The following is a 134,432-nucleotide window of genomic DNA, read 5'->3' as shown; positions in this document are numbered from 1 at the left end:
TGGCAAGGTCCTTGGCTCACATACTGTGGGGCTGGTGGGCAACTGGCATCTTTTTCCTCCCACAGGAGCCTCTGCACGAAGGTGGAGCTGGGGACAGGCGTTTTGAAGCCAGCTGCCAGCTCAGCCACTCAAGGGCCTGCAAAGCGGCGCAGCCAGGCTGCAGGGATTGCAGGTAAGGTCGGCACTGCTGCTTGCTGTCAAGTGCTCGAGGGTGAGCTCGGAGAGCTGCTCTGTGCCCGAGCTCCGCCCAGATGTCACTGGTGGCAGGAGACGAGCAGGCCGCCTTGCTCTTCGCCCCAGGGAGGCAGTGCGTGGGGTTCGGTGCCGCCTCCCAAACAGAGAGACAAAACCCATGTGGCTGGGCATCCTCAAGAAGAGACCCCAAGAGAGAGGCCCAACTTTTCTCTGGTTTCTTTTCCTAGGAACAGTCTTCAGCCTTCCTGCCAGACGGCAGGTGCCCTTATCTCATTGTGGAGACATCTGCTGAGCCAGTGCATCTTCGCCATATACATACCACATCTTTCTGCTGCGGACAGGGGGAGAAAGGGGGTGTCTGAGGGCCAGTGCAAGCCAAGGGGAGAGCAGGGGCTGTTCCCCAGCCAGCTGCCCAGTGCTCTCACCCAGGCGCAGAAGCACGAGTGCTGCTTATGCTGTGGTCATTCTCAGGGAGGACCAAGAGCCAAACCCCTCACAGTTTCAATCCCATGCATTTGCCGGAGCCCCAAACTTTGGCCATGATAGGACAAACTGCTGCATAGCCAGACCCTCGGGTGCACAGCCAAGGCTGCGTCAGGGAAGGGGTTTCTCCCCAGCTCTGGCAAGAGACCACGCAGCTCTGGGAGGGCTCTGGGAGGAAAGCCAGACAAGGCTCCTGCATTTGCCAGCTGTGCGGAGAAGCACCCCTAAGAGAGATCTGTGTGACCACAAGTGAAAGCAAGGCTGCTTCCTCAGCCAAAGTGAGAACAAGGTTCACATCAGAAAGACTGCTGAAAAGCACTCTTCATCGGACCCACCTCTTCAGAGATGATTTCAGCTTCCTGGGATGATTTTCATTCCCTTGTGGAAGGTGCTCCTGGAGCTCTTCCTCTGGGGAAGAGCTGCCGGCAGTGTTGAATGGTGTGGACAGAAATCCTGTTGCTCCTGAGCGCTGCTCTGTCAGCTCTCCCTCAGCAGCAGACTTCCAAAATGGTGCATTTTGACCTGAAGAGGGAAGTCCACCTGTGGTGAAGGGTGTTGCTCAAGACTTGGCTCATTGACAGCCACAGGACTCCCTCTTTTTCAGGCAAAACATGGCCCTGCAGAGGAGGAGGTTCTTGAAAGTCATCTTTGTGTTGCTCCAAGTGGCTTATGGCGAATTTCCATGAGCAATCATCTGAGAGCGACATCCTGGCTGTGTTGGGTGCCAGCTTTCCTTGCTGGCCCATACATGTGGAAACTCCTGTGGCCCAAGTTATTCCTGAGTATGTCCATCCATGTCCTTGACTGGGACTTGCTTTTGGACTACCAGTAAGACTACTGGTCTCACAGCCTGTTGCATTAAAGGGGATGGAGTAATGTAGCAGGACATAACACACCTGCACCCCCACACCCCCACACCCCAGCGCGTGCGCACACACCCCCACCCCCCACCCACCCACCCCCTGTCCTTCCAGCTCTCCTCATTGAGGTGGGAGATTAGGTGCAGCTAGGTTTAAATTCTAAGTGATGTCCAATTTATCCTTATAAGTCCAGTCACATTTAATAAGTATATTAGACTACCACGGGCCTGGATACACTGATAGCAGTCTGCACTGCCAGTACAGTTGTGCTCATGAACTAGCACAGCCACACTCTAGGGTATGGTCATGTTCAATGAGAAACTGTGACAACCAGCTACTTAACAGTACAGTTTTATCAGCAACAGATCCACAGGTTCTTTGATTGCTGGTGATAGTGAGTGTTTGCAAAAAGGCACATGCAAGTAAAATGTTATAAAGTATAAAAAGCGTGGAAAAATTACAACAATTCAGCCTGGCTACAAATATTAAAGAGTAATTCTCTAGAGACATTTCTAAATCTCCTGAAGAAGCACTTAGTTTAAGTCTCATCCAAGGCATCCCAAGGGGGGGAGAAGCAAGGCTCAGCCTGTCAGCCGATCCCAGGAGTCAGTCTTGGTGGTGTCTTCCATTCACTTCCTCTCCGTGGTGTCTTCCCCATTCGTCCCCTCATTTATTCACTTGTTATACTTCTCTTTATTCTCAGGTGTAGCTTGAGTGACCCTAGTCATACATTCTTCTATTGTGATTGGTGACTACGCATGCTTCCCGAGCGGGGGTTTCACTCTTTTCAGTGGTGGGTGGGTGGGTGGGCATTTGAGTAGGAGGTGTCTAATTCCTCCCCCCCCCCCCCCCCCCAGGTGATTTTTCCATTCCACAGATATGTTCTCTCTCTAGAATAGGTCCTGTCTTCTCTCCACAGGTCCGCGACTGTGAGCACACCTCTGTCCTTGGATGTGCCATTACATCAATATCAACCCAGAGATCAGGTGTATCTGAGAATGTGGTTGGATGAATTGTTGAAAAAGAAGTGTAAAGGACCTTTCCAGATTTTGCTCACCACCTACCCTGCTGCCAAGCCTGAAGGAGTCACTCCATGGACATATCATCACAGGGTTAAACCTGCCACAATGACAGAATATACTGTCAACCAAGAAGAACCTTTATGCTTGAAACTACCTCCAGAATCCTAAAGTTCTATTTTAGGTATCTTGCATTAATTACAGACAGCATAGAGATGAATGACTGAAATAAGACCCTAGATAAGATTGAGTTGTATACAGGGAAGTTGGAGTCTGTTAAATGTCTCTGTAGATGTTTGTTGAAACATGTTTTACAGATGTGTAGAATTTGGCCTGTGATGTGGTGTGCTAAATCCTCAGCTTGGGTGGGATCAGGAGGACTCATGGACACGGAATACTCATTTTAAAATGGTGAGAAGATTGATGAATGTTGTTAATAAGAGGGGTTGTTGTGTATGTACCCATTTCCCTGAATATACTCATGCAGGAATTCCTCTAGCTGGTATCCCCATCCCATTTGGGACTAACGGGACTAACTTGTAGCTAAGACCAGGATACACTCATTGGAATGAGACTGACCTCCAGACTTGGACAACATTGAATCCACACTTGTCCACTGTGAGGTGTGTTACTACAAATGAAGCCAAGACACACCAAAATGGAACTCAGTTCTTTGTTGGGTGCTACCCACATTGTGATTCATCAACGCAATTAATGAACCTGTCAGAATTCACTGCGAGTAAGTACTGGAATGTTCCCCTGGGGACTGGGTGGTGTTGGGTAAGTGTAGCACAGATGGTCGGGTACTTGTACACGGGGAGTGATTTTTCCTGATATGACTATAACTGAGACATTGGATAATAATCTGTGGTTTAGAACTTCCCGCGGAGATAGAGACAGAGTCAAAATCCCTTATAGAAAGACCCACTGGGTTTCATTCTTTTGCTGTGTGGTTTATTCCTTGGTTAGGGGTTGCTGAATTGGAGAAGGCAGTGATTAAGTTCTCCACAGTAATGGAAGAGATACCCAGCAACATTTCAGGTGCAGTAAAGCCTTTGCAAGAAGTTTCTGAACTATCTCCTATAGCTGTGCAAAATAGAATGGCATTAGATATGAAGCTGGCATCTCAAGGTGGAGCCTGTAGAAGTGTTAATACCAGTTGTTGCATATATGTAGATCAAAGTTGGAGATTTTCTGCAGACTTGTTCACAAAATATTGGGAAACATCCTAATATTTGTTATGAGATCCAGAAATCTGACACCTCCTGTGGATTTCAAAAAGTTTTGAATAGGCTAACATCCTGGTTTTCTGATTTATATCTATGGATTAAGAAGTTAACCTCCAGATACCTTCTTGCTCTTACCCTTGGATCATTGCAATCTCTAATTTTTCTAGTTTCTGCTTTGAACTTCAGGAAGGTAAAGTTGGACTGTCTTGCCGTAGTCTCCCTAATGCTCACTATAGACAACTCTTCAGTTGTGGCGATGTACCTCATGGGGATCTGCTTGAATCAAACCATAACAGAGCTGAGAAGTGTATTTCATTACTCATTATATTGAATAGGGGGTTCATTTTTTTTTCTCCCGCAGTTAAAAAAAACCTATTCTATGCTTGTTTGCACCTAGTGCTCTAAAGGAAGCAGGTAGCAATTGCCGCAAAGAACTTGCAATATTCAGCCGTGGACTTCGCTGGAGAGGTCTGACGTCAAGTGGGGTAAGTGCTATGGGGCTGAGGAGAGAAATAGCAGGGCTGGAGAGGTGAGGAGCAAGGCTGTCCACACAAGTGTTCAGCTCCAGGGACTGATTTTCCCACCTGGCCACACCTACTAAGAAGAATCTGCATCAACAGTAATTGGTGAATCCTACTATCACTTCTTCAAAGTCCTCATTCCCTGCCTTGCTCTCTCCCTGTACTGCCAAAACTTATCTCATTAAGTGTGCAAGCTTTGAGGAGCAGACCTCCCTGATGGGAGAGACATGGCTTGTTAGGGCTTTCTGCCTCATAATGAGCCCAAGGTGTCTGTGGTGCTGTGCACTTCAGGTGGTGGGAGGAGACTGAAGAAACCTCTCAAGAACACCAAGTCAGGAGCAAACCCCATGGTCCCTGGAAGCATTAATGGGCCCCGCTGAGGGCCATGGCTGAGAAAGCCTCCCCATGGCCTTGTTAGAGCCCATCCTTGGAGGCTGTGATTGCAGGTGGGCAAAGGCGCTGTGCAGGCAGCTCTGCTGCTGAGCAAAGCCTTGGCTTGCTTGATGAAGCAGAAAGGCCAAGCCATGACCTCCAGCCTGTGGGAAGGTCGATCTCCCAAGCATGTCAGTCTCCTGGACTGAAACCCCAACACATCAGCATTTCAGGTTGGTGGGCAAGTGCCTCAAACGAGATCAGAACATGGGCAATGAAGGAAAATACAGGCAATGAAAGAGAATGGTATGCTTCATGGAGTTGCTACCCAAGATGGAAAATTCCCACAGTAAGCACCTCTGAAATAATAAAAGAAGATATACAACAAGTAAAGTATAGCCAATGGGGAAAGAACTGACAGGCTAGGCTGTTCTTTTTGCAAGATATTAGGAGAGTACCACAGAAGAACTTGTATCAGGGAAAGGATGGGCTCAGGGCTGCTTGTGGGTACCTGTGAAGCAGCCCTGCACCTGGTGTGAGTTCCTTCAGTGCTCAGGGAGCATGCAAGTGCTTTCCCTAATTGCAAAACAGGAATGGGAAGGAAGGACGGCTGGCATGGGACTGTGCAGGGACCTGTGCAGGATTCTCGACCAACCTCCTGCACAGAGCAGGCTCAGACTAGATTACTCAGGGCTTCACCCAAACACGCTTTGGTCCCTTTCTGGGACAGAGCCAGCACAGAGTCTCTGGGAAACGGCTTCCAGCACTTGGCTATCGTCATACTGGAAAAGCTTCTCACTTTATGACCTCTGACCCTCTCTGGTTTCAGCCTATTGCCTCTTGTCCTTGTGCCTTATAGCATGCACATGAGCCTGACTGCGTCCTCCTGGGAACAGCACCATGCTGCTGCATGTAACCCCAAGACCTTCCTTTCGCAGGGCTGGACAAGCCCAGCTGTCTCAACTTCTTCTCATGCTGCAAGTGTTCTACCTGTGACCACCACGGTGGGCCTCCACTGAAATGAGTCCAGTTTACAGATGTCTCTGGTATTCTGGATTCCATATATTCTGGATTTGTTATCTAAGACACCAAATGTGGGGCAGAATCACTACCACTGCCTCTGTCCCTTCTCACAGGGCTCAGGATGCTGTTGGCCACCTTTGCTGGTGGCTCATGCTTTGCCTGATGACACCTGAGGACCATCAGAGCCTTTCCCACAGAGCTGCTACCCAGCCACGCAGCCCCCTCTGTCATTGCAGGGCCTTAGTCCACTCTGGACATAGGACTTGGGATTTTTCTTTATTGGATACCATGAGGTTACTTTTGGCACATACTTGTGTTTGGTCTGTGTCCTTTAAGGGGGCAACGCTGCCTTCCAGTGCAGTGTCTGCTCTCTTGAGCGTGGTGACATCTACAAATGATATGAAAAAATCACTCTCTCCTTTCTTCCAGGTCATAAAAAAGAAGGCAGATGTCAGAACAGACCCCAGAAGAACACTGCTAGCTGGATGCCTCCAGGCAGAGAACCAGGCACTGATCGTGAATTTCAGAGGCTGACTGTCCAGCTGATTTTGTACCCATCTGCTTCTCTACCCATGTAGGCCATAATATCCATATGTAGGCACTAGAATATTGGGGCAATGGTTTTGAAAGCTTTGCTGCCTTCCAGTGAAAGACCACGACTGCTCTGTCTAAGTCCAGCAATCCTGTCCTTTCCTCACAGAAAGCAGAGAGGATGTCCAGGCACAATCTGCCCTGGGTGAATCCACTCACCTTCTCTTTCATACACCCAGAAATAGTATCTCAGTGGACGTGCTCTGGGGCTTTTACTTCCACTGCTCATCCTTTGGCCATCTCTTAAAAGTGCGTGCCATGGGTGGGTGCTGCCAGCCCAGCGAGAGCTCTCCCGGTCTCCATAACCTTTCCCAGACGGTGGAGAGTGGCCTCCCTGTGACAGCAGCCTGCTTGCTCAGCTCCCTGGGATACTGCCCCTCTGCTCCCACGGACTGCTCAAGATTGCCTGAGTTCAAGGCACTTGATCCCCTCCCACTGCTGCTTCTTCTCCTCCAGAGTCCTGCCTGCAGCCACAGAGGCCTGGGAGAACTGGCCAGGGAAGGCAGAGGAGAAGAGTATGCAGAGCATCTCAGAAGTATCTACACTTGCCCTTGCTCAATTCAGCAGCAGCCACACAGTATCTCTGTGTCTTCCGTAACTGTTCCTGAAGGAGGGAACACTCCTTAGGGTTCCCTGGAATTGTCCCACAGGTCTAAACTCCATTTTGGATCTCTGGGCTGTTGGAGGCTTCTGTCCTTGCAGAGCAGCTGTGCTGAGCTCTGCCACCTGCCTTGGCACTTGGTTCCCCCAGTGTCACAGCTCTGTCTGCAACAGGACGGGCTCCAGTTGCCTCTGCATGGGCCCCTGGCTGAGGGCACTGCTGTACATCTGGGCTGAAGCCCCCCAGCTGTGGCACCAGCCCAGCTCTGCCTGGCCATAAGGCAACCTGGTACCAAGTGTCCCAGAGCCTGTGGGTGCAAAGGCTTTGCTTCAGAATGGTGATGTGGCATGGGCAAAATAGACCTGAGTCCTTGTAGCCCTGAGACTACAAACCCAGAATTATGTGCTTACATTTAGTTAGCTGAAGACAACCCTCCACCCAGCTTTGACAAAACCTAGATGCTTTGCTATAAATTTCCTTGTGTCCTGTCTAATGATGGGTTAACAAATGGTGATTCTTATGTTCAAATATTTTTCTAATAGGAGAAATGCCACTACTGGAAAAAAGCGTCTGTGCAGATGTAGCAGATAGAATATCAGTGATTGCATGAGCCTGTTCCCCAGCAGGTTCCCCCGGAGCCCCAGGGGACCAAGGGCTGCCTTGGGCTGCTCCCTGCTGCTGAGCTGGGCTGGGCTTCTGCCATGGAGGGAGCTCATGGCAAATGGGCAGCGCTGCAGAGAGACAGCTCTGCCCACCAGCAGCTCCTCTGCAAAGCGCAGCAGGGCTGAGGCACTGCCTGCAGGCACCCAGGGCAGAGGAGTGAGGCACCGAGAGCTTCAAGGCAGGCTGGGCTGGGACGATGCTGAGAGCTCATGAGGGGAGAAATCATCACAGCCCTTGACCCAGTAAGTCTGTGGCTGCAGAGCAATGCCTCTGCAGTTCCTACACAGGCCTGCAGCAGCTCAGACACCCCCAGCCTGTGGGACCGTGTGGGAGCATTTTGCTGTGGAGGAGGCAAGTGTGCTGCAGAGCAGGGCTTCCCTGCTGCAGCGTGGGAGGGCCAGGGCATGTGGGCTGCCTTGTGCCAGGGCCGGCTGCAGGGCTGTGAAGGTGGCTGTGCAGCCCAGGGTGCCCAGGGCTGTCTTTGCCAGCAGGGTCCCTGCAGCCCAGGGGGCTGTGTGCTGGGGCAGGGGCTCTGCCGCCTGCCAGGGGCAGCTCTCAGCCTGCCGGGGGGCTCCCCAAGGAGCTGCGGGGAGAAGCTGTGGGTGGAAGGAGTGACCCCAAAAAAGGCAGGGTCCTTCTGCTCTTAAGAAGGTGCTGTGTGGGTCAGGGCTGCTAACGGCTTCAGCTCACTGCCAGAATATTTCCAATTGGAGGATTCAAAGAGAAGGGCAAAGCAAGATTAGTATAAATGTAAGGTACTTTTCTGAGTCTCTGTTATCACTTTCCTACTGTTGGGGAGTGGGAGGGAATAAATGTTAAAAGAGTTCTGAATTTTGACAAGACCCTGAGACTCCTGAACTGTAACTTAGAGGGATCAATGGGTCTTCCCAGAGTCTTCTAATGTGATTCCAGGCACTCCTCTTCCATGGACAGAAGCAGTTTTGCCTTTGCTGGACCCATTAGGCTCGGTCCCACCTGACTATTCCTCTAAGTGCAAACAAGGTACATGCACCCAGCCAGTGCCCTGCAGACAGGCATGTTTGTATAGGGCCAGGGCACAGAGGTTGGGATGGGGTCTGTGAGCACTGGCAGGGAAAGACCTGGCACAGGGAAACACCTCCCAGGAGGGAAGTGTTGTGGCAGCTGGTATATGACCAGGAGTTAGAGGAAACTTCACATAGAAATGTTGTGGGAGGGAGAATTCAGAAAGCTCTGTATGACCCCCTGCAGTGCAGACCACTTCCTCTGAGGCATCCCCCTGGCCTGCTCTCCCCCCCAGCAAAGCCTCTGCCCTCAGGGCTGGGGGTCCCAAGGCATAAGCCACCCCCTCTGCAGCCAGAGCTCCAGCAGAGCCGCGGTGCAGCTCTCCAGCCACATGCCCCGGTCCGTCTGCAGAGCACAGGGGCTGAAAGCAGCTGCCCAGCAATGTTGGTGTGTGGGAGGTGGCGAGCAGAGCTGGGCAAGGGCAACGCTGCCCTCAGTGCCCAGCATGCTCACCCTGGCCTCTCTCAGCCGCACCCTCACTCTGTTTTGCCTCGTTTCTCCATTGTCTCTGCTATTCGTTACTGTTCTCTTGCTATTGCTGTCAGGCTCTCTGGGGATGGGTGTTTCAGCTGAAGAGTCACACACTGATCTTGTGGGTCCATTCCTGAAGTGTGTCCATGGGAACAAGTGTCCCAGCTTTCCTGCCACCTGTGGGGTTGAGGGCAATGCCCTCTGTGGGGCTGGGCAATGACCTGGCTCTCCCTTATTGAGGCACCATCACGAGGACACTTGGTATCCCTTGGGCTGTCCTTCTATGCTGTGAGCCACCCTCCAAGATGCAAACATGTCCCCAGCAACTTGTCTTCATCTGAAGTGCAGAGAAGCACAATGCTTATGACAGCTAAAATGCTCTTGGGTTCGTGAAATGAGCCATATGCATCTTTGGCTAGAAGTGGGTTGCGGAGACCTTGAGGAAACACGAGTCATTCAGGCATCTGAGGTGGATCCCTCTGCTCTCAGCAGTGCCTGCTGGCTTTTCATGGGAACATGGGAGCGCAATTGCTATCCACTTCAGAAAGGTGCAAACCAAGGAGCAACCGGGAACAAGACACATGGACACATCAGCTCCCCTCACTCTGCACTAAGCCACAGGCCACCCTCTTGCCTCTCAGGACTCATTCAGTTCTCCCTCACTGCATCAAAACTGTTGAGGTTTACTGAAATTCAGGAATACACCTCAGGTAAGATGAGGGGAGCTGTCAAAACCCTCAAATCTTTTAAATTGCATTCTGCCATCCCAGTTCCTTAGTACTGACAATGCAGATGCAGACAAGCCCTTCAGCTTTAGGAGCAGTTTCATTTGACAAACCCCAGAATGGCCCCTGCCCTCACAACTCCCATCAACCCGCTGCTGCAGAGCAGGGCTGACTCCTCAGTATCCAGCAGGCAGAGGCCCTGCTCCTCACAGCACACTCAGACAGCACCAGCAGGAGCTCCAGCCTCAGATTTAAAGGAAGGTCGCCTGGAAAATGAAAATTGTGTTAGTGAAACACAGGAGGGTCTATGAGAAATAGATTTCATTTTGCTCAATGAAGAGTCCCCTAAATACTTCTCTCTGTTTTCCCTCTTGAACAGTGATGTGTGCCCAGAGGGACCAAATGTCCAACAGCAGCTCCATCACCCAGTTCCTCCTCCTGGCATTCGCAGACACACGGGAGCTGCAGCTCTTGCACTTCTGGCTCTCCTTGGGCATCTACCTGGCTGCCCTCATGGCCAACGGCCTTGTCAGCATTGCTGTAGTGTGCGACCATCGCCTCCACACCCCCATGTACTTCTTCCTCCTCAACCTGTCCCTCCTCGACTTGTGTACCATCTCCACCACTCTCCCCAAAGCCATGGCCAACTCCCTCTGGGACACCAGGGACATCTCCTACTCAGGATGTGCTGCACAGATCTTTTTCTTTTCCTTCTTCATTGTAACAGAGTATTTTCTCCTTGCTGTCATGGCCTATGACCGCTACATGGCCATCTGCCAGCCCCTGCACTATGGGACCCTGCTGGGCAGCAGAGCTTGTGTCCACATGGCAGCAGCTGCCTGGGGCACTGGGTTTCTCAACAGTGTCCTGCACACAGCCAATGCACTTTCACTACCACTCTGCCAAGGCAATGCCCTGGGACAGTTCTTCTGCGAAATCCCCCAGATCCTCAAGCTCTCCTGCTCACACGCCTACCTCAGGGAACTTGGGCTGCTTCTTTTTAGTGCTTGTCTATGCTTTGGTGGTTTTGTTTTCATTGTTCTGTCTTATGTGCCGATCTTCAGGGCCGTGCTGACGATCCCCTCTGAGCAGGGACGGCACAAAGCCTTTTCCACGTGTCTCCCTCACCTGGCTGTGGTCTCCCTCTTTGTCAGCACCTCATTTTTTGCCTACCTGAAGCCCCCCTCCATCTCCTCCCCGTCTCTGGATCTGGTGGTGACAGTTCTGTACTCGGTGATGCCTCCAGCAGTGAACCCCCTCATCTACAGCATGAGAAACCAAGAGCTCAAGGATGCACTGAAGAAGCTGATGCTTTCAGGTGTCTCTCAGCAACAAGAAGCTCCCCGCGTCTCTATTCATCATATTTCACCTGTCTCTTCATCCTGGTAGGGTGGTCTATAAAAGACTCCCACCAGGATATCTTCCTTGTTGGCCCTCCACATGACTCTTACCTGTAAGCACTCAACCCTAGTGCCACCATCCTCCAGCTCGTGGCAGTCAAAATACTCTCTGACATACAGAGCTACCCCACACCTCTCCCTCCTTGCCTAGTCCTTCTGAAGAGTTTGTAGCCATTCATTGCAGCACTCCAGTCATGTGAGTTATCCCACCATGTTTCTGTGATGGCCTTTATGTCATAGTCTTCCTGCTACTCGACGGCTTCCAGCTCCTCCTGTTTGTTGCCCATGCATTGGGCATTGGCATAGATGTAATCCATGCAGTCTAGAAGGTTAAATTGAGAAAATTTGTGCCTTAAGATAAAAGCGGTTTAAATAAAATTAAGTAAAATGTATTAAAATGAATTAAAATTAGCATAATAATAAAAATTGCAATGTAAAGGAAAGTAACAGATAGAGAGAAATACAGGTGAGGCAAATGGAAAAAGTTGCTTAACACCAACTGACTGATGCCCAGCCAGTCCCCTGAGCAGTGGCCTCAGGCTTTGAAATCTAAAAAATGTGGCTTTTGACCCACATAATCAAATCCCTGGAGTTCCAGGGATGTGTGTATACATGTAACCCTGGGGCAGGAGGGAAAAACATTTCACACCCACACACAGCCAAATGCCCCCACCACTGGCTGCTTTACAAGAGGACTGGGGATCCCAGCAGCAGCGGGGGGCAGTAGAGGCAATGGGGCAGGGGGACAGATGATACAGAGGCAGGAGTGCAGCATGGTACAGAGACCAGCTCTGCAGGAGCCTTGCTTAAATTATTCACAGTTGCTCCAACTAAAATTTTTCCTGAAGGCTTTTGTCCTCATTTTTGCCCATTCTCTTGATGGTGGTCATATGCTCAATTATCCCATACCTAACAATAATACATTTGCTGAGGGTTTTGATCTTCCAAAATTTTCCAGAGCATAGCCAATTTCTTGCATTTTAATGAACCTTTTCAGGGCCATGCCCCCTGCTTCTCTAAGTGCTGCCACTCTTCCTTACACAATGCATTTGCTTATTTTTTTGGATTCACCAACAATGCCACCTATTGTCCTTGAATTTTCTTATACCACACCTAGGGGCATCCCCTTTTCTATGCCATGCTTGCTCCCCATACCTGTATGGCAAATCTGTGCACCTCACACTTATCAGGAAGCATGCTTCTCAGATGGGGCTCAAACCCACTTGGTCTGAGAAGACTTAGAATTTAGTACTGGAATTTTCAGGTGCACCAGTACTTAGAATGTAGTAACAGAATTTTAACATTCCCTGGTTGGTGCCTCCCATCTCCAAAGTTCCCAGGTGAACTCACCCAATGCTGGCAATTGGATCTTTGGAAATGAGAGTCTGACATCCACCAGTGGTTGCCTACAGTCCCATCTGGGTCGCCAAACTGTTACAGAAATGATGCACAGCAGCCACCGTAGCAGGGATGGACTCTGGCTTTCTGCACAAGCCAAAAGAGAGATTCCTTTATGAAAGTACATTTTATTAATAGCACTACAGCTTGAGCTGGGTGCTGGCAAATAGGGACTGCAAAGAAAGAATTCCCTAATTATACCTGTTATTTTTTATATCGGTGTATATATAATTGCTACTATTTTAGGCTAATTATATCCTTAAAAGCTAAGTTCACCACCCACAATGTGACAGTTTAGGCCAATAGTCATATTAAAGTCTTGGGCCTTCTAGCTTTTTACCGGTGTGAGTTTATTGCTGTTTTGTTACTAAGCAGTTGCTAAGCAGACATCTTCTTATGCAACATACATTGGTTCTATATCCTGATTCACATCCTCTGAGGCTGGCTTCATGGAATGTTTGTAGTTCATTTTTCAGCAATGCTGTCATAAATCGGATTGTCTCAGGCCAAGTTTCATGGTCTATAGGCTTTGTCTACATGAGCTAAACATGAATGGTGAAGCTGCTACTGCTGCGTTTCCGCTACCTTTTCCTACCACAATATAAAAGTCAGGGGGTGCCTTGGCTGCAGCAAGCCTGAGAAGGTGGAGTTCAGTATCCTGAGAGGAGAAACAAGGCAAACAGCAGGATCAGTGTACTGGTCATGAGGGGAGAAGACATTGGCTTGTTGAGGGACCTGCTTGGAAGGATCCAATGGCTTTTGGGCCTGAAGAGAAGAGGCTGATGTTCATGGATTTCATGCTCAAGCTCATCCTGGACCTATTTGAGTGTGTGTTTGTCTTTTTGAGAGGGACCTGGGCAGGTGGGGGGAACCAAGGTCAACTTCTGACCTGCTCTGGGAGGCTTTTACATCCCGTGTGTTTCATATGGAGATGTCTGTTCCACAGACATAGCCAGACATGCAAATACAGAGAAATGCTGGGGTGGGGAGGTGAGGAGCAGAGTTGTCCCTACAGTGATGGACATTAAGCAGTCTGCTTCTCCTACCTGTCCAGACATCCTGAAGAAGCAAACTGCATCCCTATCTGCAGGAGACAGTTCTCTAACATGAAAAAACAAGAGAAAAAAACCTGGTTTATTGAGTGCTCATTTAAATTGACATCAGTATCAATTGGAGAATTCTTCTATTGCTCTGTAAAAATGCTCTTTCATACCTTCCTCATTAACTACACTCCTGAAACTTCACTCATTAGGTATACATATCCAGAAGAATTGCTGTAAATGATGGGAGAGACATGACTTCTTAAGGTTCTGTGCATTGCAATGAGCCCACAGTGTGTTTGGTGCTAAGTCCGTGGAACTCAGGTCCCGAGAAGAGACTGAACGGCCCTTGCAACAGTCAGAGTCAGAAGGGGGATTTGTGTGCTGTGGTGGGATGCAGTTAGAGGGACAGAGATGCCTGATGCCAGTGCAGATGGCCTGGCACACTCTGACCAGGTTCCACCTGCACGTCCCAGTGAGCTTTTGTCTCCACTAGGTCTTCTCCGATACCTGCCAGTCCCAGGCAAATCCCTCAGACATACGGGGGCCTCTAGAGTTTTGCACTGGGTGCTTATGGTCAGACGATGGTGCCCTGACTGAAAAGATGAGAACTGTTCTCAATACTCAGAAAAAAAACCACCACCTACAATCCAAACAAAAATACATTTTTTTATGAGCTGAAATGGTTCAGTACTTTCTATAAAGTGTCAGTGGCATTCCTATTCTGCCAAAAAATACATTTTCAGAATGTGCATGAATTGTGGGAGAAGAAATACCAACCATACTCTGTGCTTGCCTTCCCACGACTCTGTCTAGCATGCTGTGTCTTTCATCTTTCTAATCTTCCAGGCATATCTACCTGTACTGATGAAACTCTGTACACCTGAAATCCTCCCTTCAGAAGCTAATCAGGACATGTATTTTTCTGATTATACTCCAGAAGCCTCCGTCCTCTTCCCCCTGGGCCATTCTGATTCCTCCCATGTACCTACTTTCTGCTTTGAGCTTCAGGGAGGTAAAGTTGGACTGCCTTTCAGTAGTCTCTACTTTAGTCCCTAAAGGAAAGTCTTCAGGAGCATGAGGATATGCTTGAAAAAACATAATACAGCTCAATAGAGTATGTTGATATTTATTAAGTTGTATTCGGTTTGTTTGGTTTTTTTTTCCTTACTGAAAAATAACCCTTTCTATGCCTATTTGCACCCAGGTCTCTAAGGGAAGCAGGTAGCAATTGCTGCAAAGAACCCACAATATTCATCTGCAGAGTTGGTTGGAGAGGTCTGATGTCAAGTGATGTAAGTGCCGTGGGGCTGAGGAGAGAAATAGTGGGGCTGGAGAGGTGAGGAGCAAGGCTGTCCACACAAGTGTTCAGCTCCAGGGACTGATTTTCCCACCTGGCCACAGCTCCTCAGGAGACACTCTGCATCAAGAGCAATTGGAAAGTTCTTCTATAATTTCTTCAAAGTGCTCATTGCCTGCCTTCCTCTTCAACTGTACTGCTGAAATTTATCTCATTTAGTGTACAAGCCCTGAAGAGCAGATGTCCCTGATGGAAGAGGCATGGCTTGTTAGGGCTTTCTGCCTCATAATGAGCCCAAGGTGTCTGTGGTGCTGTGCACTTCAGGTCACGACTGGGGTGAAAAAACCTCTCAAGAACACCAAGTCAGGAGCAAACCCCATGGTCCCTGGAAGCGTTAATGGGCCCCGCTGAGGGCCATGGCTGAGAAAGCCTCCCCATGGCCTTGTTAGAGCCCATCCTTGGAGGCTGTGATTGCAGGTGGGCAAAGGCGCTGTGCAGGCAGCTCTGCTGCTGAGCAAAGCCTTGGCTTGCTTGGTGAAGCAGAAAGGCCAAGCCATGACCTCCAGCCTGTGGGAAGGTCGGTGCTGTCCCTCACACAGGCCTCAGGGCTCTTTCTGAGGACCATGGAATGTGGGGCATCCAATGGTGAGTGAAGGACAGCAACGGCACAACAACTTCCAGCTTCCCCATGGGCTTGCAAGGAGGCAACGATGCCCCAGTGCCATGAGGACAACATATCTTCTCATAGGCCTCAGTGGCAGAGGCAGCTGCCATAGCCAAGGGGACAAAGACCTGGGTTCTGTTGGAGCCTTCCAGCCTTGCCAACACCCTTTGCAATCTCGCCGCAGGCTGTTCTGAATGGTTGGACACGTGTCTTACTTTCCCTGCAGCCTGTAGGCACCCATCTCACTGCCCTGCCTTGCTCTCACCCCAACAGTTCCATAGCTTCACTGACATATGTCCCCTCTCACTGGCTGTTCCTTGAAACAGAAGGCCATGGGCTGATCCAGACTCCCTCTGGCTGAGCTCTTGCACCACAGCAGGACCCTTGGTGTGACAGTTCTTCCTCCTGATACCCAGTCTCCACCTCTCAAGTAGCACTTTGTGACATTATTTCCTGTCTCCTGCTTCTTCACACTACCCAGGAACGATCTACTGTCTCAGAAACTGCCCTTCAAGCAGGGAACCCAACATATTAGCCTTTTCTTATGGTCTTTCCCCTCACCAGAGAGAAGTCACCTCCACATGATCTTCTAAACGACACGACCGATGCTGGCCTTTCAGCTTCTATCAGAGACACGAGCAAGCCATGTGCCTGCTGCTGTCCCATCATGTCCCCAGGCACAATGGACGTGGCCACCCCTACCCCAGCCCTTCTCCTGGATGGGGCCTATGGGGTCCCTTGGCAGAGGGACTGTCCCAGCCACATTCCTGTTGCTGGCCGGTCACCTCCAGCGGCAGAACTGACCTCACAGGGCCCTTCACAGCCATGCACATCCTCCTGCATAAGGACTTTCTGAGATCCAGTTGCCCTTCTAGTACCATACTGCTCCATTACCCTCCTTATGGCCCAGGACCTGTCCATAGAAAAGCAGGCTTGTTTTTTTCAGATTTATCAAATACCTTTCCCACAAGCCGTTTGAGTGGAGAAGCATTCTTCACATGAACTCCTCTATTTGTGTTGACACATTCTATATATGCTCTTATACCTCTATGGTTGGTTTTTTTTCAGGTTGGACTGACCTTTAACTATGCAATTGAGGCGGTGTCAGCTAGAGCAGCTTGTTCAGCAGCTGGTCTAGGTAGGCTTGCAATATCATAGAAGCATAGAAACAGAGAATCATTGAGGTTGGAAAGGACCTTAAAGATCACCACATCCAACAGTTACCTGAGTATCACTAAATCGTGTCCCAAAGCACTGCATATGTTTCCATGTATGATTCCACCAGCTCCCTGGGCAGCCTGTTCCAATGCCTTACCACCCTTGCAATGAAGTCATTTTTCCTCATATCCAATCTGAACCTCTCCTGGTGTAACTTGAGGGTGTTTCCTCTTGTCCTGTCACTTGTTATCTGAGAGAAGAGACCTACCCCCACTCATCTACAACCTCCTTTCAGGTACTTCTAGAGAGCAGTAAGGTCTCCCCTGAAGCCTCGTCTGCTCTAGACTAAACGACTCAAGTCCCCTCAGCAGCTCTACAACCGACCGGGGGTCCAGACCCTTCGCCAGCCTTGCTGCCCTTCTCTGGACACGCCCCAGCACCTCAACGTTTCTCTTGAAGTGAGGGGCCCAAAACAGAAACACAGCGTTTGAGGTGTGGCCTCAGCAGTGCCGAGTACAGGGGGTCAATCGCTGACCTGGTCCTACTGGCCACACTGGTTCTGATACAAGCCAGGATGCTATTAGCTGCCTTGGCCACCTGCACACACTGCTGGCTCATGCTCAGCCATCTGTCAGCCTGCACCCTCAGGGTACTTTCCCACCAGAGAGCCTTCCAGCCACTCTGCCCCAAGCCTGTAGCATTGCGTGCAGTTGTTGTGACCCATGTGCAGAACTGGCACTTCTCCTTGTTCAACCTCATACAACTGGACTCAGTTGAATAGTCCGAGCTGTCCAGATCCCTCTGCAGAGCCTTCCTGCCTTCAAGGAGATCAGCACTCCCATCCCACTTGATGTTGTATGCAAACTCACTGAGGGTGCCCTCAATCCCCTTAGCCATGTCACTGATAAAGTTGTAAAGCAGGACTGACCCCAACACTGAGCCCTGGGGAACACCACTCCTTATAGGCCATCACCTGGATGTCACTCCATTTATTACCCCTTTTGGGGCTTGGCTGTCCAGCCAGCTTTTAACTCAGTATGGAGGACACCCAGCTAAGTGTTGCATGCCAGTCTGAGACCGGCGTGTGGTTCTATTTGTATTCTCGGGAACAGAATTAAGACTCAAAATGGAGTCAAGAGCCAAGGAACTTTATTTGCCCAGCAAGAAATCTGCAAATGCAAAGGGAGAGAGAGAGCGAGAGATAAAGAGAGAAAGGAAGGAAAGAAAGAAAGAGTTCACAGCAATAGCTACCACCCCGGAGCTGTGGTGTCCTGACAGCCCGATTCATTTCCAAGTCTGGTGGGGGAATGTTCCATCCGATGTTAGTTGGTTCTGTTTTTTATAGAGTTGTTACAAGCTGTTCTGCTCAACCACACCTTCCACCCAGCAATGGTGTACATGCCCAACATCATCAGGTGGTCCTCAGAGGCCTCCAGGCATCTTGATCCCCCTGACCCCTGGTCTGAGCACGTGCACAGGGGTTTGGTTAAATTTTGCAGGATCAGCTTTCCCCGTTGCTCCATGGCATCCGTCGGTTTCCTCCTTTAACAATGTATAGATAAATCTCTTCTGTGGCAGTGGTGTTACCTTCCTGCCTTAACAATGTATAGACAGATTATTCGCTGTGGTGTTGGCATGAGTTTCCTGCCATAGCAATGTTGAGACAACATATCTGCTGTGGCAATAGTGGGTCTCACCGATGCAATCCCTTACGTACCAATACTTCAGAAATTCTTGAAGTACAAGTTGTTGGTGGAGTGCTCATTGAAATCCAACACCCCCATTTTGCCAGTGAAAAAGGGCAGGGGTGAAGATTTCCAGTCAGTGCAGCTTTTTAGAGCAATAAATCAAATAACATATTTATCCTGTAGTAGCCAATGCGTACACATAATTAACAGCCCTTCCAGGGGAACAGAGATGGTTTATAGTTTTAGGTACAAAAGATGCCTTTTTCTGCATTCACCTGGACAGTGACAGTCAGGAGCTTTATGCTGGAGCAGCTACGTTCAAGAGGGAGAACAATTATCTGGATATGCTGTAACTACCATATGGGTAACAGGGTCCCAAGCTTTACCCGCAGAGGTCTTTGCTTGGGAAGCCAAACTGATCACCCTTACGAGGGCACTGGCCCCAAGCGAAGGGAAACGAGCCAACATATGGACAGACTCAAAGTCTGTCTGCCTTTGGAGTGGTTCATGCCCAGGGAGCTACTGGGAAAGACAGAGGACTGTGATCTGCTCGAGGAACTGTGATCAAAGATGCACCTCACACCCCGGAGTTATTGTAGCACAGTCAGAACCCAGCGGTGGTCGCGGCTCTGCATCGCAAAGCACATCAAGGAGGTAAAACCACTTCAGAATTAGGAAATCAATGAGCAGATACGGCTGCCAAGGAGGCTGCTGGAAAAGTATCCTGCCTCTGTTATACATTCTATAACCCACACAGACGTACAGATCTGACCCACACATGTGGGGTGGAGCACGGCTCAGGGGGGGTCATGTGTGGAGGAGTTCCGCCTGTTTTGGAGTGGTGGAGCTGGCTTTTGAGAAATGTTTCCTTGACAGTACAGATCTGAGCACGGTCCTGCTGCAGGGTGGCTCTGTCGAGAGCAACTGTTGCGTGACAAGTGAGTGTCATCTGCTGGGGGTGTTCCTGCGGGGGTCTTGGACCTGGAGTGGTTGGGGGGGGTCCTGCTGTCTCCAGGGGGTCTCTAATGTCCCAGGGGGTTCCATGGGAGGGGGTGTCTGCATCCTTGAGGGTGTCCCGGTGGTGTCCCCAGGGGTGTCCTGGTGTTGCCAATGTGTCCCTGGGGGAATCCTGGCATCCCCGGAGAGGGTCCCTAATGTGCCTATAGTGTCCTTGGGGTGAGTCTTGGTGTCCCTAGTAGGGTTATTAATGTCCTAGCGGTGCCTTTGGGTGGTTCCTGGTGTCCCTAATGTCCCAATGGTGTCCGTGGTGGGGGGTCCTGGTGTCACCAGTTTTTCCCATGGAGGGTCCCTAATGTTCCTATGGTGTCCCCAGGGGGATTCCTGGGGGTCCCTGAGGAGGGCACCTGTGTCCCAGTAGTGTCCTTGAGAGGTTCCTAATGTCCCAGTGGTGTCCCTGCAGGGTTTCTGTGTCCCTAGTGATGCCCTCAGTTTCCTTGGGTGGGTTCCCCAGTGTCCCACCAGGGGGGGTCCCTTCTACCCCCCTTTGTGTCACCCCCACCACCACCTCTGCCACTTCTGTCCCCGGCAGATTCGGCATGTCTCTACAGGGGACCCTGATGTCAGGGATGGCCTCCTGGCCTTCCACCTTGGTACTGGAGGCACCAATGTCTGTCCCAAGGGAAGACGGGGGACAGGGCTCTGTGCGCGGGGACCCAGCCCAAGGAGCCCCCCTCCAGCTCAGTGCCCGCCTCTGCTCTCTGCAGGCATGGCACCAGCCTGCGCCCACAGCTCCGCCTGGCGCTGGACCAGCTGTGGGTGCTGAGCAGCGGGATGGAGGCAGCGCAGGAGGAACAAGAAGAGGAGGACGAAGGCAATGGCAACAACAGGACCTCCATCAACCTCACCTGGACCATCAGCTCCTGTGTTGCCGCTTTTGGGTGAGTTGTGGTGCCATGTCCCAGGTGACCTGTGTCCCATCAGTCAAGCTCCTGGAGAAGGAGCTGAGCCGCCACGCCGTGAGTGTCTCTCTGCTCCGGGCTCTGTCCCCAAGCACTGCTCCCCCAGCCGAGCAGCAGAGGCATCACTGCTCACCTTCTTCCTCTCCTCTCTCACCAAGTCGAGGACACGGAGCACCAGGAGCCTGCAGAGGCTGACAGAGGGCCAGGCAGAGGAGAGAATGGCTGCCTTTTATCTGCCTTGGGCTGTGCTGCAATGTGTGGTGAGTGGGGTGACCTTGTGTGGGAGGGAGGGAAGGTCCCTTGGTGCCACTCAGGGAGCGGAGTGGGTTGAGGAGCCACCATGAATGCTGGGATGTCCTCGCTGGAGACATTAGGAGGAAAGCTGCTGCACAGGACACAGGGCCCAGGAACGCAGAGGGTCCCAGCTCTGCCGTGCTCAGGCTGCTGGTGCCAGGGGCAGCTCGTTGGTGGCCCTTTCTGCTGCGGGGCTGCTCTCTAAGTGCAGCCTGGTTCTTTGTAAGTTACAAATGAAGGGACTTCTTGTCAAGGGAGGCAGCCTTGGCAGGGGTGAGAAACAAAGACCAGGTAGTGAAAAGAGCGCCGTTAGCTAAGTCACGCAGGAAGAAGCCTTCCAAGGAGGAAAGCTCTGGCCACAAGAGAACACAAGCTGATAAGGTCTTGGGATCCACTGACACCAACAGAAAATGAGTTTAAGTAGGACAAAGGTAATTGTGGCAGTGGGAGATGGCGACCTCTGACTCAAATAGCTCCACCCGAAAGAGGACAAACCCCCACTAGGGGAGCATGTGTAGTTCATAAAATAATTTAGTAGTGCTATTGCAGATGCATACGTATTTGCATTAGAAGCGAGAAACCAGTAACCAAACCTGTGCATGACACATAACTATGCAACGTGCGGCGCTCTGAGAAAGGCCCCGAACCCCTTCTCAGTGTTCCAATTGGACCTAAAACCATTTGTGTGTACTTTTTCATGGATAGAGGTGACCAAGTGTCCGTAATCACTGCTGAAACAACCGAGGCATTACATATACAACCTGGCTGCTGCAAAGTAAGATATCCCAGCACAAAGGGAGTAAGGGAAGCTTAGTGGCAAAAATGAAGTTATGGCTACACAGGCAGGGAAAACCAATGACCCACACGGTAGTGCCCATTGGAGCATCTGAGAGTTAACATTTTGGGATTTGACCTGCCATATGGTCAGCATTGGGAGACGTCTGACAGGACTGTGTGGAGTTTTGCCGCTCTGGGGATGGGAGATGAGGAAGACAATGGGGACCTCCACGTAATTTCTGGGAGGATGTGGGAGAAAAATGGACCAGTGAAACTAATTGGTCTGTTACAACCATCCATACTTCTTCCTCGCTCTCCAGTTACCAACGTAAAACAATGCCCCTTGCCGGCAGCAGCAAACTCCGCTACGGATGGGGTGGTGGCACGCTTAGAAATGAGAGGTATGACCACTCGAGCCCACTCTCCACACAGTTTTCTGCTTTGGCCGGTCACAAAGCCTTACGGGCAATGGCACCTAACTCTTGATAACTGCAAATTCAGTGCTAACCCCCTTTGACTGCAGCAGTGCCCAACAAGGCCCAACAGGTGACACAAATACAGGGGGCCTCCTTGACTTGTATGGCTCCTCAAGGTGTTAGGGATTTATCGCTCGTGATTCTGCTCCATGTACAAGATAAAGCCTAGTTTGCCTTTGCCTGGAGCGGGACTCAATATGCTCTCAATAGGCTCCTGCAAGGATACAGCCACTGCCCTGCTATCGCTCACAGATGCCCATTCCACCTGACATCACAGTGTATCGGTGCAATGATGGCATCCTCAGCAGGGCAGAAGAGCCAGAAAGCATTAGAGAGACAATGAAAACCATTTGGGCAACACTAACCAAGTTGGGACGGCAAGTCCCAGAATCAAAGTGCCAAGGGCCAGCATAAGAAGTCAGATTCCGAGCAGTCTGGTGGGTTAGAGAAGCTGCCTCTGTTCCACCAGAGACACTGGAACAGAAAGCATCTGGGCACAATCCATCCAGTACGCTGGAACTACCACAAGTTCTAGGGACTTTGAATTACTGGTGTAACCATATTCCTGCCTTTTCTGTCATTGCTCGCCCTTCCCTTTGCTGTCATTCACAAAAGTGCCTGCTCTCTCCCAGCACCCGCACACCTTCTCCCTGCGACACTGCGAGAGAAGGAGTTGCCAGGCACACGGGTGCCGTCACTGCCCTGCGCAGCTGGGCACCCCCACCAGCATGGCGATGAGGACAGGACTGACAGACACGCAGCTGCCTGGTGGCATCAGAAATTGTGTTTGAGCACCATGTCCTCCTAGGCTGTGGCCTCTTGCAGTCATCTGCTCTGCCTTCCTTGCAGGTGCCACTGTTAATGTCCCCACTACAGACATGTACAGCTCCTCCAAGGGTCACTCCAGGTGCCTCAGGAGAAGGTGGAGGGGGCCTTAGGCCTGAAAGACCAGCCATGCTGTGGTCTGGTGCCCTTGAGTGCTGCTGTCCATGGGATGTTCCCACCATAAGGGCCCTAAGAGGCAAAAATCTTCACCCACTCTTTCATGGTCACTACAGCCAAGGCTGACAACGGTTCTTACATCCCTCATCAGCACTCCCTCTTTTGCGAGGAACCAGCCTCAGGTGACCATCGCCTTGGTTGGCCTACGTGGTACCTGTGTGAAGAACTTCTCCCAAGACACCCTAGAAAGCTGCTGGACCCTCAGAGGGGGTCCACGATTCCCATCTGTGGGGGCCTTCAGCTCGCACAGTGGAATGTTGCAGCCAACGTGATCCTGGGGCTGGCAATGGTTTCCTTCTGGGCAGGAGACTCAGCTAGAGACGCCCAGCCAGTGCCTTTCAGCCACTGCCAGGAGCTGTGGTTGCAAGCTCCTGCAAGCTTCCTGCTGAGGAAAAGGGATTCAGCGGGAGGTGAGGATGTCTAAATCTGTACCTATTTCTCTAAACAGATGGTATGGAACTCATAGCCTCATAGGACAATTCGGGCTGGAACTGAGGTCCCTAGTGCAACCTATGTCTCAAAGCAAGGTCAGCTCTGACATCAGACCAGGTCGCTCAAGGAATTTCAGCATCCGCAGTGCGCGCACATGAGCCAGGCATCTAAGGCACCATTACAGAAATGGAGACAGGTCATTTGACCAGTTCCCTGAACAAAGGGAGCTATTGGATGCCATGCCTCCTGAGATTCCTCGCAACACTAAACTTTTGGTCCAGAGGAGTGGGATCCCTCCGGAAGTGTCCTGGCAGATCTCCTGCCCCACGTGGTGCTTTAGGCTGTAAAGAAAACCAAAACTACACCTGTGATGAGGGTAATTTCACCCCTAGTGCCAAAGGGCAGAGCAGAAGGAGGGATCTCTGAGCTCCCAGGCTCTCTGCTGCGCAGTTAGGACTTCAGAGGTGTCATGTGTGCATACTGGAAAGAAAGCAGCAGAAGCACACTCTAGTTATAAACCCTTTTTACTGCCATCAATAAAGGCTCTTCTTGGCTGGGAGCATGAGTACGACCCCGTGTTACAGCTCCCGAGTCCTTAGAAGCAACCACGAGACTACTCACGTATTCATATTTACAATTGGCATAAACTATTGGCTTTGACCATGATGTCGCCTGTTACTATTCACTTGGCAGGATTTGTACACGTGATCCCTCCATGCAAGCTGGCACAATTTTGTTGCAACTTTGCCACTTTCAGCCACTTCCTCCACTCTCTGAGGCTCTCTAGTGCTGCTGCGGGGAACCTCTCTGAGTCTATGGGACAAGTTGTCCCACTGACCAGGCCTCATGAAACCAGATGGACAGCGTGTGGGGGAGTGCAGCAGTGTGACCAATTGCTCCTTTGAGCAACACAGGCAAAAGCCACCTCTGCATCAGGGAGTGCCACCCACGTCTCCCCCTGCCCAGCTCAGCACCCACAACCCAAGGGGATGAAGTCAGGCCCTGCCCCTCTGCCTTTTCTCCAGCATGGGCACCGCCTGATGCCTCCAGGTTTCAGGACTTGCCTCCCACTTGTGGCCCCCTGCAAGACTGCTCAGTACCTGGATCCTTTCCAAAAAAAATTGTATAACCCAGCATGGTGGGCTTCCCCAGGGTTGGACCGCACCACCACTGCCAAGAATCAGAGAAAGGTAAATCCTCAGCATGGCTCAGGGACAGAGAATGCAGAAGGACAGTGCAGGTTCCTGCTAAGCCCGTGCCTGATCCAGCAGTGAATCCCTTTGGACCTCAGTTCAGAGGAGGGATCCCCCCCTTCTGGGGCCTAGGGCCTCTAGGGACTCAACGACAGATCTGGGATGCAGCTACTGAAGGAGGTGCATCCCTTTAAGAGTGATATTTCCACCATCTACTCAATGCGGTTCAGATGGCCTCATTCCCCAAATGGCACAGGTCTGAAATTCACGCGAATGGGCTGTGGTGGCAGGTGACCATCTCACTGCATTCACAGAGGGTTACCAGCACCTCTCTGGAAAGTGCTCCGCAGCGCTTGTATGCTCACTCTGGGAAACCAAGACAGCTGCTCAAATTCTTTTGCAGGTACAATCTTTGTTTACTTTTGAGTCGGAACGAAATGAAAAGCTGCCATCAGTCCCACTTACGGCACAGAGACACACCTGTGGTCCGTGCACATGCCTGCACAGAAACGCTTGCCGAGGGAAACCATCCCTTGGGTATCAAATACAGAAACAGCACTGAAAACCTTGACTTCTGAGAGAGTCACTGCAGCCTTCTCCCAGGTCATTAAACAGCATGCTGGTGGCTGGGATCACCACTGCGTGTGCGTCACTTGCTTTCATGTCCATCTTTGTTACCCAAAGATTGGTCGAGTGAACTTTCCAAGACTTGTTCTGAAGTTTAGAAAGCAGGCATTCTCTTATTATGGTGCCGGGAGCATGGGGGATCTCTCCTTCTAACATGCTCACCTTGTCCTGACATACATGTCCCTTACATTCTGTATAATCATAAATATGCACTACCTTTCCCCAAAATCCCATACATATTTGATTATTTCCCAGAATCCACTTACATTAGTCCCTCCTTCTTTTTTACATGCATAGTTTTCTTCTGATTTGCGTCGGAGGGCTGCTTTTGCAACCACCAAGTCCTTGCTGGCTCCTGAACACTTCATGACCTGATCAACCTGGTCCTTTTACAAAGTTTCTTGGCAAAACCTGCTAGGTGTCCATGACATTCAATCAGTTCTTTCTCTCATCCTAGATATTCCTTGCAAGTTGGATCATAAATCTCATCCTTTACAACATGAGGTCTTCTCAATCACAAGCTCATAATTATACTAATAAAGCAACTTCTGGGTTACAATCTCATAATTATACTAAGGCTACACATACGTGAAGGTGATACATTACACTTCTGGTATGACAGGCATCACCTTCATCTCTCGCCTGGCACTTGCTACCTCCAGTCTGCAGTATGCATAAAAGCGATTCCGTTTACCAGGAGCTTAGCACTGTGTGAACCCGCTGCATGAAGTCCTGTATTTAGAGAAATGGCTATTAATAATAAAAAGGCTATTAATAATAAATATCTGCAGGGGCTCCTGACCCACATACACGCTTGTGTTTTCTGAACAGTGACGATACATTAAACCTGCAAACTAAGGACTGCGACACCTCTCTTCCTGCCCCTTTTCCTTTGCTCTCGGTCTGGCGTGGGAGCACTTTTCATCAGAGCAGGCACACCACAGACAGCCTCACAGAGGGGAAGGATGGGGAGGGGATAAGGGAAGATGGGGAAAGCAACTACACAAGGAAGCACCTTTGCCGTCCATTGTCAAAGCCTCCCTGGCTCTTCTGCAGGCCCCCCCCAGATCTTCCTTGCAGCCCCTCCCAGAGCCAACCCAGTCCCCCCCCCGCACCCCCCTCCTGGTCCCGGTACCATCTGTGTGCCCCCCGACACCCCCATCCAAGTCCCAATCCATTCCTGTCTCCCCCTGCACCCCCAGTCCTGTCCCACTACCATCCTGATCCCCCTCTGCACCCCCAGCCCAGGCCCATCCCCTCTGCATCCCCATCCAAGTCCCAGTCTCACCCTGGTCCCCTCCTGCATCCCAGTCTCATCCCTGTCCGTCATACTCACCCTGTCCCATCCCTGTCCCCTACCACCCCCCCATCCCAGTCCCAGTCTCATCCCAGTACCCTCCTACATCCCAGTCTCGTTCCTGTTGCACACCCCTCCCCCTGCCCCCAACCCATCACTGTTCCCTCCTGCATCCCCATCCCATCCCCATCTTCTCCTGCATCCTGGTCCTCATCCCATCCCCACCCCTCCTGCATCCCCACCCCATCCCTGTCCCCTCCTGCACTCCCATCCTGGTCCCAATCCCATCCCTGCCCCATCCCCATTCCTCCTGCATCCCAATCCCCTCCCTGCAACCACATCGCAGTCCCAGTGCCATTCCCGGCCAGTCCCTGCACCCCAATCCCAGTCCCAATCCCATCCCAGTCTCGTCCTGCATCCCAGTCCTGCTCCCAGTGCCACCGCCATCCCCATCCCTGTGCCATCCGCACCCACTCCTGCAGCCCCATCCCACTCCCTGTCCCCTTCTGCATCCCCATCCCAGTCCTAGTCCCATCCCTTTCCCCTCCTGCACCCCCTTGCTGGTCCCAATGCCATCCCTGCCCCACCCCTGGCCCCTGCTGCATCCCAGTCCCTTCCTGGTTCCTCCTCCACCCCCGCCCCAGCCCTGTCCCCTGCAGCACCCCTATCCTATCGCAGTCTCCCAGTCCCTCCTGCCTAACAGTGCCATCCCAGTACTGCCCCGCACAGCACCCCCATCCCAGTCCCCTCCTGCATTTCCATTCTGGTTCCAGTCCCATCAGCTCCTGCACACCCATCCCAGTCCCAGTCTCATGCTAGTCCCCTCCTGCATTCCAGTCCCATCCTGGTCCCAGTTCCACCCCAGTTCCCAACCTATCTCTGTCCCCTCCTGCACCCCCATCCCAGTCCCACCCCTAGCACCCTCACCACCTCCATACCATCCCAGTCTCCTGGTCCCTCCTGCATCCCACTCCCGTCCCAGTACCCCAGCCTGTCCCCATCCCTGTCTCCCCCTTGCTGGGCCAGTCCCAGCCCCCTCGGGGTGACAGTGAGAGGGGAGCACCCTGTTCTCCCCTTCCCCTTTCAGTGGGAGTCCCACTGGCTACAGCCAGCGCCAGCTCCACATCCTCAGGGATTTATCTGGCATGGGGGGCACCCTGCTAGCCCACCTCCCATCCTGTGTGGGGCCCAGGCCTCCAGGAACACCGGGGGTGCTGGGTGCACTCTCTGGGGCAACCAGGGGACCCCAGCACACCCCGCCAGTGTCCCTGCCAGTTCAAAGGAGCCGCACATCCCCCAAATTCATACCTGCGTTGTGCAACAGCCACTTTTTGGGATGACCCCCCTGCCTCGTTCCTGTGTGTCCCGCCCGCAGAATGATGGCTGCCACCCCCTCACCACAGTGCCTGGCTGGGGGGGGGGATGGTGGGCCACAGCCACTGCTCGGCAAAGGCCCCAGGGGCAACGCTTCACCCCGCATCACACCCCAACTCCAGGCATACCGGTGGTCTCTGCTGCAGATTTTATTTTAAAAAAATGGGGGGGAGGGGGCTGATGGGGGGGGGGGGGGGGGGGGGGGGGCTGGGGGGGTACAACCACCACTCAGCAAAGCCCCTGGGGGGTGACACCCCTGCCAACTCCAGGCACTTTGGTGGCCTCTGCCGCAGATTTAATTAAGAGAAACAGTGGGGAGGGGCTGGTGGTAGTAGGGGCGAAGGGGGTGGCAGGGCACGGGGCATCAGAGGGACTTGCCGTGCTGCAGCTGCCAGTGGGTGATGACGTTGGAGCTCTGGCTGAAGCTCTTGCCGCAGTCGGGGCAGATGTAGGGGCGCTCGCCAGTGTGGATACGCTTGTGTTTGGTGAGCGCTGAGCTGGTGGTGAAGCTCTTGCTGCACTCGCAGCAGCTGTAGGGCCACTCGCCACTGTGCACCCACTGGTGGGTGCTGAGGTGGGTGAGCTGGCTGTACCCCCGCCCACACTCCCCGCAGCGATACGGTTTCTCTGCTAAGTGTGTCCGCCGGTGCCGGAGGAGGTAGGAATTGGTGGAAAAGCTCTTCCCGCAGTCGGGGCAAGCGAAGGATTTGTCGGCACAGTGGGTGCGTTGGTGCTTGGCCAGCAGCGAGCTGTCGGCAAAGGCTTTGCCGCATGCTGGGCAGGGGTAGGGCCGCTCGCCCATGTGAGCGCGCCGGTGGATGGTGAGTGCTGAACAGTCCCGAAAACTCTCGCTGCAGTCGGGGCAGTGGTAAGGGCGCTCGCCGGTGTGAAGGCGCTGGTGGCGGGTGAGGTTGGAGCTGCTGCCAAAACGCCGCCCACACTCAGGGCACAGGTACGGCCGCTCACCTGTGTGCATCCGCCGGTGCTTCACCAGGTCCGAGTTGACATTGAAGCTGCGGCCGCAGTCGCGGCAGGGGTAGGGCCGCTCACCAGTGTGAAGCCGTTGGTGGGTGAGGAGGTGGGAGCTCTGCCCGAAGCGGCACCCGCACTCAGGGCAGGCATAGGGCCGCTGGCCCTGGTGGCCACAGCAGTGGGTCAGCAAGTTGGAGCGGAGCCGGAAGCTCTTGCCGCACATCTCACAGGCATTGGTGCCACTACTGTGCCCCGGCTCATGCTCCTGATCCTCAACCTCCCGCCCGTCACCTGCTGGGGGACATGGTGCTCAGGAGGGGAGGTGGGTGCCAATCCCCCCAGCTCGCGGGGATGAGTGTGGAGCCCACTCCCATCCTGGTACCTGCCGCAGCGTCTCCTTGGCTTGCTTCTGCTGCGGGGCCACAGGTGCCAGGGTCCATGCAGGGACCCTTTGTCCCCTGGGGAGAGAAATTGCTGGGGGGGGGGGCAGGGGGCACTAGCCAGCGGAGCTGGGGTCTGCTGGCAGCGCAAGGCAGGTGACAGGCAACGTGTTACCCCTAAAGCCTAACGGGGCCAGCAGGGGGCTGGGGGGGAGCGCACACACACACACAGCAGCCCAACGACCCCCCAGCCTCAGCACCCTCCATGGAGGGGGGGCCTCCACCCATCAAGGCACAAGGTGGTGTCTGTGCCTACCCCAAGGGTCCCCCAGGCCCACCCAGATGGGTGGGTGGCACAGGAATGGGCTGTCCCCCCTACCTCCTTACCCCACCCCACCCCAGGACCCCCTGCCAAGATCCAAGCACCTCACACCCCTCATCCCACAGCACCATGGCCGCCCCTGGCCACCTCCCTCCAGCACAGCGCCCACAGCAAGGGGCTGCCGGCACCCGGGGGCTCCCTACATGCTCCCCCATGACACCCTCCTCTCCCAGGACTCTTTTTGCTCTGCAGCTGCCCCAAACCTTCTCCAGATTCCCCAAGGCGGGGGGGCTGCACTCTGCCCCGAGCACCCCAACCTCCCCCCAAGCCACTTTGTTTCTCCGCTGGGGTGCGAGTCACAGCGCTTGATGCGGCTGCCACGCGTCTTTTTTATTTTTTTAGTAATTTTTTCACCCCCCGTCGCACTTTCCACCCTTCGGGACACATTTATTATCTGTTATGGGGGCTGCAGGGAGAAACCACGGTGCCTGGGATCTGCCAGGGGTGATTTCCAGGGAATAACTCGCCCCGGGGCTGGGAATAAAGCAGAGAAGGACTTTTATGGGATTGAACCTACCCCGTGGCACGCACGGTCCTGATGGATGCAACCAGCAACAGCAGCGCATTTTCTTTTTCAGACAGAAAATTTTTGGTGGTACCACATTTAACAAACCACCTTCCCTCGTCATTTTGTAGAATCCTAAATTATTTACCTCTTTAAAAAACAGGTTTGTGTTCCACGCAGCCAAATTAAGTTTAATTACGGACCTGGAGAGGTTGTGGGTGCGACACTGCAGCGAAGGAGCGCGTCGGTGTCTCTGGTAGCTGGCTCCACGTCTGTTTGGTGCTGCCGTCTTACCTGCTGCACCCACAATGCTTTGTTCCTTCCTTCCTCGGGGAATTTGATTCCCAGAAAATAAAAAACACAGGCTGGCATGGTCAAAGTGCGAAATCCTGTAGAGAACGAGACGCGCTGGGGTGCTTCTCCGACCTCTGGGCACACTGCATTTTTCCTGGGAATTCCGACGTCCCTGCTCTTTATTTATCTATGTAATAGAGAAGAGATACATACTGTAAATCTTAATTTTTACTCTTTGTTATTCACTTTAACGCGCCTAGGATATACACTTAAATAACAGAGGAGTCTTTAGGGGTAAGCAGTAGCCAGACTCAAGGCACCACACAAAACTTTACAGGCAGCGACTCCTCACGATTTATATTATTTTACATTATTTTAGGTTATAAAATCACCAGTGGCAAAACATAAATAATAAAGGGCTAATCAGGATTAACATCGATAGAGAAACAACTCTAGTTAGTATTAAAAAAAACAAATCACAGGCGTTAGTTAATCCCACTCAGTGGTAAAGCGACGATTACAACACCAAGGGTACGAACCAACAAAGGAAATTTAGGGATGAGTCACAACAAAATTTCATTGTTGCCATGACTCAACAAACTGGGGGGGGACAGGGACGGTGAGGACAGTAATTAGTCCTTAATTAGCATTTGGAATTCTAGATAAATTCCAAAAAATTAGCAATCCTTTTTTCAAGACAGAAAACTAGCGGAGAGTCTAATTCGAAATATAGCCGCTGTGTTATATATAACTGCGGGTGTTAATGACTCCCAAGGAAAGTACAAGGTGATTATTTGCTCCTGAAGTAAATAATTTTCCAAGGAAATAAGAAAGTTTTAGATTTTAAAATGAAAATAAAGATTTGGGAAGTGAAGTCGGTGTGCTTAATAACTACAATTCTAACGCAGCTCTAAGTTCACTGCAGCTCCTGCTTGTAACCCAGATATTAATCGAAGCTTTAGATTTTTAAATAAAAAGAAATAAAACTGAGTAATTCAATAACGGACACAGTCAAATATTAAGAAAATGGTGGCAACGGTTCTCAACCAGAGTTAATAATATTAAGATTGAGATTGAAAATAAAATTAGAAAGCGAAGAGAACGTCGTGACCAGCCCAATTTAAATGCACATGGTTTGGGGGGATGGAAATAAACCCCCAAACAAGCACGAATTACTTCCGAGGGGAGCGAGAGTAAAGCCGATGCAAATTACATCAGCATACGCTGCAGTTTAATCGAATTTTTGTCAACGTTTAGATGCTTATTGGGGGTCATTAACGTCCCCGGCACGTTTACCAGCCACAGTGTTTGACCGAAGGCTGCAGCCCAGACGAGACATGAATAAACAGCGAAATAATGACGATGAGTGAGGATCGGCCTTCCCTGGGCGCCGGCCTCCCTCCCTCCCGTCCTTCCTTTTCCAAGGACACGCCACCGCACTCATCAGGGAAACGCAGATATAAACCGGTACCTATGTGCACCCACACATCTACATAGGGAAGAGAGGAAGGCCATGGAACTGAGGCGAAAAGTAAAAAAAAAAAAGCGAAAGAAAAATAAAGAAAAAGAGAAGCTAAAGACACACACAAAAAAATCGAAATGCAGAAAGAAAGCGCAAAAGGAAGAAGAAAAAGAAAGAAGGGCATTAAGAGAAGAGGAGGGGGCGCACCCACCTACCTTTGGCCTCGGTCCCGCTCAGAGCGTCGCCGCCGCCGCCGCCTCCTCCTGCCCCCCCTCCTCCCCTCCGCTCCCGACCGCCAGTAACAGCCCCAGGGCCTCCCCGCCGCCGCCTGCCACGGCCCCGCTGCCCGGCCCGGCCCCGCTGCCCGGCCCGGCCCCGCCCGGAGGGGGGGGGGGAGGTTCCCGGGGGTTCTTGTCACCCCCAGCGGCCTCTCGGGCACGGAGCGAGGCCGAGGCCGAGGCCGGCTGCCGCAGCGGCCACGAGCGACACCGGCGCTCCCCGCGACAGCGGGCGTGCCGCTCTATGCGCCTGAAGTCCTCCAGCGCACCGGAAGCTCCCCTCAGTCGTCCGGAGCGCACCCTCGATGGGCCGGAAGTCCTCCAGCGCACCGGAAGCTCCCCTCAGTCGTCCGGAGCGCACCCTCGATGGGCCGGAAGTCCGCCAAGCACCCGGCCGCGCCCCTCAGTCCTCAGGAAGTTGCGCTCCCTGAAGCAAAGCTGCTCCAAACCAGCAGCAAAGGGCCCCAAATGAACCGCAGCGATAAATACAAGTGACAAAATGCCAGGACGCTGCAGGGACGCCTCTCCCGCCACAACCACCTGAGCACAAGGGCCGCCATGGCTGCTGGAGGTGACGCGGCGTGCCCAGGGGGAGAAATAACCTGTTGATACCAAAAAATCAGAGATAAATCTCTTTAATACTCGGGTTTTGAGTGTTCGAAAGCAGGCGGTCTTTATTTCCAGCCCTGGATGCACGGGGGATAAGTCGTGCCCAGCACGCATGCTGACTTTGCGCACTCTTTATTTTAATGTGGGCCAAAGGCTCACATGCTGGGCCAAACCCCCTCTCTTTTTGTTACCAAAGCCTCTTTTAGGGCCCAGAGTTTCATTTTTAGCCTTGAAACCCTCACCTGTAGGGCACAAAGCCGCTTGGGTGCTCAAACCCCCATTGTTACGGGTGTAACCCCTCTTCTAGGGCCCAAAGCTTTGTTTTTAGGGTTCAAATCTTTGTCGAGGCAAAAGACTCTCTCATGGTCCGTCCCCTCGTTTTTACGGTCAGCGAGTCACGTGCCCAGCTCCCTGCCTGCTGCCCCCCTTGTGCCTGCATGTCCCGGTGTGCAGAACAGCCCAGTACTGGGAAATTCCTGCATTTGCTGCCATGGTGACCCGGCCGATTGCGCTCTGACTCCATCTTTATCCCTGTGCTGTACTCCAGCGATAAACAGGAGATCCTTGATGCTGTCCACGGGGGAGGTCTGTCATCACCCCCCCGAGCCGTACCATGCTGGGGCCGCCTCAAGCTCTTGCAGGAGGATCAGGGTGATGGGCTTGGGGAGCAGGAGGGTGCTGGGCCAGTTCCCGAAGCTCTTGGCTCATCTGGCCCAACGAGGGCACAGCCTCGGCTCTGCTCACTGCAGCACTCACCGTCCACCCTCCACAACACAGATGCGAGGAGACCCGTACCCCTGCGCAGGCAGAACCCCTGGGCCCACATCTTGCCCTTTTTCCGACGGACTGAATACTCAGCCAAAATGAATTCCAAATCCAATGTAAGAATAAATGCAGGTTATTTTATTATATTCCTATTATATTACAATATAAAAAGGGGAAATATCAGGCAATGTGATAGAAGGAAACAGTACTATTTATTATGCACGATGTGATCAAAGAGCAAGAGCAGCAAAGCATCGAATCAGTCCTGCAAAGTGTTAACGAGACTAAGAATAGGATCCTTCACTGATTCCGGCCTAAACATTGGCCAGCCCCCCCACACCTTTGGCTGGGAGTCCCGTTGCAGCTGGTGCCAGGAGTCTCTCAGGAATGGTTAAAAAATTCCTGTGCAGCGCGTCTACCCATATGTGAGGGTTCTGCCCCGTCTCGCAGCATGCCCACCTTTATAGTCGGTGAAAAACAGAAATAGTTTACACACCTGCTGTATGTATAACGTTTAATTTTATGCAAAGTGCAGGTGTGCGCTGTGTCACGATCTGCAAAGTTCACACATGCCAGGACGTTGGCCAGGCGCGACAGAGTTACCGCATGACACAGCTGCACACTGTATTGTCTGGATGTTCCTGCTCACATCTTGCTTGTTTGGGGGTCTCAGGACAAAACCCACCTACTCATTAGTTGTCCTTGAGCTCCCTGAGCTCCCAAGTGAAGCGAGCCCTGATTAAAAACAAAGGCTTTTTCAGAAGCAGTAATCAATGTAATAAATTTTAACCGCAGCACCCCAAATTCAAGTGACTCTGGGTGGCGGTGGGGAAGTGAGGGGCTCACTGGGGACACGAAGGTCAAAGGGCTCAAAAGCAGCTTTGACCACGCGTAAAAAAAAAAAAAATAGGTGACCGTTTTCCTCAGCCCTTTTCAGGGCACCGTCACCCCCTTGTCCGTGAGCCAGGGGCTTTCCAGCTTGCAAGGTCACCCCAAGGGCACTGAGGTCTGTTGCTCCTTTCTTATCACAGAGGTGAACGGTTGCTGCGAACAATGAAAAAACTCAGTGCTATTTCACAGCTTTGCCGTTTTGTTTGTCTCTTTTCACAGCTCCCTGCATCCTGAAGACGGAGAGATTTCTGCAAAAGAAGAGAGGCTCTTCTCGAACAGTACCGCCATGTTCTGGAAGCTCTTTGTCCGCATGTAGACCTTTCTGCCACCTCGGTGGGTGCTCTGAGCACCTCCAAACCCTGATCGCTCCATCCTGGAGATCACCAGTCTGGTCTTCAAACGCGTGGTGTTGTGTCAGCCCAGACCCTTAAAACATATAGGGCATCACGTGGGGAATTGTGAAGTTGTATCCCGCTAAGACTGTATACTGTGGGTCTTTCAGCACCGACCAGAACCTTTCAGGTCTTGATTGTACTAATTGTGCTGCCTCGTCTCTTATTGGCAGCGGAGTCATGACCTTGTAGGTGATCTCCTTGGGCATCCAGGCTTCCGGGCTCATTGATGAATTTGTTTCAGTGTTGAATTTGCTTCCAACAGGGTATATTTTTTCTCCTTGTCTTTGCTTGTGCCTCTGCAGTCTTGCTGCTTGTGTTTGGTTCGGCTTTGCTGCTTGGCCTTTGGCTGCAGGTTTGCCTTTGGATTGGCCGCTCACCAGCAACGTTTTTCCAGACACGGCCCCGGGGATCCCTGGCAGCTGCCTGGAAGGACATAACACAAGGACTTTGCCCGAGGCCATGATGGCTTCGGGGTTACATCCTGCCCTGCAAGCCATGTGCCTCTTGGCGCAGCCTCCGGCAGCTCAGGAGGGGAAATGCCCTCCCCAAGCCGGCACCCTCAGCTGACACACAGCTGTCCCCATGTCCCCAGGCCACACCTGTGCTCTCATGAAGGGGAGGAGGACACCCCCCCCCCCTTTGAAATGGGGGCTCCCCTAGCCCCATCGCACTGCCCTGTGCTGCTGTCAGGCAGTGATGAACCCAGTGAGGGTTTGGGGCTCTCACCGGGTCGGCAAGTAACCCGATGCAGATGCTCAGTCCTGAGCCCCCAGACTCACCTAGCCTGGCGCTTCGTCCTCTTATTCATCGCCGCCTTATTGTGGACTTCCTCCTGTTTGTTAGTAACCGAGCTGGAATCAGCAGGCAAAGGCACTTCAGGAAGTCCCGCTGCAAATGGGAAGGAGAAACCTCGTCAAGAAGAGCATCACCGTGATGCTCCCAGTCCCAGGGACATGGAGCGGTGCTCACATCTCATCCCAAAACATCCAAGGCAGCCGTTCTGCTCTATCCACTTCCTCCCCAATACCAGCAAAAGTGATGTGAATCACTTAGCATAACTTGGCGTTAGCAGCTGGGAAGCCTTGGCTGCAAGCTGTGAAAGCTAAAATCTTTGGATTTACACCCACATTTTTCCCTGCTTGGACAAAAGGAGGCCTCGGGACAGCTGCTTTTATCAGCATAAGGCTTGAGGAAAGCGGGTGAACCCCTGTCTGCTTTCACGTGGAAAGGATGATGATTAACCTGTGCTCCATCGCTCTGGGGATTTGCTTATTCCCCTACTATTTTTTCAAGGGTTCTTGGAAATAAAAGGTGTAGAATTAGCAGGGAAATCTGCTCTCATTCGGGACATGGATTACTCGGTGCTGGCCAGTAAAACTAAAGATGTGTCCTAGGAGCTGTCTGCATACAGGCTGTACTAGCAGACACCGTGCATCTCCCACCAAGTTATGGCTGGCTTGGAAGGAGGTTTACACCGAGAGAAGGACAGGCTCTGATAAATCCCGAGCAAGTCAAAACTACGTGCAATATTCCTCCCCTCGTTTCTAAGAAACGCAAGTCCTCCTTGAAGCGGTACGGGTTATGCCGGCTGTAATAAATTAATCTATCAAGATCCTGCCTGAGATTCTGCTTGGGGGATCCTAGGGTTGAGCAAAAAGGGAAAATATCTGCATGAGTGCATGTGTGGAGTCGAGGCAGCATGCCCGTTGGATCAGTGGCCCGCCATGAAGGGTCTACAAAGTCTCAGGTGGTAGAACTTGACGCCTTGAGCGTGCACCAAGTTCCTTTTCCCCAGCAACCAGCGCACACCGGGCTCCTCGGCGAAGGCACTGGTAGCGCCGGGGTTTGGAAAAAGGGGAGGTGGGTGATGTAGGCAAGCCTCTTTTGGAGAGGGAATGCTAAGTCATTTCCAAGAATCCGAGCATCCTGGCCCACTCCCAAAGCCAAGCTTGGGAGAAGAGGCCGTGCCAATGTGGCACGAAGCTTTGGTGCAAGCATTTGACCATCATTGCTGTGGATTTTCCTACCGGAAGCCGCTTGCCCATGCTACGGAAAAGAGCCGGGAACTGCCTTACCTTTTGTGTGTTGCCTGATGGGTGGCAAATCCTCTTCTTTCTTCCACATGTCCTCACCAAGGGCACGCCTCAAGACCTTGAGAGGGTGCCTGGACTGAGATTTGGGCACAAACTCCAGTTCAGACCTGGTGACAAAGAGGTGACAGTGGCATGACCAAAGGCACCACCAGCCCTTTTTGCTCTGCTCCCAGCCAGAGCTTGGCACCATTGTAAAAGGTGGTTTTTTCCCCCCACAAATCATCCATTCCCCATCCCCAGGGAGCATCCCAGGAAATGGGGTCGCCCAGGAAAGGTGTCCCGGTGTCCTCAAATCCTTCCTCCATCCCATCGTTTGCAGGAATGACAACAGGGCAGAGCCACAGCAGGACCCCCGTGGTCACTTGGGGAAAGGACTCACTCAGGAAAGATGATGATACGGCTGGTGCGAGTCAGGGAAGAAACAGGTACCGTCTGGGACACCACCATGTCCAGCAGCTGGGGAAACTGCAATGGAGGAACACGGAGATGCCAGGACATCCTCGACGTGACCATGACACTCAATCACGGAGGAGTTCAGGGCGGCATGAGCCGCTGGAGCCACAGGGAATCCAAAACACTCACTATGAGCGCAGCCATTCTGAGGTTTGTCCTCCCAGATATCTCTTCCAGGAAATCATAGTAGAATCTCATTTGCACCATCCTGTCTTCAATGAGGAGCACCCCAACATCTCTCAGGACAAGTGCAATGCTCTTCCCCTTCGCCAGGCAGTGAGACAGGAGGGACATGGTGCCTAGGATGCATCCCTCCACTTTGCACCGGGACACGTGGGCATCCGTGGCCACCTTGGCATATTTCACAGGCGCCAACACCTTATTGTCTGGAAAAACCACACGAGAGGGATGGAGGCGCTCACCCTGCAGCCCTCCCCGAGGGATTCTTACTGCGCGTGTCCTGTTTGCGGACCAGCTTCGCAGAGGGGCCAGTTTGCTTCTCGCCAAGGGATGTGATAACTCCCATCTTCACCCACACCATGCAGTTGTTGTCCTACCAGACAGGTCATCCTCGTTGTCCATGAGGTTGTGGATGTCTCTGAGGATCCTGGACAGGAGAAAGACAGGCTTCTGGATAGTGACAATCTCTGTCCCAACCTGCTTCTGTGCGGGGACCACGTCAAAGGAGCCGAGGGTGGGAATTCGTACCCCCTGGAGCAGAGAAGAAGGGCGTGAAGGGTGAAGAGGGAAGAGCTGGGGGATGGCTCCACCCAGGGATGGTACCTCGGACCCTGCCACCTCCCGCTCTTTGGAGGCATCAGCTGGGACAGTGGGGAGAGCTTTGGGGAGGAGATGCTGAGTCCTCTCCTTCCTTTTCCTCCTTGGAAAAAGCGGGACTTGGGGGCAGAAGCCACTCAAGGGCATCCAGGGTTCTCCAACAACGGATCAGCCTTGCAGTAGAAGACTACCTAGCAGAGGTGACACCACCCTTGCCCGAGCCCTGTTTTGTCTCTCAGTGGGGATTTTGTGGGGAGTTCCCTGCTTTTTGAGGAGGGAAGGAGCAACTGCAGCCCAAGCTCCACGGCCACGGGATCCCCCCAGCTTCTCTAGGGGGATAAGGAAGATGCGGGTGTCACTCTACCTTGTGTAGCAAGAGCTGTTGTTGGGTGTAGCTGGCCACTGCGTCCCAGATGGCTGTTTGCTCTGGAAAGCAAAGGAAAACCAGGTCACACTCTCTGTCTGCTGGCTCTGCCTGCGTCCCACCCCCACAACGCCACAACTCTCAGTCCTGACAACACTCCTGTAGTGGCTGTGGGTGCTTGTACCTCTGAGGGTGATGCTGGGCATCATGAAGATGGGCTTCATCCCATCCCAGAAGTCCATCTTGTTTTGCCTTATGCTAGCGGGTCACTGCTTTGTGGCAACAGCCGTGTAGGAAGCTCTTCCCTGTGTTCACCCCAGAGATGCTCCTCCAGAGTGTGGGAACAACCACCCTACGCCCCCTTTTGTACCCCTGCGTGGCCTGTGTCACAGACCATGCACATGCCTGCACAGAAACGCTTGCTGAGGGAAACCATCCCTTGGGTATCAAATACAGAAACAGCACTGAAAACCTTGACTTCTGAGAGAGTCACTGCAGCCTTCTCCCAGGTCATTAAACAGCATGCTTGTGGCTGGGATCACCACTGCGTGTGCGTCACTTGCTTTCATGTCCATCTTTGTTACCCAAAGATTGGTCGAGTGAACTTTCCAAGACTTGTTTTGAAATTTAGAAAGCAGGCATTCTCTTATTACGGTGCCGGGAGCATGGGGGATCCCGCTAAGACTGTATACCGTGGGTCTTTCAGCACCGACCGGAACCTTTCAGGTCTTGATTGTACTAATTGTGCTGCCTCGTCTCTTGTTGGCAGCGGAGTCATGACCTTGTAGGTGAGCTCCTTGGGCATCCAGGCTTCCGGGCTCATTGATGAATTTGTTTCAGTGTTGAATTTGCTTCCAACAGGGTATATTTTTTCTCCTTGTCTTTGCTTGTGCCTCTGCAGTCTTGCTGCTTGTGTTTGGTTCGGCTTTGCTGCTTGGCCTTTGGCTGCAGGTTTGCCTTTGGATTGGCCGCTCACCAGCAACTTTTTTCCAGACACGGCCCCTGGGATCCCTGGCAGCTGCCTGGAAGGACATAACACAAGGACTTTGCCCGAGGCCATGATGGCTTCGGGGTTACATCCTGCCCTGCAAGCCATGTGCCTCTTGGCGCAGCCTCCGGCAGCTCAGGAGGGGAAATGCCCTCCCCAAGCCGGCACCCTCAGCTGACACACAGCTGTCCCCATGTCCCCAGGCCACACCTGTGCTCTCATGAAGGGGAGGAGGACACCCCCCCCCCCTTTGAAATGGGGGCTCCCCTAGCCCCATCGCACTGCCCTGTGCTGCTGTCAGGCAGTGATGAACCCAGTGAGGGTTTGGGGCTCTCACCGGGTCGGCAAGTAACCCGATGCAGATGCTCAGTCCTGAGCCCCCAGACTCACCTAGCCTGGCGCTTCGTCCTCTTATTCATCGCCGCCTTATTGTGGACTTCCTCCTGTTTGTTAGTAACCGAGCTGGAATCAGCAGGCAAAGGCACTTCAGGAAGTCCCGCTGCAAATGGGAAGGAGAAACCTCGTCAAGAAGAGCATCACCGTGATGCTCCCAGTCCCAGGGACATGGAGCGGTGCTCACATCTCATCCCAAAACATCCAAGGCAGCCGTTCTGCTCTATCCACTGCCTCCCCAATACCAGCAAAGGTGATATGAATCACTTAGCATAACTTGGCGTTAGCAGCTGGGAAGCCTTGGCTGCAAGCTGTGAAAGCTAAAATCTTTGGATTTACACCCACATTTTTCCCTACTTGGACAAAAGGAGGCCTCAAGACAGCTGCTTTTATCAGCATAAGGCTTGAGGAAAGCGGGTGAACCCCTGTCTGCTTTCACGTGGAAAGGATGATGATTAACCTGTGCTCCATCGCTCTGGGGATTTGCTTATTCCCCTACTATTTTTTCAAGGGTTCTTGGAAATAAAAGGTGTAGAATTAGCAGGGAAATCTGCTCTCATTCGGGACATGGATTACTCGGTGCTGGCCAGTAAAACTAAAGATGTGTCCTAGGAGCTGTCTGCTTACAGGCTGTACTAGCAGACACCGTGCATCTCCCACCAAGTTATGGCTGGCTTGGAAGGAGGTTTACACCGAGAGAAGGACAGGCTCTGATAAATCCCGAGCAAGTCAAAACTACGTGCAATATTCCTCCCCTCGTTTCTAAGAAACGCAAGTCCTCCTTGAAGCGGTATGGGTTATGCCGGCTGTAATAAATTAATCTATCAAGATCCTGCCTGAGATTCTGCTTGGGGGATCCTAGGGTTGAGCAAAAAGGGAAAATATCTGCATGAGTGCATGTGTGGAGTCGAGGCAGCGTGCCCATTGGATCAGTGGCCCGCCATGAAGGGTCTACAAAGTCTCAGGTGGTAGAACTTGACGCCTTGAGCGTGCACCAAGTTCCTTTTCCCCAGCAACCAGTGCTCACCGGGCTCCTCGGCGAAGGCACTGGTAGCGCCGGGGTTTGGAAAAAGGGGAGGTGGGTGATGTAGGCAAGCCTCTTTTGGAGAGGGAATGTTAAGTCATTCCCAAGAATCCGAGCATCCTGGCCCACTCCCAAAGCCAAGCTTGGGAGAAGAGGCCGTGCCAATGTGGCACGAAGCTTTGGTGCAAGCATTTGACCATCATTGCTGTGGATTTTCCTACCGGAAGCCGCTTGCCCATGCTACGGAAAAGAGCCGGGAACTGCCTTACCTTTTGTGTGTTGCCTGATGGGTGGCAAATCCTCTTCTTTCTTCCACATGTCCTCACCAAGGGCACGCCTCAAGACCTTGAGAGGGTGCCTGGACTGAGATTTGGGCACAAACTCCAGTTCAAACCTGGTGACAAAGAGGTGACAGTGGCATGACCAAAGGCACCACCAGCCCTTTTTGCTCTGCTCCCAGCCAGAGCTTGGCACCATTGTAAAAGGTGTTTTTTCCCCCCACAAATCATCCATTCCCCATCCCCAGGGAGCATCCCAGGAAATGGGGTCGCCCAGGAAAGGTGTCCCGGTGTCCTCAAATCCTTCCTCCATCCCAGCGTTTGCAGGAATGACAACAGGGCAGAGCCACAGCAGGACCCCCGTGGTCACTTGGGGAAAGGACTCACTCAGGAAAGATGATGATACGGCTGGTGCGAGTCAGGGAAGAAACAGGTACCATCCGGGACACCACCATGTCCAGCAGCTGGGGAAACTGCAATGGAGGAACACGGAGATGCCAGGACATCCTCGACGTGACCATGACACTCAATCACGGAGGAGTTCAGGGCGGCATGAGCCGCTGGAGCCACAGGGAATCCAAAACACTCACTATGAGCGCAGCCATTCTGAGGTTTGTCCTCCCAGATATCTCTTCCAGGAAATCATAGTAGAATCTCATTTGCACCATCCTGTCTTCAATGAGGAGCACCCCAACATCTCTCAGGACAAGTGCAATGCTCTTCCCCTTCGCCAGGCAGTGAGACAGGAGGGACATGGTGCCTAGGATGCATCCCTCCACTTTGCACCGGGACACGTGGGCATCCGTGGCCACCTTGGCATATTTCACAGGCGCCAACACCTTATTGTCTGGAAAAACCACACGAGAGGGATGGAGGCGCTCACCCTGCAGCCCTCCCCGAGGGATTCTTACTGCGCGTGTCCTGTTTGCGGACCAGCTTCGCAGAGGGGCCAGTTTGCTTCTCGCCAAGGGATGTGATAACTCCCATCTTCACCCACACCATGCAGTTGTTGTCCTACCAGACAGGTCATCCTCGTTGTCCATGAGGTTGTGGATGTCTCTGAGGATCCTGGACAGGAGAAAGACAGGCTTCTGGATAGTGACAATCTCTGTCCCAACCTGCTTCTGTGCGGGGACCACGTCAAAGGAGCCGAGGGTGGGAATTCGTACCCCCTGGAGCAGAGAAGAAGGGTGTGAAGGGTGAAGAGGGAAGAGCTGGGGGATGGCTCCACCCAGGGATGGTACCTCGGACCCTGCCACCTCCCGCTCTTTGGAGGCATCAGCTGGGACAGTGGGGAGAGCTTTGGGGAGGAGATGCCGAGTCCTCTCCTTCCTTTTCCTCCTTGGAAAAAGCGGGACTTGGGGGCAGAAGCCACTCAAGGGCATCCAGGGTTCTCCAACAACGGATCAGCCTTGCAGTAGAAGACTACCTAGCAGAGGTGACACCACCCTTGCCCGAGCCCTGTTTTGTCTCTCAGTGGGGATTTTGTGGGGAGTTCCCTGCTTTTTGAGGAGGGAAGGAGCAACTGCAGCCCAAGCTCCACGGCCACGGGATCCCCCCAGCTTCTCTAGGGGGATGAGGAAGATGCGGGTGTCACTCTACCTTGTGTAGCAAGAGCTGTTGTTGGGTGTAGCTGGCCACTGCGTCCCAGATGGCTGTTTGCTCTGGAAAGCAAAGGAAAACCAGGTCACACTCTCTGTCTGCTGGCTCTGCCTGCGTCCCACCCCCACAACGCCACAACTCTCAGTCCTGACAACACTCCTGTAGTGGCTGTGGGTGCTTGTACCTCTGAGGGTGATGCTGGGCATCACGAAGATGGGCTTCATCCCATCCCAGAAGTCCATCTTGTTTTGCCTTATGCTAGCGGGTCACTGCTTTGTGGCAACAGCCGTGTAGGAAGCTCTTCCCTGTGTTCACCCCAGAGATGCTCCTCCAGAGTGTGGGAACAACCACCCTACGCCCCCTTTTGTACCCCTGCGTGGCCTGTGTCACAGACCGTGCACATGCCTGCACAGAAACGCTTGCCGAGGGAAACCATCCCTTGGGTATCAAATACAGAAACAGCACTGAAACCTTGACTTCTGAGAGAGTCACTGCAGCCTTCTCCCAGGTCATTAAACAGCATGCTGGTGGCTGGGATCACCACTGCGTGTGCGTCACTTGCTTTCATGTCCATCTTTGTTACCCAAAGATTGGTCGAGTGAACTTTCCAAGACTTGTTTTGAAATTTAGAAAGCAGGCATTCTCTTATTACGGTGCCGGGAGCATGGGGGATCCCGCTAAGACTGTATACCGTGGGTCTTTCAGCACCGACCGGAACCTTTCAGGTCTTGATTGTACTAATTGTGCTGCCTCGTCTCTTGTTGGCAGCGGAGTCATGACCTTGTAGGTGAGCTCCTTGGGCATCCAGGCTTCCGGGCTCATTGATGAATTTGTTTCAGTGTTGAATTTGCTTCCAACAGGGTATATTTTTTCTCCTTGTCTTTGCTTGTGCCTCTGCAGTCTTGCTGCTTGTGTTTGGTTCGGCTTTGCTGCTTGGCCTTTGGCTGCAGGTTTGCCTTTGGATTGGCCGCTCACCAGCAACTTTTTTCCAGACACGGCCCCTGGGATCCCTGGCAGCTGCCTGGAAGGACATAACACAAGGACTTTGCCCGAGGCCATGATGGCTTCGGGGTTACATCCTGCCCTGCAAGCCATGTGCCTCTTGGCGCAGCCTCCGGCAGCTCAGGAGGGGAAATGCCCTCCCCAAGCCGGCACCCTCAGCTGACACACAGCTGTCCCCATGTCCCCAGGCCACACCTGTGCTCTCATGAAGGGGAGGAGGACACCCCCCCCCCCTTTGAAATGGGGGCTCCCCTAGCCCCATCGCACTGCCCTGTGCTGCTGTCAGGCAGTGATGAACCCAGTGAGGGTTTGGGGCTCTCACCGGGTCGGCAAGTAACCCGATGCAGATGCTCAGTCCTGAGCCCCCAGACTCACCTAGCCTGGCGCTTCGTCCTCTTATTCATCGCCGCCTTATTGTGGACTTCCTCCTGTTTGTTAGTAACCGAGCTGGAATCAGCAGGCAAAGGCATTTCAGGAAGTCCCGCTGCAAATGGGAAGGAGAAACCTCGTCAAGAAGAGCATCACCATGATGCTCCCAGTCCCAGGGACATGGAGCGGTGCTCACATCTCATCCCAAAACATCCAAGGCAGCCGTTCTGCTCTATCCACTGCCTCCCCAATACCAGCAAAGGTGATATGAATCACTTAGCATAACTTGGCGTTAGCAGCTGGGAAGCCTTGGCTGCAAGCTGTGAAAGCTAAAATCTTTGGATTTACACCCACATTTTTCCCTACTTGGACAAAAGGAGGCCTCAAGACAGCTGCTTTTATCAGCATAAGGCTTGAGGAAAGCGGGTGAACCCCTGTCTGCTTTCACGTGGAAAGGATGATGATTAACCTGTGCTCCATCGCTCTGGGGATTTGCTTATTCCCCTACTATTTTTTCAAGGGTTCTTGGAAATAAAAGGTGTAGAATTAGCAGGGAAATCTGCTCTCATTCGGGACATGGATTACTCGGTGCTGGCCAGTAAAACTAAAGATGTGTCCTAGGAGCTGTCTGCTTACAGGCTGTACTAGCAGACACCGTGCATCTCCCACCAAGTTATGGCTGGCTTGGAAGGAGGTTTACACCGAGAGAAGGACAGGCTCTGATAAATCCCGAGCAAGTCAAAACTACGTGCAATATTCCTCCCCTCGTTTCTAAGAAACGCAAGTCCTCCTTGAAGCGGTATGGGTTATGCCGGCTGTAATAAATTAATCTATCAAGATCCTGCCTGAGATTCTGCTTGGGGGATCCTAGGGTTGAGCAAAAAGGGAAAATATCTGCATGAGTGCATGTGTGGAGTCGAGGCAGCGTGCCCATTGGATCAGTGGCCCGCCATGAAGGGTCTACAAAGTCTCAGGTGGTAGAACTTGACGCCTTGAGCGTGCACCAAGTTCCTTTTCCCCAGCAACCAGTGCTCACCGGGCTCCTCGGCGAAGGCACTGGTAGCGCCGGGGTTTGGAAAAAGGGGAGGTGGGTGATGTAGGCAAGCCTCTTTTGGAGAGGGAATGTTAAGTCATTCCCAAGAATCCGAGCATCCTGGCCCACTCCCAAAGCCAAGCTTGGGAGAAGAGGCCGTGCCAATGTGGCACGAAGCTTTGGTGCAAGCATTTGACCATCATTGCTGTGGATTTTCCTACCGGAAGCCGCTTGCCCATGCTACGGAAAAGAGCCGGGAACTGCCTTACCTTTTGTGTGTTGCCTGATGGGTGGCAAATCCTCTTCTTTCTTCCACATGTCCTCACCAAGGGCACGCCTCAAGACCTTGAGAGGGTGCCTGGACTGAGATTTGGGCACAAACTCCAGTTCAAACCTGGTGACAAAGAGGTGACAGTGGCATGACCAAAGGCACCACCAGCCCTTTTTGCTCTGCTCCCAGCCAGAGCTTGGCACCATTGTAAAAGGTGTTTTTTCCCCCCACAAATCATCCATTCCCCATCCCCAGGGAGCATCCCAGGAAATGGGGTCGCCCAGGAAAGGTGTCCCGGTGTCCTCAAATCCTTCCTCCATCCCAGCGTTTGCAGGAATGACAACAGGGCAGAGCCACAGCAGGACCCCCGTGGTCACTTGGGGAAAGGACTCACTCAGGAAAGATGATGATACGGCTGGTGCGAGTCAGGGAAGAAACAGGTACCATCCGGGACACCACCATGTCCAGCAGCTGGGGAAACTGCAATGGAGGAACACGGAGATGCCAGGACATCCTCGACGTGACCATGACACTCAATCACGGAGGAGTTCAGGGCGGCATGAGCCGCTGGAGCCACAGGGAATCCAAAACACTCACTATGAGCGCAGCCATTCTGAGGTTTGTCCTCCCAGATATCTCTTCCAGGAAATCATAGTAGAATCTCATTTGCACCATCCTGTCTTCAATGAGGAGCACCCCAACATCTCTCAGGACAAGTGCAATGCTCTTCCCCTTCGCCAGGCAGTGAGACAGGAGGGACATGGTGCCTAGGATGCATCCCTCCACTTTGCACCGGGACACGTGGGCATCCGTGGCCACCTTGGCATATTTCACAGGCGCCAACACCTTATTGTCTGGAAAAACCACACGAGAGGGATGGAGGCGCTCACCCTGCAGCCCTCCCCGAGGGATTCTTACTGCGCGTGTCCTGTTTGCGGACCAGCTTCGCAGAGGGGCCAGTTTGCTTCTCGCCAAGGGATGTGATAACTCCCATCTTCACCCACACCATGCAGTTGTTGTCCTACCAGACAGGTCATCCTCGTTGTCCATGAGGTTGTGGATGTCTCTGAGGATCCTGGACAGGAGAAAGACAGGCTTCTGGATAGTGACAATCTCTGTCCCAACCTGCTTCTGTGCGGGGACCACGTCAAAGGAGCCGAGGGTGGGAATTCGTACCCCCTGGAGCAGAGAAGAAGGGTGTGAAGGGTGAAGAGGGAAGAGCTGGGGGATGGCTCCACCCAGGGATGGTACCTCGGACCCTGCCACCTCCCGCTCTTTGGAGGCATCAGCTGGGACAGTGGGGAGAGCTTTGGGGAGGAGATGCCGAGTCCTCTCCTTCCTTTTCCTCCTTGGAAAAAGCGGGACTTGGGGGCAGAAGCCACTCAAGGGCATCCAGGGTTCTCCAACAACGGATCAGCCTTGCAGTAGAAGACTACCTAGCAGAGGTGACACCACCCTTGCCCGAGCCCTGTTTTGTCTCTCAGTGGGGATTTTGTGGGGAGTTCCCTGCTTTTTGAGGAGGGAAGGAGCAACTGCAGCCCAAGCTCCACGGCCACGGGATCCCCCCAGCTTCTCTAGGGGGATAAGGAAGATGCGGGTGTCACTCTACCTTGTGTAGCAAGAGCTGTTGTTGGGTGTAGCTGGCCACTGCGTCCCAGATGGCTGTTTGCTCTGGAAAGCAAAGGAAAACCAGGTCACACTCTCTGTCTGCTGGCTCTGCCTGCGTCCCACCCCCACAACGCCACAACTCTCAGTCCTGACAACACTCCTGTAGTGGCTGTGGGTGCTTGTACCTCTGAGGGTGATGCTGGGCATCACGAAGATGGGCTTCATCCCATCCCAGAAGTCCATCTTGTTTTGCCTTATGCTAGCGGGTCACTGCTTTGTGGCAACAGCCGTGTAGGAAGCTCTTCCCTGTGTTCACCCCAGAGATGCTCCTCCAGAGTGTGGGAACAACCACCCTACGCCCCCTTTTGTACCCCTGCGTGGCCTGTGTCACAGACCGTGCACATGCCTGCACAGAAACGCTTGCCGAGGGAAACCATCCCTTGGGTATCAAATACAGAAACAGCACTGAAAACCTTGACTTCTGAGAGAGTCACTGCAGCCTTCTCCCAGGTCATTAAACAGCATGCTGGTGGCTGGGATCACCACTGCGTGTGCGTCACTTGCTTTCATGTCCATCTTTGTTACCCAAAGATTGGTCGAGTGAACTTTCCAAGACTTGTTTTGAAATTTAGAAAGCAGGCATTCTCTTATTACGGTGCCGGGAGCATGGGGGATCCCGCTAAGACTGTATACCGTGGGTCTTTCAGCACCGACCGGAACCTTTCAGGTCTTGATTGTACTAATTGTGCTGCCTCGTCTCTTGTTGGCAGCGGAGTCATGACCTTGTAGGTGAGCTCCTTGGGCATCCAGGCTTCCGGGCTCATTGATGAATTTGTTTCAGTGTTGAATTTGCTTCCAACAGGGTATATTTTTTCTCCTTGTCTTTGCTTGTGCCTCTGCAGTCTTGCTGCTTGTGTTTGGTTCGGCTTTGCTGCTTGGCCTTTGGCTGCAGGTTTGCCTTTGGATTGGCCGCTCACCAGCAACTTTTTTCCAGACACGGCCCCTGGGATCCCTGGCAGCTGCCTGGAAGGACATAACACAAGGACTTTGCCCGAGGCCATGATGGCTTCGGGGTTACATCCTGCCCTGCAAGCCATGTGCCTCTTGGCGCAGCCTCCAGCAGCTCAGGAGGGGAAATGCCCTCCCCAAGCCGGCACCCTCAGCTGACACACAGCTGTCCCCATGTCCCCAGGCCACACCTGTGCTCTCATGAAGGGGAGGAGGACACCCCCCCCCCCCTTTGAAATGGGGGCTCCCCTAGCCCCATCGCACTGCCCTGTGCTGCTGTCAGGCAGTGATGAACCCAGTGAGGGTTTGGGGCTCTCACCGGGTCGGCAAGTAACCCGATGCAGATGCTCAGTCCTGAGCCCCCAGACTCACCTAGCCTGGCGCTTCGTCCTCTTATTCATCGCCGCCTTATTGTGGACTTCCTCCTGTTTGTTAGTAACCGAGCTGGAATCAGCAGGCAAAGGCACTTCAGGAAGTCCCGCTGCAAATGGGAAGGAGAAACCTCGTCAAGAAGAGCATCACCGTGATGCTCCCAGTCCCAGGGACATGGAGCGGTGCTCACATCTCATCCCAAAACATCCAAGGCAGCCGTTCTGCTCTATCCACTGCCTCCCCAATACCAGCAAAGGTGATATGAATCACTTAGCATAACTTGGCGTTAGCAGCTGGGAAGCCTTGGCTGCAAGCTGTGAAAGCTAAAATCTTTGGATTTACACCCACATTTTTCCCTACTTGGACAAAAGGAGGCCTCGAGACAGCTGCTTTATCAGCATAAGGCTTGAGGAAAGCGGGTGAACCCCTGTCTGCTTTCACGTGGAAAGGATGATGATTAACCTGTGCTCCATCGCTCTGGGGATTTGCTTATTCCCCTACTATTTTTTCAAGGGTTCTTGGAAATAAAAGGTGTAGAATTAGCAGGGAAATCTGCTCTCATTCGGGACATGGATTACTCGGTGCTGGCCAGTAAAACTAAAGATGTGTCCTAGGAGCTGTCTGCTTACAGGCTGTACTAGCAGACACCGTGCATCTCCCACCAAGTTATGGCTGGCTTGGAAGGAGGTTTACACCGAGAGAAGGACAGGCTCTGATAAATCCCGAGCAAGTCAAAACTACGTGCAATATTCCTCCCCTCGTTTCTAAGAAACGCAAGTCCTCCTTGAAGCGGTATGGGTTATGCCGGCTGTAATAAATTAATCTATCAAGATCCTGCCTGAGATTCTGCTTGGGGGATCCTAGGGTTGAGCAAAAAGGGAAAATATCTGCATGAGTGCATGTGTGGAGTCGAGGCAGCGTGCCCGTTGGATCAGTGGCCCGCCATGAAGGGTCTACAAAGTCTCAGGTGGTAGAACTTGACGCCTTGAGCGTGCACCAAGTTCCTTTTCCCCAGCAACCAGCGCTCACCGGGCTCCTCGGCGAAGGCACTGGTAGCGCCGGGGTTTGGAAAAAGGGGAGGTGGGTGATGTAGGCAAGCCTCTTTTGGAGAGGGAATGTTAAGTCATTCCCAAGAATCCGAGCATCCTGGCCCACTCCCAAAGCCAAGCTTGGGAGAAGAGGCCGTGCCAATGTGGCACGAAGCTTTGGTGCAAGCATTTGACCATCATTGCTGTGGATTTTCCTACCGGAAGCCGCTTGCCCATGCTACGGAAAAGAGCCGGGAACTGCCTTACCTTTTGTGTGTTGCCTGATGGGTGGCAAATCCTCTTCTTTCTTCCACATGTCCTCACCAAGGGCACGCCTCAAGACCTTGAGAGGGTGCCTGGACTGAGATTTGGGCACAAACTCCAGTTCAAACCTGGTGACAAAGAGGTGACAGTGGCATGACCAAAGGCACCACCAGCCCTTTTTGCTCTGCTCCCAGCCAGAGCTTGGCACCATTGTAAAAGGTGTTTTTTCCCCCCACAAATCATCCATTCCCCATCCCCAGGGAGCATCCCAGGAAATGGGGTCGCCCAGGAAAGGTGTCCCGGTGTCCTCAAATCCTTCCTCCATCCCAGCGTTTGCAGGAATGACAACAGGGCAGAGCCACAGCAGGACCCCCGTGGTCACTTGGGGAAAGGACTCACTCAGGAAAGATGATGACACGGCTGGTGCGAGTCAGGGAAGAAACAGGTACCATCCGGGACACCACCATGTCCAGCAGCTGGGGAAACTGCAATGGAGGAACACGGAGATGCCAGGACATCCTCGACGTGACCATGACACTCAATCACGGAGGAGTTCAGGGCGGCATGAGCCGCTGGAGCCACAGGGAATCCAAAACACTCACTATGAGCGCAGCCATTCTGAGGTTTGTCCTCCCAGATATCTCTTCCAGGAAATCATAGTAGAATCTCATTTGCACCATCCTGTCTTCAATGAGGAGCACCCCAACATCTCTCAGGACAAGTGCAATGCTCTTCCCCTTCGCCAGGCAGTGAGACAGGAGGGACATGGTGCCTAGGATGCATCCCTCCACTTTGCACCGGGACACGTGGGCATCCGTGGCCACCTTGGCATATTTCACAGGCGCCAACACCTTATTGTCTGGAAAAACCACACGAGAGGGATGGAGGCGCTCACCCTGCAGCCCTCCCCGAGGGATTCTTACTGCGCGTGTCCTGTTTGCGGACCAGCTTCGCAGAGGGGCCAGTTTGCTTCTCGCCAAGGGATGTGATAACTCCCATCTTCACCCACACCATGCAGTTGTTGTCCTACCAGACAGGTCATCCTCGTTGTCCATGAGGTTGTGGATGTCTCTGAGGATCCTGGACAGGAGAAAGACAGGCTTCTGGATAGTGACAATCTCTGTCCCAACCTGCTTCTGTGCGGGGACCACGTCAAAGGAGCCGAGGGTGGGAATTCGTACCCCCTGGAGCAGAGAAGAAGGGTGTGAAGGGTGAAGAGGGAAGAGCTGGGGGATGGCTCCACCCAGGGATGGTACCTCGGACCCTGCCACCTCCCGCTCTTTGGAGGCATCAGCCGGGACAGTGGGGAGAGCTTTGGGGAGGAGATGCTGAGTCCTCTCCTTCCTTTTCCTCCTTGGAAAAAGCGGGACTTGGGGGCAGAAGCCACTCAAGGGCATCCAGGGTTCTCCAACAACGGATCAGCCTTGCAGTAGAAGACTACCTAGCAGAGGTGACACCACCCTTGCCCGAGCCCTGTTTTGTCTCTCAGTGGGGATTTTGTGGGGAGTTCCCTGCTCTTTGAGGAGGGAAGGAGCAACTGCAGCCCAAGCTCCACGGCCACGGGATCCCCCCAGCTTCTCTAGGGAAGGAGCAACTGGTGGCTGGGATCACCACTGCGTGTGCGTCACTTGCTTTCATGTCCATCTTTGTTACCCAAAGATTGGTCGAGTGAACTTTCCAAGACTTGTTTTGAAATTTAGAAAGCAGGCATTCTCTTATTACGGTGCCGGGAGCATGGGGGATCCCGCTAAGACTGTATACCGTGGGTCTTTCAGCACCGACCGGAACCTTTCAGGTCTTGATTGTACTAATTGTGCTGCCTCGTCTCTTGTTGGCAGCGGAGTCATGACCTTGTAGGTGAGCTCCTTGGGCATCCAGGCTTCCGGGCTCATTGATGAATTTGTTTCAGTGTTGAATTTGCTTCCAACAGGGTATATTTTTTCTCCTTGTCTTTGCTTGTGCCTCTGCAGTCTTGCTGCTTGTGTTTGGTTCGGCTTTGCTGCTTGGCCTTTGGCTGCAGGTTTGCCTTGGATTGGCCGCTCACCAGCAACTTTTTTCCAGACACGGCCCCTGGGATCCCTGGCAGCTGCCTGGAAGGACATAACACAAGGACTTTGCCCGAGGCCATGATGGCTTCGGGGTTACATCCTGCCCTGCAAGCCATGTGCCTCTTGGCGCAGCCTCCGGCAGCTCAGGAGGGGAAATGCCCTCCCCAAGCCGGCACCCTCAGCTGACACACAGCTGTCCCCATGTCCCCAGGCCACACCTGTGCTCTCATGAAGGGGAGGAGGACACCCCCCCCCCCTTTGAAATGGGGGCTCCCCTAGCCCCATCGCACTGCCCTGTGCTGCTGTCAGGCAGTGATGAACCCAGTGAGGGTTTGGGGCTCTCACCGGGTCGGCAAGTAACCCGATGCAGATGCTCAGTCCTGAGCCCCCAGACTCACCTAGCCTGGCGCTTCGTCCTCTTATTCATCGCCGCCTTATTGTGGACTTCCTCCTGTTTGTTAGTAACCGAGCTGGAATCAGCAGGCAAAGGCACTTCAGGAAGTCCCGCTGCAAATGGGAAGGAGAAACCTCGTCAAGAAGAGCATCACCGTGATGCTCCCAGTCCCAGGGACATGGAGCGGTGCTCACATCTCATCCCAAAACATCCAAGGCAGCCGTTCTGCTCTATCCACTGCCTCCCCAATACCAGCAAAGGTGATATGAATCACTTAGCATAACTTGGCGTTAGCAGCTGGGAAGCCTTGGCTGCAAGCTGTGAAAGCTAAAATCTTTGGATTTACACCCACATTTTTCCCTACTTGGACAAAAGGAGGCCTCGAGACAGCTGCTTTTATCAGCATAAGGCTTGAGGAAAGCGGGTGAACCCCTGTCTGCTTTCACGTGGAAAGGATGATGATTAACCTGTGCTCCATCGCTCTGGGGATTTGCTTATTCCCCTACTATTTTTTCAAGGGTTCTTGGAAATAAAAGGTGTAGAATTAGCAGGGAAATCTGCTCTCATTCGGGACATGGATTACTCGGTGCTGGCCAGTAAAACTAAAGATGTGTCCTAGGAGCTGTCTGCTTACAGGCTGTACTAGCAGACACCGTGCATCTCCCACCAAGTTATGGCTGGCTTGGAAGGAGGTTTACACCGAGAGAAGGACAGGCTCTGATAAATCCCGAGCAAGTCAAAACTACGTGCAATATTCCTCCCCTCGTTTCTAAGAAACGCAAGTCCTCCTTGAAGCGGTATGGGTTATGCCGGCTGTAATAAATTAATCTATCAAGATCCTGCCTGAGATTCTGCTTGGGGGATCCTAGGGTTGAGCAAAAAGGGAAAATATCTGCATGAGTGCATGTGTGGAGTCGAGGCAGCGTGCCCGTTGGATCAGTGGCCCGCCATGAAGGGTCTACAAAGTCTCAGGTGGTAGAACTTGACGCCTTGAGCGTGCACCAAGTTCCTTTTCCCCAGCAACCAGCGCTCACCGGGCTCCTCGGCGAAGGCACTGGTAGCGCCGGGGTTTGGAAAAAGGGGAGGTGGGTGATGTAGGCAAGCCTCTTTTGGAGAGGGAATGTTAAGTCATTCCCAAGAATCCGAGCATCCTGGCCCACTCCCAAAGCCAAGCTTGGGAGAAGAGGCCGTGCCAATGTGGCACGAAGCTTTGGTGCAAGCATTTGACCATCATTGCTGTGGATTTTCCTACCGGAAGCCGCTTGCCCATGCTACGGAAAAGAGCCGGGAACTGCCTTACCTTTTGTGTGTTGCCTGATGGGTGGCAAATCCTCTTCTTTCTTCCACATGTCCTCACCAAGGGCACGCCTCAAGACCTTGAGAGGGTGCCTGGACTGAGATTTGGGCACAAACTCCAGTTCAAACCTGGTGACAAAGAGGTGACAGTGGCATGACCAAAGGCACCACCAGCCCTTTTTGCTCTGCTCCCAGCCAGAGCTTGGCACCATTGTAAAAGGTGTTTTTTCCCCCCACAAATCATCCATTCCCCATCCCCAGGGAGCATCCCAGGAAATGGGGTCGCCCAGGAAAGGTGTCCCGGTGTCCTCAAATCCTTCCTCCATCCCAGCGTTTGCAGGAATGACAACAGGGCAGAGCCACAGCAGGACCCCCGTGGTCACTTGGGGGAAGGACTCACTCAGGAAAGATGATGACACGGCTGGTGCGAGTCAGGGAAGAAACAGGTACCATCCGGGACACCACCATGTCCAGCAGCTGGGGAAACTGCAATGGAGGAACACGGAGATGCCAGGACATCCTCGACGTGACCATGACACTCAATCACGGAGGAGTTCAGGGCGGCATGAGCCGCTGGAGCCACAGGGAATCCAAAACACTCACTATGAGCGCAGCCATTCTGAGGTTTGTCCTCCCAGATATCTCTTCCAGGAAATCATAGTAGAATCTCATTTGCACCATCCTGTCTTCAATGAGGAGCACCCCAACATCTCTCAGGACAAGTGCAATGCTCTTCCCCTTCGCCAGGCAGTGAGACAGGAGGGACATGGTGCCTAGGATGCATCCCTCCACTTTGCACCGGGACACGTGGGCATCCGTGGCCACCTTGGCATATTTCACAGGCGCCAACACCTTATTGTCTGGAAAAACCACACGAGAGGGATGGAGGCGCTCACCCTGCAGCCCTCCCCGAGGGATTCTTACTGCGCGTGTCCTGTTTGCGGACCAGCTTCGCAGAGGGGCCAGTTTGCTTCTCGCCAAGGGATGTGATAACTCCCATCTTCACCCACACCATGCAGTTGTTGTCCTACCAGACAGGTCATCCTCGTTGTCCATGAGGTTGTGGATGTCTCTGAGGATCCTGGACAGGAGAAAGACAGGCTTCTGGATAGTGACAATCTCTGTCCCAACCTGCTTCTGTGCGGGGACCACGTCAAAGGAGCCGAGGGTGGGAATTCGTACCCCCTGGAGCAGAGAAGAAGGGTGTGAAGGGTGAAGAGGGAAGAGCTGGGGGATGGCTCCACCCAGGGATGGTACCTCGGACCCTGCCACCTCCCGCTCTTTGGAGGCATCAGCTGGGACAGTGGGGAGAGCTTTGGGGAGGAGATGCCGAGTCCTCTCCTTCCTTTTCCTCCTTGGAAAAAGCGGGACTTGGGGGCAGAAGCCACTCAAGGGCATCCAGGGTTCTCCAACAACGGATCAGCCTTGCAGTAGAAGACTACCTAGCAGAGGTGACACCACCCTTGCCCGAGCCCTGTTTTGTCTCTCAGTGGGGATTTTGTGGGGAGTTCCCTGCTTTTTGAGGAGGGAAGGAGCAACTGCAGCCCAAGCTCCACGGCCACGGGATCCCCCCAGCTTCTCTAGGGGGATGAGGAAGATGCGGGTGTCACTCTACCTTGTGTAGCAAGAGCTGTTGTTGGGTGTAGCTGGCCACTGCGTCCCAGATGGCTGTTTGCTCTGGAAAGCAAAGGAAAACCAGGTCACACTCTCTGTCTGCTGGCTCTGCCTGCGTCCCACCCCCACAACGCCACAACTCTCAGTCCTGACAACACTCCTGTAGTGGCTGTGGGTGCTTGTACCTCTGAGGGTGATGCTGGGCATCACGAAGATGGGCTTCATCCCATCCCAGAAGTCCATCTTGTTTTGCCTTATGCTAGCGGGTCACTGCTTTGTGGCAACAGCCGTGTAGGAAGCTCTTCCCTGTGTTCACCCCAGAGATGCTCCTCCAGAGTGTGGGAACAACCACCCTACGCCCCCTTTTGTACCCCTGCGTGGCCTGTGTCACAGACCGTGCACATGCCTGCACAGAAACGCTTGCCGAGGGAAACCATCCCTTGGGTATCAAATACAGAAACAGCACTGAAAACCTTGACTTCTGAGAGAGTCACTGCAGCCTTCTCCCAGGTCATTAAACAGCATGCTTGTGGCTGGGATCACCACTGCGTGTGCGTCACTTGCTTTCATGTCCATCTTTGTTACCCAAAGATTGGTCGAGTGAACTTTCCAAGACTTGTTTTGAAGTTTAGAAAGCAGGCATTCTCTTATTATGCTGCCGGGAGCATGGGGGATCTCTCCTTCTAACATGCTCACCTTGTCCTGACATACATGTCCCTTACATTCTGTATAATCATAAATATGCACTACCTTTCCCCAAAATCCCATACATATTTGATTATTTCCCAGAATCCACTTACATTAGTCCCTCCTTCTTTTTACATGCATAGTTTTCTTCTGATTTGAGTCGGAGGGCTGCTTTTGCAACCACCAAGTCCTTGCTGGCTCCTGAACACTTCATGACCTGATCAACCTGGTCCTTTTACAAAGTTTCTTGGCAAAACCTGCTAGGTGTCCATGACATTCAATCAGTTCTTTCTCTCATCCTAGATATTCCTTGCAAGTTGGATCATAAATCTCATCCTTTACAACATGAGGTCTTCTCAATCACAAGCTCATAATTATACTAATAAAGCAACTTCTGGGTTACAATCTCATAATTATACTAAGGCTACACATACGTGAAGGTGATACATTACACTTCTGGTATGACAGGCATCACCTTCATCTCTCGCCTGGCACTTGCTACCTCCAGTCTGCAGTATGCATAAAAGCGATTCCGTTTACCAGGAGCTTAGCACTGTGTGAACCCGCTGCATGAAGTCCTGTATTTAGAGAAATGGCTATTAATAATAAAAAGGCTATTAATAATAAATATCTGCAGGGGCTCCTGACCCACATACACGCTTGTGTTTTCTGAACAGTGACGATACATTAAACCTGCAAACTAAGGACTGCGACACCTCTCTTCCTGCCCCTTTTCCTTTGCTCTCGGTCTGGCGTGGGAGCACTTTTCATCAGAGCAGGCACACCACAGACAGCCTCACAGAGGGGAAGGATGGGGAGGGGATAAGGGAAGATGGGGAAAGCAACTACACAAGGAAGCACCTTTGCCGTCCATTGTCAAAGCCTCCCTGGCTCTTCTGCAGGCCCCCCCCAGATCTTCCTTGCAGCCCCTCCCAGAGCCAACCCAGTCCCCCCCCCCGCACCCCCCTCCTGGTCCTGGTACCATCTGATGTGCCCCCCGACACCCCCATCCAAGTCCCAATCCATTCCTGTCTCCCCCTGCACCCCCAGTCCTGTCCCACTACCATCCTGATCCCCCTCTGCACCCCCAGCCCAGGCCCATCCCCTCTGCATCCCCATCCAAGTCCCAGTCTCACCCTGGTCCCCTCCTGCATCCCAGTCTCATCCCTGTCCGTCATACTCACCCTGTCCCATCCCTGTCCCCTACCACCCCCCCATCCCAGTCCCAGTCTCATCCCAGTACCCTCCTACATCCCAGTCTCATTCCTGTTGCACACCCCTCCCCCTGCCCCCAACCCATCACTGTTCCCTCCTGCATCCCCATCCCATCCCCATCTTCTCCTGCATCCTGGTCCTCATCCCATCCCCACCCCTCCTGCATCCCCACCCCATCCCTGTCCCCTCCTGCACTCCCATCCTGGTCCCAATCCCATCCCTGCCCCATCCCCATTCCTCCTGCATCCCAATCCCCCCCCTGCAACCACATCGCAGTCCCAGTGCCATTCCCGGCCAGTCCCTGCACCCCAATCCCAGTCCCAATCCCATCCCAGTCTCGTCCTGCATCCCAGTCCTGCTCCCAGTGCCACCGCCATCCCCATCCCTGTGCCATCCGCACCCACTCCTGCAGCCCCATCCCACTCCCTGTCCCCTTCTGCATCCCCATCCCAGTCCTAGTCCCATCCCTTTCCCCTCCTGCACCCCCTTGCTGGTCCCAATGCCATCCCTGCCCCACCCCTGGCCCCTGCTGCATCCCAGTCCCTTCCTGGTTCCTCCTCCACCCCCGCCCCAGCCCTGTCCCCTGCAGCACCCCTATCCTATCGCAGTCTCCCAGTCCCTCCTGCCTAACAGTGCCATCCCAGTACTGCCCCGCACAGCACCCCCATCCCAGTCCCCTCCTGCATTTCCATTCTGGTTCCAGTCCCATCAGCTCCTGCACACCCATCCCAGTCCCAGTCTCATGCTAGTCCCCTCCTGCATTCCAGTCCCATCCTGGTCCCAGTTCCACCCCAGTTCCCAACCTATCTCTGTCCCCTCCTGCACCCCCATCCCAGTCCCACCCCTAGCACCCTCACCACCTCCATACCATCCCAGTCTCCTGGTCCCTCCTGCATCCCACTCCCGTCCCAGTACCCCAGCCTGTCCCCATCCCTGTCTCCCCCCTTGCTGGGCCAGTCCCAGCCCCCTCGGGGTGACAGTGAGAGGGGAGCACCCTGTTCTCCCCTTCCCCTTTCAGTGGGAGTCCCACTGGCTACAGCCAGCGCCAGCTCCACATCCTCAGGGATTTATCTGGCATGGGGGGCACCCTGCTAGCCCACCTCCCATCCTGTGTGGGGCCCAGGCCTCCAGGAACACCGGGGGTGCTGGGTGCACTCTCTGGGGCAACCAGGGGACCCCAGCACACCCCGCCAGTGTCCCTGCCAGTTCAAAGGAGCCGCACATCCCCCAAATTCATACCTGCGTTGTGCAACAGCCACTTTTTGGGATGACCCCCCTGCCTCGTTCCTGTGTGTCCCGCCCGCAGAATGATGGCTGCCACCCCCTCACCACAGTGCCTGGCTGGGGGGGGGGATGGTGGGCCACAGCCACTGCTCGGCAAAGGCCCCAGGGGCAACGCTTCACCCCGCATCACACCCCAACTCCAGGCATACCGGTGGTCTCTGCTGCAGATTTTATTTTAAAAAAATGGTGGGGAGGGGGCTGATGGGGGGCGGGAGGGGGGGGGGGGGCTGGGGGGGTACAACCACCACTCAGCAAAGCCCCTGGGGGGTGACACCCCTGCCAACTCCAGGCACTTTGGTGGCCTCTGCCGCAGATTTAATTAAGAGAAACAGTGGGGAGGGGGCTGGTGGTAGTAGGGGCGAAGGGGGTGGCAGGGCACGGGGCATCAGAGGGACTTGCCGTGCTGCAGCTGCCAGTGGGTGATGACGTTGGAGCTCTGGCTGAAGCTCTTGCCGCAGTCGGGGCAGATGTAGGGGCGCTCGCCAGTGTGGATACGCTTGTGTTTGGTGAGCGCTGAGCTGGTGGTGAAGCTCTTGCTGCACTCGCAGCAGCTGTAGGGCCACTCGCCACTGTGCACCCACTGGTGGGTGCTGAGGTGGGTGAGCTGGCTGTACCCCCGCCCACACTCCCCGCAGCGATACGGTTTCTCTGCTAAGTGTGTCCGCCGGTGCCGGAGGAGGTAGGAATTGGTGGAAAAGCTCTTCCCGCAGTCGGGGCAAGCGAAGGATTTGTCGGCACAGTGGGTGCGTTGGTGCTTGGCCAGCAGCGAGCTGTCGGCAAAGGCTTTGCCGCATGCTGGGCAGGGGTAGGGCCGCTCGCCCATGTGAGCGCGCCGGTGGATGGTGAGTGCTGAACAGTCCCGAAAACTCTCGCTGCAGTCGGGGCAGTGGTAAGGGCGCTCGCCGGTGTGAAGGCGCTGGTGGCGGGTGAGGTTGGAGCTGCTGCCAAAACGCCGCCCACACTCAGGGCACAGGTACGGCCGCTCACCTGTGTGCATCCGCCGGTGCTTCACCAGGTCCGAGTTGACATTGAAGCTGCGGCCGCAGTCGCGGCAGGGGTAGGGCCGCTCACCAGTGTGAAGCCGTTGGTGGGTGAGGAGGTGGGAGCTCTGCCCGAAGCGGCACCCGCACTCAGGGCAGGCATAGGGCCGCTGGCCCTGGTGGCCACAGCAGTGGGTCAGCAAGTTGGAGCGGAGCCGGAAGCTCTTGCCGCACATCTCACAGGCATTGGTGCCACTACTGTGCCCCGGCTCATGCTCCTGATCCTCAACCTCCCGCCCGTCACCTGCTGGGGGACATGGTGCTCAGGAGGGGAGGTGGGTGCCAATCCCCCCAGCTCGCGGGGATGAGTGTGGAGCCCACTCCCATCCTGGTACCTGCCGCAGCGTCTCCTTGGCTTGCTTCTGCTGCGGGGCCACAGGTGCCAGGGTCCATGCAGGGACCCTTTGTCCCCTGGGGAGAGAAATTGCTGGGGGGGGGGGCAGGGGGCACTAGCCAGCGGAGCTGGGTCTGCTGGCAGCGCAAGGCAGGTGACAGGCAACGTGTTACCCCTAAAGCCTAACGGGGCCAGCAGGGGGCTGGGGGGGAGCGCACACACACACACAGCAGCCCAACGACCCCCCAGCCTCAGCACCCTCCATGGAGGGGGGGCCTCCACCCATCAAGGCACAAGGTGGTGTCTGTGCCTACCCCAAGGGTCCCCCAGGCCCACCCAGATGGGTGGGTGGCACAGGAATGGGCTGTCCCCCCTACCTCCTTACCCCACCCCACCCCAGGACCCCCTGCCAAGATCCAAGCACCTCACACCCCTCATCCCACAGCACCATGGCCGCCCCTGGCCACCTCCCTCCAGCACAGCGCCCACAGCAAGGGGCTGCCGGCACCCGGGGGCTCCCTACATGCTCCCCCATGACACCCTCCTCTCCCAGGACTCTTTTTGCTCTGCAGCTGCCCCAAACCTTCTCCAGATTCCCCAAGGCGGGGGGGCTGCACTCTGCCCCGAGCACCCCAACCTCCCCCCAAGCCACTTTGTTTCTCCGCTGGGGTGCGAGTCACAGCGCTTGATGCGGCTGCCACGCGTCTTTTTTATTTTTTTAGTAATTTTTTCACCCCCCGTCGCACTTTCCACCCTTCGGGACACATTTATTATCTGTTATGGGGGCTGCAGGGAGAAACCACGGTGCCTGGGATCTGCCAGGGGTGATTTCCAGGGAATAACTCGCCCCGGGGCTGGGAATAAAGCAGAGAAGGACTTTTATGGGATTGAACCTACCCCGTGGCACGCACGGTCCTGATGGATGCAACCAGCAACAGCAGCGCATTTTCTTTTTCAGACAGAAAATTTTTGGTGGTACCACATTTAACAAACCACCTTCCCTCGTCATTTTGTAGAATCCTAAATTATTTACCTCTTTAAAAAACAGGTTTGTGTTCCACGCAGCCAAATTAAGTTTAATTACGGACCTGGAGAGGTTGTGGGTGCGACACTGCAGCGAAGGAGCGCGTCGGTGTCTCTGGTAGCTGGCTCCACGTCTGTTTGGTGCTGCCGTCTTACCTGCTGCACCCACAATGCTTTGTTCCTTCCTTCCTCGGGGAATTTGATTCCCAGAAAATAAAAAACACAGGCTGGCATGGTCAAAGTGCGAAATCCTGTAGAGAACGAGACGCGCTGGGGTGCTTCTCCGACCTCTGGGCACACTGCATTTTTCCTGGGAATTCCGACGTCCCTGCTCTTTATTTATCTATGTAATAGAGAAGAGATACATACTGTAAATCTTAATTTTTACTCTTTGTTATTCACTTTAACGCGCCTAGGATATACACTTAAATAACAGAGGAGTCTTTAGGGGTAAGCAGTAGCCAGACTCAAGGCACCACACAAAACTTTACAGGCAGCGACTCCTCACGATTTATATTATTTTACATTATTTTAGGTTATAAAATCACCAGTGGCAAAACATAAATAATAAAGGGCTAATCAGGATTAACATCGATAGAGAAACAACTCTAGTTAGTATTAAAAAAAACAAATCACAGGCGTTAGTTAATCCCACTCAGTGGTAAAGCGACGATTACAACACCAAGGGTACGAACCAACAAAGGAAATTTAGGGATGAGTCACAACAAAATTTCATTGTTGCCATGACTCAACAAACTGGGGGGGGACAGGGACGGTGAGGACAGTAATTAGTCCTTAATTAGCATTTGGAATTCTAGATAAATTCCAAAAAATTAGCAATCCTTTTTTCAAGACAGAAAACTAGCGGAGAGTCTAATTCGAAATATAGCCGCTGTGTTATATATAACTGCGGGTGTTAATGACTCCCAAGGAAAGTACAAGGTGATTATTTGCTCCTGAAGTAAATAATTTTCCAAGGAAAATAAGAAAGTTTTAGATTTTAAAATGAAAATAAAGATTTGGGAAGTGAAGTCGGTGTGCTTAATAACTACAATTCTAACGCAGCTCTAAGTTCACTGCAGCTCCTGCTTGTAACCCAGATATTAATCGAAGCTTTAGATTTTTAAATAAAAAGAAATAAAACTGAGTAATTCAATAACGGACACAGTCAAATATTAAGAAAATGGTGGCAACGGTTCTCAACCAGAGTTAATAATATTAAGATTGAGATTGAAAATAAAATTAGAAAGCGAAAGAGAACGTCGTGACCAGCCCAATTTAAATGCACATGGTTTGGGGGGATGGAAATAAACCCCCAAACAAGCACGAATTACTTCCGAGGGGAGCGAGAGTAAAGCCGATGCAAATTACATCAGCATACGCTGCAGTTTAATCGAATTTTTGTCAACGTTTAGATGCTTATTGGGGGTCATTAACGTCCCCGGCACGTTTACCAGCCACAGTGTTTGACCGAAGGCTGCAGCCCAGACGAGACATGAATAAACAGCGAAATAATGACGATGAGTGAGGATCGGCCTTCCCTGGGCGCCGGCCTCCCTCCCTCCCGTCCTTCCTTTTCCAAGGACACGCCACCGCACTCATCAGGGAAACGCAGATATAAACCGGTACCTATGTGCACCCACACATCTACATAGGGAAGAGAGGAAGGCCATGGAACTGAGGCGAAAAGTAAAAAAAAAAAAGCGAAAGAAAAATAAAGAAAAAGAGAAGCTAAAGACACACACAAAAAAATCGAAATGCAGAAAGAAAGCGCAAAAGGAAGAAGAAAAAGAAAGAAGGGCATTAAGAGAAGAGGAGGGGGCGCACCCACCTACCTTTGGCCTCGGTCCCGCTCAGAGCGTCGCCGCCACCGCCGCCTCCTCCTGTAAAAAACTATGGACTAGGGTATTGTTTATTAAGATTTATGTTAAGCCCAATGTAAAGATTAGGCAGCAAAAGATAAGATCACCACCAGGTGTCCAGGATGCCGCTTGTGAAAGATAAGATCACCACCAGGTGTCCAGGATGCCGCTTGTGCGTATGAATGAAGGGCCAACACCTCCACTAGTTCATGAACACGAAAGTAAAAGAAAAAAAAAGTATAAAAAGGGACTGTTTGAACTGCTCAGTACGGCAGTTGGCGGAGCGCAGACTCCCCTGTCGTCCAGCGCTGTTTTTGCTCATATTCTACTTGCTATAATTAATAAAAATTTTAATTGGATTATGATCTATTGTGGTCTCAATTTATAACAATTCTGGTGCTATGACTCGGATAAGGAACGGTGGGCTTTGGTCCTCCGGGGAGGCGCCCCGCGACTTTTCGCGGCCCCGCAACCAACAGCTTACTCCAACCTTACCGACGAACCTAAATTCTAGAATAATGAGCAAAGGAGAAACCGGTAAAATCCCATAAAAATTCTGTGCACGGGAGTCCGGACGAAGACGCAGGACGCGTAAGTATATTGCGAAGTTTTTCGCGGGTTTGCCGTTCGGGCGGGATTGGGTTTCCTGGAATATAACGAGTGAGAGGTTCGATATACTGAACCAAGCGAGTGCGGACTCTTAAGTACTGCGTCTCCCATCTCCCGCGAGGGACTGGGCCAGGAACAAGGGGAGCGAGTGAGTGTATGTTTGTGGATATTCCAGAAGATGGGGGCGAAGGGCAGCAAGCCTTCGACTCCCATGGGAAGGGTACCCATTGTACCTAAGAATACCCCTCTGGCATATATCTTAGACAATTGGAGATATTTCCCTGGAACTCTAGGGAAAGATAAGCAGAAGATGATAGAATATTGTACTAAGATATGGGGAGGGAAGAAAATTTCTAAAAATGTCTTTTGGCCAGCCTATGGGTCAGAAGAAGATTGGGTAAGACAGCAATTAAACCTCTGGGTTAATAATAAAAAAAACCCTTAACCCAGAGGAGAGTCGATATGCGGAAGTGTGGCTAGAAAGACCTGGAGCTAGACTTTACCCACTGAATGAAATAAAAACTAAACAAAAGAAAAAGCAGGAAGAGTTAGACGAAACCCTTCTAACCCCCCCTCCTTACATTCCTCCTCCTGCTCCTGCAGAGGTCCCCAGAGCGCCCACTCCCCCACCAGAGTCGGAACAAGGGTCTCCCCCTCTTCCTAGACGCATAACTAGAAGTCAAAAAGGGGCAGCTCAGATGTACCCCCTAAGGGAAATACCCATGGGAGGACCTCAACCTGTGATTGGATATATTTCCGTACCCCTAAACTCGGCTGACCTACGAGATTTTAAAAGAACCGAGATGGGAAACTTAATTGAGGACCCACTCGGAGTGGCAGAAAGATTAAATCAATTTTTGGGACCAAACCTTTATACTTGGGATGAGATGCAATCTATCCTTGGTCAATTATTTACTACCGAGGAAAGAGATATGATTAGACGAGCAGGAATGAGACTGTGGGATGCTCAGCATGCCCAGGGACCCCAAGCAGATATTAAATGGCCACTCCAAAGACCTAATTGGGATAATCAGGATCCAGTGCATAGAACTCATATGCAGGACCTGAGAACTATAGTAATTCAGGGGATTAGGGAAGCAGTACCCCGTGGCCAGAATATCAATAAGCATTTAATGAAATGCAAAAGAAAGATGAAAGCCCTACTGAGTGGCTGGAACGACTGAGGAAAGCCCTTCAGCTGTACTCTGGGGTAAATCCAGACGACCCTTTAGGGCAAGCGCTCCTCAAAACTCAGTTTGTGGCAAAATCATGGGAAGATATCAGAAAGAAGATGAAAAGTTAGAAGACTGGCAGAATAGAGGGTTGGATGAATTATTGAGGGAAGCTCAGAAAGTCTACGTAAGGCGGGAAGAAGAGAGCAGCAAGCGACAAGTAAAAATGATGGTAGCAGCAGTCAGAGAGGATCGCAAAGGGCAACTGGTGAACACAGATCTGCTGGAACGAAACAAGGGAACGTAGTAGTAAAGAAGGAACAGAGATGTTGTTTTTACTGTGGAAAAAGGGACATATAAAAGAATTGCAGAGAAAGGATCAGGGATGAGGAAATATTGAAAACGGAATAGGAGAGTCAGGGGCTCTATATCTTAGGGGACCGGAGTCATCATGAGCCCTTGATAAAATTAAAAATAGGTCCCCATAAACAAGAGTTCACCTTTTTAGTAGACACTGGGGCTGAAAAATCAACTATTAAGCAAATACCTGAGGGATGTAAAGTTTCCCCTGAAAAAGTACAAGTAATTGGGGCAAAAGGAGAACCCTTTAAAGTAAGCAAAATCAAAAATGTGGTATTCGAAACTGAAAATAAATTTGGAATGGGTGAACTCTTGCTCGTCCCTGAAGCAGAATTTAATCTGTTAGGACGAGATTTAATTGTTGAATTGCAATTAGAAATTAAAGTGAAAAATCAAGAGCTAACAGTGTCTGCTTATCCTTTGACCGTGGATGATCAAAAACAAATTAACCCCGATGTCTGGTACTCTCCGGACACAATTAGTAGACTGGAAATCCCACCGATTAAAATCCAAATTTCCGAACCCCACATACCTGTGAGGGTAAGGCAATATCCTATCCCTAGAAGGACGGAGGGATTAAAACCAGAAATGATCGATTGTTAGCACAAGGAATCTTAGAGCCTTGTATGTCACCCTTTAACACCCCCATTCTGCCTGTGAAGAAACCAAATGGGAAATATCGCCTCGTACATGATTAAGGGAAATAAACAAAAGAACTATCACCCGGTTCCCTGTAGTAGCAAATCCATACACACTGCTAAGCAAGCTAGGACCCCATAACTCCTGGTATAGTGTGGCTGATTTAAAGGATGCCTTTTGGGCCTGTCCACTGGCAGAAGAATGCCGTGATTATTTTGCCTTTGAATGGGAAGACATAGACAGGCCGTAGGCAGCAATTGAGATGGACCGTGCTCCCCCAAGGGTTCACTGAGTCCCCTAATCTGTTTGGACAGGCCCTGGAAGAGCTCTTAAAAGAATACCAGTACAAACGGGAAACGTGCTGTTACAGTATGTAGATGATCTGCTCATAGCAGGGAATAATAAGGAGGATGTAAGGAAAGAAAGCATTCGGCTCCTAAACTTTCTTGCACAAAAGGGACTACGGGTATCACAAGAAAAGTTACAATTTGTGGAGGAAAAAGTGAAATACTTGGGGCATTATTTGTTTAACGGCAAGAAGATATTGGATCCAGAGCGCATTAAAGGAATTCTGGAATTACCTATGCCTGTCACTAAGAGGCAAATTCGGCAGGCATTAGGGCTATTTGGGTATTGTAGGCAATGGATAGAGAACTACAGCTTTAAAGTTAAATTCTTATATGAACTGTCTAAAGACATATGCCCAGTGGACCCCTCAGGATCAAGGAGCAGTTTGCCAGTCTCAAAAGGGACTAAGCCAAGCACCGGTTTTAAGCCTACCAGATTTAAGCGGCCATTCCATTTATTGTTACATACATGAGAGGAACGGCATTCGGAGTATGAACTCAGGAATGGCCGGACAAAAGAAACCGTGGCATACTTATCAAAGCTGTGGACCCTGTGACAGGTTGGCCGAGTTGGTTTACAATCATTGTTGCTGCTGCCTTATTACTTGAGGAAACAAATCGCATTACCTTAACGAGAAGTTGTCTTATAGGCGCCTCATAATATCAGGGGAGGTTACAAACAAAAAGCAGAAAAATGGCTTACAGATAGCCGATTATTAAAGTATGAGGGAATACTTATAGAATCCCCTAAAACTATCTTTGAAAACTATTGGAGCAGTTTACCCCGCTGAATTTTTGTACCCAGGAGAGGTAATGAACTATTGGCACAATTGTTTTCAAACAATTGACCAGCAGACACCATTAGGCCAGACTTAGAAGAAAGAGACGACAATATGGAGAAGTATTATTATAGATGGGTCATCACGAATAGTGGAAGGTAAACGATTGTCCGGAGTATGTCATCGTTAAGTTGAAAAAAGAGAATTTAGGACAATAGAGATCAGGCCCCCTGAGTGCCAGCTGGTCGGGCTCAAGCCTTGAGCTGTATGCATTGTGGAAAGCAGTAGTGTCACTAAAGGGAAAGGATGGAACTATATATACAGACTCACCTATGCGTTCGGGAGTATGCACACTTTTGGGAAAATATGGGAAGAAAGAGGATTCGTTAACTCACAGGGAAAAGAACTGATACACCCAGAATTAATTCGGGTGAGTTGCTGGAGACATTAAAAATGCCGAATACATAGCAGTTGTACATATAAGGACACCAGCGAGGGTACAGAGTTACCAAGTCAGTGAAATAATGCAGCTGAGACAGAAGGCAAAACGAGTAGCAGGCAATTATAGTACGATTTTAACTATACAACAAATACCTTTTGTAAAAGTTGAGTTGTTGAGTCTGCAGAAAAGTAAAAACGCGACAAATGGGAGCTAAGTAACAGGATGGTAAGTACATATTGCCAGATGGAGAGAAGTTTTGCCGAAGGGCATAGCACTTGAAATATTTCAAAAATACATAGTAAAACCACTGGGGAACCAGGCGTTAGTTGAATCAGTTCATCAACAGTTTGCCTGTATAGGCGTATATAACATAGCAAGACAGGCACGGCAGCCGCAGACCTGTAAAAAGGTTAATCGAAACAACATGAGACAAAAGCCTCTTGGAGGGACGTTCCCCAGCATACAGACCTTTCACACACATACAAGTGGATTTTACTGACTACCCAGGGTAGGGGCGTTACAATATTTATTAGTAATGGTGGGATCATTTAACACATTAGTGGAGGTTTTCCTACCTCCAAGGCAACTGCTAACCAAGTTACTAAGGGTTACTTGAACACATTATACCTCGATATGGAGTACCTGAAGTAATCGACTCGGACAGAGGAACACACTTTGTGTCAAAAATTGTTAGAGATCTAACAGAAAGCTTGGGTATAAGTGGGAATACATACGCCATGGCATCCACAAACGTTCGGGAAAAGTTGAAAGGATGAATGGAGAAATCAAAACTAGTTTGACTAAATGATGATAGAAACCAATATCATGGATTAAGTGCCTACCCATGGCACTATAATTCTCAGAACCAACCCCGAGCAGATGTAGGAATATCACGTTTGAATGGTGTATGGAATGTCCTATAGAATTGAAGTCCACAAACAAATGTTTTAATTCGAGACCGTGTGATAATGAATATGTTTCACAATTAGCAGAACATCGTAACAAGCTTTGGGAACATGGACTGATTGTACAACGACCACCGTGGACTTAAAATTCATACTCTTAACCTGGGACGTGTATTAGTTAAAACGTGGAAAGAAGAAACTCTAAAACCCAATTGGGAGGGACCTTATCTTGTTTTGCTCACAACAGAAACAGCTGTCCGACTGCTGAGCGTGGATGGACTCATGCCAGTCGCATTAAAGGCCCAGTGACGAGACCCCACTGAAAGTAATCAGTACTCCAGGTGATACCAAGATAACATTGAGAAGATAAAGTTATGATAGAGATTTTATTTGATTATTTTGACGCATTACCTTTTGGTATAAAGTGTGTATTATTGTTTACATTTGCTATAGTTATCTCGCTTTTTTATCAATTATATATGGAAGTGTAAGAAGTGTAATTGCTAAGCTCATGCAGCCACCACAATAGTGAATATAGAAAATATGCTGATGTTAATGATATATGCATTTTGGATATACGAATTAGGTGTAATATTTGAACTACAATTATTATCCATTTGGCTTTTTGAAAGTAAGATATGCCAGGATAAATGGTGGACACACTGTGAATTCGGATACCCTCCGACAGGATTTGTACACAGTATTGGAAAATCCAAAAGACTCTTACTGAGTGGAATTAAAACATAGAGTCTAACAAGAATTATTTGAGAAGCCCATGAGGTGGGGAAATTTTTGCCAAAGGAATAAACTCTCAATATTAGTGTTACCACTCCCACCGACCAGTCCCTTTGTACTGAAATCTTGGTTAATAAAGTGCAAAAGGAAGTATTAACGTGTCATTTGCTTTGCCCCATTAGTTAAGCTGCAAAGTGGGAAGCCTCTGTAAACAGGCAGAACGCCAAGCAGCTGTTCCTGAAGAATTCCCTTGCTGCCGGAAGATGGTACACCTCGTGGCTCGAAGCAACCGAGTCGACGGGCAAGGCAGAGGAGGAACATACTGAGGAGGAAAAGAACCAGAACAATGGAGATGCAAAGCAGCAATGGCCGAACTTCCCCAGGACTGGTAAAATATATTTGGATTGACAAATTGACAGACCCCCTTTTTCTGGTATACCGTTAGTGTTGTTATTGATAATAACCCAAGCAAATGGAAACCCTCATGAACCTTTTAAATGGACCTTAATCAGGTGGGAAGGACAAGTAACCATTCAGACTCAAGTTACTTCCAGGAGGCCCCTAGTTTTCCTCTGTGCACTGTGTGATCTCATACTGGTAAACCCTGCCTGAACAACATGGATTTATTTTTGCCCTATTCGAACCATGAGAAAGGATACTGTAATTACCCAGGACATTATTATTGTGCCTACTGGGGTTGTGAAACAGTAGCTCCAGACTGGGAGGTTGACCCAAGACAAGTATTTATGGGTAGGGTGGGGTCCTTTCGGATGTGACCCACCGAAACATGGAACAAATGGAGGTTTTGAATGAGGGTACATGTGACAAAATCTACATTAATGTGACACAGACCCAGAAGATGCAAGGTTGGTTGATAGGAAAACATGGGGGCTAGACTTTGGGAATCAGGAACCGATAGGGGAGGACATTTCCTTATAAAAAGGACACCGATACCTCAGCGATCCTTTTACCAGTAGGACCAAAATCTGGTCTAGAATCCCACCCACTTTAAGCTGAAGAAAAGGTTGCCCCATAATTGTCGTAAACCCCTTCTCCAGACTCCTTCGAAAAAAACTAATGACACTGTGAACTGAATTCTCCTTATCCAGGGATCTAGGAGTTGTCAGAATCCAAAGACCCCTTTGGAAGCTCATGCAAGCCTCTTATCTGCCCTTAATGAAAGCAAACCAAATTACTGAGGGAATGCTGGTTATGTTATAATGTTACCACCATATTTTGAGGCAAATTGGAAAACCAGGTAGGATTCAATGGTCTAATGGTTCGAACCCACGAGAAGGCCCATGGGATGACCAGAGAACCATACGCAAAGGAATTTACTATCAATTATTAACAGGTCAAGGAAAATTATAGGTACAGTGCCCGAAAAGTATCAGCCTTTGTGCAACCAAACAGTCACGACCACCAATATAGAGAAAACAAGAATCAAAAATGACAAATGGGCCTATCCCGACACCAGGAGCTAAATGGTTGTTGTCAGACATCGGAATAACGCCTTGCCTATCCCAAACGTTTAATCAATCTCAGGTTTGCGTACAGTGATTAGTTGTTTCCTCGACGGATCTATCACACCTCGGAGGAGGTGTTATGCCACTTTGAAGGAGACCTGAATAGACAAAACGAGAGCCAATTACAGTGGTACCCTAGCTACACGCTGATAGCGGGCGGAGTTGGAGCAGGTACAGGCATAGCCTCCCTAGTAAAAGGTCAGGAATTACAAAGTTTGCAGATGGCTGTAGATGAGGATTTAGCAAAAATAGAACAATCTCCAAAATTTAGCCACTTCAGTAAAGTCTCTATCAGAAGTAGTGCTGCAAAATAAGAGGATTAGATCTATTGTTCTTAAAGGAAGGGGGTTATGTGTAGCTCTCAATGAAGAATGTTGTCTTTTGCTGACCATACGGGAGTAGTCCAGGACACCATGTCTGAACTCCGGAAAAGGTTAGATCAACGTAAGAAAGATCGTGAGGCGGGCAGGTCATGGTATGAAAACTGGTTTAATATCTCACCTTGGCTAACCACTTTGTTGTCTGCTTTAGCAGGACCACTTATTATGTTGATTCTGGGACTTATATTTGGGCCTTGTATATTACGCTATATTTTACACTTTATTAGAGAACGGTTTGACATAGCTAAATTGCTTATTTTAACTACGAGGTCTAGGGCAAAATATAAGAGTGTATCTATTAATGAGGATGAAGATTGTTGCAATGCATTATGCCACGTGAAACTATGCCTATTGTAATTGTGAGGTATTACCTTGTGAGTGTTATGATAAATGTTGGGATTGCGGAAAAAGGTTTGTTCACAGTGCCGAGAATGAAAGAAGCGTGTAATAAACAATAATAGGATAAAAAAAAAAAGGGGGAATTGTAAAAAACTATGGACTAGGGTATTGTTTATTAAGATTTATGTTAAGCCCAATGTAAAGATTAGGCAGCAAAAGATAAGATCACCGCCAGGTGTCCAGGATGCCGCTTGTGAAAGATAAGATCACCGACAGGTGTCCAGGATGCCGCTTGTGCGTATGAATGAAGGGCCAACACCTCCACTACTTCATGAACACGAAAGTAAAAGAAAAAAAAGTATAAAAAGGGACTGTTTGAAGTGCTCAGTACGGCAGTTGGTGGAGCGCAGACTCCCCTGTCGTCCAGCGCTGTTTTTGCTCATATTCTACTTGCTATAATTAATAAAAATTTTAATTGGATTATGATCTATTGTGGTCTCAATTTATAACACTCCTGCCCCCCCTCCTCCCCTCCGCTCCCGACCGCCAGTAACAGCCCCAGGGCCTCCCCGCCGCCGCCTGCCACGGCCCCGCTGCCCGGCCCGGCCCCGCACGGAGGGGGGGGCGGGGGGGGAGGTTCCCGGGGGATCTTGTCACACCCAGCGGCCTCTCGGGCACGGAGCGAGGCCGAGGCCGAGGCCGGCTGCCGCAGCGGCCACGAGCGACACCGGCGCCCCCCGCGACAGCGGGCGTGCCGCTCTATGCGCCGGAAGTCCTCCAGCGCACCGGAAGCTCCCCTCAGTCGTCCGGAGCGCACCCTCGATGGGCCGGAAGTCCTCCAGCGCACCGGAAGCTCCCCTCAGTCGTCCGGAGCGCACCCTCGATGGGCCGGAAGTCCTCCAGCGCACCGGAAGCTCCCCTCATCGTCCGGAGCGCACCCTCGATGGGCCGGAAGTCCGCCAAGCACCCGGCCGCGCCCCTCAGTCCTCAGGAAGTTGCGCTCCCGGAAGCAAAGCTGCTCCAAACCAGCAGCAAAGGGCCCCAAATGAACCGCAGCGATAAATACAAGTGACAAAATGCCAGGACGCTGCAGGGACGCCTCTCCCGCCACAACCACCTGAGCACAAGGGCCGCCATGGCTGCTGGAGGTGACGCGGCGTGCCCAGGGGGAGAAATAACCTGTTTGATACCAAAAATCAGAGATAAATCTCTTTAATACTCGGGTTTTGAGTGTTCGAAAGCAGGCGGTCTTTATTTCCAGCCCTGGATGCACGGGGATAAGTCGTGCCCAGCACGCATGCTGACTTTGCGCACTCTTTATTTTAATGTGGGCCAAAGGCTCACATGCTGGGCCAAACCCCCTCTCTTTTTGTTACCAAAGCCTCTTTTAGGGCCCAGAGTTTCATTTTTAGCCTTGAAACCCTCACCTGTAGGGCACAAAGCCGCTTGGGTGCTCAAACCCCCATTGTTACGGGTGTAACCCCTCTTCTAGGGCCCAAAGCTTTGTTTTTAGGGTTCAAATCTTTGTCGAGGCAAAAGACTCTCTCATGGTCCGTCCCCGTTTTTACGGTCAGCGAGTCACGTGCCCAGCTCCCTGCCTGCTGCCCCCCTTGTGCCTGCATGTCCCGGTGTGCAGAACAGCCCAGTACTGGGAAATTCCTGCATTTGCTGCCATGGTGACCCGGCCGATTGCGCTCTGACTCCATCTTTATCCCTGTGCTGTACTCCAGCGATAAACAGGAGATCCTTGATGCTGTCCACGGGGGAGGTCTGTCATCACCCCCCCGAGCCGTACCATGCTGGGGCCGCCTCAAGCTCTTGCAGGAGGATCAGGGTGATGGGCTTGGGGAGCAGGAGGGTGCTGGGCCAGTTCCCGAAGCTCTTGGCTCATCTGGCCCAACGAGGGCACAGCCTCGGCTCTGCTCACTGCAGCACTCACCGTCCACCCTCCACAACACAGATGCGAGGAGACCCGTACCCCTGCGCAGGCAGAACCCCTGGGCCCACATCTTGCCCTTTTTCCGACGGACTGAATACTCAGCCAAAATGAATTCCAAATCCAATGTAAGAATAAATGCAGGTTATTTTATTATATTCCTATTATATTACAATATAAAAAGGGGAAATATCAGGCAATGTGATAGAAGGAAACAGTACTATTTATTATGCACGATGTGATCAAAGAGCAAGAGCAGCAAAGCATCGAATCAGTCCTGCAAAGTGTTAATGAGACTAAGATAGGATCCTTCACTGATTCCTGCCTAAACATTGGCCAGCCCCCCCCACACCTTTGGCTGGGAGTCCCGTTGCAGCTGGTGCCAGGAGCCTCTCAGGAATGGTTAAAAAATTCCTAGCAGGCGCGTCTACCCATATGTGAGGGTTCTGCCCCGTCTCGCAGCATGCCCACCTTTATAGTCGGTGAAAAACAGAAATAGTTTACACACCTGCTGTATGTATAACGTTTAATATTATGCAAAGTGCAGGTGTGCGCTGTGTCACGATCTGCAAAGTTCACACATGCCAGGACGTTGGCCAGGCGCGACAGAGTTACCGCCATGACACAGCTGCACACTGTATTGTCTGGATGTTCCTGCTCACATCTTGCTTGTTTGGGGGTCTCAGGACAAAACCCACCTACTCATTAGTTGTCCTTGAGCTCCCTGAGCTCCCAAGTGAAGCGAGCCCTGATTAAAAACAAAGGCTTTTTCAGAAGCAGTAATCAATGTAATAAATTTTAACCGCAGCACCCCAAATTCAAGTGACTCTGGGTGGCGGTGGGGAAGTGAGGGGCTCACTGGGGACACGAAGGTCAAAGGGCTCAAAAGCAGCTTTGACCACGCGTAAAAAAAAAAAAATAGGTGACCGTTTTCCTCAGCCCTTTTCAGGGCACCGTCACCCCCTTGTCCGTGAGCCAGGGGCTTTCCAGCTTGCAAGGTCACCCCAAGGGCACTGAGGTCTGTTGCTCCTTTCTTATCACAGAGGTGAACGGTTGCTGCGAACAATGAAAAAACTCAGTGCTATTTCACAGCTTTGCCGTTTTGTTTGTCTCTTTTCACAGCTCCCTGCGTCCTGAAGACAGAGAGATTTCTGCAAAAGAAGAGAGGCTCTTCTCGAACAGTACCGCCATGTTCTGGAAGCTCTTTGTCCGCATGTAGACCTTTCTGCCACCTCGGTGGTGCTCTGAGCACCTCCAAACCCTGATCGCTCCATCCTGGAGATCACCAGTCTGGTCTTCAAATGCGTGGTGTTGTGTCAGCCCAGACCCTTAAAACATATAGGGCATCACGTGGGGAATTGTGAAGTTGTATCCCGCTAAGACTGTATACTGTGGGTCTTTCAGCACCGACCAGAACCTTTCAGGTCTTGATTGTAGTAATTGTGCTGCCTCGTCTCTTGTTGGCAGCGGAGTCATGGCCTTGTAGGTGATCTCCTTGGGCATCCAGGCTTCCGGGCTCATTGATGAATTTGTTTCAGTGTTGAATTTGCTTCCAACAGGGTATATTTTTTCTCCTTGTCTTTGCTTGTGCCTCTGCAGTCTTGCTGCTTGTGTTTGGTTCGGCTTTGCTGCTTGGCCTTTGGCTGCAGGTTTGCCTTTGGATTGGCCGCTCACCAGCAACTTTTTTCCAGACACGGCCCCTGGGATCCCTGGCAGCTGCCTGGAAGGACATAACACAAGGACTTTGCCCGAGGCCATGATGGCTTCGGGGCTACATCCTGCCCTGCAAGCCATGTGCCTCTTGGCGCAGCCTCCGGCAGCTCAGGAGGGGAAATGCCCTCCCCAAGCCGGCACCCTCAGCTGACACACAGCTGTCCCCATGTCCCCAGGCCACACCTGTGCTCTCATGAAGGGGAGGAGGCACACCCCCCCTTTGAAATGGGGGCTCCCCTAGCCCCATCGCACTGCCCTGTGCTGCTGTCAGGCAGTGATGAACCCAGTGAGGGTTTGGGGCTCTCACCGGGTCGGCAAGTAACCCGATGCAGATGCTCAGTCCTGAGCCCCCAGACTCACCTAGCTTGGTGCTTCGTCCTCTTATTCATCGCCGCCTTATTGTGGACTTCCTCCTGTTTGTTAGTAACCGAGCTGGAATCAGCAGGCAAAGGCACTTCAGGAAGTCCCGCTGCAAATGGGAAGGAGAAACCTCGTCAAGAAGAGCATCACCGTGATGCTCCCAGTCCCAGGGACATGGAGCGGTGCTCACATCTCATCCCAAAACATCCAAGGCAGCCGTTCTGCTCTATCCACTGCCTCCCCAATACCAGCAAAGGTGATGTGAATCACTTAGCATAACTTGGCGTTAGCAGCTGGGAAGCCTTGGCTGAAAGCTGTGAAAGCTAAAATCTTTGGATTTACACCCACATTTTTCCCTACTTGGACAAAAGGAGGCCTCGAGACAGCTGCTTTTATCAGCATAAGGCTTGAGGAAAGCGGTGTGAACCCTGTCTGCTTTCACGTGGAAAGGGATGATGATTAACCTGTGCTCCATCGCGCTGGGGATTTGCTTATTTCCCCTACTATTTTTTCAAGGGTTCTTGGAAATAAAGGGTGTAGAATTAGCATAGGAAATCTGCTCTCATTCGGGGACATGGATTACTCGGTGCTGGGCCAGTAAAACTAAAGATGTGTCCTAGGAGCTGTCTGCATACAGGCTGTACTAGCAGACACCGTGGCATCTCCCACCAAGTTATGGCTGGCTTGGAAGGAGGTTTACACCGAGAGAAGGACAGGCTCTGATAATCCCAAGCAAGTCAAAACTACGTGCAATATTCCTCCCCTCGTTTCTAAGAAACGCAAGTCCTCCTTTGAAGCGGTACGGGTTTATGCCGGCTGTAATAATTAATCTATCAGATCCTGCCTGAGATTCTGCTTGGGGGATCCTAGGGTTGAGCAAAAGGGAAAATATCTGCATGAGTGCATGTGTGGAGTCGAGGCAGCGTGCCCGTTGGATCATGGCCCGCCATGAAGGGTCTACAAAGTCTCAGGTGGTAGAACTTGACGCCTTGAGCGTGCACCAAGTTCCTTTTCCCCAGCAACCAGCGCTCACCGGGCTCCTCGGCGAAGGCACTGGGTAGCGCCGGGTTTGGAAAAAGGGGAGGTGGGTTGATGTAGGCAAGCCTCTTTTGGAGAGGGAATGTTAGGTCATTTCCAAGAAATCCGAGCATCCTGGCCCACTCCCCAAAGCCAAGCTTGGGAGAAGAGGCCGTGCCAATGTGGCACGAAGCTTGGTGCAAGCATTTGACCATCATTGCTGTGGATTTCCTACCGGAAGCCGCTTGCCCCATGCTACGAAAAGAGCCGGGAACTGCCGTACCTTTGAGTGTTGCCTGATGGGGTTGCAAATCCTCCTTCTTTCTTCCACAGTCCCTCACCAAGGGCACGCATCAAGACCTTGAGAGGGTGCCTGGACTGAGATTTGGGCACAAACTCCAGTTCAAAACCTGGTGACAAAGAGGTGACAGTGGCATGACCAAAGGCACACCCAGCCCTTTTTGCTCTGCTCCCGCCAGAGCTTGGCACCATTGTAAAAGGTGTTTTTTCCCCCCACAAATCATCCATTCCCCATCCCCAGGGAGCATCCCAGGAATGGGGTCGCCCAGGAAAGGTGTCCCGGTGTCCTCAAATCCTTCCTCCATCCCAGCGTTTGCAGGAATGACAACAGGGCAGAGCCACAGCAGGACCCCCGTGGTCACTTGGGGGAAGGACTCACTCAGGAAAGATGATGACACGGCTGGTGCGAGTCAGGGAAGAAACAGGTACCATCCGGGACACCACCATGTCCAGCAGCTGGGGAAACTGCAATGGAGGAACACGGAGATGCCAGGACATCCTCGACGTGACCATGACACTCAATCACGGAGGAGTTCAGGGCGGCATGAGCCGCTGGAGCCACAGGGAATCCAAAACACTCACTATGAGTGCAGCCATTCTGAGGTTTGTCTTCCCAGATATCTCTTCCAGGAAATCATAGTAGAATCTCATTTGCACCATCCTGTCTTCAATGAGGAGCACCCCAACATCTCTCAGGACAAGTGCAATGCTCTTCCCCTTCGCCAGGCAGTGAGACAGGAGGGACATGGTGCCTAGGATGCATCCCTCCACTTTGCACCGGGACACGTGGGCATCCGTGGCCACCTTGGCATATTTCACAGGCTCCAACACCTTATTGTCTGGAAAAACCACACGAGAGGGATGAAGGCGCTCACCCTGCAGCCCTCCCCGAGGGATTCTTACTGCGCGTGTCCTGTTTGCGGACCAGCTTCACAGAGGGGCCAGTTTGCTTCTCGCCAAGGGATGTGATAACTCCCATCTTCACCCACACCATGCAGTTGTTGTCCTACCAGACAGGTCATCCTCGTTGTCCATGAGGTTGTGGATGTCTCTGAGGGTCCTGGACAGGCGAAACACAGGCCTCTGGATAGTGACAATCTCTGTCCCAACCTGCTTCTGTGCGGGGACCACGTCAAAGGAGCCAAGGGTGGGAATTCGTACCCCCTGGAGCAGAGAAGAAGGGCGTGAAGGGTGAAGAGGGAAGCTGGGGGATGGCTCCACCCAGGGATGGTACCTCGGACCCTGCCACCTCCCGCTCTTTGGAGGCATCAGCTGGGACAGTGGGGAGAGCTTGGGGAGGAGATGCCGAGTCCTCCCCTTCCTTTTCCTCCTTGGAAAAGCGGGACTTGGGGCAGAAGCCACTCAAGGGCATCCAGGGTTCTCCAACAACGGATCAGCCTTGCAGTAGAAGACTACCTAGCAGAGGTGGACACCACCCTTGCCCGAGCCCTGTTTTGTCTCTCAGTGGGGATTTTGTGGGAGTTCCCTGCTTTTTGAGGAGGGAAGGAGCAACTGCAGCCCAAGCTCCACGGCCACGGGATCCCCCCCAGCTTCTCTAGGGGGATGAGGAAGATGCGGGTGTCACTCTACCTTGTGTAGCAAGAGCTGTTGTTGGTGTAGCTGGCCACTGCGTCCCAGATGGCTGTTTGCTCTGGAAAGCAAAGGAAAACCAGGTCACACTCTCTGTCTGCTGGCTCTGCCTGCGTCCCCACCCCCACAACGCCACAACTCTCAGTCCTGACAACACTCCTGTAGTGGCTGTGGGTGCTTGTACCTCTGAGGGTGATGCTGGGCATCACGAAGATGGGCTTCATCCCATCCCAGAAGTCCATCTTGTTTTGCCTTATGCTAGCGGGTCACTGCTTTGTGGCAACAGCCGTGTAGGAAGCTCTTCCCTGTGTTCACCCCAGAGATGCTCCTCCAGAGTGTGGGAACAACCACCCTACGCCCCCTTTTGTACCCCTGCGTGGCCTGTGTCACAGACCCGGTGTGACATCACAATGATGCCGCCGCTGCTGACTTCACCATCCAATGGGTATCAAATACAGAAACAGCACTGAAAACCTTGACTTCTGAGAGAGTCACTGCAGCCTTCTCCCAGGTCATTAAACAGCATGCTTGTGGCTGGGATCACCACTGCGTGTGCGTCACTTGCTTTCATGTCCATCTTTGTTACCCAAAGATTGGTCGAGTGAACTTTCCAAGACTTGTTTTGAAGTTTAGAAAGCAGGCATTCTCTTATTATGCTGCCGGGAGCATGGGGGATCTCTCCTTCTAACATGCTCACCTTGTCCTGACATACATGTCCCTTACATTCTGTATAATCATAAATATGCACTACCTTCCCCAAAACCCATACATATTTGATTATTTCCCAAATCCACTACCATTAGTCCCTCCTTCTTTTTACATGCATAGTTTTCTTCGGATTTGAGTCGGGAGGGCTGCTTTTGCAACCACCAAGTCCTTGCCTGGCTCCTGAACACTTCATGACCTGATCAACCTGGTCCTTTTACAAAGTTCTTGGCAAAACCTGCTAGGTGTCCATGACATTCAATCAGTTCTTTCTCTCATCCTAGATATTCCTTGCAAGTTGGATCATAAATCTCATCCTTTACAACATGAGGTCTTCTCAATCACAAGCTCATAATTATACTAATAAAGCAACTTCTGGGTTACAATCTCATAATTATACTAAGGCTACACATACGTGAAGGTGATACATTACACTTCTGGTATGACAGGCATCACCTTCATCTCTCGCCTGGCACTTGCTACCTCCAGTCTGCAGTATGCATAAAAGCGATTCCGTTTACCAGGAGCTTAGCACTGTGTGGAACCCGCTGCATGAAGTCCTGTATTTAGAGAAATGGCTATTATAATAAAAAGGCTATTAATAATAAATATCTGCAGGGGCTCCTGACCCACATACACGCTTGTGTTTTCTGAACAGTGACGATACATTAAACCTGCAAACTAAGGACTGCGGACACCTCTCTTCCTGCCCCTTTTCCTTTGCTCTCGGTCTGGGCGTGGGAGCACTTTTCATCAGAGCAGGCACACCACAGACAGCCTCACAGAGGGGAAGGGATGGGGAGGGGATAAGGGAAGATGGGGAAAGCAACTACACAAGGAAGCACCTTTGCCGTCCATTGTCAAGCCTCCCTGGCTCTTCTGCAGGCCCCCCCAGATCTTCCTTGCAGCCCCTCCCAGAGCCAACCCAGTCCCCCCCCCGCACCCCCCTCCTGGTCCTGGTACCATCTGATGTGCCCCCCGACAACCCCCATCCAAGTCCCAATCCATTCCTGTCTCCCCCTGCACCCCAGTCCTGTCCCACTACCATCCTGATCCCCCTCTGCACCCCCAGCCCAGGCCCATCCCCTCTGCATCCCCATCCAAGTCCCAGTCTCACCCTGGTCCCCTCCTGCATCCCAGTCTCATCCCTGTCCGTCATACTCACCCTGTCCCATCCCTGTCCCCTACCACCCCCCCATCCCAGTCCCAGTCTCATCCAGTACCCTCCTACATCCCAGTCTCATTCCTGTTGCACACCCCTCCCCCTCCCCCAACCCATCACTGTTCCCTCCTGCATCCCCATCCCATCCCCATCTTCTCCTGCATCCTGGTCCTCATCCCATCCCCACCCCTCCTGCATCCCCACCCCATCCCTGTCCCCTCCTGCACTCCCATCCTGGTCCCAATCCCATCCCTGCCCCATCCCCATTCCTCCTGCATCCCAATCCCCCCCCTGCAACCACATCGCAGTCCCAGTGCCATTCCCGGCCAGTCCCTGCACCCCAATCCCAGTCCCAATCCCATCCCAGTCTCGTCCTGCATCCCAGTCCTGCTCCCAGTGCCACCGCCATCCCCATCCCTGTGCCATCCGCACCCACTCCTGCAGCCCCATCCCACTCCCTGTCCCCTTCTGCATCCCCATCCCAGTCCTAGTCCCATCCCTTTCCCCTCCTGCACCCCCTTGCTGGTCCCAATGCCATCCCTGCCCCACCCCTGGCCCCTGCTGCATCCCAGTCCCTTCCTGGTTCCTCCTCCACCCCCGCCCCAGCCCTGTCCCCTGCAGCACCCCTATCCTATCGCAGTCTCCCAGTCCCTCCTGCCTAACAGTGCCATCCCAGTACTGCCCCGCACAGCACCCCCATCCCAGTCCCCTCCTGCATTTCCATTCTGGTTCCAGTCCCATCAGCTCCTGCACACCCATCCCAGTCCCAGTCTCATGCTAGTCCCCTCCTGCATTCCAGTCCCATCCTGGTCCCAGTTCCACCCCAGTTCCCAACCTATCTCTGTCCCCTCCTGCACCCCCATCCCAGTCCCACCCCTAGCACCCTCACCACCTCCATACCATCCCGTCTCCTGGTCCCTCCTGCATCCCACTCCCGTCCCAGTACCCCAGCCTGTCCCCATCCCTGTCTCCCCCCTTGCTGGGCCAGTCCCCAGCCCCCTCGGGGTGACAGTGAGAGGGGAGCACCCTGTTCTCCCCTTCCCCTTTCAGTGGGAGTCCCACTGGCTACAGCCAGCGCCAGCTCCACATCCTCAGGGATTTATCTGGCATGGGGGGCACCCTGCTAGCCCACCTCCCATCCTGTGTGGGGCCCAGGCCTCCAGGAACACCGGGGGGTGCTGGGTGCACTCTCTGGGGCAACCAGGGGACCCCCAGCACACCCCGCCAGTGTCCCTGCCAGTTCAAAGGAGCCGCACATCCCCCAAATTCATACCTGCGTTGTGCAACAGCCACTTTTTGGGATGACCCCCCTGCCTCGTTCCTGTGTGTCCCGCCCGCAGAATGATGGCTGCCACCCCCTCACCACAGTGCCTGGCTGGGGGGGGGGATGGTGGGCCACAGCCACTGCTCGGCAAAGGCCCCAGGGGCAACGCTTCACCCCGCATCACACCCCCAACTCCAGGCATACCGGTGGTCTCTGCTGCAGATTTTATTTTAAAAAAATGGTGGGAGGGGGCTGATGGGGGGCGGGAGGGGGGGGGGGGGGGGGGCTGGGGGGTACAACCCCACTCAGCAAAGCCCCTGGGGGGTGACACCCCTGCCAACTCCAGGCACTTGGTGGCCTCTGCCGCAGATTTAATTAAGAGAAACAGTGGGGAGTGGGGCTGGTGGTAGTAGTGGCGAAGGGGGTGGCAGGGCACGGGGCATCAGAGGGACTTGCCGTGCTGCAGCTGCCATGGGTGATGACGTTGGGAGCTCTGGCTGAAGCTCTTGCCGCAGTCGGGGCAGATGTAGGGGCGCTCGCCAGTGTGGATACGCTTGGTTTGGGTGAGCGCTGAGCTGGTGGTGAAGCTCTTGCTGCACTCGCAGCAGCTGTAGGGCCACTCGCCACTGTGCACCCACTGGTGGGTGCTGAGGTGGGTGAGCTGGCTGTACCCCCGCCCACACTCCCCGCAGCGATACGGTTTCTCTGCTAAGTGTGTCCGCCGGTGCCGGAGGAGGTAGGAATTGGTGGAAAAGCTCTTCCCGCAGTCGGGGCAAGCGAAGGATTTGTCGGCACAGTGGGTGCGTTGGTGCTTGGCCAGCAGCGAGCTGTCGGCAAAGGCTTTGCCGCATGCTGGGCAGGGGTAGGGCCGCTCGCCCATGTGAGCGCGCCGGTGGATGGTGAGTGCTGAACAGGTCCCGAAAACTCTCGCTGCAGTCGGGGCAGTGGTAAGGGCGCTCGCCGGTGTGAAGGCGCTGGTGGCGGGTGAGGTTGGAGCTGCTGCCAAAACGCCGCCCACACTCAGGGCACAGGTACGGCCGCTCACCTGTGTGCATCCGCCGGTGCTTCACCAGGTCCGAGTTGACATTGAAGCTGCGGCCGCAGTCGCGGCAGGGGTAGGGCCGCTCACCAGTGTGAAGCCGTTGGTGGGTGAGGAGGTGGGAGCTCTGCCCGAAGCGGCACCCGCACTCAGGGCAGGCATAGGGCCGCTGGCCCTGGTGGCCACAGCAGTGGGTCAGCAAGTTGGAGCGGAGCCGGAAGCTCTTGCCGCACATCTCACAGGCATTGGTGCCACTACTGTGCCCCGGCTCATGCTCCTGATCCTCAACCTCCCGCCCGTCACCTGCTGGGGGACATGGTGGCTCAGGAGGGGAGGTGGGTGCCAATCCCCCCAGCTCGCGGGGATGAGTGTGGAGCCCACTCCCATCCTGGTACCTGCCGCAGCGTCTCCTTGGCTTGCTTCTGCTGCGGGGCCACAGGTGCCAGGGTCCATGCAGGGACCCTTTGTCCCCTGGGGAGAGAAATTGCTGGGGGGGGGGGCAGGGGGCACTAGCCAGCGGAGCTGGGGTCTGCTGGCAGCGCAAGGCAGGTGACAGGCAACGTGTTACCCCTAAAGCCTAACGGGGCCAGCAGGGGGCTGGGGGGGAGCGCACACACACACACAGCAGCCCAACGACCCCCCAGCCTCAGCACCCTCCATGGAGGGGGGGCCTCCACCCATCAAGGCACAAGGTGGTGTCTGTGCCTACCCCAAGGTCCCCCAGGCCCACCCAGATGGGTGGGTGGCACAGGAATGGGCTGTCCCCCCTACCTCCTTACCCCACCCCACCCCAGGACCCCCTGCCAAGATCCAAGCACCTCACACCCCTCATCCCACAGCACCATGGCCGCCCCTGGCCACCTCCCTCCAGCACAGCGCCCACAGCAAGGGGCTGCCGGCACCCGGGGGCTCCCTACATGCTCCCCCATGACACCCTCCTCTCCCAGGACTCTTTTTGCTCTGCAGCTGCCCCAAACCTTCTCCAGATTCCCCAAGGCGGGGGGGGCTGCACTCTGCCCCGAGCACCCCAACCTCCCCCCAAGCCACTTTGTTTCTCCGCTGGGGTGCGAGTCACAGCGCTTGATGCGGCTGCCACGCGTCTTTTTTATTTTTTTAGTAATTTTTTCACCCCCCGTCGCACTTTCCACCCTTCGGGACACATTTATTATCTGTTATGGGGGCTGCAGGGAGAAACCACGGTGCCTGGGATCTGCCAGGGGTGATTTCCAGGGAATAACTCGCCCCGGGGCTGGGAATAAAGCAGAGAAGGACTTTTATGGGATTGAACCTACCCCGTGGCACGCACGGTCCTGATGGATGCAACCAGCAACAGCAGCGCATTTTCTTTTTCAGACAGAAAATTTTTGGTGGTACCACATTTAACAAACCACCTTCCCTCGTCATTTTGTAGAATCCTAAATTATTTACCTCTTTAAAAAACAGGTTTGTGTTCCACGCAGCCAAATTAAGTTTAATTACGGACCTGGAGAGGTTGTGGGTGCGACACTGCAGCGAAGGAGCGCGTCGGTGTCTCTGGTAGCTGGCTCCACGTCTGTTTGGTGCTGCCGTCTTACCTGCTGCACCCACAATGCTTTGTTCCTTCCTTCCTCGGGGAATTTGATTCCCAGAAAATAAAAAACACAGGCTGGCATGGTCAAAGTGCGAAATCCTGTAGAGAACGAGACGCGCTGGGGTGCTTCTCCGACCTCTGGGCACACTGCATTTTTCCTGGGAATTCCGACGTCCCTGCTCTTTATTTATCTATGTAATAGAGAAGAGATACATACTGTAAATCTTAATTTTTACTCTTTGTTATTCACTTTAACGCGCCTAGGATATACACTTAAATAACAGAGGAGTCTTTAGGGGTAAGCAGTAGCCAGACTCAAGGCACCACACAAAACTTTACAGGCAGCGACTCCTCACGATTTATATTATTTTACATTATTTTAGGTTATAAAATCACCAGTGGCAAAACATAAATAATAAAGGGCTAATCAGGATTAACATCGATAGAGAAACAACTCTAGTTAGTATTAAAAAAAACAAATCACAGGCGTTAGTTAATCCCACTCAGTGGTAAAGCGACGATTACAACACCAAGGGTACGAACCAACAAAGGAAATTTAGGGATGAGTCACAACAAAATTTCATTGTTGCCATGACTCAACAAACTGGGGGGGGGACAGGGACGGTGAGGACAGTAATTAGTCCTTAATTAGCATTTGGAATTCTAGATAAATTCCAAAAAATTAGCAATCCTTTTTTCAAGACAGAAAACTAGCGGAGAGTCTAATTCGAAATATAGCCGCTGTGTTATATATAACTGCGGGTGTTAATGACTCCCAAGGAAAGTACAAGGTGATTATTTGCTCCTGAAGTAAATAATTTTCCAAGGAAAATAAGAAAGTTTTAGATTTTAAAATGAAAATAAAGATTTGGGAAGTGAAGTCGGTGTGCTTAATAACTACAATTCTAACGCAGCTCTAAGTTCACTGCAGCTCCTGCTTGTAACCCAGATATTAATCGAAGCTTTAGATTTTTAAATAAAAAGAAATAAAACTGAGTAATTCAATAACGGACACAGTCAAATATTAAGAAAATGGTGGCAACGGTTCTCAACCAGAGTTAATAATATTAAGATTGAGATTGAAAATAAAATTAGAAAGCGAAGAGAACGTCGTGACCAGCCCAATTTAAATGCACATGGTTTGGGGGGATGGAAATAAACCCCCAAACAAGCACGAATTACTTCCGAGGGGAGCGAGAGTAAAGCCGATGCAAATTACATCAGCATACGCTGCAGTTTAATCGAATTTTTGTCAACGTTTAGATGCTTATTGGGGGTCATTAACGTCCCCGGCACGTTTACCAGCCACAGTGTTTGACCGAAGGCTGCAGCCCAGACGAGACATGAATAAACAGCGAAATAATGACGATGAGTGAGGATCGGCCTTCCCTGGGCGCCGGCCTCCCTCCCTCCCGTCCTTCCTTTTCCAAGGACACGCCACCGCACTCATCAGGGAAACGCAGATATAAACCGGTACCTATGTGCACCCACACATCTACATAGGGAAGAGAGGAAGGCCATGGAACTGAGGCGAAAAGTAAAAAAAAAAAAGCGAAAGAAAAATAAAGAAAAAGAGAAGCTAAAGACACACACAAAAAAATCGAAATGCAGAAAGAAAGCGCAAAAGGAAGAAGAAAAAGAAAGAAGGGCATTAAGAGAAGAGGAGGGGGCGCACCCACCTACCTTTGGCCTCGGTCCCGCTCAGAGCGTCGCCGCCACCGCCGCCTCCTCCTGTAAAAAACTATGGACTAGGGTATTGTTTATTAAGATTTATGTTAAGCCCAATGTAAAGATTAGGCAGCAAAAGATAAGATCACCACCAGGTGTCCAGGATGCCGCTTGTGAAAGATAAGATCACCACCAGGTGTCCAGGATGCCGCTTGTGCGTATGAATGAAGGGCCAACACCTCCACTAGTTCATGAACACGAAAGTAAAAGAAAAAAAAGTATAAAAAGGGACTGTTTGAACTGCTCAGGACGGCAGTTGGCGGAGCGCAGACTCCCCTGTCGTCCAGCGCTGTTTTTGCTCATATTCTACTTGCTATAATTAATAAAAATTTTAATTGGATTATGATCTATTGTGGTCTCAATTTATAACAATTCTGGTGCTATGACTCGGATAAGGAACGGTGGGCTTTGGTCCTCCGGGGAGGCGCCCCGCGACTTTTCGCGGCCCCGCAACCAACAGCTTACTCCAACCTTACCGACGAACCTAAATTCTAGAATAATGAGCAAAGGAGAAACCGGTAAAATCCCATAAAAATTCTGTGCACGGGAGTCCGGACGAAGACGCAGGACGCGTAAGTATATTGCGAAGTTGTTCGCGGGTTTGCCGTTCGGGCGGGATTGGGTTTCCTGGAATATAACGAGTGAGAGGTTCGATATACTGAACCAAGCGAGTGCGGACTCTTAAGTACTGCGTCTCCCATCTCCCGCGAGGGACTGGGCCAGGAACAAGGGGAGCGAGTGAGTGTATGTTTGTGGATATTCCAGAAGATGGGGGCGAAGGGCAGCAAGCCTTCGACTCCCATGGGAAGGGTACCCATTGTACCTAAGAATACCCCTCTGGCATATATCTTAGACAATTGGAGATATTTCCCTGGAACTCTAGGGAAAGATAAGCAGAAGATGATAGAATATTGTACTAAGATATGGGGAGGGAAGAAAATTTCTAAAAATGTCTTTTGGCCAGCCTATGGGTCAGAAGAAGATTGGGTAAGACAGCAATTAAACCTCTGGGTTAATAATAAAAAAACCCTTAACCCGGAGGAGAGTCGATATGCGGAAGTGTGGCTAGAAAGACCGGGAGCTAGACTTTACCCACTGAATGAAATAAAAACTAAACAAAAGAAAAAGCAGGAAGAGTTAGACGAAACCCTTCTAACCCCCCCTCCTTACATTCCTCCTCCTGCTCCTGCAGAGGTCCCCAGAGCGCCCACTCCCCCACCAGAGTCGGAACAAGGGTCTCCCCCTCTTCCTAGACGCATAACTAGAAGTCAAAAAGGGGCAGCTCAGATGTACCCCCTAAGGGAAATACCCATGGGAGGACCTCAACCTGTGATTGGATATATTTCCGTACCCCTAAACTCGGCTGACCTACGAGATTTTAAAAGAACCGAGATGGGAAACTTAATTGAGGACCCACTCGGAGTGGCAGAAAGATTAAATCAATTTTTGGGACCAAACCTTTATACTTGGGATGAGATGCAATCTATCCTTGGTCAATTATTTACTACCGAGGAAAGAGATATGATTAGACGAGCAGGAATGAGACTGTGGGATGCTCAGCATGCCCAGGGACCCCAAGCAGATGTTAAATGGCCACTCCAAAGACCTAATTGGGATAATCAGGATCCAGTGCATAGAACTCATATGCAGGACCTGAGAACTATAGTAATTCAGGGGATTAGGGAAGCAGTACCCCGTGGCCAGAATATCAATAAAGCATTTAATGAAATGCAAAAGAAAGATGAAAGCCCTACTGAGTGGCTGGAACGACTGAGGAAAGCCCTTCAGCTGTACTCTGGGGTAAATCCAGACGACCCTTTAGGGCAAGCACTCCTCAAAACTCAGTTTGTGGCAAAATCATGGGAAGATATCAGAAAGAAGATTGAAAAGTTAGAAGACTGGCAGAATAGAGGGTTGGATGAATTATTGAGGGAAGCTCAGAAAGTCTATGTAAGGCGGGAAGAAGAGAGCAGCAAGCGACAAGTAAAAATGATGGTAGCAGCAGTCAGAGAGGATCGCAAAGGGCGAACTGGTGAACACAGATCTGCTGGAACGAAACAAGGGAACGTAGTAGTAAAGAAGGAACAGAGATGTTGTTTTTATTGTGGAAAGAAGGGACATATAAAGAAGAATTGCAGAGAAAGGATCAGGGATGAGGAAATACTGAAAACAGAATAGGAGAGTCAGGGGCTCTATATCTTAGGGGACCGGAGTCATCATGAGCCCTTGATAAAATTAAAAATAGGTCCCCATAAACAAGAGTTCACCTTTTTAGTAGACACTGGGGCTGAAAAATCAACTATTAAGCAAATACCTGAGGGATGTAAAGTTTCCCCTGAAAAAGTACAAGTAACTGGGGCAAAAGGAGAACCCTTTAAAGTAAGCAAAATCAAAAATGTGGTATTCGAAACTGAAAATAAATTTGGAATGGGTGAACTCTTGCTCGTCCCTGAAGCAGAATTTAATCTGTTAGAACGAGATTTAATTGTTGAATTGCAATTAGAAATTAAAGTAAAAAATCAAGAGCTAACAGTGTCTGCTTATCCTTTGACCGTGGATGATCAAAAACAAATTAACCCCGATGTCTGGTACTCTCCAGACACAATTAGTAGACTGGAAATCCCACCGATTAAAATTCAAATTTCCGAACCCCACATACCTGTGAGGGTAAGGCAATATCCTATATCCCTAGAAGGACGGAGAGGATTAAAACCAGAAATTGATCGATTGTTAGCACAAGGAATCTTAGAGCCTTGTATGTCACCCTTTAACACCCCCATTCTGCCTGTAAAGAAACCAAATGGGAAATATCGGCTCGTACATGATTTAAGGGAAATAAACAAAAGAACTATCACCCGGTTCCCTGTAGTAGCAAATCCATACACACTGCTAAGCAAACTAGGACCCCATAACTCCTGGTATAGTGTGGCTGATTTAAAGGATGCCTTTTGGGCCTGTCCACTGGCAGAAGAATGCCGTGATTATTTTGCCTTTGAATGGGAAGACATAGAGACAGGCCGTAGGCAGCAATTGAGATGGACCGTGCTCCCCCAAGGGTTCACTGAGTCCCCTAATCTGTTTGGACAGGCCCTGGAAGAGCTCTTAAAAGAATACCAGGTACAAACGGGAAACGTGCTGTTACAGTATGTAGATGATCTGCTCATAGCAGGGAATAATAAGGAGGATGTAAGGAAAGAAAGCATTCGACTCCTAAACTTTCTTGCACAAAAGGGACTACGGGTATCACAGGAAAAGTTACAATTTGTGGAGGAAAAAGTGAAATACTTGGGGCATTATTTGTTTAACGGCAAGAAGATATTAGATCCAGAGCGCATTAAAGGAATTCTGGAATTACCTATGCCTGTCACTAAGAGGCAAATTCGGCAGGCATTAGGGCTATTTGGGTATTGTAGGCAATGGATAGAGAACTACAGCTTTAAAGTTACATTCTTATATGAACAACTGTCTAAAGACAATATGCCCAAGTGGACCCCTCAGGATCAAGAGCAGTTTGCCAGTCTCAAAAGGGAGCTAAGCCAAGCACCGGTTTTAAGCCTACCAGATTTAAAGCGGCCATTCCATTTATTTGTTAACATACATGAAGGAACGGCATTCGGAGTATTAACTCAGGAATGGGCCGGACAAAAGAAACCGGTGGCATACTTATCAAAGCTGTTGGACCCTGTGAGCAGGGGTTGGCCGAGTTGTTTACAAATCATTGTTGCTGCTGCCTTATTACTTGAGGAAACAAATCGCATTACCTTTAACGGAGAAGTTGTCTTATATGCGCCTCATAATATCAGGGGAGTGTTACAACAAAAAGCAGAAAAATGGCTTACAGATAGCCGATTATTAAAGTATGAGGGAATACTTATAGAATCCCCTAAACTATCTTTGAAAACTATTGGAGCAGTTAACCCCGCTGAATTTTTGTACCCAGGAGAAGGTAATGAACTATTGCACAATTGTTTTCAAACAATTGAACAGCAGACACGCATTAGGCCAGACTTAGAAGAAGAAGAACTACAATATGGAGAAGTATTATTTATAGATGGGTCATCACGAATAGTGGAAGGTAAACGATTGTCCGGATATGTCATCGTTAAGTTGGAAAAAAGAGAATTTAGGACAATAGAATCAGGCCCCCTGAGTGCCAGCTGGTCGGCTCAAGCCTGTGAGCTGTATGCATTGTGGAAAGCATTAGTGTCACTAAAGGGAAAGGATGGAACTATATATACAGACTCACGCTATGCGTTCGGAGTAGTGCACACTTTTGGGAAAATATGGGAAGAAAGAGGATTCGTTAACTCACAGGGAAAAGAACTGATACACCCAGAATTAATTCGGTGAGTTCTGGAGGCATTAAAAATGCCGAATAAAATAGCAGTTGTACATATAAAGGGACACCAGCGAGGTACAAGTTACCAAGTCAGGGGAAATAATGCAGCTGATACAGAAGCAAAACGAGTAGCAGGCAATTATAGTACGATTTTAACTATACAACAAATACCTGTTAGTAAAAATTTGAGTTTTGAGTCTGCAGAAAAGGAAAAACTAGAACAAATGGGAGCTAAGGAACAGGATGGTAAGTACATATTGCCAGATGGGAGAGAAGTTTTGCCGAAGGGCATAGCACTTGAAATATTTTCAAAAATACATAGTAAAACACACTGGGGAACCCAGGCGTTAGTTGATCATTTCAATCAACAGTTTGCCTGTATAGGCGTATATAACATAGCAAAGACAGTCACGGCAGCCTGCGAGACCTGTAAAAAGGTTAATCGAAACAACATGAGACAAAAGCCTCTTGGAGGACGTTCCCCAGCATACAGACCTTTCACACACATACAAGTGGATTTTACTGAACTACCCAGGGTAGGGCGTTACAAATATTTATTAGTAATGGTGGATCATTTAACACATTATGTTGAGGTTTTTCCTACCTCCAAGGCAACTGCTAACCAAGTTACTAAAGTGTTACTTGAACACATTATACCTCGATATGGAGTACCTGAAGTAATCGACTCGGACAGAGGAACACACTTTGTGTCAAAAATTGTTAGAGATCTAACAGAAAGCTTGGGTATTAAGTGGGAATACCATACGCCATGGCATCCACAAAGTTCGGGAAAAGTTGAAAGGATGAATGGAGAAATCAAAACTATTTTGACTAAATTAATGATAGAAACCAAATTATCATGGATTAAGTGCCTACCCATGGCACTATTAATTCTCAGAACCAGACCCCGAGCAGATGTAGGAATATCAGCGTTTGAAATGGTGTATGGAATGTCCTATAGAATTGAAAGTCCACAAACAAATGTTTTAATTCGAGACCGTGTGATTAATGAATATGTTTCACAATTAGCAGAACATCGTAACAAGCTTTGGGAACATGGACTGATTGTACAACGACCACCGTTGGACTTAAAAATTCATACTCTTAAACCTGGGGACTGGGTATTAGTTAAAACGTGGAAAGAAGAAACTCTAAAACCCAATTGGGAGGGACCTTATCTTGTTTTGCTCACAACAGAAACAGCTGTCCGGACTGCTGAGCGTGGATGGACTCATGCCAGTCGCATTAAAGGCCCAGTGACGAGACCCCACTGGAAAGTAATCAGTACTCCAGGTGATACCAAGATAACATTGAGAAGATAAAGTTATGATAGAGATTTTATTTGATTATTTTGACGCATTACCTTTTGGTATAAAGTGTGTATTATTGTTTACATTTGCTATAGTTATCTCGCTTTTTTATCAATTATATATGGAAGTGTAAGAAGTGTAATTGCTAAGCTCATGCAGCCACACAATATTGAATATAGAAAATATGCTGATGTTAATGATATATGCATTTTGGATATACGAATTAGGTGTAATAATTTGAACTACAATTATTATCCATTTGCTTGTTTTAAATGTAAGATATGCCAGGATAAATGGTGGACACACTGTGAATTCGGATACCCTCCGACAGGAGTTTGTACACAGTATTGGAAAATCCAAAGAACTCTTACTGAGTGGAAATTAAAACAATTAGAGTCTAAACAAGAAATTATTTGAGAAGCCCATGAGTGGTGGGAAATTTTTGCCAAAGGAATAAACTCTCAATATTATTGTTACCACTCCACCGAACCAGTCCCCTTTGTAGCTGAAATCTTGGTTATAAAGTGCAAAAGGGAAGTATTAACCGTGTCTTGCTTTGCCCCATTAGTTAAAGCTGCAAAGTGGGAAGCCTCTGTAAACAGGCAGAAAGCCCAAAGCAGCTGTTCTCCTGAAGAATTCCCTTGCTGCCGAGAAGATGGTACACCTCGTGGCTCGAAGCAACCGAGTCGACGGGCAAGGCAGAGGAGGAACATACTGAGGAGAAAAGAACCAGAACAATGGGATGCAAAAGCAGCAATGGCCGAACTTCCCCAGGACTGGTAAAAATATATTTGGATTGACAAAATTGACAGACACCCTTTTTCCTGGTATACCGTTAGTTTTGTTATTGATAATAACCCAAGCAAATGGAAACCCTCATGAACCTTTTAAATGGACCTTAATCAGGTGGGAAGGACAAGTAACCATTCAGACTCAAGTTACTCCAGGAGCCCCTAGTTTTCTCTGTGCACTGTGTGATCTCATACTGGTAAAACCCTGCCTGAACAAACATGGATTTTATTTTTGCCCTAGTTCGAACCATGAGAAAGGATACTGTAATTACCCAGGACATTATTATTGTGCCTACTGGGGTTGTGAAACAGTAGCCTCAGACTGGGAGGTTGACCAAGACAAGTATTTATGGGTAGGGTGGGGTCCTTTCGGATGTGACCCACCGAAACATGGAACAAATGGAGGTTTTTTGAATGAGGGTACATGTGACAAAATCTACATTAATGTGACACACCCAGAAGATGCAGGTTGGTTGATAGGAAAAACATGGGGGGCTAGACTTTGGGAATCAGGAACCGATAGGGGAGGACATTTCCTTATAAAAAAGGAACCGATACCTCACGATCCTTTACCAGTAGGACCAAATCTGGTCCTGAATCCACCCACTTTATCTGAAGAAAAGGTTGCCCCCATAATTGTCGTAACCCCTTCTCCAGACTCCCTTTCGAAAAAAACTAATGACACTGTGACTGAATTCTCCTTATCCAGGGATCTAGAGTTGTCAGAATCCAAAGACCCCTTATGGAATCTCATGCAAGCCTCTTATCATGCCCTTAATGAAAGCAAACCAAATTTAACTGAGGAATGCTGGTTATGTTATAATGTTAGACCACCATATTTTGAGGCAATTGGAAAACCAGGTAGGATTCAATGGTCTAATGGTTCGAACCCACGAGAAGGCCCATGGGATGACCAGAGGAACCATACGCAAGGAATTACTATTCAATTAGTAACAGGTCAAGGAAAATGTATAGGTACAGTGCCCGAAAAGTATCAGCCTTTGTGCAACCAAACAGTCACTAACACCAATATAGAGAAACACAAGAATCAAAATGACAAATGGGCTATCCCGACACCAGGAGCTAAATGGGTTTGTTCAGACATCGGAATAACGCCTTGCCTATCCCTAAACGTGTTTAATCAATCTCAGTTTTGCGTACAGGTGATTATTGTTCCTCGACTGATCTATCACACCTCTGAGGAGGTGTTATGCCACTTTGAAGGAGACCTGAATAGACAAAAACGAGAGCCAATTACAGTGGTAACCCTAGCTACACCGCTGATAGCGGGCGGAGTTGGAGCAGGTACAGGCATAGCCTCCCTAGTAAAAGGTCAGGAATTACAAAGTTTGCAGATGGCTGTAGATGAGGATTTAGCAAAAATAGAACAATCCATCCAAAATTTAGCCACTTCAGTAAAGTCTCTATCAGAAGTAGTGCTGCAAAATAGAAGAGGATTAGATCTATTGTTCTTAAAGGAAGGAGGGTTATGTGTAGCTCTCAATGAAGAATGTTGCTCTTTTGCTGACCATACGGGAGTAGTCCAGGACACCATGTCTGAACTCCGGAAAAGGTTAGATCAACGTAAGAAAGATCGTGAGGCGGGCAGGTCATGGTATGAAAACTGGTTTAATATCTCACCTTGGCTAACCACTTTGTTGTCTGCTTTAGCAGGACCACTTATTATGTTGATTCTGGGACTTATATTTGGGCCTTGTATATTACGCTATATTTTACACTTTATTAGAGAACGGTTTGACATAGCTAAATTGCTTATTTTAACTACGAGGTCTAGGGCAAAATATAAGAGTGTATCTATTAATGAGGATGAAGATTGTTGCAAATGCATTATGCCACGTGAAAACTATGCCTATTGTAATTGTGAGGTATTACCTTGTGAGTGTTATGATAAATGTTGGGATTGCGGAAAAAGGTTTGTTCACAGTGCCGAGAATGAAAGAAGCGTGTAATAAACAATAATAGGATAAAAAAAAAAAGGGGGAATTGTAAAAAACTATGGACTAGGGTATTGTTTATTAAGATTTATGTTAAGCCCAATGTAAAGATTAGGCAGCAAAAGATAAGATCACCGCCAGGTGTCCAGGATGCCGCTTGTGAAAGATAAGATCACCGACAGGTGTCCAGGATGCCGCTTGTGCGTATGAATGAAGGGCCAACACCTCCACTACTTCATGAACACGAAAGTAAAAGAAAAAAAAAGTATAAAAAGGGACTGTTTGAAGTGCTCAGTACGGCAGTTGGTGGAGCGCAGACTCCCCTGTCGTCCAGCGCTGTTTTTGCTCATATTCTACTTGCTATAATTAATAAAAATTTTAATTGGATTATGATCTATTGTGGTCTCAATTTATAACACTCCTGCCCCCCCTCCTCCCCTCCGCTCCCGACCGCCAGTAACAGCCCCAGGGCCTCCCCGCCGCCGCCTGCCACGGCCCCGCTGCCCGGCCCGGCCCCGCACGGAGGGGGGGGCGGGGGGGGGGGAGGTTCCCGGGGGATCTTGTCACACCCAGCGGCCTCTCGGGCACGGAGCGAGGCCGAGGCCGAGGCCGGCTGCCGCAGCGGCCACGAGCGACACCGGCGCCCCCCGCGACAGCGGGCGTGCCGCTCTATGCGCCGGAAGTCCTCCAGCGCACCGGAAGCTCCCCTCAGTCGTCCGGAGCGCACCCTCGATGGGCCGGAAGTCCTCCAGCGCACCGGAAGCTCCCCTCAGTCGTCCGGAGCGCACCCTCGATGGGCCGGAAGTCCTCCAGCGCACCGGAAGCTCCCCTCAGTCGTCCGGAGCGCACCCTCGATGGGCCGGAAGTCCGCCAAGCACCCGGCCGCGCCCCTCAGTCCTCAGGAAGTTGCGCTCCCGGAAGCAAAGCTGCTCCAAACCAGCAGCAAAGGGCCCCAAATGAACCGCAGCGATAAATACAAGTGACAAAATGCCAGGACGCTGCAGGGACGCCTCTCCCGCCACAACCACCTGAGCACAAGGGCCGCCATGGCTGCTGGAGGTGACGCGGCGTGCCCAGGGGGAGAAATAACCTGTTTGATACCAAAAAATCAGAGATAAATCTCTTTAATACTCGGGTTTTGAGTGTTCGAAAGCAGGCGGTCTTTATTTCCAGCCCTGGATGCACGGGGGATAAGTCGTGCCCAGCACGCATGCTGACTTTGCGCACTCTTTATTTTAATGTGGGCCAAAGGCTCACATGCTGGGCCAAACCCCCTCTCTTTTTGTTACCAAAGCCTCTTTTAGGGCCCAGAGTTTCATTTTTAGCCTTGAAACCCTCACCTGTAGGGCACAAAGCCGCTTGGGTGCTCAAACCCCCATTGTTACGGGTGTAACCCCTCTTCTAGGGCCCAAAGCTTTGTTTTTAGGGTTCAAATCTTTGTCGAGGCAAAAGACTCTCTCATGGTCCGTCCCCTCGTTTTTACGGTCAGCGAGTCACGTGCCCAGCTCCCTGCCTGCTGCCCCCCTTGTGCCTGCATGTCCCGGTGTGCAGAACAGCCCAGTACTGGGAAATTCCTGCATTTGCTGCCATGGTGACCCGGCCGATTGCGCTCTGACTCCATCTTTATCCCTGTGCTGTACTCCAGCGATAAACAGGAGATCCTTGATGCTGTCCACGGGGGAGGTCTGTCATCACCCCCCCGAGCCGTACCATGCTGGGGCCGCCTCAAGCTCTTGCAGGAGGATCAGGGTGATGGGCTTGGGGAGCAGGAGGGTGCTGGGCCAGTTCCCGAAGCTCTTGGCTCATCTGGCCCAACGAGGGCACAGCCTCGGCTCTGCTCACTGCAGCACTCACCGTCCACCCTCCACAACACAGATGCGAGGAGACCCGTACCCCTGCGCAGGCAGAACCCCTGGGCCCACATCTTGCCCTTTTTCCGACGGACTGAATACTCAGCCAAAATGAATTCCAAATCCAATGTAAGAATAAATGCAGGTTATTTTATTATATTCCTATTATATTACAATATAAAAAGGGGAAATATCAGGCAATGTGATAGAAGGAAACAGTACTATTTATTATGCACGATGTGATCAAAGAGCAAGAGCAGCAAAGCATCGAATCAGTCCTGCAAAGTGTTAATGAGACTAAGAATAGGATCCTTCACTGATTCCTGCCTAAACATTGGCCAGCCCCCCCCACACCTTTGGCTGGGAGTCCCGTTGCAGCTGGTGCCAGGAGCCTCTCAGGAATGGTTAAAAAATTCCTAGCAGGCGCGTCTACCCATATGTGAGGGTTCTGCCCCGTCTCGCAGCATGCCCACCTTTATAGTCGGTGAAAAACAGAAATAGTTTACACACCTGCTGTATGTATAACGTTTAATATTATGCAAAGTGCAGGTGTGCGCTGTGTCACGATCTGCAAAGTTCACACATGCCAGGACGTTGGCCAGGCGCGACAGAGTTACCGCCATGACACAGCTGCACACTGTATTGTCTGGATGTTCCTGCTCACATCTTGCTTGTTTGGGGGTCTCAGGACAAAACCCACCTACTCATTAGTTGTCCTTGAGCTCCCTGAGCTCCCAAGTGAAGCGAGCCCTGATTAAAAACAAAGGCTTTTTCAGAAGCAGTAATCAATGTAATAAATTTTAACCGCAGCACCCCAAATTCAAGTGACTCTGGGTGGCGGTGGGGAAGTGAGGGGCTCACTGGGGACACGAAGGTCAAAGGGCTCAAAAGCAGCTTTGACCACGCGTAAAAAAAAAAAAAATAGGTGACCGTTTTCCTCAGCCCTTTTCAGGGCACCGTCACCCCCTTGTCCGTGAGCCAGGGGCTTTCCAGCTTGCAAGGTCACCCCAAGGGCACTGAGGTCTGTTGCTCCTTTCTTATCACAGAGGTGAACGGTTGCTGCGAACAATGAAAAAACTCAGTGCTATTTCACAGCTTTGCCGTTTTGTTTGTCTCTTTTCACAGCTCCCTGCGTCCTGAAGACAGAGAGATTTCTGCAAAAGAAGAGAGGCTCTTCTCGAACAGTACCGCCATGTTCTGGAAGCTCTTTGTCCGCATGTAGACCTTTCTGCCACCTCGGTGGGTGCTCTGAGCACCTCCAAACCCTGATCGCTCCATCCTGGAGATCACCAGTCTGGTCTTCAAATGCGTGGTGTTGTGTCAGCCCAGACCCTTAAAACATATAGGGCATCACGTGGGGAATTGTGAAGTTGTATCCCGCTAAGACTGTATACTGTGGGTCTTTCAGCACCGACCAGAACCTTTCAGGTCTTGATTGTAGTAATTGTGCTGCCTCGTCTCTTGTTGGCAGCGGAGTCATGGCCTTGTAGGTGATCTCCTTGGGCATCCAGGCTTCCGGGCTCATTGATGAATTTGTTTCAGTGTTGAATTTGCTTCCAACAGGGTATATTTTTTCTCCTTGTCTTTGCTTGTGCCTCTGCAGTCTTGCTGCTTGTGTTTGGTTCGGCTTTGCTGCTTGGCCTTTGGCTGCAGGTTTGCCTTTGGATTGGCCGCTCACCAGCAACTTTTTTCCAGACACGGCCCCTGGGATCCCTGGCAGCTGCCTGGAAGGACATAACACAAGGACTTTGCCCGAGGCCATGATGGCTTCGGGGCTACATCCTGCCCTGCAAGCCATGTGCCTCTTGGCGCAGCCTCCGGCAGCTCAGGAGGGGAAATGCCCTCCCCAAGCCGGCACCCTCAGCTGACACACAGCTGTCCCCATGTCCCCAGGCCACACCTGTGCTCTCATGAAGGGGAGGAGGACACACCCCCCCTTTGAAATGGGGGCTCCCCTAGCCCCATCGCACTGCCCTGTGCTGCTGTCAGGCAGTGATGAACCCAGTGAGGGTTTGGGGCTCTCACCGGGTCGGCAAGTAACCCGATGCAGATGCTCAGTCCTGAGCCCCCAGACTCACCTAGCTTGGTGCTTCGTCCTCTTATTCATCGCCGCCTTATTGTGGACTTCCTCCTGTTTGTTAGTAACCGAGCTGGAATCAGCAGGCAAAGGCACTTCAGGAAGTCCCGCTGCAAATGGGAAGGAGAAACCTCGTCAAGAAGAGCATCACCGTGATGCTCCCAGTCCCAGGGACATGGAGCGGTGCTCACATCTCATCCCAAAACATCCAAGGCAGCCGTTCTGCTCTATCCACTGCCTCCCCAATACCAGCAAAGGTGATGTGAATCACTTAGCATAACTTGGCGTTAGCAGCTGGGAAGCCTTGGCTGAAAGCTGTGAAAGCTAAAATCTTTGGATTTACACCCACATTTTTCCCTACTTGGACAAAAGGAGGCCTCGAGACAGCTGCTTTTATCAGCATAAGGCTTGAGGAAAGCGGGTGAACCCCTGTCTGCTTTCACGTGGAAAGGATGATGATTAACCTGTGCTCCATCGCTCTGGGGATTTGCTTATTCCCCTACTATTTTTTCAAGGGTTCTTGGAAATAAAAGGTGTAGAATTAGCAGGGAAATCTGCTCTCATTCGGGACATGGATTACTCGGTGCTGGCCAGTAAAACTAAAGATGTGTCCTAGGAGCTGTCTGCATACAGGCTGTACTAGCAGACACCGTGCATCTCCCACCAAGTTATGGCTGGCTTGGAAGGAGGTTTACACCGAGAGAAGGACAGGCTCTGATAAATCCCAAGCAAGTCAAAACTACGTGCAATATTCCTCCCCTCGTTTCTAAGAAACGCAAGTCCTCCTTGAAGCGGTACGGGTTATGCCGGCTGTAATAAATTAATCTATCAAGATCCTGCCTGAGATTCTGCTTGGGGGATCCTAGGGTTGAGCAAAAAGGGAAAATATCTGCATGAGTGCATGTGTGGAGTCGAGGCAGCGTGCCCGTTGGATCAGTGGCCCGCCATGAAGGGTCTACAAAGTCTCAGGTGGTAGAACTTGACGCCTTGAGCGTGCACCAAGTTCCTTTTCCCCAGCAACCAGCGCTCACCGGGCTCCTCGGCGAAGGCACTGGTAGCGCCGGGGTTTGGAAAAAGGGGAGGTGGGTGATGTAGGCAAGCCTCTTTTGGAGAGGGAATGTTAGGTCATTTCCAAGAATCCGAGCATCCTGGCCCACTCCCAAAGCCAAGCTTGGGAGAAGAGGCCGTGCCAATGTGGCACGAAGCTTTGGTGCAAGCATTTGACCATCATTGCTGTGGATTTTCCTACCGGAAGCCGCTTGCCCATGCTACGGAAAAGAGCCGGGAACTGCCTTACCTTTTGAGTGTTGCCTGATGGGTGGCAAATCCTCTTCTTTCTTCCACATGTCCTCACCAAGGGCACGCCTCAAGACCTTGAGAGGGTGCCTGGACTGAGATTTGGGCACAAACTCCAGTTCAAACCTGGTGACAAAGAGGTGACAGTGGCATGACCAAAGGCACCACCAGCCCTTTTTGCTCTGCTCCCAGCCAGAGCTTGGCACCATTGTAAAAGGTGTTTTTTCCCCCCACAAATCATCCATTCCCCATCCCCAGGGAGCATCCCAGGAAATGGGGTCGCCCAGGAAAGGTGTCCCGGTGTCCTCAAATCCTTCCTCCATCCCAGCGTTTGCAGGAATGACAACAGGGCAGAGCCACAGCAGGACCCCCGTGGTCACTTGGGGGAAGGACTCACTCAGGAAAGATGATGACACGGCTGGTGCGAGTCAGGGAAGAAACAGGTACCATCCGGGACACCACCATGTCCAGCAGCTGGGGAAACTGCAATGGAGGAACACGGAGATGCCAGGACATCCTCGACGTGACCATGACACTCAATCACGGAGGAGTTCAGGGCGGCATGAGCCGCTGGAGCCACAGGGAATCCAAAACACTCACTATGAGTGCAGCCATTCTGAGGTTTGTCTTCCCAGATATCTCTTCCAGGAAATCATAGTAGAATCTCATTTGCACCATCCTGTCTTCAATGAGGAGCACCCCAACATCTCTCAGGACAAGTGCAATGCTCTTCCCCTTCGCCAGGCAGTGAGACAGGAGGGACATGGTGCCTAGGATGCATCCCTCCACTTTGCACCGGGACACGTGGGCATCCGTGGCCACCTTGGCATATTTCACAGGCTCCAACACCTTATTGTCTGGAAAAACCACACGAGAGGGATGAAGGCGCTCACCCTGCAGCCCTCCCCGAGGGATTCTTACTGCGCGTGTCCTGTTTGCGGACCAGCTTCACAGAGGGGCCAGTTTGCTTCTCGCCAAGGGATGTGATAACTCCCATCTTCACCCACACCATGCAGTTGTTGTCCTACCAGACAGGTCATCCTCGTTGTCCATGAGGTTGTGGATGTCTCTGAGGGTCCTGGACAGGCGAAACACAGGCCTCTGGATAGTGACAATCTCTGTCCCAACCTGCTTCTGTGCGGGGACCACGTCAAAGGAGCCAAGGGTGGGAATTCGTACCCCCTGGAGCAGAGAAGAAGGGCGTGAAGGGTGAAGAGGGAAGAGCTGGGGGATGGCTCCACCCAGGGATGGTACCTCGGACCCTGCCACCTCCCGCTCTTTGGAGGCACCAGCTGGGACAGTGGGGAGAGCTTTGGGGAGGAGATGCCGAGTCCTCCCCTTCCTTTTCCTCCTTGGAAAAAGCGGGACTTGGGGGCAGAAGCCACTCAAGGGCATCCAGGGTTCTCCAACAACGGATCAGCCTTGCAGTAGAAGACTACCTAGCAGAGGTGACACCACCCTTGCCCGAGCCCTGTTTTGTCTCTCAGTGGGGATTTTGTGGGGAGTTCCCTGCTTTTTGAGGAGGGAAGGAGCAACTGCAGCCCAAGCTCCACGGCCACGGGATCCCCCCAGCTTCTCTAGGGGGATGAGGAAGATGCGGGTGTCACTCTACCTTGTGTAGCAAGAGCTGTTGTTGGATGTAGCTGGCCACTGCGTCCCAGATGGCTGTTTGCTCTGGAAAGCAAAGGAAAACCAGGTCACACTCTCTGTCTGCTGGCTCTGCCTGCGTCCCACCCCCACAACGCCACAACTCTCAGTCCTGACAACACTCCTGTAGTGGCTGTGGGTGCTTGTACCTCTGGGGGTGATGCTGGGCATCATGAAGATGGGCTTCATCCCATCCCAGAAGTCCATCTTGTTTTGCCTTATGCTAGCGCCTCACTGCTTTGTGGCAACAGCCGTGTAGGAAGCTCTTCCCTGTGTTCACCCCAGAGATGCTCCTCCAGAGTGTGGGAACAACCACCCTACGCCCCCTTTTGTACCCCTGCGTGGCCTGTGTCACAGACCCGGTGTGACATCACAATGATGCCGCCGCTGCTGACTTCACCATCCAATGTGAAATGGTCAGCAGTCACCTGCTGCCTGCTCTGACACAAACCTTTTGCCTGCTGTGACATTGCTGCTGATGAAGCAGTTTTAACCACATGAGTAGCCGACTGAGAGCAAAAGGACAAGCACCAAAAGCGGGCCAAACACTGGCAGCGAAATTTCATAGGCGCAGAGTAAAGGGACAAAGGGAGGATTAGAGTGACCTCTGTCGAGGCTGAGCTCCCCTCCTTACAGTCAGGCTCCAGCAAGCACTTGGGACCAGAGATCAGATGGCAGATGGGCTGACAATGGAGTCTGGGGGCGTTTCTTCCTCCTCCTCCTTTTTTTTCCTGCTAGCTGCCCTTTTCTTCCTGTTATTCCTGGGGGGGGTTTCCCCTTTTAATTATTTTCCTCCTCCTCTACTTCTTACTTGCCCTGCTTTGGTCTTCCTGCTCTTTTCCTTCTGCTCCATTTTCCTCCCCCTCCTCCTCTTCCAAGTTCTCTTCTTAATCTTCCTCCTCTTCTGCATCCCGTTTCTCATTTTCCTCCTCCTCCTCCTCCTCCTCCTCCTCCTCTGTTCCTTTTCTTCCCTTAGCCCATGGACTGCCCCTGTAAAACATCCACCAAATGTCCACAGTTGATGAGGTCCATGATTCCAGGCCCCGCCTCGACAGTGGTCACTTGGGATAGGAAAAGAAGGGCATTTTGTGGAGTTCCTGGGCACCAAAGCCTGCTCAGATCAGAACCTAGAGATTCCCCTCCCTTCCAGGGTCTAAAGTGTCATTTTTAGGATTCCAGCCCATCGTTTTGAGGGTCCAAACCCTTATTTGTAGGGTCCAACCCCCTCTTTTAGGTCTCAAATCCTCATTTGTAAAGCTCAATGCTTAGCTTCTGGTGCTGCAATCCTCCTTTTGACCTCCAAGAAAGGTACCGCTCCTATTACCTTGTTTATAAATACTGGGGCTCAAGTAAGTTTTATGACTTTTCAGTTTCCTAAGGATTAATGCTACTGCATTGTAACAGATTGTGAATTATGACAACAGAGGATTTGCCACAATTCCCTCATTTGAAGGGTTTGGCCACGCTTTGAAGGGTGGAAAATGATCCCTGATCTGGGAATATCCCAGGAAACATCTGGATTATGATCAAGAAGGGCCTGATTTGAAGTTCCGTCTCTATCCTGGTGGAAATATAGAAAAAAAAGAACAGAAAAATGCCATTTTTATTCTCCCTCAAACCCACATGGACTTTCTGAGTCTGGTTCTGAGCTGCAAGGCTACCCCACGGCAGGGCTGGTCTAATACCTCTTGGAGGCATTTACTTGCTTTTCCTGACATTTGTTTTCCACCAAACCAAGATGGATTTATAAAATATTTCAGTCCTGTCTGCATTCATGTCCAAGAAACTGCTCCATCCAACTTTCAGCTCCAAGCCAGTTGTTGTCACTGGGAAAGGCAGGCTGAAATCTCTGCAGAAAATCCCACTAGCTTCAACAAAACCAAAATTTACGTGCACAAGAAAAAACAACCCCCAAACTCCCAACCGAGCTTCCCAGCTGGGACACGACTGTGCCAGAACATACTCAGATACTTTCAGAAATCACGATTTTGTGCTTGTCTCCTGCACGCTGATGGCAAACAGGGGCCAACACGTTGTGAGCAGCGTTCAACCAATTTGGATCTAAGCCAGCCTTTTCTGCCCAAGCTATTGAGATTTTTGGCTACAACAGCCCCAGGTCTGGACCCTTTTTCAGTCATCTCCAAGGTCCCAAGAGTGGCTGCCGAGGGTGATGGTGCTGCGAGGATGCTGCAAGTCTGCACAGGCTTGAGGAACAACTAGAACCCAAGACCGTGTGAAATAAATCCTTTGGGGGATATTAAATTCAAGGACATCCCGGTCAGCTCAGGAAGGGAAGCTGGGAAAGTATCGCAGGGTGCTTGTCTTGCTCTGCTGCTTTTGTTTAAGTGTCTTGTGTTGGCTCTGTTGGAGGCTGAACCTGGGGCTTGCAGGAGTTGGTCTGAGCCAGTACAGCCATTTCTAAGTTTTCTGCATTTTAAGAGCTCAAGGAAGGTCTCCTAGAAAAAGAAAAGGGTTTCTTTGTCTGATGGGGGGGGATGGTTGATGGGAAACAGCTTTGGTTTTGCTGGGAGAAGTCCCCCATAACTTGTCACTTTTTCTCCTGGGAGAGGTCCCCATGCCCAGAGGCAGCAGATGTCCAACGGCAGCTCCATCACCCAGTTCCTGGAAATTGTAGATGCACGGGAGCTGCAGCTCCTGCACTCCTGGCTCTTCATGGGCTGCTCTTCTGGACAATGGCCTCATTATCAGTGCTGCAGAGTGCAACCACCACCTCCACACCCCCATGTACTTCCTCCTCCTCACCCTCTCCCTCCTCTACCTGGGCTCCATCTCCACCACTCTCCCCAAATCCCTGGCCAGTTCTGTGTGGGACACCAGAAAATCAGGAGGTAGGTGGCTGGGTGTGTGAAAGGGAAGGTGTTAGAGGATCGTTGTTTTAAAATGTTGACAGCTTCCCGGCCTGGATGAGGCTGGCTGCCTCGCAGCATAAATAAAAGAAAAAAAAAAAAAAAAAGAAGAAAAAAATAAAAAGCTGTGCTTGTTCTTCTCAGCTCAGTTTTCCCCGAGCAGAGGCCATTTGGGACAATAGCTACAGCAATGAGGGACAAGAGATGCCCCCTCAGCAGAGCAGCTGGTGGGATCAAAGACTCCCCCGCCCTGTCCTTTTTGGGCAGCAGGATTAGGGCAGCAGGATGAAGGATGCTCTTTGCAGCAGCAAGTGAAGGTGACATGGCAGGGGGGAGCAGTATCAGCAATGACAAAGCTGCTTTCCAAGTGGGCGAGGGGGCTGCATGTTGGGGGCAGCCCAAGGGCTGGGGCCATCCAAGAGGGTGGGAGGATACATCCATCCCCATGATGTGATGCTCCATCTTTGCAACATGTCACCATAGTCACTGGATGTTCCCATCTGAAGGCAAATTACAGCCTGCCAAGCCTCCATTCCCAACACCCCCAAAACCTGCCCTCCACCCCCAGTTGTTCTCCTTGACGCTGACAGTAATTAAATTGCACTGAATCAGTGACGTTTGATTTGCAGAACCTTTGTGTTCATTTGAAGGGGAGTGGGATGCCCATTCCTTGGCATCCTCATGGCCAGGGGAAGCCAGCGAGACCTCCGAGCCAGGCGATCAGGCATGACTTGAAATAATTTGTCAGAGTTGGCTTGTATTCATAAATAATCCCTTTTAATCGTTTTCCTGGCCAGAAAATGGAAAGAGCAGAGCTGGAATTCGCATTCATTTCTCTGCCTACAGCCTCCCAACCTGTTCAGAGTAAGGATTTTCAGCTGTGCACAGTTTTGTGTGCTGAGACAAAAGGAGTGTAGCTGAAGGAGGACTCTCAATGTTTTTGGGGGGCCAGTTTCCCCTCTGCAGGGGTTTCTAGCTCCAGACACAAAGGTGATGATTGCGTCATGGCAGATGATTCCTGCTTAGTTCATTTGCTCGCCTGTTTTAAACAAACAGTAGGTGAGGATTTCCCCACTTGCACATCCCTCACCACAGTGATCAATGTGACGGAGCATCGCCCATTTTCTATTAGAAATCCATTCTGATATTTTGAATATCCCTTTTCCAGGATGCTTTTAACAGGACGTTTCATTCTGCAGTTTAAAATTACTGTTCACTTTGCAGTGATGGGAAGTCTCCAGACACGTTCTCAGGGTCACCTAGACCTGTGAGCAGCCCTGGCCAGCGCAGCACACCCTCAACAACAGAAGAGCACTGCCCTACCGGGGGTCGCTCATCGAATCAGTCCTGCAAAGTGTTAACGAGACTAAGAATAGGATCCTTCACTGATTCCGGCCTAAACATTGTCCAGCCCCCCCCCCCCCCACCTTTGGCTGGGAGTCCCGTTGCAGCTGGTGCCAGGAGCCTCTCAGGAATGGTTAAAAAATTCCTAGCAGGCGCGTCTACGCATATGTGAGGGTTCTGCCCCGTCTCGCAGCATGCCCACCTTTATAGTCGGTGAAAAACAAAAATAGTTTACACACCTGCTATATGTATAACATTTAATTTTATGCAAAGTGCAGGTGTGCGCTGTGTCATGATCTGCAAAGTTCACACATGCCAGGACGTTGGCCAGGCGTGACAGAGTTACCGCCATGACACAGCTGCACACTGTATTGTCTGGATGTTCCTGCTCACATCTTGCTTGTTTGGGGGTCTCAGGACAAAACCCACCTACTCATTAGTTGTCCTTGAGCTCCCTGAGCTCCCAAGTGAAGCGAGCCCTGATTAAAAACAAAGGCTTTTTCAGAAGCAGTAATCAATGTAATAAATTTTAACCGCAGCACCCCAAATTCAAGTGACTCTGGGTGGCGGTGGGGAAGTGAGGGGCTCACTGGGGACACGAAGGTCAAAGGGCTCAAAAGCAGCTTTGACCACGCGTAAAAAAAAAAAAAATAGGTGACCGTTTTCCTCAGCCCTTTTCAGGGCACCGTCACCCCCTTGTCCGTGAGCCAGGGGCTTTCCAGCTTGCAAGGTCACCCCAAGGGCACTGAGGTCTGTTGCTCCTTTCTTATCACAGAGGTGAACGGTTGCTGCGAACAATGAAAAAACTCAGTGCTATTTCACAGCTTTGCCGTTTTGTTTGTCTCTTTTCACAGCTCCCTGCGTCCTGAAGACAGAGAGATTTCTGCAAAAGAAGAGAGGCTCTTCTCGAACAGTACCGCCATGTTCTGGAAGCTCTTTGTCCGCATGTAGACCTTTCTGCCACCTCGGTGGGTGCTCTGAGCACCTCCAAACCCTGATCGCTCCATCCTGGAGATCACCAGTCTGGTCTTCAAATGCGTGGTGTTGTGTCAGCCCAGACCCTTAAAACATATAGGGCATCACGTGGGGAATTGTGAAGTTGTATCCCGCTAAGACTGTATACTGTGGGTCTTTCAGCACCGACCAGAACCTTTCAGGTCTTGATTGTAGTAATTGTGCTGCCTCGTCTCTTGTTGGCAGCGGAGTCATGACCTTGTAGGTGATCTCCTTGGGCATCCAGGCTTCCGGGCTCATTGATGAATTTGTTTCAGTGTTGAATTTGCTTCCAACAGGGTATATTTTTTCTCCTTGTCTTTGCTTGTAACTCTGCAGTCTTGCTGCTTGTGTTTGGTTCGGCTTTGCTGCTTGGCCTTTGGCTGCAGGTTTGCCTTTGGATTGGCCGCTCACCAGCAACTTTTTTCCAGACACGGCCCCTGGGATCCCTGGCAGCTGCCTGGAAGGACATAACACAAGGACTTTGCCCGAGGCCATGATGGCTTCGGGGCTACATCCTGCCCTGCAAGCCATGTGCCTCTTGGCGCAGCCTCCGGCAGCTCAGGAGGGGAAATGCCCTCCCCAAGCCAGCACCCTCAGCTGACACACAGCTGTCCCCATGTCCCCAGGCCACACCTGTGCTCTCATGAAGGGGAGGAGGACACCCCCCCCCCCTTTGAAATGGGGGCTCCCCTAGCCCCATCGCACTGCCCTGTGCTGCTGTCAGGCAGTGATGAACCCAGTGAGGGTTTGGGGCTCTCACCGGGTCGGCAAGTAACCCGATGCAGATGCTCAGTCCTGAGCCCCCAGACTCACCTAGCCTGGCGCTTCGTCCTCTTATTCATCGCCGCCTTATTGTGGACTTCCTCCTGTTTGTTAGTAACCGAGCTGGAATCAGCAGGCAAAGGCACTTCAGGAAGTCCCGCTGCAAATGGGAAGGAGAAACCTCGTCAAGAAGAGCATCACCGTGATGCTCCCAGTCCCAGGGACATGGAGCGGTGCTCACATCTCATCCCAAAACATCCAAGGCAGCCGTTCTGCTCTATCCACTGCCTCCCCAATACCAGCAAAAGTGATGTGAATCACTTAGCATAACTTGGCGTTAGCAGCTGGGAAGCCTTGGCTGCAAGCTGTGAAAGCTAAAATCTTTGGATTTACACCCACATTTTTCCCTACTTGGACAAAAGGAGGCTTCGAGACAGCTGCTTTTATCAGCATAAGGCTTGAGGAAAGCGGGTGAACCCCTGTCTGCTTTCACGTGGAAAGGATGATGATTAACTTGTGCTCCATCGCTCTGGGGATTTGCTTATTCCCCTACTATTTTTTCAAGGGTTCTTGGAAATAAAAGGTGTAGAATTAGCAGGCAAATCTGCTCTCATTCGGGACATGGATTACTCGGTGCTGGCCAGTAAAACTAAAGATGTGTCCTAGGAGCTGTCTGCATACAGGCTGTACTAGCAGACACCGTGCATCTCCCACCAAGTTATGGCTGGCTTGGAAGGAGGTTTACACCGAGAGAAGGACAGGCTCTGATAAATCCCGAGCAAGTCAAAACTACGTGCAATATTCCTCCCCTCGTTTCTAAGAAACGCAAGTCCTCCTTGAAGCGGTACGGGTTATGCCGGCTGTAATAAATTAATCTATCAAGATCCTGCCTGAGATTCTGCTTGGGGGATCCTAGGGTTGAGCAAAAAGGGAAAATATCTGCATGAGTGCATGTGTGGAGTCGAGGCAGCGTGCCCGTTGGATCAGTGGCCCGCCATGAAGGGTCTACAAAGTCTCAGGTGGTAGAACTTGACGCCTTGAGCGTGCACCAAGTTCCTTTTCCCCAGCAACCAGCGCTCACCGGGCTCCTCGGCGAAGGCACTGGTAGCGCCGGGGTTAGGAAAAAGGGGAGGTGGGTGATGTAGGCAAGCCTCTTTTGGAGAGGGAATGTTAAGTCATTCCCAAGAATCCGAGCATCCTGGCCCACTCCCAAAGCCAAGCTTGGGAGAAGAGGCCGTGCCAATGTGGCACAAAGCTTTGGTGCAAGCATTTGACCGTCATTGCTGTGGATTTTCCTACCGGAAGCCGCTTGCCCATGCTACGGAAAAGAGCCGGGAACTGCCTTACCTTTTGTGTGTTGCCTGATGGGTGGCAAATCCTCTTCTTTCTTCCACATGTCCTCACCAAGGGCACGCCTCAAGACCTTGAGAGGGTGCCTGGACTGAGATTTGGGCACAAACTCCAGTTCAAACCTGGTGACAAAGAGGTGACAGTGGCATGACCAAAGGCACCACCAGCCCTTTTTGCTCTGCTCCCAGCCAGAGCTTGGCACCATTGTAAAAGGTGTTTTTTCCCCCCACAAATCATCCATTCCCCATCCCCAGGGAGCATCCCAGGAAATGGGGTCGCCCAGGAAAGGTGTCCCGGTGTCCTCAAATCCTTCCTCCATCCCAGCGTTTGCAGGAATGACAACAGGGCAGAGCCACAGCAGGACCCCCGTGGTCACTTGGGGGAAGGACTCACTCAGGAAAGATGATGACACGGCTGGTGCGAGTCAGGGAAGAAACAGGTACCATCCGGGACACCACCATGTCCAGCAGCTGGGGAAACTGCAATGGAGGAACACGGAGATGCCAGGACATCCTCGACGTGACCATGACACTCAATCACGGAGGAGTTCAGGGCGGCATGAGCCGCTGGAGCCACAGGGAATCCAAAACACTCACTATGAGCGCAGCCATTCTGAGGTTTGTCCTCCCAGATATCTCTTCCAGGAAATCATAGTAGAATCTCATTTGCACCATCCTGTCTTCAATGAGGAGCACCCCAACATCTCTCAGGACAAGTGCAATGCTCTTCCCCTTCGCCAGGCAGTGAGTCAGGAGGGACATGGTGCCTAGGATGCATCCCTCCACTTTGCACCGGGACACGTGGGCATCCGTGGCCACCTTGGCATATTTCACAGGCTCCAACACCTTATTGTCTGGAAAAACCACACGAGAGGGATGAAGGCGCTCACCCTGCAGCCCTCCCCGAGGGATTCTTACTGCGCGTGTCCTGTTTGCGGACCAGCTTCACAGAGGGGCCAGTTTGCTTCTCGCCAAGGGATGTGATAACTCCCATCTTCACCCACACCATGCAGTTGTTGTCCTACCAGACAGGTCATCCTCGTTGTCCATGAGGTTGTGGATGTCTCTGAGGGTCCTGGACAGGCGAAACACAGGCCTCTGGATAGTGACAATCTCTGTCCCAACCTGCTTCTGTGCGGGGACCACGTCAAAGGAGCCGAGGGTGGGAATTCGTACCCCCTGGAGCAGAGAAGAAGGGCGTGAAGGGTGAAGAGGGAAGAGCTGGGGGATGGCTCCACCCAGGGATGGTACCTCGGACCCTGCCACCTCCCGCTCTTTGGAGGCACCAGCTGGGACAGTGGGGAGAGCTTTGGGGAGGAGATGCCGAGTCCTCTCCTTCCTTTTCCTCCTTGGAAAAAGCGGGACTTGGGGGCAGAAGCCACTCAAGGGCATCCAGGGTTCTCCAACAACGGATCAGCCTTGCAGTAGAAGACTACCTAGCAGAGGTGACACCACCCTTGCCCGAGCCCTGTTTTGTCTCTCAGTGGGGATTTTGTGGGGAGTTCCCTGCTTTTTGAGGAGGGAAGGAGCAACTGCAGCCCAAGCTCCACGGCCACGGGATCCCCCCAGCTTCTCTAGGGGGATGAGGAAGATGCGGGTGTCACTCTACCTTGTGTAGCAAGAGCTGTTGTTGGATGTAGCTGGCCACTGCGTCCCAGATGGCTGTTTGCTCTGGAAAGCAAAGGAAAACCAGGTCACACTCTCTGTCTGCTGGCTCTGCCTGCGTCCCACCCCCACAACGCCACAACTCTCAGTCCTGACAACACTCCTGTAGTGGCTGTGGGTGCTTGTACCTCTGGGGGTGATGCTGGGCATCATGAAGATGGGCTTCATCCCATCCCAGAAGTCCATCTTGTTTTGCCTTATGCTAGCGCCTCACTGCTTTGTGGCAACAGCCGTGTAGGAAGCTCTTCCCTGTGTTCACCCCAGAGATGCTCCTCCAGAGTGTGGGAACAACCACCCTACGCCCCCTTTTGTACCCCTGCGTGGCCTGTGTCACAGACCCAGTGTGACATCACAATGATGCCGCCGCTGCTGACTTCACCATCCAATGTGAAATGGTCAGCAGTCACCTGCTGCCTGCTCTGACACAAACCTTTTGCCTGCTGTGACATTGCTGCTGATGAAGCAGTTTTAACCACATGAGTAGCCGACTGAGAGCAAAAGGACAAGCACCAAAAGCGGGCCAAACACTGGCAGCGAAATTTCATAGGCGCAGAGTAAAGGGACAAAGGGAGGATTAGAGTGACCTCTGTCGAGGCTGAGCTCCCCTCCTTACAGTCAGGCTCCAGCAAGCACTTGGGACCAGAGATCAGATGGCAGATGGGCTGACAATGGAGTCTGGGGGCGTTTCTTCCTCCTCCTCCTTTTTTTTCCTGCTAGCTGCCCTTTTCTTCCTGTTATTCCTGGGGGGGGTTTCCCCTTTTAATTATTTTCCTCCTCCTCTACTTCTTACTTGCCCTGCTTTGGTCTTCCTGCTCTTTTCCTTCTGCTCCATTTTCCTCCCCCTCCTCCTCTTCCAAGTTCTCTTCTTAATCTTCCTCCTCTTCTGCATCCCGTTTCTCATTTTCCTCCTCCTCCTCCTCCTCCTCCTCCTCCTCTGTTCCTTTTCTTCCCTTAGCCCATGGACTGCCCCTGTAAAACATCCACCAAATGTCCACAGTTGATGAGGTCCATGATTCCAGGCCCCGCCTCGACAGTGGTCACTTGGGATAGGAAAAGAACGGCATTTTGTGGAGTTCCTGGGCACCAAAGCCTGCTCAGATCAGAACCTAGAGATTCCCCTCCCTTCCAGGGTCTAAAGTGTCATTTTTAGGATTCCAGCCCATCGTTTTGAGGGTCCAAACCCTTATTTGTAGGGTCCAACCCCCTCTTTTAGGTCTCAAATCCTCATTTGTAAAGCTCAATGCTTAGCTTCTGGTGCTGCAATCCTCCTTTTGACCTCCAAGAAAGGTACCGCTCCTATTACCTTGTTTATAAATACTGGGGCTCAAGTAAGTTTTATGACTTTTCAGTTTCCTAAGGATTAATGCTACTGCATTGTAACAGATTGTGAATTATGACAACAGAGGATTTGCCACAATTCCCTCATTTGAAGGGTTTGGCCACGCTTTGAAGGGTGGAAAATGATCCCTGATCTGGGAATATCCCAGGAAACATCTGGATTATGATCAAGAAGGGCCTGATTTGAAGTTCCGTCTCTATCCTGGTGGAAATATAGAAAAAAAAGAACAGAAAAATGCCATTTTTATTCTCCCTCAAACCCACATGGACTTTCTGAGTCTGGTTCTGAGCTGCAAGGCTACCCCACGGCAGGGCTGGTCTAATACCTCTTGGAGGCATTTACTTGCTTTTCCTGACATTTGTTTTCCACCAAACCAAGATGGATTTATAAAATATTTCAGTCCTGTCTGCATTCATGTCCAAGAAACTGCTCCATCCAACTTTCAGCTCCAAGCCAGTTGTTGTCACTGGGAAAGGCAGGCTGAAATCTCTGCAGAAAATCCCACTAGCTTCAACAAAACCAAAATTTACGTGCACAAGAAAAAACAACCCCCAAACTCCCAACCGAGCTTCCCAGCTGGGACACGACTGTGCCAGAACATACTCAGATACTTTCAGAAATCACGATTTTGTGCTTGTCTCCTGCACGCTGATGGCAAACAGGGGCCAACACGTTGTGAGCAGCGTTCAACCAATTTGGATCTAAGCCAGCCTTTTCTGCCCAAGCTATTGAGATTTTTGGCTACAACAGCCCCAGGTCTGGACCCTTTTTCAGTCATCTCCAAGGTCCCAAGAGTGGCTGCCGAGGGTGATGGTGCTGCGAGGATGCTGCAAGTCTGCACAGGCTTGAGGAACAACTAGAACCCAAGACCGTGTGAAATAAATCCTTTGGGGGATATTAAATTCAAGGACATCCCGGTCAGCTCAGGAAGGGAAGCTGGGAAAGTATCGCAGGGTGCTTGTCTTGCTCTGCTGCTTTTGTTTAAGTGTCTTGTGTTGGCTCTGTTGGAGGCTGAACCTGGGGCTTGCAGGAGTTGGTCTGAGCCAGTACAGCCATTTCTAAGTTTTCTGCATTTTAAGAGCTCAAGGAAGGTCTCCTAGAAAAAGAAAAGGGTTTCTTTGTCTGATGGGGGGGGATGGTTGATGGGAAACAGCTTTGGTTTTGCTGGGAGAAGTCCCCCATAACTTGTCACTTTTTCTCCTGGGAGAGGTCCCCATGCCCAGAGGCAGCAGATGTCCAACGGCAGCTCCATCACCCAGTTCCTGGAAATTGTAGATGCACGGGAGCTGCAGCTCCTGCACTCCTGGCTCTTCATGGGCTGCTCTTCTGGACAATGGCCTCATTATCAGTGCTGCAGAGTGCAACCACCACCTCCACACCCCCATGTACTTCCTCCTCCTCACCCTCTCCCTCCTCTACCTGGGCTCCATCTCCACCACTCTCCCCAAATCCCTGGCCAGTTCTGTGTGGGACACCAGAAAATCAGGAGGTAGGTGGCTGGGTGTGTGAAAGGGAAGGTGTTAGAGGATCGTTGTTTTAAAATGTTGACAGCTTCCCGGCCTGGATGAGGCTGGCTGCCTCGCAGCATAAATAAAAGAAAAAAAAAAAAAAAAAGAAGAAAAAAATAAAAAGCTGTGCTTGTTCTTCTCAGCTCAGTTTTCCCCGAGCAGAGGCCATTTGGGACAATAGCTACAGCAGTGAGGGACAAGAGATGCCCCCTCAGCAGAGCAGCTGGTGGGATCAAAGACTCCCCCGCCCTGTCCTTTTTGGGCAGCAGGATTAGGGCAGCAGGATGAAGGATGCTCTTTGCAGCAGCAAGTGAAGGTGACATGGCAGGGGGGAGCAGTATCAGCAATGACAAAGCTGCTTTCCAAGTGGGCGAGGGGGCTGCATGTTGGGGGCAGCCCAAGGGCTGGGGCCATCCAAGAGGGTGGGAGGATACATCCATCCCCATGATGTGATGCTCCATCTTTGCAACATGTCACCATAGTCACTGGATGTTCCCATCTGAAGGCAAATTACAGCCTGCCAAGCCTCCATTCCCAACACCCCCAAAACCTGCCCTCCACCCCCAGTTGTTCTCCTTGACGCTGACAGTAATTAAATTGCACTGAATCAGTGACGTTTGATTTGCAGAACCTTTGTGTTCATTTGAAGGGGAGTGGGATGCCCATTCCTTGGCATCCTCATGGCCAGGGGAAGCCAGCGAGACCTCCGAGCCAGGCGATCAGGCATGACTTGAAATAATTTGTCAGAGTTGGCTTGTATTCATAAATAATCCCTTTTAATCGTTTTCCTGGCCAGAAAATGGAAAGAGCAGAGCTGGAATTCGCATTCATTTCTCTGCCTACAGCCTCCCAACCTGTTCAGAGTAAGGATTTTCAGCTGTGCACAGTTTTGTGTGCTGAGACAAAAGGAGTGTAGCTGAAGGAGGACTCTCAATGTTTTTGGGGGGCCAGTTTCCCCTCTGCAGGGGTTTCTAGCTCCAGGCACAAAGGTGATGATTGCGTCATGGCAGATGATTCCTGCTTAGTTCATTTGCTCGCCTGTTTTAAACAAACAGTAGGTGAGGATTTCCCCACTTGCACATCCCTCACCACAGTGATCAATGTGACGGAGCATCGCCCATTTTCTATTAGAAATCCATTCTGATATTTTGAATATCCCTTTTCCAGGATGCTTTTAACAGGACGTTTCATTCTGCAGTTTAAAATTACTGTTCACTTTGCAGTGATGGGAAGTCTCCAGACACGTTCTCAGGGTCACCTAGACCTGTGAGCAGCCCTGGCCAGCGCAGCACACCCTCAACAACAGAAGAGCACTGCCCTACCGGGGGTCGCTCATCGAATCAGTCCTGCAAAGTGTTAATGAGACTAAGAATAGGATCCTTCACTGATTCCGGCCTAAACATTGTCCAGCCCCCCCCACCACCACCTTTGGCTGGGAGTCCCGTTGCAGCTGGTGCCAGGAGCCTCTCAGGAATGGTTAAAAAATTCCTAGCAGGCGCGTCTACGCATATGTGAGGGTTCTGCCCCGTCTCGCAGCATGCCCACCTTTATAGTCGGTGAAAAACAAAAATAGTTTACACACCTGCTATATGTATAACATTTAATTTTATGCAAAGTGCAGGTGTGCGCTGTGTCATGATCTGCAAAGTTCACACATGCCAGGACGTTGGCCAGGCGCGACAGAGTTACCGCCATGACACAGCTGCACACTGTATTGTCTGGATGTTCCTGCTCACATCTTGCTTGTTTGGGGGTCTCAGGACAAAACCCACCTACTCATTAGTTGTCCTTGAGCTCCCTGAGCTCCCAAGTGAAGCGAGCCCTGATTAAAAACAAAGGCTTTTTCAGAAGCAGTAATCAATGTAATAAATTTTAACCACAGCACCCCAAATTCAAGTGACTCTGGGTGGCGGTGGGGAAGTGAGGGGCTCACTGGGGACACGAAGGTCAAAGGGCTCAAAAGCAGCTTTGACCACGCGTAAAAAAAAAAAAAAAAGGTGACCGTTTTCCTCAGCCCTTTTCAGGGCACCGTCACCCCCTTGTCCGTGAGCCAGGGGCTTTCCAGCTTGCAAGGTCACCCCAAGGGCACTGAGGTCTGTTGCTCCTTTCTTATCACAGAGGTGAACGGTTGCTGCGAACAATGAAAAAACTCAGTGCTATTTCACAGCTTTGCCGTTTTGTTTGTCTCTTTTCACAGCTCCCTGCGTCCTGAAGACAGAGAGATTTCTGCAAAAGAAGAGAGGCTCTTCTCGAACAGTACCGCCATGTTCTGGAAGCTCTTTGTCCGCATGTAGACCTTTCTGCCACCTCGGTGGGTGCTCTGAGCACCTCCAAACCCTGATCGCTCCATCCTGGAGATCACCAGTCTGGTCTTCAAATGCGTGGTGTTGTGTCAGCCCAGACCCTTAAAACATATAGGGCATCACGTGGGGAATTGTGAAGTTGTATCCCGCTAAGACTGTATACTGTGGGTCTTTCAGCACCGACCAGAACCTTTCAGGTCTTGATTGTAGTAATTGTGCTGCCTCGTCTCTTGTTGGCAGCGGAGTCATGACCTTGTAGGTGATCTCCTTGGGCATCCAGGCTTCCGGGCTCATTGATGAATTTGTTTCAGTGTTGAATTTGCTTCCAACAGGGTATATTTTTTCTCCTTGTCTTTGCTTGTGCCTCTGCAGTCTTGCTGCTTGTGTTTGGTTCGGCTTTGCTGCTTGGCCTTTGGCTGCAGGTTTGCCTTTGGATTGGCCGCTCACCAGCAACTTTTTTCCAGACACGGCCCCTGGGATCCCTGGCAGCTGCCTGGAAGGACATAACACAAGGACTTTGCCCGAGGCCATGATGGCTTCGGGGCTACATCCTGCCCTGCAAGCCATGTGCCTCTTGGCGCAGCCTCCGGCAGCTCAGGAGGGGAAATGCCCTCCCCAAGCCGGCACCCTCAGCTGACACACAGCTGTCCCCATGTCCCCAGGCCACACCTGTGCTCTCATGAAGGGGAGGAGGACACCCCCCCCCCCTTTGAAATGGGGGCTCCCCTAGCCCCATCGCACTGCCCTGTGCTGCTGTCAGGCAGTGATGAACCCAGTGAGGGTTTGGGGCTCTCACCGGGTCGGCAAGTAACCCGATGCAGATGCTCAGTCCTGTGCCCCCAGACTCACCTAGCCTGGCGCTTCGTCCTCTTATTCATCGCCGCCTTATTGTGGACTTCCTCCTGTTTGTTAGTAACCGAGCTGGAATCAGCAGGCAAAGGCACTTCAGGAAGTCCCGCTGCAAATGGGAAGGAGAAACCTCGTCAAGAAGAGCATCACCGTGATGCTCCCAGTCCCAGGGACATGGAGCGGTGCTCACATCTCATCCCAAAACATCCAAGGCAGCCGTTCTGCTCTATCCACTGCCTCCCCAATACCAGCAAAAGTGATGTGAATCACTTAGCATAACTTGGCGTTAGCAGCTGGGAAGCCTTGGCTGCAAGCTGTGAAAGCTAAAATCTTTGGATTTACACCCACATTTTTCCCTACTTGGACAAAAGGAGGCCTTGAGACAGCTGCTTTTATCAGCATAAGGCTTGAGGAAAGCGGGTGAACCCCTGTCTGCTTTCACGTGGAAAGGATGATGATTAACCTGTGCTCCATCGCTCTGGGGATTTGCTTATTCCCCTACTATTTTTTCAAGGGTTCTTGGAAATAAAAGGTGTAGAATTAGCAGGCAAATCTGCTCTCATTCGGGACATGGATTACTCGGTGCTGGCCAGTAAAACTAAAGATGTGTCCTAGGAGCTGTCTGCATACAGGCTGTACTAGCAGACACCGTGCATCTCCCACCAAGTTATGGCTGGCTTGGAAGGAGGTTTACACCGAGAGAAGGACAGGCTCTGATAAATCCCGAGCAAGTCAAAACTACGTGCAATATTCCTCCCCTCGTTTCTAAGAAACGCAAGTCCTCCTTGAAGCGGTATGGGTTATGCCGGCTGTAATAAATTAATCTATCAAGATCCTGCCTGAGATTCTGCTTGGGGGATCCTAGGGTTGAGCAAAAAGGGAAAATATCTGCATGAGTGCATGTGTGGAGTTGAGGCAGCGTGCCCGTTGGATCAGTGGCCCGCCATGAAGGGTCTACAAAGTCTCAGGTGGTAGAACTTGACGCCTTGAGCGTGCACCAAGTTCCTTTTCCCCAGCAACCAGCGCTCACCGGGCTCCTCGGCGAAGGCACTGGTAGCGCCGGGGTTAGGAAAAAGGGGAGGTGGGTGATGTAGGCAAGCCTCTTTTGGAGAGGGAATGTTAAGTCATTCCCAAGAATCCGAGCATCCTGGCCCACTCCCAAAGCCAAGCTTGGGAGAAGAGGCCGTGCCAATGTGGCACAAAGCTTTGGTGCAAGCATTTGACCGTCATTGCTGTGGATTTTCCTACCGGAAGCCGCTTGCCCATGCTACGGAAAAGAGCCGGGAACTGCCTTACCTTTTGTGTGTTGCCTGATGGGTGGCAAATCCTCTTCTTTCTTCCACATGTCCTCACCAAGGGCACGCCTCAAGACCTTGAGAGGGTGCCTGGACTGAGATTTGGGCACAAACTCCAGTTCAAACCTGGTGACAAAGAGGTGACAGTGGCATGACCAAAGGCACCACCAGCCCTTTTTGCTCTGCTCCCAGCCAGAGCTTGGCACCATTGTAAAAGGTGTTTTTTCCCCCCACAAATCATCCATTCCCCATCCCCAGGGAGCATCCCAGGAAATGGGGTCGCCCAGGAAAGGTGTCCCGGTGTCCTCAAATCCTTCCTCCATCCCAGCGTTTGCAGGAATGACAACAGGGCAGAGCCACAGCAGGACCCCCGTGGTCACTTGGGGGAAGGACTCACTCAGGAAAGATGATGACATGGCTGGTGCGAGTCAGGGAAGAAACAGGTACCATCCGGGACACCACCATGTCCAGCAGCTGGGGAAACTGCAATGGAGGAACACGGAGATGCCAGGACATCCTCGACGTGACCATGACACTCAATCACGGAGGAGTTCAGGGCGGCATGAGCCGCTGGAGCCACAGGGAATCCAAAACACTCACTATGAACGCAGCCATTCTGAGGTTTGTCTTCCCAGATATCTCTTCCAGGAAATCATAGTAGAATCTCATTTGCACCATCCTGTCTTCAATGAGGAGCACCCCAACATCTCTCAGGACAAGTGCAATGCTCTTCCCCTTCGCCAGGCAGTGAGACAGGAGGGACATGGTGCCTAGGATGCATCCCTCCACTTTGCACCGGGACACGTGGGCATCCGTGGCCACCTTGGCATATTTCACAGGCTCCAACACCTTATTGTCTGGAAAAACCACACGAGAGGGATGAAGGCGCTCACCCTGCAGCCCTCCCCGAGGGATTCTTACTGCGCGTGTCCTGTTTGCGGACCAGCTTCACAGAGGGGCCAGTTTGCTTCTCGCCAAGGGATGTGATAACTCCCATCTTCACCCACACCATGCAGTTGTTGTCCTACCAGACAGGTCATCCTCGTTGTCCATGAGGTTGTGGATGTCTCTGAGGGTCCTGGACAGGCGAAACACAGGCCTCTGGATAGTGACAATCTCTGTCCCAACCTGCTTCTGTGCGGGGACCACGTCAAAGGAGCCAAGGGTGGGAATTCGTACCCCCTGGAGCAGAGAAGAAGGGCGTGAAGGGTGAAGAGGGAAGAGCTGGGGGATGGCTCCACCCAGGGATGGTACCTCGGACCCTGCCACCTCCCGCTCTTTGGAGGCACCAGCTGGGACAGTGGGGAGAGCTTTGGGGAGGAGATGCCGAGTCCTCTCCTTCCTTTTCCTCCTTGGAAAAAGCGGGACTTGGGGGCAGAAGCCACTCAAGGGCATCCAGGGTTCTCCAACAACGGATCAGCCTTGCAGTAGAAGACTACCTAGCAGAGGTGACACCACCCTTGCCCGAGCCCTGTTTTCTCTCTCAGTGGGGATTTTGTGGGGAGTTCCCTGCTTTTTGAGGAGGGAAGGAGCAACTGCAGCCCAAGCTCCACGGCCACGGGATCCCCCCAGCTTCTCTAGGGGGATAAGGAAGATGCGGGTGTCACTCTACCTTGTGTAGCAAGAGCTGTTGTTGGATGTAGCTGGCCACTGCGTCCCAGATGGCTGTTTGCTCTGGAAAGCAAAGGAAAACCAGGTCACACTCTCTGTCTGCTGGCTCTGCCTGCGTCCCACCCCCACAACGCCACAACTCTCAGTCCTGACAACACTCCTGTAGTGGCTGTGGGTGCTTGTACCTCTGGGGGTGATGCTGGGCATCATGAAGATGGGCTTCATCCCATCCCAGAAGTCCATCTTGTTTTGCCTTATGCTAGCGCCTCACTGCTTTGTGGCAACAGCCGTGTAGGAAGCTCTTCCCTGTGTTCACCCCAGAGATGCTCCTCCAGAGTGTGGGAACAACCACCCTACGCCCCCTTTTGTACCCCTGCGTGGCCTGTGTCACAGACCCGGTGTGACATCACAATGATGCCGCCGCTGCTGACTTCACCATCCAATGTGAAATGGTCAGCAGTCACCTGCTGCCTGCTCTGACACAAACCTTTTGCCTGCTGTGACATTGCTGCTGATGAAGCAGTTTTAACCACATGAGTAGCCGACTGAGAGCAAAAGGACAAGCACCAAAAGCGGGCCAAACACTGGCAGCGAAATTTCATAGGCGCAGAGTAAAGGGACAAAGGGAGGATTAGAGTGACCTCTGTCGAGGCTGAGCTCCCCTCCTTACAGTCAGGCTCCAGCAAGCACTTGGGACCAGAGATCAGATGGCAGATGGGCTGACAATGGAGTCTGGGGGCGTTTCTTCCTCCTCCTCCTTTTTTTTCCTGCTAGCTGCCCTTTTCTTCCTGTTATTCCTGGGGGGGGTTGTCCCCTTTTAATTATTTTCCTCCTCCTCTACTTCTTACTTGCCCTGCTTTGGTCTTCCTGCTCTTTTCCTTCTGCTCCATTTTCCTCCCCCTCCTCCTCTTCCAAGTTCTCTTCTTAATCTTCCTCCTCTTCTGCATCCCGTTTCTCATTTTCCTCCTCCTCCTCCTCCTCCTCCTCCTCCTCTGTTCCTTTTCTTCCCTTAGCCCATGGACTGCCCCTGTAAAACATCCACCAAATGTCCACAGTTGATGAGGTCCATGATTCCAGGCCCCGCCTCGACAGTGGTCACTTGGGATAGGAAAAGAAGGGCATTTTGTGGAGTTCCTGGGCACCAAAGCCTGCTCAGATCAGAACCTAGAGATTCCCCTCCCTTCCAGGGTCTAAAGTGTCATTTTTAGGATTCCAGCCCATCGTTTTGAGGGTCCAAACCCTTATTTGTAGGGTCCAACCCCCTCTTTTAGGTCTCAAATCCTCATTTGTAAAGCTCAATGCTTAGCTTCTGGTGCTGCAATCCTCCTTTTGACCTCCAAGAAAGGTACCGCTCCTATTACCTTGTTTATAAATACTGGGGCTCAAGTAAGTTTTATGACTTTTCAGTTTCCTAAGGATTAATGCTACTGCATTGTAACAGATTGTGAATTATGACAACAGAGGATTTGCCACAATTCCCTCATTTGAAGGGTTTGGCCACGCTTTGAAGGGTGGAAAATGATCCCTGATCTGGGAATATCCCAGGAAACATCTGGATTATGATCAAGAAGGGCCTGATTTGAAGTTCCGTCTCTATCCTGGTGGAAATATAGAAAAAAAAGAACAGAAAAATGCCATTTTTATTCTCCCTCAAACCCACATGGACTTTCTGAGTCTGGTTCTGAGCTGCAAGGCTACCCCACGGCAGGGCTGGTCTAATACCTCTTGGAGGCATTTACTTGCTTTTCCTGACATTTGTTTTCCACCAAACCAAGATGGATTTATAAAATATTTCAGTCCTGTCTGCATTCATGTCCAAGAAACTGCTCCATCCAACTTTCAGCTCCAAGCCAGTTGTTGTCACTGGGAAAGGCAGGCTGAAATCTCTGCAGAAAATCCCACTAGCTTCAACAAAACCAAAATTTACGTGCACAAGAAAAAACAACCCCCAAACTCCCAACCGAGCTTCCCAGCTGGGACACGACTGTGCCAGAACATACTCAGATACTTTCAGAAATCACGATTTTGTGCTTGTCTCCTGCACGCTGATGGCAAACAGGGGCCAACACGTTGTGAGCAGCGTTCAACCAATTTGGATCTAAGCCAGCCTTTTCTGCCCAAGCTATTGAGATTTTTGGCTACAACAGCCCCAGGTCTGGACCCTTTTTCAGTCATCTCCAAGGTCCCAAGAGTGGCTGCCGAGGGTGATGGTGCTGCGAGGATGCTGCAAGTCTGCACAGGCTTGAGGAACAACTAGAACCCAAGACCGTGTGAAATAAATCCTTTGGGGGATATTAAATTCAAGGACATCCCGGTCAGCTCAGGAAGGGAAGCTGGGAAAGTATCGCAGGGTGCTTGTCTTGCTCTGCTGCTTTTGTTTAAGTGTCTTGTGTTGGCTCTGTTGGAGGCTGAACCTGGGGCTTGCAGGAGTTGGTCTGAGCCAGTACAGCCATTTCTAAGTTTTCTGCATTTTAAGAGCTCAAGGAAGGTCTCCTAGAAAAAGAAAAGGGTTTCTTTGTCTGATGGGGGGGGATGGTTGATGGGAAACAGCTTTGGTTTTGCTGGGAGAAGTCCCCCATAACTTGTCACTTTTTCTCCTGGGAGAGGTCCCCATGCCCAGAGGCAGCAGATGTCCAACGGCAGCTCCATCACCCAGTTCCTGGAAATTGTAGATGCACGGGAGCTGCAGCTCCTGCACTCCTGGCTCTTCATGGGCTGCTCTTCTGGACAATGGCCTCATTATCAGTGCTGCAGAGTGCAACCACCACCTCCACACCCCCATGTACTTCCTCCTCCTCACCCTCTCCCTCCTCTACCTGGGCTCCATCTCCACCACTCTCCCCAAATCCCTGGCCAGTTCTGTGTGGGACACCAGAAAATCAGGAGGTAGGTGGCTGGGTGTGTGAAAGGGAAGGTGTTAGAGGATCGTTGTTTTAAAATGTTGACAGCTTCCCGGCCTGGATGAGGCTGGCTGCCTCGCAGCATAAATAAAAGAAAAAAAAAAAAAAAAAGAAGAAAAAAATAAAAAGCTGTGCTTGTTCTTCTCAGCTCAGTTTTCCCCGAGCAGAGGCCATTTGGGACAATAGCTACAGCAGTGAGGGACAAGAGATGCCCCCTCAGCAGAGCAGCTGGTGGGATCAAAGACTCCCCCGCCCTGTCCTTTTTGGGCAGCAGGATTAGGGCAGCAGGATGAAGGATGCTCTTTGCAGCAGCAAGTGAAGGTGACATGGCAGGGGGGAGCAGTATCAGCAATGACAAAGCTGCTTTCCAAGTGGGCGAGGGGGCTGCATGTTGGGGGCAGCCCAAGGGCTGGGGCCATCCAAGAGGGTGGGAGGATACATCCATCCCCATGATGTGATGCTCCATCTTTGCAACATGTCACCATAGTCACTGGATGTTCCCATCTGAAGGCAAATTACAGCCTGCCAAGCCTCCATTCCCAACACCCCCAAAACCTGCCCTCCACCCCCAGTTGTTCTCCTTGACGCTGACAGTAATTAAATTGCACTGAATCAGTGACGTTTGATTTGCAGAACCTTTGTGTTCATTTGAAGGGGAGTGGGATGCCCATTCCTTGGCATCCTCATGGCCAGGGGAAGCCAGCGAGACCTCCGAGCCAGGCGATCAGGCATGACTTGAAATAATTTGTCAGAGTTGGCTTGTATTCATAAATAATCCCTTTTAATCGTTTTCCTGGCCAGAAAATGGAAAGAGCAGAGCTGGAATTCGCATTCATTTCTCTGCCTACAGCCTCCCAACCTGTTCAGAGTAAGGATTTTCAGCTGTGCACAGTTTTGTGTGCTGAGACAAAAGGAGTGTAGCTGAAGGAGGACTCTCAATGTTTTTGGGGGGCCAGTTTCCCCTCTGCAGGGGTTTCTAGCTCCAGGCACAAAGGTGATGATTGCGTCATGGCAGATGATTCCTGCTTAGTTCATTTGCTCGCCTGTTTTAAACAAACAGTAGGTGAGGATTTCCCCACTTGCACATCCCTCACCACAGTGATCAATGTGACGGAGCATCGCCCATTTTCTATTAGAAATCCATTCTGATATTTTGAATATCCCTTTTCCAGGATGCTTTTAACAGGACGTTTCATTCTGCAGTTTAAAATTACTGTTCACTTTGCAGTGATGGGAAGTCTCCAGACACGTTCTCAGGGTCACCTAGACCTGTGAGCAGCCCTGGCCAGCGCAGCACACCCTCAACAACAGAAGGGCACTGCCCTACCAGGGGTTGCTCCATACCCCCGCGTCTCTGTGGGGAGCCCCTGGCAGGCTGAGAGCTGACCCTGGCAGGTGGCAGAGTCCCTTCCCAGCACACAACCCCCTGGGCTGCAGGGACCCTGCTGGGAGAGACAGCGGTGGGAACACCCGGCTGCACACCCACCTTCACAGCCCTGCAGCCATCCCCGGGAGGAGGGATCCACCATGCTCTGTCCTTCCGATGGTGCAGCAGGCAAGCCCTGCCCTGGAGCATGTCTTCTGCTCCATGCTCCACACCAGAAAATGCAGGAGAGCCATCCTGACAGGTCCTCTCAGCTGTGACATGTGCCAGGTCTAGGAGACACTTCCAGGACCTCCTCTGCATTGCCCTGCCTGCAGAGACTTACCCTGTCAAAGGCTGTGATGATTCCTGCCCTGGTCAGCTTGCACCTATCCTCCCACCACAGACTGACTGTAACACCTCGCTCCCTTCCCTTATCTGCCCTGGGTGCCTGCAGGCAGTGCCTCAGCCCTGCTGCGCTTTGCAGAGGAGCTGCTGGTGGGCAGAGCTGTCTCTCTGCAGCGCTGCCCATTTGCCATGAGCTCCCTCCATGTCAGGAGCCCAGCCCAGCTCAGCAGCAGGGAGCAGCCCAAGGCAGCCCTTGCTCTGCCCCTCTGGGCTCCCTCCAGGGGTCCCTGGGGCTGCAGGGGAACTTGCTGGGGAACAGCCTGAAGTCATCACTGGTGTTACTGCTCTCAGATGGGAAGGGACACTTCTTTCCAGCAATGTCTTTTTTCTGATCAGTGACAGAGTTAGGTCCAATAATCTTGTCCCACTGTGAGACAGGGCACCCAGACAGTCCAAGGGAGGACTCTCCTGTATCCCTGCAAACCACAGGTGTCGTCTGAGGTGCCAGAGGTGCTCCAAGATATTTGCACATCATTGTAAGCCATGCTGGAGCAATTCAGAGGGACATGACAATGTTGGAGCCCTCATTCTGGAGGCTGATGGGACGTTCCTTGTGCCACCTGAAGTGACAGCAGATGCCCGCTTTGAGGGCCATGAAGCTTGATCCTGCTTCTACTTTTCAGGGCAGCCTATGGAGCTATTCCTCTGAGTATATGGAGTCATCGCCATGGGGAGAGCCAAGCCTCTCTTCCCCACCAGCTCTATTGGCTGGTTCTCCACTGAGCCTTGTGGCAGGCTTCCCACCGACACCCCTGCAATGCCTAACCTTATCCAGGGCAGCTGCTCAATGTCAAGGTTAACTGCAGCCTGTGGTGCTTCCTCAGATGCCAGGGCTCTCCAGCACAACCGCGTGCCGCCAGCAGGCACAGCACGAGCATTACAGGAACACCATCCCCATTCAGAGCAGCAAAGTCAAACAGAGCCCAAGGGAACCTCAGCCATGGTCCGTGCTTTTGTTCCAGCAGCTGCAGGGAAGCAAGTCCTGCCCTCCCCCCACCCCCCCAGCCAGCAGACCTGGGCAGTGCTCCTCCACATCCTTTTGTCATCCCTTTGATGACACTTCAGGGAATGGAGCAAAGATTTTGACAGTGTTGCTGCATCACGGGATGTCCATAGGCAAGGACAGTTTCAAAAGCACCTTGTCCTTCCTGGAGGTCAGCTTCACTGGCACCACAGGCTCTCTGGGGCTGCAGACACCACAGGCAGCAATGGCCTCTCCTGCCAGCGCCGCTCAGTCCAGCCCTCTGTCTCTGTGGCGCTGAGGACAGCAGGGTTTGCTCTCCTTAGAATCACCTCATTTCCTCTTTTCCTCATCCCCGCTGCTGAGGGGTGGTACTCTGTGAACTGCCTGTGGAGATCATAGCGGTGCCACAGGGATCGGCTCCGCGCTCTCTGCATTGGCAGGGTTTGCTCCCTGGGAGCAGCCCTGGGTGCAGGAGTATACTGGCAGCTGCGTTTGGAGGGCCCTGGAGCTGTGTTATCCCTGGGAGTGTGGTGACAACTTGGAGGACTAGGTCTCCTCCTCCTCCCTGTGGAGCGCTTGCAGTCTGTGGTTTCCACGAAGCAGCTGTGGAGATCATTTCTGCGCTGCGGGGATCTGCTCCGGGTTCTCTTCCTGGCACCATTCCTCTGGCAGCGGGAAGAAGGGCTGAATCTGTGCTCCTCTTGGTGGCTGTCTTCTCGCGCAGTGTGCAGCACATGGTCAAATGGTGGATGGCAGTGTGGGCATGCAGCTCTAGTGCAGGACTCCAGCCTCCTACAGACGCAGGAGTGATGCAAGGGCATGTCCACATGGGAGGTGATGCTGAGCCCGCCTGGCCAGGAGCTGCTGTCCTCTGCAGAGTCCTCCATGCCCATCGCCATATCCTGCCAAGAGAGCTGTGAAAAGGTCCTGTCCTTTCCTCCTGGAGGGGATGGAGCAGTGGGAAACCTCCAGAGCGCTCTGAGGCGACAACTAAAGACCTCCCAGAGGCCCTCCTGGAGGGCTGCAAAGGCAGAGGGGCCGAAGGCACACAAGTAGGTTGGATCTAGGGGCGATGCTTTGAGACGGAGCAGCGTGGTGGCTCTGAAGAAGGCTGCAGTGTGTGGGGGCAAGGAGAGCAATGCCAAGACCCCCGAAAGAAATCCGCTGTCCATCTGCTGCCCTGACCCACCTCCCCAGAGTTACCTTAGTCCAATCAGGCTGATCCCGTGGTCCCACAGGGTCTGCCTGCTGCCTGCCGCCCCGCTGCTGACCAAAGAAGGAGCGGGCATATGATGGTGCTGGTGACATTGACGCCTGTTGACTAGATTTCCCATCAGAGCATCTGGGGAAAATAAGAAAAAAGAGTGATGTCCACTTAGGGCTGCTCTTGCAACCTCCACTGGGCTTCACTCATTGACTTGGAGCGGTTTGTATGACAGAGAGAAGACATGTCAGGCTACAAATGGGGACTTCACTTGGGGTCTTCCCACCAACTCTGCCCCTGTCACAGCAAGACCTCCTCTTCATACCCGCTATGGCCTCCATTTCGTGGAATCGTAAAATCACAGAACAGTTTGCGTTGGAAGGGACCTCGGCGAGCATTTAGGTCATGTCCCTTGCCACAGGCAGGGACACCTTCCACTAGACCGACTTGCTCAAAGCCCTGTCCAAGCGCGCCTGGAACACTTCCAGGGAGGGGGCATCCACAGCTTCTCTGGGCAACCACTTCCACGGTCACCCCACCCCTGCCATAAAGTAATTCTTCCTAACATTAAATCTAAATTTACATTCCTTAAGTTGAAAACTAATGGCCCTCGCCCTATCACTACGCTCCCTGAGCAGGAGTCCTGTCCTCGTGTCCCGCCCCCCCCCCCCCCATCTTCCCTGTAGGCCCCTTTAGGGACTCTGCTCTCTATCAGCCACCTACAGAGAGCAGACAAATAGCAGTTTACATGGGGGCAGCAGCCTAAAGCCCAGCAAGGGAAGGGAAGGACTGGCGGCAGGTAGGTCACCTTCGACAGCCCTGAGTGGTGCGGGTAGTAATTGCCTCCTGGGACGGAACAACTCAGGAGGATCAGAAGAGAAATAGCAAAACCCTGAAAAGGAAACGTGTTCTGAACAGCTGTTAGTCCTGGCTGTTACCTGATATAAAACAGTAAGTAGGCTTGCTGCCCGAGAGCTGTGTTGCGGTCACAGTAAGCCACAGACGTATCATCCATCTGGTACCAGAGTCCATTGCTGGCCTGTCAAAGAAAGGCAAGGACGTGTGGAGATGAACTGCATGGTTTCTCTCGAACGACACAGGCAGAAAACTACACAAGCAAGAGTCTGCCAACGCAAATCCCACCCAGCTGGTCAGGAGACCTTCTCCCCCAGAACCTTGGCTGCCAGAAAGAGCGCCGCCAAAGTTTGCCTTCCCCAGCACACATAGTCCCCGAGATGAAGGAAGTGGCTCTTTACCTTTGTGTAGCAGAAATAGTGTCCTGCCAAGGAGCTGCCACCGCTGTGCACCAGGACAGCGTATAAGGTGTAGAGGGGCGGTGCTGCTGCTCCCTGAGACATGTATGGCTGGAGATCCAAGTACTGGGGATACTGCACAAACTGTGGAGAGACCAAGAGGGCTCATAAGGGATCCTGGCATACGACGTGAAAGAGCCTGGCAAGACCGGGGCCCAGCTGTGTAGAAATACATCTCTGGGGCTCATCAACACTCGCTTGTCCCTGAAGCAGCAGGTGACGCCTTGGGTGGCAGGAAACTGCTCTCGGCCAGAGCAGCTCTGTCGCAGCAGAGCATGTGCTTGCCTTGCCACAGGAGCTCTCCTCTCCCCAGAAGGGAACACCAAAAGCTCCACCTGAACAGCTTGTGACAGAGCGTGCTGCTTTGGGAAATCTCCTGCTCCAGGACGAGAAAGAAAGTGGCCCTCCAATTGCGTACACACCTTGCCGATCTTCTTGCCGGAGAAATCAAAGCGTTTCAGGCACAGCGTGAGAACCCTGGGCGCGCGCTCGATTGTAAACCTCTTGAGGGCGGTAACCTTCTTGCCACAGCTTGAAAGCAAGCAGAGAGAAAAGCGCTGAAATGCACCCTAGCTTGCCCCACGGCGGCCAGACAACCTTTTCCACCTCACACGTCCTCACGCCATTTCATGGCTCTTCAGAACCATTAGGCTGGAAGAAAGAAAAGCTGTGCCTCCTGATTGTGCATCGAACCTCCTGAGGCTCGATGACACGCAGCATCTCCACACAGCTGCAAGTCTTAATCTGGTGTTAGTCATCCTCTTACCTGTTACATCGAAAGCTGTTTTCACCAGCCAGCTGCTCGGGTTTGACAAAGTCCTCCAGAGCTGCGGTGACAGATGAGGCTGCCTGGAGGGGTGAGAAAGGAGAGCTCTGAGCTGGTGGAAATGCCCTCGCCCAAGCACTCAGGAGGAGTTGCCCACAAGACCCAGGGAGCTGCCGCTGAGGAGATCCACTGTGACCCTGCAAACCTTGGCCAGAGGGAGGCAGAAAGAGGGTATGATGCCGAACATTTCCCTCCCTTCCCAGAGATTCCCGGCCGGCACTATTAAGAGCTACCTCACCGTGCCACCGCTCAGTTCAGCTACCGATGGTGTGCAGGGTCATCAGGAATGAAAACAACACGAGCCATCAGCCTAGGAGCCAGTTGGGTGTTGAGGGAGGGCAAAGAGAAGGTGGCTGAGAGTCCCTCAGGGGTGCAGAGAGGATAATGCGTGCTTGTCCAGCTTTAAAGCCAGCATCTACAAGGAGTCCACTGCCACGGCCGTTGCAGGAAGACACCACCCATACCACTTCCCACCACCCCCACAGCTCTCCTGTGTTCACAGCGCACTTTTCAAAGCCAGCTGCGCAGATTCTGGGAAGCCACAAGGAGCTTGGGACGACTTGAAGCACAGTGAGAAACCCTCTTACTTGGATATCCAAAGGCACATCCAGGAAGGCCTCGTAGGAATCGGAAACTGCTTTGCAGCTGCAGCACGTGACTGGAAGGCAAACGGAAATGATCAGCGACAGGCGAAGTCGATTGACCGTGCCCGTTTATGCTCTTCATCCCTACTCGAGCCAGCCCCACGCTCAGCTGTCTCTCACAGACACACAGCAGGGCACAGGCAAGTGTAAGGAGAGCAACAGTTGTGGAAACATACCTCTGGACCTCAGGAAGCCCCCAAATATTTGATGGACGATGGTAGTATATTGAGAAGAGATGTCCCAGCTGGAAGGAAATGGTAAGGCAGAGAGTTATCTCCTCCAAGAGTTTTCCTGTGCCTGAAAGCCCTGGGCATAGGCTTTCCTTGATGGGGTACGTCAAGGAGGCCAAAGCGCTGGGCAACATTGAAAGGTCGTTTGCTTGTGCTTACGCGCTGCTTCCAGCCAGACAAGCTCTCTGCATGGCAGTGACAGTACAGCGTAAGAAGTCGTGGGCGTCTTCCTGCATGCCAAGCGTGAAATGCCCTCCTATTCCTAATCAAGAGGAAGGTAGTACTTCAGTCCTCTGCCAACAGAGGATAGCAAGTCAAAGCAGCTGAGATGACTTACGTGAGAGGGCATTGATGACGGCCCTGGGCTGGATGGCACAGGCTGAGGTGGACAAGGCATCGTTAACGTGCGCTTCCATGATGCACATCATGCAGAAGCCTTCCTGCTGACCTGAAGAGGGAGGGAGGGAAGGAGGGAGGGAAGGAAGCAAGCTGGTCAGGTCAGTCAAAGAGCCATTGTGATGGGAAACCTCATGGAGACCTTGGAGTTCTGCTAGGACAGTCTCCTAGTCGTCCCCAGGTGCCAATGGCCCAGCAAGCCCACGACATCTCAGCACACAGAAAACATTCTTGAGAGGGATGCCTCGCTGACAGAAGTTTTCTGTGCAACCAGCAAATATGTAGGTTAGATGCAGGAATAGGGAACGGCAGGCAGCACTAGAAAGAGGCATCTTTGTGACAGCAAACACGCCTCGATAGGCCAAGCGGCTTGTAGGCTTGAGCGTCCCAAGAGCACCACCTTGGCGGTGGCTGAGAAAGAAGGGCTGCTTTTCTCCTGCATCCAGCGGCAGGTTCTGGGGGTCCTTGGGAAGTGCCCAACAGACTGACAAGGAGATCTTCCAAAAAGTACTCACAGGAGTCGCTGTGCTCACAAGAGAGCAGGTAGTTGGCAAGAGGTGGGGTGTACGTCAGGCACTGCAGCACGGAGTTGAGGAAGCACGTATTGCCCAGGTTGTAGAGGCCTGCTCCAGCTCTCTGCCTTTGCTGCCAGCCCATGCAAATCTTCTCCGGGGGAAAGAGGATCCTTTGTGGTGGAGCCATTCCCTCGGCAACGACTGCAGGGAAATGATGGTTTTGTTGCACAAAAACCCTGGGTAGGCCTGGCTGCTCTCAGGAAAAGCCCCAGAATTCCCTTGAGGTTGTCCCCACAGCAACGTTGCGGGATGGAACACCAGCCGTGCCCATTGCATTTGGGGATTCACCAAGGCCAAGCCTGCTGGTGAAACCGTTACTCACAGGAGTTGCTCCCCATTGCGGCCATCGCTCCTCTCAGCAGCACAGCGGGAAGCTTTGGCTGACAAAGGATGTCCGGACGCAGTCCAGAAAAAGAAGATCAGCTCCAATCCCGTCTCCTGGTTGCAATGAAAGAAGCGGAGCTCAAGAAAATCATTCAAGCACCAAAAAACCCAGAGGCCAGCAGTCACCATCAAACGTGTTCCAGTGGTCGTTTTAACTGCCTGTAGCGCCTGTTGGCAGCAGAGCCCTCTGGCTCTCCAGCCCACATTTGCCCACCCTGTCTGCAGGAGTGACTGCCTTTTGGCCGCTCCTTTAACGGTTGCCATTGCTGGGCTGTGTTTCTGGTCTCCCTTCCTGACCCATCAGTCAAGGTGGGCTTTGGGTCAGGCTATGCTGAAGCTCAACGCCTCGGGCTGCCCCCTCCCTACTTTCCTAGCCTAGGCGATGGGAAAGACATAGGAATTAGCCAAGAGGAACGCTCCCCATAGCGCCTGTCTGGCCAGCCTAGAAGGGTGGAAGAGCTCAGCCTAGAGGTTGGGAGGCAGAGAGCGGCCTCCACTTTTATTCCCGATTTACCTCCTGTAGGATCTGTGCCAAAAGTCAAAGCCAACTTACCTTTGAAAGAGGGTGGAAGGTGAGGAGGGGTCAGCAGGAAAGGAGAAATGTTTAGAAAGAGGTAGCCACGCAAGTAGCTCAAGAAGGAGTTATCCCAACGGGCAGCTCGGCCCAACTGGCCCGCTGCTCAGGATGTCCAGCCCTGGCCAGGTGAGGTCACAAGTTCCGGGTGGGTGCCGCATCACTGCCCCTTTGTGACACGAGGCTGCACGGCGACACACGGTGGCCACGCAGCCACCACCTCCCCTGCAGCCAGCAGGCGGCTGCCGCTGGGCTTCCCCACGTGCTGCTGGTGAAGGGCTGTTTGGCCGCCGGCACAGCTCCCACCTCTTCCCTGCGCCGCACAGCCAGAGGAGGAAACTCCTGCCCAGGGCTGGAAGCTGCCCGTGCACAGCTGTGGCTGGCACCGGCCATTGTGCAGGGTTTCTTTGTCACTCTTCTCAGCTACAGGACTGTGCACGTGAGACTCGTGGAACAAAGCACCTGGGCCCGGACAGGTGTGCTGCCAAGGAATTTCACCTACCCGCCGAGACAAACCCTGACCTTGAGGCATCCAGTTTGGCCACCAACTCGCTTGGGTGGCTTTTGTTGACCCCTGCCCCTGGGGACGGCTGGTGTTTCCCCTCTCTTGCCTGGGGAGGCTGCTGGGAGAAGGCGTGCCCCGGGGCATGCTGGGAGCTGTAGGCCTGGGACAGCCCCATGGCCATGTTGTCCCCAGGGCATGCTGGGAGCTCTAGGCCTGGGACAGCCCCATGGCCATGTTGTCCCCAGGGCATGCTGGGAGCTGTAGGCCTGGGACAGCCCCATGGCCATGTTGTTCCCAGGGCATGCTGGGAGCTGTAGGCCTGGGACAGCCCCATGGCCATGTTGTTCCCAGGGCATGCTGGGAGCTGTAGGCCTGGGACAGCCCCATGGCCATGTTGTTCCCAGGGCATGCTGGGAGCTGTAGGCCTGGGACAGCCCCATGGCCATGTTGTTCCCAGGGCATGCTGGGAGCTGTAGGCCTGGGACAGCCCCATGGCCATGTTGTTCCCAGGGCATGCTGGGAGCTGTAGGCCTGGGACAGCCCCATGGCCATGTTGTCCCCAGGGCATGCTGGGAGCTGTAGGCCTGGGACAGCCCCATGGCCATGTTGTCCCCAGGGCATGCTGGGAGCTGTAGGCCTGGGACAGCCCCATGGCCATGTTGTTCCCAGGGCATGCTGGGAGCTGTAGGCCCGGTGCTGCAGGGCAGCCATGTTGTTCCCGTGGCATGCTGAGAGCTGCCATTGCCCACCCTCAGCCTCCCAGCAGCCATGTTGAGCTGGGCAGGCGCAGCCTGGGCTGGGCTGGGGCCCTGCTGGGGCTCTGCCCTTCAGCGGCAGAGCTGGGCGCTTCTCCTCGCTGATGGGATGAAGTTATAAAGAATCACTAGGAGAGGCTGCAGCTACGGCAGTGATTAACTCCACCTATTGAATTAGCTCACCAAGGGGTGGCAAGCCTTCTGAGGCAGCTGGGCTATAACAGTAGCCAAGGGAAGTGGGGTAACGCAGCGTTGCCTTCCAAAGCATAGAGCACAGAGAAGAGATGAAGTTCTATAAGAACAAGTAGAGTGCAGGTGCCCCAGGAAAGTTCATCTGAAGTTCACCAAGTTGTTGACCACCAGCGCTCTCCAAAGACCCCATTAAAGACCCCCCAGGAGCAAAGGGACATAGGCAAGTGCCTTATGCATATGTAAATAATTTTGAGGAAGTAGTTAGTGCAAAGTACATCTTCCCATCTGAACATGCCCAGAACGGACCCTGAGGGGCTGGATATTGACCGGTGGAGCGTGCTGATGGGTGGTAGCTTGCTTGTTTTCCCTTCCCACACAAAATTCCATTTTGTTTTGTGAGTAAGCAAAACTACATATTTCAATGCGTTTTCTGGATTGGTAGTTTTTGCATAACACATACGATCTCCAGGTTTAAACACTGGTGCCAGAAAACCCCAACAAGAACACGTGCCTGGAATAAGGCTTCGCGCTTCTGGGGTAGACCGTGGTTCTATTTCACAACTCACATCAAACTGTTCATGAACAATTCCTGAGGGGAGTATTCGGATAGGGTAGGGGATTTATTTCCCATGTTTCAACCCTATTATCTGGTTTGGACGAGAAGCATTCAAGGGACCAAGGCCATACCCCATTTGTTAGGCATTTGAAATGCCAGCCTGGGGATAACATGCCTTCCTATTTGTGGTGCACGGATTCACCGTGGGGTCTCAATACATACTGGATCCCCCCTTTGCCAGGGGTCCAGATCCCCTGACCAGTAGGCAGCTGCCTGAGGGGCCCACCAAGACTTCTCTGCTAAGCTGCTTTCCAGCAAGGTGGCCCCCGCCTGTGCCGGGGCCTGGGCTTGTTCCTCCCCAGGGGCTGGCCTCAGCACTTGTTGGACCTGATGGGGTCCCTGCTGCGCCCTTTCTCCAGCCAGACTCGGTCCCCAGCTGCCAGCACACCCACTGTGGTACCAGACACCCCTACCCCCCATTTTGTGGGTGCCAGCGGTGCCCAATGCCAGACCATCCCCGCTGGGTTCAGGCACTGAGGGTTGCTGCGGGCATTTCGGGCGAGCGGGAGTCAGATACGAATACTCACGGAGTTCAAGATCTGATCCGTTTATTGTACAAACCAGGTAAACTTTTATAAGGCATTCTATAAACGTGCGATAATGTGATTGGCTATCTTACAAGCGTATAATAATATGATTGGTTAACAATTGTTTACTGGGAAGATTTCTGTTTCTGCTTGTTCTGGCACGTAGGCTCCTTTCTGCGGTCTCCTAGTTCTTCTTATAGCGTCCTGTCGGCCTTGGTTTTGTGCAAACACCTGCAATTTGCTCCTTTTTCTTCATCCCACTGTTCTGGCCGTAACCTCGTCTTATCTCTTCAGTATTTTTCCACTTGCTTCAGAGTTCAGTATAATCGTTCAATACAGCAAGAGCCCCAACACCTCCCCCTTTCTTTTTAAATACAGCATTAATACTGCGTTCCACACAGCTCTGAAAACATTGTAAAAGGCAAGGCACTAAAAGTAACAAAAGAATAACAAACAACAATATAGACAGACCTTGTTTCAATAAATCCCTCAACCACCCTCAATTCTTGTTGAGGTAAATAAATTGATACATTTAAACGGTAAATCAACTGTTGCAAAAAATACGTATTTTTAACAAGTGTAGTATTCCACCAGGTACAGTTATCACTAAAGCCAAAATTCGTGTCATTATACTTCTTATCTAACCAGGCCAAATATGATTGATTTATAGCCGTATAGTTTACTCCCAAAGGTTCAAAATCAGGCCAGTGTATATAAGGGTAGCCAATTAAGGAAAATAACACAAATGTGCATATCTACATGTGCACACACCTTTTAGTTCAGAACCAATCTGTGATAAAAGGCCTTAGCCTTATGGCATCATTGAATCTTAACGAGTACAGTAATTAAAAATGCAGTCTTAATGTAAGTGCGATTTATGCTGACATTCCCTCAAATGCTACACGTGAGTATTTTTCACTCAACTGCCTCAAGTTAAAATAGTAGTATTTGTTAATATGTATTAAAAAATCATTAATTCTCTACAATAGCAGTTGACTTCCATAACACTATGTAAGCAAAAGAGGCTTAAGATGGGTTTTCTGAATACTAACAATTTATTTTAGACTGTCTAAACTCAGGTCTTGAAAGATTTCACTCTGCCAGACATAGAAACACTGTTGCACTCCAGTTGTGATATCCCTTTTCCCAAGTTGTCACATGCACATCTCGCTCAAGCAACATTATTGTTAAAGTTTCTCTCTGCTACATAAAAGCATATTGCACTTGTAGATATAAAAGACAGCAGCCTTACTTAGATTATTACCTTATTACCTCATAACTCTTAGTATACCTTGTATCTCTGATTTCATCACTTCAAAAATTCACCAGAAGCAGATAAAACCACAGCCTCAGATTAAACTACACCTTAACTGCTGATTCAAATAAAGGCATTCTCTTCCAGATATGCCTAATGCTTACAAATAATTTTGGCTGGTTTTGATCAAGAAACTATTATTACAATAATGATCAAAAATAATAATCCCATTTGCAAAATGCCTTTAAGCCAGCCTCCTAGTCCCAACCAATTTCCACATTCAGAATACAGCATAAATACAGAATACAGAATAAATTATCTCCATCAAGGCAAAAAGGCTTCTCTTTAAGCACAGAGATGTTTGCTAGTTCAAAGCAGAAACGCATTTCTTGTAGGTGACATCTGAAGCATTTTTTTTTTTTTTTTTTTTTTTTTGGTGGGTTTGTAATCAAGTCCGTATTTTTCCTTGAGAAGCTTAAGCTGTTCCTCTTGTTTCAGGAGAGTTTCCAACTCTGATTTGTCGAATAGGTCCGTATTT

The 134,432-nt window shown here is 51.6% G+C and overlaps 13 protein-coding genes and 2 long non-coding RNA genes across 43 annotated transcripts in view; 2 read left to right on the top strand and 13 right to left on the bottom strand.

The window, feature by feature from the left end:
- Positions 1 to 10,199: 10,199 nt before the first annotated feature.
- On the top strand, positions 10,200 to 11,482 carry LOC119148671 (olfactory receptor 14A16-like). The gene has a single exon (XM_037389139.1). The coding sequence runs from the start codon at positions 10,200 to 10,202 to the stop codon at positions 11,184 to 11,186; it is 987 nt and encodes a 328-aa protein (XP_037245036.1). The 3' UTR covers positions 11,187 to 11,482.
- A 13,549-nt stretch (positions 11,483 to 25,031) lies between these two features.
- LOC119148420 lies at positions 25,032 to 37,261 on the bottom strand. Of its 2 annotated transcripts, XM_037388555.1 has the most exons (4): positions 36,845 to 37,261; positions 35,549 to 35,657; positions 34,845 to 35,192; positions 25,032 to 25,306 (listed from the first exon to the last, which is right to left on the bottom strand). In XM_037388555.1, the coding sequence occupies exons 1-4, from the start codon at positions 37,170 to 37,172 to the stop codon at positions 25,282 to 25,284; spliced, it is 810 nt and encodes a 269-aa protein (XP_037244452.1). In that variant the 5' UTR covers positions 37,173 to 37,261; the 3' UTR covers positions 25,032 to 25,281. The 2 variants fall into 2 exon arrangements, with proteins under 2 accessions (XP_037244452.1, XP_037244451.1); XM_037388554.1 differs by lacking the exon at positions 25,032 to 25,306 and having other exon boundaries at positions 34,554 to 35,192.
- LOC119148414 (zinc finger protein 239-like) lies at positions 28,014 to 32,347 on the bottom strand. Of its 11 annotated transcripts, none has more exons than XM_037388543.1 (3): positions 30,279 to 30,389; positions 29,191 to 29,266; positions 28,014 to 29,102 (listed from the first exon to the last, which is right to left on the bottom strand). In XM_037388543.1, the coding sequence occupies exons 2-3, from the start codon at positions 29,246 to 29,248 to the stop codon at positions 28,201 to 28,203; spliced, it is 960 nt and encodes a 319-aa protein (XP_037244440.1). In that variant the 5' UTR covers positions 29,249 to 29,266; positions 30,279 to 30,389; the 3' UTR covers positions 28,014 to 28,200. The 11 variants fall into 11 exon arrangements, with proteins under 11 accessions (XP_037244440.1, XP_037244443.1, XP_037244438.1 ...); XM_037388546.1 differs by having other exon boundaries at positions 28,014 to 29,099; XM_037388541.1 differs by having other exon boundaries at positions 29,191 to 29,324; positions 30,279 to 30,360.
- A 190-nt stretch (positions 37,262 to 37,451) lies between the features above and the next one.
- LOC119148404 (coiled-coil domain-containing protein 81-like) lies at positions 37,452 to 43,322 on the bottom strand. Of its 8 annotated transcripts, none has more exons than XM_037388506.1 (11): positions 43,213 to 43,322; positions 42,742 to 42,803; positions 42,158 to 42,311; positions 41,730 to 41,986; positions 41,527 to 41,612; positions 41,131 to 41,255; positions 39,835 to 39,943; positions 38,641 to 39,478; positions 38,457 to 38,518; positions 37,873 to 38,283; positions 37,452 to 37,701 (listed from the first exon to the last, which is right to left on the bottom strand). In XM_037388506.1, exons 1-8 carry the CDS (start codon positions 43,313 to 43,315, stop codon positions 39,106 to 39,108), a joined length of 1,269 nt encoding a protein of 422 aa, XP_037244403.1. In that variant the 5' UTR covers positions 43,316 to 43,322; the 3' UTR covers positions 37,452 to 37,701; positions 37,873 to 38,283; positions 38,457 to 38,518; positions 38,641 to 39,105. The 8 variants fall into 8 exon arrangements, with proteins under 8 accessions (XP_037244403.1, XP_037244405.1, XP_037244399.1 ...); XM_037388508.1 differs by having other exon boundaries at positions 42,926 to 43,226; XM_037388502.1 differs by lacking the exon at positions 43,213 to 43,322 and having other exon boundaries at positions 37,873 to 38,026; positions 38,099 to 38,283; positions 42,158 to 42,568.
- A 43-nt stretch (positions 43,323 to 43,365) lies between these two features.
- LOC119148405 (coiled-coil domain-containing protein 81-like) lies at positions 43,366 to 47,555 on the bottom strand. Of its 4 annotated transcripts, XM_037388512.1 has the most exons (9): positions 47,210 to 47,224; positions 47,026 to 47,087; positions 46,668 to 46,852; positions 46,442 to 46,595; positions 46,014 to 46,270; positions 45,811 to 45,896; positions 45,415 to 45,539; positions 44,119 to 44,227; positions 43,366 to 43,762 (listed from the first exon to the last, which is right to left on the bottom strand). In XM_037388512.1, exons 3-9 carry the CDS (start codon positions 46,806 to 46,808, stop codon positions 43,390 to 43,392), a joined length of 1,245 nt encoding a protein of 414 aa, XP_037244409.1. In that variant the 5' UTR covers positions 46,809 to 46,852; positions 47,026 to 47,087; positions 47,210 to 47,224; the 3' UTR covers positions 43,366 to 43,389. The 4 variants fall into 4 exon arrangements, with proteins under 4 accessions (XP_037244409.1, XP_037244410.1, XP_037244408.1 ...); XM_037388513.1 differs by lacking the exon at positions 46,668 to 46,852 and having other exon boundaries at positions 47,210 to 47,555; XM_037388511.1 differs by lacking the exon at positions 47,210 to 47,224 and adding an exon at positions 47,498 to 47,513 and having other exon boundaries at positions 46,442 to 46,852.
- A 4-nt stretch (positions 47,556 to 47,559) lies between these two features.
- On the bottom strand, positions 47,560 to 51,570 carry LOC119148293. Its single transcript, XM_037388267.1, has 8 exons — positions 51,458 to 51,570; positions 50,953 to 51,049; positions 50,727 to 50,880; positions 50,299 to 50,555; positions 50,096 to 50,181; positions 49,700 to 49,824; positions 48,405 to 48,513; positions 47,560 to 48,047 (listed from the first exon to the last, which is right to left on the bottom strand). The coding sequence occupies exons 1-8, from the start codon at positions 51,568 to 51,570 to the stop codon at positions 47,675 to 47,677; spliced, it is 1,314 nt and encodes a 437-aa protein (XP_037244164.1). The 3' UTR covers positions 47,560 to 47,674.
- On the bottom strand, positions 51,499 to 103,137 carry LOC119148438 (zinc finger protein 271-like). The gene is given in 13 exon segments (XM_037388579.1): positions 51,499 to 51,786; positions 52,143 to 52,251; positions 53,439 to 53,563; positions 53,835 to 53,920; positions 54,038 to 54,294; positions 54,466 to 54,619; positions 55,050 to 55,111; positions 58,634 to 59,429; positions 81,270 to 81,686; positions 81,688 to 82,118; positions 83,296 to 83,573; positions 85,066 to 85,113; positions 103,125 to 103,137. Coding segments are annotated over 11 exon segments (2,808 nt in total). The 5' UTR covers positions 83,465 to 83,573; positions 85,066 to 85,113; positions 103,125 to 103,137; the 3' UTR covers positions 51,499 to 51,584.
- LOC119148441 lies at positions 60,294 to 60,776 on the bottom strand. The gene is made up of 2 exons (XR_005104382.1): positions 60,697 to 60,776; positions 60,294 to 60,462 (listed from the first exon to the last, which is right to left on the bottom strand). It is a non-coding gene; the product is annotated as an uncharacterized LOC119148441 (long non-coding RNA).
- On the bottom strand, positions 76,408 to 81,262 carry LOC119148432 (coiled-coil domain-containing protein 81-like). 2 transcript variants are annotated; one of them, XM_037388572.1, is made up of 5 exons: positions 81,230 to 81,262; positions 77,643 to 77,703; positions 77,063 to 77,216; positions 76,635 to 76,891; positions 76,408 to 76,517 (listed from the first exon to the last, which is right to left on the bottom strand). In XM_037388572.1, exons 1-5 carry the CDS (start codon positions 81,244 to 81,246, stop codon positions 76,428 to 76,430), a joined length of 579 nt encoding a protein of 192 aa, XP_037244469.1. In that variant the 5' UTR covers positions 81,247 to 81,262; the 3' UTR covers positions 76,408 to 76,427. The 2 variants fall into 2 exon arrangements, 1 of the variants encoding a protein (XP_037244469.1); XR_005104379.1 differs by lacking the exon at positions 81,230 to 81,262 and adding an exon at positions 78,117 to 78,293 and having other exon boundaries at positions 76,409 to 76,517.
- Positions 89,557 to 91,721, top strand: LOC119148439. Its single transcript, XR_005104380.1, has 3 exons — positions 89,557 to 89,695; positions 90,647 to 90,742; positions 91,328 to 91,721. It is a non-coding gene; the product is annotated as an uncharacterized LOC119148439 (long non-coding RNA).
- LOC119148290 (coiled-coil domain-containing protein 81-like) lies at positions 96,475 to 101,246 on the bottom strand. The gene is made up of 8 exons (XM_037388259.1): positions 100,525 to 101,246; positions 100,341 to 100,402; positions 99,757 to 99,910; positions 99,329 to 99,585; positions 99,126 to 99,211; positions 98,730 to 98,854; positions 97,434 to 97,542; positions 96,475 to 96,649 (listed from the first exon to the last, which is right to left on the bottom strand). Exons 1-8 carry the CDS (start codon positions 100,580 to 100,582, stop codon positions 96,475 to 96,477), a joined length of 1,026 nt encoding a protein of 341 aa, XP_037244156.1. The 5' UTR covers positions 100,583 to 101,246.
- Positions 103,138 to 105,400: 2,263 nt separating the features above from the next.
- On the bottom strand, positions 105,401 to 109,691 carry LOC119148407 (coiled-coil domain-containing protein 81-like). Of its 4 annotated transcripts, XM_037388516.1 has the most exons (9): positions 109,487 to 109,505; positions 109,303 to 109,364; positions 108,945 to 109,129; positions 108,719 to 108,872; positions 108,291 to 108,547; positions 108,088 to 108,173; positions 107,692 to 107,816; positions 106,396 to 106,504; positions 105,401 to 106,039 (listed from the first exon to the last, which is right to left on the bottom strand). In XM_037388516.1, exons 3-9 carry the CDS (start codon positions 109,083 to 109,085, stop codon positions 105,649 to 105,651), a joined length of 1,263 nt encoding a protein of 420 aa, XP_037244413.1. In that variant the 5' UTR covers positions 109,086 to 109,129; positions 109,303 to 109,364; positions 109,487 to 109,505; the 3' UTR covers positions 105,401 to 105,648. The 4 variants fall into 4 exon arrangements, with proteins under 4 accessions (XP_037244413.1, XP_037244415.1, XP_037244412.1 ...); XM_037388518.1 differs by lacking the exon at positions 108,945 to 109,129 and having other exon boundaries at positions 109,487 to 109,691; XM_037388515.1 differs by lacking the exon at positions 109,487 to 109,505 and having other exon boundaries at positions 109,303 to 109,480.
- A 4,102-nt stretch (positions 109,692 to 113,793) lies between these two features.
- On the bottom strand, positions 113,794 to 119,037 carry LOC119148409 (coiled-coil domain-containing protein 81-like). 4 transcript variants are annotated; one of them, XM_037388520.1, is made up of 9 exons: positions 118,449 to 118,466; positions 118,265 to 118,326; positions 117,907 to 118,091; positions 117,681 to 117,834; positions 117,253 to 117,509; positions 117,050 to 117,135; positions 116,654 to 116,778; positions 115,358 to 115,466; positions 113,794 to 115,001 (listed from the first exon to the last, which is right to left on the bottom strand). In XM_037388520.1, the coding sequence occupies exons 3-9, from the start codon at positions 118,045 to 118,047 to the stop codon at positions 114,611 to 114,613; spliced, it is 1,263 nt and encodes a 420-aa protein (XP_037244417.1). In that variant the 5' UTR covers positions 118,048 to 118,091; positions 118,265 to 118,326; positions 118,449 to 118,466; the 3' UTR covers positions 113,794 to 114,610. The 4 variants fall into 4 exon arrangements, with proteins under 4 accessions (XP_037244417.1, XP_037244419.1, XP_037244416.1 ...); XM_037388522.1 differs by lacking the exon at positions 117,907 to 118,091 and having other exon boundaries at positions 118,449 to 119,037; XM_037388519.1 differs by lacking the exon at positions 118,449 to 118,466 and having other exon boundaries at positions 118,265 to 118,439.
- A 3,121-nt stretch (positions 119,038 to 122,158) lies between these two features.
- On the bottom strand, positions 122,159 to 125,207 carry LOC119148422 (serine/arginine repetitive matrix protein 2-like). The gene is made up of 2 exons (XM_037388557.1): positions 125,102 to 125,207; positions 122,159 to 124,800 (listed from the first exon to the last, which is right to left on the bottom strand). The coding sequence occupies exons 1-2, from the start codon at positions 125,204 to 125,206 to the stop codon at positions 124,096 to 124,098; spliced, it is 810 nt and encodes a 269-aa protein (XP_037244454.1). The 5' UTR covers position 125,207; the 3' UTR covers positions 122,159 to 124,095.
- An 829-nt stretch (positions 125,208 to 126,036) lies between these two features.
- LOC119148289 (ubiquitin carboxyl-terminal hydrolase 42-like) overlaps positions 126,037 to 134,432 on the bottom strand; it is a 10,506-nt gene continuing 2,110 nt past the window's right edge. Inside the window, exons 2-10 of the mRNA XM_037388257.1 lie at positions 129,027 to 129,227; positions 128,453 to 128,563; positions 128,275 to 128,368; positions 128,062 to 128,129; positions 127,829 to 127,899; positions 127,182 to 127,264; positions 126,838 to 126,946; positions 126,359 to 126,499; positions 126,037 to 126,141 (exon numbers count right to left, since the gene is read on the bottom strand). Coding sequence (XP_037244154.1) covers positions 126,037 to 126,141; positions 126,359 to 126,499; positions 126,838 to 126,946; positions 127,182 to 127,264; positions 127,829 to 127,899; positions 128,062 to 128,129; positions 128,275 to 128,368; positions 128,453 to 128,563; positions 129,027 to 129,227 — 983 coding nt within the window. The remainder of the gene's footprint in view (positions 126,142 to 126,358; positions 126,500 to 126,837; positions 126,947 to 127,181; positions 127,265 to 127,828; positions 127,900 to 128,061; positions 128,130 to 128,274; positions 128,369 to 128,452; positions 128,564 to 129,026; positions 129,228 to 134,432) is intronic.

This window comes from Falco rusticolus, chromosome 5 (assembly GCF_015220075.1).
Source record: "Falco rusticolus isolate bFalRus1 chromosome 5, bFalRus1.pri, whole genome shotgun sequence".
NCBI classification, from domain to species: Eukaryota; Metazoa; Chordata; class Aves; order Falconiformes; family Falconidae; genus Falco; species Falco rusticolus.
This window is presented reverse-complemented; position numbering and strand designations above follow the sequence as displayed.

Bases quoted from the DNA above. Each gene is read 5' to 3' on its own strand.
- LOC119148671 (XM_037389139.1), top strand. From the start codon at position 10,200: ATGTCCAACAGCAGCTCCATCACCCAGTTCCTCCTCCTGGCATTCGCA.
- LOC119148414 (XM_037388537.1), bottom strand. From the start codon at position 30,447: ATGCCAGCCTGTGTTTTTTATTTTCTGGGAATCAAATTCCCCGAGGAA. The intron at 29,103-30,278 runs GTCCGTAATTAA...CATGTCCCCCAG, and splicing joins CGCACCCACAACCTCTCCAG to CAGGTGACGGGCGGGAGGTT.
- LOC119148420 (XM_037388554.1), bottom strand. From the start codon at position 37,172: ATGGGATGGAGGAAGGATTTGAGGACACCGGGACACCTTTCCTGGGCG. The intron at 35,658-36,844 runs GTAAGGCAGTTC...TCCCATTTGCAG, and splicing joins CATCAGGCAACACACAAAAG to CGGGACTTCCTGAAGTGCCT. The intron at 35,193-35,548 runs GTGAGTCTGGGG...ATGTCCTTCCAG, and splicing joins AGGACGAAGCGCCAGGCTAG to GCAGCTGCCAGGGATCCCCG.
- LOC119148404 (XM_037388502.1), bottom strand. From the start codon at position 42,524: ATGCCCTTGAGTGGCTTCTGCCCCCAAGTCCCGCTTTTTCCAAGGAGG. The intron at 41,613-41,729 runs GTGAGTGTTTTG...CCTCCATTGCAG, and splicing joins TCAGAATGGCTGCGCTCATA to TTTCCCCAGCTGCTGGACAT. The intron at 41,256-41,526 runs GTGAGTCCTTTC...CTTTGTCACCAG, and splicing joins CGTATCATCATCTTTCCTGA to GTTTGAACTGGAGTTTGTGC.
- LOC119148405 (XM_037388511.1), bottom strand. From the start codon at position 46,808: ATGCCCTTGAGTGGCTTCTGCCCCCAAGTCCCGCTTTTTCCAAGGAGG. The intron at 46,271-46,441 runs GTAGGACAACAA...TGGTTTTTCCAG, and splicing joins CAACGAGGATGACCTGTCTG to ACAATAAGGTGTTGGCGCCT. The intron at 45,540-45,810 runs GTGAGTCCTTTC...CTTTGTCACCAG, and splicing joins CGTATCATCATCTTTCCTGA to GTTTGAACTGGAGTTTGTGC.
- LOC119148293 (XM_037388267.1), bottom strand. From the start codon at position 51,570: ATGCCCAAGGAGCTCACCTACAAGGTCATGACTCCGCTGCCAACAAGA. The intron at 50,556-50,726 runs GTAGGACAACAA...TGGTTTTTCCAG, and splicing joins CAACGAGGATGACCTGTCTG to ACAATAAGGTGTTGGCGCCT. The intron at 48,048-48,404 runs GTGAGTCTGGGG...ATGTCCTTCCAG, and splicing joins AGGACGAAGCGCCAGGCTAG to GCAGCTGCCAGGGATCCCAG.
- LOC119148432 (XM_037388572.1), bottom strand. The intron at 77,217-77,642 runs GTAGAGTGACAC...TCTCTGCTCCAG, and splicing joins AACAGCTCTTGCTACACAAG to GGGGTACGAATTCCCACCCT. The intron at 76,518-76,634 runs GTGAGTGTTTTG...CCTCCATTGCAG, and splicing joins TCAGAATGGCTGCACTCATA to TTTCCCCAGCTGCTGGACAT.
- LOC119148290 (XM_037388259.1), bottom strand. From the start codon at position 100,582: ATGGACTTCTGGGATGGGATGAAGCCCATCTTCATGATGCCCAGCATC. The intron at 99,911-100,340 runs GTAGAGTGACAC...TCTCTGCTCCAG, and splicing joins AACAGCTCTTGCTACACAAG to GGGGTACGAATTCCCACCCT. The intron at 99,212-99,328 runs GTGAGTGTTTTG...CCTCCATTGCAG, and splicing joins TCAGAATGGCTGCACTCATA to TTTCCCCAGCTGCTGGACAT.
- LOC119148407 (XM_037388516.1), bottom strand. From the start codon at position 109,085: ATGCCCTTGAGTGGCTTCTGCCCCCAAGTCCCGCTTTTTCCAAGGAGG. The intron at 108,548-108,718 runs GTAGGACAACAA...TGGTTTTTCCAG, and splicing joins CAACGAGGATGACCTGTCTG to ACAATAAGGTGTTGGAGCCT. The intron at 107,817-108,087 runs GTGAGTCCTTCC...CTTTGTCACCAG, and splicing joins CGTGTCATCATCTTTCCTGA to GTTTGAACTGGAGTTTGTGC.
- LOC119148409 (XM_037388520.1), bottom strand. From the start codon at position 118,047: ATGCCCTTGAGTGGCTTCTGCCCCCAAGTCCCGCTTTTTCCAAGGAGG. The intron at 117,510-117,680 runs GTAGGACAACAA...TGGTTTTTCCAG, and splicing joins CAACGAGGATGACCTGTCTG to ACAATAAGGTGTTGGAGCCT. The intron at 115,467-116,653 runs GTAAGGCAGTTC...TCCCATTTGCAG, and splicing joins CATCAGGCAACACACAAAAG to CGGGACTTCCTGAAGTGCCT.
- LOC119148422 (XM_037388557.1), bottom strand. From the start codon at position 125,206: ATGTCACCAGCACCATCATATGCCCGCTCCTTCTTTGGTCAGCAGCGG. The intron at 124,801-125,101 runs GTAACTCTGGGG...CTCTCTTGGCAG, and splicing joins ATCAGCCTGATTGGACTAAG to GATATGGCGATGGGCATGGA.